This window comes from Heterocephalus glaber, unplaced genomic scaffold, assembly GCF_053883595.1.
Source record: "Heterocephalus glaber isolate CG9 unplaced genomic scaffold, H.glaber_assembly_v1.0 deba00001442, whole genome shotgun sequence".
NCBI lineage: Eukaryota > Metazoa > Chordata > Mammalia > Rodentia > Bathyergidae > Heterocephalus > Heterocephalus glaber.
In genome coordinates this window covers 53,768,690-53,911,370 of record NW_028258296.1, presented here as the reverse complement: position 1 = coordinate 53,911,370, position 142,681 = coordinate 53,768,690, and the positions used below count along the sequence as shown (strand labels likewise).

The 142,681-nt window shown below is 44.4% G+C and overlaps 4 protein-coding genes and 3 pseudogenes across 9 annotated transcripts; 5 read left to right on the top strand and 2 right to left on the bottom strand.

Moving 5' to 3' along the window:
* Positions 1-7,877: 7,877 nt before the first annotated feature.
* On the bottom strand, positions 7,878-16,650 carry LOC110351036 (CXADR-like membrane protein). The gene is made up of 5 exons (XM_021265975.2): positions 16,112-16,650; positions 14,356-14,652; positions 13,013-13,151; positions 12,740-12,839; positions 7,878-8,059 (listed from the first exon to the last, which is right to left on the bottom strand). Exons 1-5 carry the CDS (start codon positions 16,266-16,268, stop codon positions 8,021-8,023), a joined length of 732 nt encoding a protein of 243 aa, XP_021121634.2. The 5' UTR covers positions 16,269-16,650; the 3' UTR covers positions 7,878-8,020.
* Positions 16,455-28,268, top strand: LOC101722334 (cell cycle control protein 50B-like; annotated as a pseudogene).
* A 6,176-nt stretch (positions 28,269-34,444) lies between these two features.
* On the bottom strand, positions 34,445-40,852 carry LOC101721971 (fibroblast growth factor 4 pseudogene; annotated as a pseudogene).
* A 2,668-nt stretch (positions 40,853-43,520) lies between these two features.
* On the top strand, positions 43,521-47,350 carry LOC106010104 (golgin subfamily A member 2-like). Its single transcript, XM_087213328.1, has 8 exons — positions 43,521-43,683; positions 44,881-44,991; positions 45,483-45,526; positions 45,638-45,683; positions 45,790-45,877; positions 46,233-46,435; positions 46,695-46,808; positions 47,036-47,350. Exons 5-8 carry the CDS (start codon positions 45,856-45,858, stop codon positions 47,180-47,182), a joined length of 486 nt encoding a protein of 161 aa, XP_087069454.1. The 5' UTR covers positions 43,521-43,683; positions 44,881-44,991; positions 45,483-45,526; positions 45,638-45,683; positions 45,790-45,855; the 3' UTR covers positions 47,183-47,350.
* LOC147827752 (golgin subfamily A member 2-like) lies at positions 47,219-51,644 on the top strand. Its single transcript, XM_087212643.1, has 9 exons — positions 47,219-47,260; positions 47,349-47,663; positions 47,743-47,815; positions 48,016-48,107; positions 48,479-48,607; positions 48,719-48,806; positions 48,902-49,149; positions 49,230-49,365; positions 49,447-51,644. The coding sequence occupies exons 1-9, from the start codon at positions 47,219-47,221 to the stop codon at positions 49,506-49,508; spliced, it is 1,185 nt and encodes a 394-aa protein (XP_087068769.1). The 3' UTR covers positions 49,509-51,644.
* A 19,369-nt stretch (positions 51,645-71,013) lies between these two features.
* LOC147827751 (small nucleolar RNA SNORA70) lies at positions 71,014-71,137 on the top strand (annotated as a pseudogene).
* A 3,728-nt stretch (positions 71,138-74,865) lies between these two features.
* Znf697 (zinc finger protein 697) lies at positions 74,866-110,466 on the top strand. Of its 6 annotated transcripts, none has more exons than XM_087213321.1 (5): positions 75,377-75,452; positions 76,555-76,842; positions 77,794-91,778; positions 104,203-104,443; positions 105,920-110,466. In XM_087213321.1, the coding sequence occupies exons 4-5, from the start codon at positions 104,203-104,205 to the stop codon at positions 107,320-107,322; spliced, it is 1,644 nt and encodes a 547-aa protein (XP_087069447.1). In that variant the 5' UTR covers positions 75,377-75,452; positions 76,555-76,842; positions 77,794-91,778; the 3' UTR covers positions 107,323-110,466. The 6 variants fall into 6 exon arrangements, with proteins under 6 accessions (XP_004853903.1, XP_087069447.1, XP_087069448.1 ...); XM_087213322.1 differs by lacking the exon at positions 75,377-75,452 and adding an exon at positions 75,482-75,843; XM_087213323.1 differs by lacking the exon at positions 75,377-75,452 and having other exon boundaries at positions 75,851-76,842; positions 77,794-78,387; positions 78,548-91,778.
* Positions 110,467-142,681: the final 32,215 nt, after the last annotated feature.

The following is a 142,681-nucleotide window of genomic DNA, read 5'->3' as shown; positions in this document are numbered from 1 at the left end:
GACTAGAGAAAAAAAAGAGATTATTGTAATCCAGCATAGACTACGTATCTAAAAGTGTATCTCGATTTAGTATAATTTTCTTACGTGTTTTATGTTTTTGGCCTGTTAGTCTGGTTGTTAATCTGTCTTATGATAATAAACTTTATAAGGATTCATAAAATAAAGAAATGAATCTAATGCTGGCAAAAGAGGAGGAAGAGGGAAAGGGGAAAAGAAATGAGATGAGTTATGTACATGTACAAATTTCCCACAATTAATATAATCATTATGTACTACAAATGTGTACTAATAAAAAGTAAAAGTACTTTTAAATGCTAGTTTTGTAGGACATATAATTCGAGTCTGACAAATATTCTCTTACAACTCTTTAATGATGTTATACATCGTGTAATATGGTTGTGTTATTTTCTTGTCATAGCTTTGTAGAAAATGCATGTTTTATTGAAGAATTATATCAAAGTCTACAGTGCATGCTGAAGCTCTAGTGCATTTCTCTAGGTTGACAGCTGCTTCAGTTACAAGCTCGTGTCTAGAGCAAGGTGTGTGGGGCCAATGGGCTCCTGCTTCATCTGCTCATGCTAGACCCTTTCTGCCCCTGTGGTTCCCAAGGTTTATGACCTACTATGTCCCTTAGTGTGACACTCAGTCAATGGAGGCCCCCTCCAGTCAGGCCCAGGCTCAAGGGCTGTGACTCCCTGTGACCCACAGTCACTTCTCTAGAGAGCAAGACAGGAAATAAGTTTCCTGTATATCTGGCTATGTATATGTGTTGTATGGCGTGGATCTGAAATGTCACCCAAAATGTCTCATGTGGGAGGCCTGGTCCTCAGCACAGCAGTGTTCAGAGTGAGGCCTTTGGGAGCTGATTGGACGGTGAGGGCTTGGGCCTCATCAGTGATTGGTCCACTGATGACTTCACAGCTTCACTGGGCGTGGACAGGCAGCAGACACTTTAGGAGGTGGGGCTTTTTGGAAGAAGTATGTAACTAGGGGCATGCCTTTGAAGGGTATATTTTGTGTTTTGTGTTCTCTCTGTCTCTGTCTCTCTCTCTCTCTCTGTCTCTCTCTGACTCTGTCTCTCTCTCTCTCCCTCTCTGCCCACCCTCCCCACTTCCTGGTCTCTACAAGATGAGCAACTTTTCCTCACCACCTCCTTCTACCATCACCATGACATTCTGTCTCACCACAGACCAGTAATAAAACACTCAAGTGACTATGAAGTGAAACCTCTGGAGCTATGAGCCAGAAATAACTAATTACCCTTTGAGCTGATATTCTCTGGTATTTTGTAAAGTGGCAGAGGACTGACTAACACATCTATTGCCAGTTGGTACCTTTTAGATTGGAGCATATCTTTTAATCATTTCTTTACTCAGATTTTCTCCTTCTCATTCCTTTCATCTTCTTCTTTCTTCAAAATATTTTATTTTGTATTAAAGCCTTGACTCTTCCCCTTATCTCTTTGCAGAATTTAAATATAGTTCTCAGAAGTTTCATTGCAGATTTTTATAAACTGTCGTCTCCAAACTGTGGCTTAGCATTTACAGCTTTTGTGCATTTCCTAACATGCCAATGATTACTTGCTTTTACCATATATTTAACAGTAATTATTCTTTACAGGCATTCACACACAGTCTCTGGACTGAGGCAGTCTCGCTATGCATTGCTTTACTGTTTCTCCTATAGGGGAAACTATAGGCTTTTATAGGAAATCCCCTCATATGTTTTAACTGGCTTCCTTTTCAGTTTGTGACTTGTTGAAAGAACTCTTCTCTGAGTCTACATTCTTTGATTTAGGAATGCAGATTTTTTTTTTCTGTCAGTGAGATAGGGTTCTTGCCTATTTTGGAAGAAATGTACACTGAAATTCCTGCTCTTAAGAAGACTGTGGCCTCTGTCTCTGAAGCAATTTCTGCTTCTGCCCCAAGAGTGGCTTCATTGAATTTTTCTTTTCTTTTCTTTTCTTTTTTTTTTTTCTAGTACTGGGATGGAACTCAGGATCTTGTGTTTGGAAGGCAGGTGTGGCACCACTCAGCTAAATCCCCAGCCTTTCATTGATTTTTAAGGTAGTCTCTGGCCTTAGAGTTCTAGTACATGGTGGAATTTAACATCCACATTCATGCATAATGCAGAATTAGATTCCAATTTCTCAGATTTCACCCATGATGTAGGGCAGGTAGCAGCCCAAACATGATTCTCATGCCAGAGGGTGGAACATTCTTTCCCAGTATGCACCATAGCCCCCCATGTGGCAACAAACACTGACTCTCCACAGCTGTGCCTGCTTCCCTGTGCGGGAGCATAAACCATGGGCCCCTCAGGCAGGTCTCTGGTTTTGTAGCCACTCAGGCCTCCAGAGCTTCAAGTCCCTCACTCTCTTGCCATGAGTTCCTTCTCGTTTCTCTGCCTGGAGTTTCTTAAACTAAAGTTAGATAAGCCATTATTGTTGTATTTTTATCGTATTTTTATCAAACACAGCTGTCTGAAAGAAGCTTTGAGAGTTCATTCAAGTACTTTGCTCTCTGAAAGTTTCCAAAGTGTCTTTTCTTTTCCAAGTATCCTCACTTTACACAAACTTCCCACACTTGGGGCAGAAGCAGAAATTGCTTCAGAGACAGAGGCCACAGTCTTCCTAAGAGTAGGAATTGCAGTGTACGTTTCTTTTAAAATAGAGAAGAACCCCATCTCATTGATAGGAAAAAAAAAACCATTCTGCATTCCTAAATCAAAGAATGTAGACTCAGAGAAGAGCTCTTTCAATCAACAGTCACAAACTGAAAAGGAAAGAAGCCAGTTACAGGATTGCCTATAAAAGGGGGGAGGGGCACCCAAACACAGGCAAATATATTTCTTTTCCTTTTTTTTTTTTTTTGGTACCTGGGATCGAACTCGGGTCCTTGCACTTGTGCAGCAGGGGGCAAAACCACTGAGCTAAATCCCCGGCCCCTGCAAATATATTTCTTAATTTTTATCAGTAGTTGTTTGCTATATATGATAACTACATTAACTGTGGGAGTTGGTACAGGGCACGTCACTCAGTGTCATTCTTTTATGTCCCCTTCCCCTTTTCTCTCTCCCTATCCCAGAATCTCTTGGTCCCATTCCTGTTTGCAAGAGATGTATCTCCTTATTTCTGATTTTCTATCTTTCATTTTGCTCTATAAGTGCCTACTCATTTCAGTTGCCCATTTTCTGATTGGGTCTTTTATTTTTGAGTGATTTCATTTTTTTGAGCTCTTTATATATTCTAGATGTTAGTCCTCTGTTTGAGGTGTAGCCGGCAAATATTTTTCCCATGCTGTAAGTGTCTGTTATTTGTTTCCTTTTCTGTATAGAAGCTTTTTGATTTATATAATCCCATTTGTTGATTCTTGATGTTATTTCTTGTTATTTCAGAATTACTGTTCCTTGCTTCCATCTAAAACTTCAAGAGTTCTATGTATTTTATCTTGCACCAGGTTGAGTTTTACTGTTTTACTATTTAGATCTTTGATCCATTTTTATTTTAGTTTAGTCCATGATGAGAGCTATGGGTCAGGATTCAAACTTCTGCATGTGGACAGCCAGTTTTCCCAGCACCATTTGCTAAAGAGGTGATCTTTCCTCCAGTGTATCTTGTTGGCTGCTTTGTCAAAGGTCAGACAGCTGAATGTGCCCAGGGTTCTTCCACATCCTCAGTTCTGCTCCACTGCTCCCCATTTAATATGATGTTGCAGTAAGTTTCTCACAGATGGCTTTTATCAGATTGAGGTAAGGGGCTTCTATTCCCATTTTCTTCAGGACTTTTATCATGAATGGATTTTGGATTCATGCAAATATTTATTTGACTTCCTGGAACAGAGTAACTTTTAATGAAATGCATTAAAGATGAGAGTCTGACTAAAGCCTGAAAGGGAGTTGCCATGGCCACTGGCTGGGGCAGAGGTGATGGGAACTCCAGAGAGGTGGATGGGAACATGAAGTAGAGGTTTGCATCCACTTGTCACTGATCTCGTAGGATGTGCTGCTTTGCCTCAGAAATTCCTGGTCAGTAGGAACTGAAGCATGGTGCATTTAAGCAGAAACACTGCATCTAGACCAGTACAACTTTCCCACAGGCTGCACACGATGTTGAGAAATCCAAAAGTTTGCATCGGCTCCTAAAGGACAAATAAAATGTTCAGAAGAATGTGGGATCAGATGTCTGAGGTCAGAACTAGGAAGGTCAGAGCACTGAGCCTTCATACTCAAGCAGGGATCATGGATGTTAGCAGTGGCAACTCAGCCTTCCTGGATGAACCAGACACAGCAGCAGAAGATATGGAAAGAGATACACAAAGGCCAGCACAACATTCCCTCCAAAGGTCCACAAGGATTACAGGGAAAAGCAACACAAGTGGAATTCCCTCCCCAGAGCCCCAAGGACAAGGAGGGAGCAGAGCAGTGGAGGATGCAGAGCAGTGGAGGATGCAGGTGGAGGAGACAGGAAAGTCTGTTCTTGACTGGTCCTGTCCTGGTCACCAAGCAGCTAGCTCTGGGCTTGGCAGGGTCTGGCTCTTTGCTCGGGGCATTTCACAGGTCACCCTACCTCTCCCATCCTGGGAACCTCACACCCACCTTGGCACAGGTAATAACTCTCAGGACAACACTTGTCTTTGTCTTTGTCTCCTAGTTCTTGACTGATTCATTTTCAGCAGACTCTCTGCTCCCCTCTAGGTATCAGGGAGCTAAATTCTTTTAAGAATTTTCTATTTTTATTTCAGCGGCACCTCCCATTTGAGTTTCACAGGGGTGGGGTGGGCACCTCTCCTCTCCATTCTCAGGTGCAATAAAATCTCTCTAAATGGCCTCCCTGAGGGCTTCTCACCAGGCTGGGGTCTGTGGCAGGAATCCATGCGGTGAGGAGAGGACGCATAGCCCAACTCACTCCAAAGACATCCTCTTTCTTTTCTCTCCAGACTTAACTTTTTATGTCTTCAGTGTGGACGAGAAGCTCAAGAGCCTCAAGGCCAGATTTAGAAAATGTCTCACAAGTGCAGCCCGTGGAAGTTCCATTCCCGGAAGTTTGACGGTATCCTCGGTGTGCTTTCAGGCTTGTGAAAGACCCGACGTGTACGTGGAGGTCAACTGGAGGTTAATCTAGCTGTGCGCTGCAGGCAGAGATGGCGGAGAGAGCTGAGAAGCCGCCTGTGTCCCCCTCTCGTGTATGTACATTTCTGTATCACTTTTTTTAAAAAAAGGAGAAACAAAATCATTTTATTGGAAAGAGGAGAGAAACGAGAATATACACAGTAACCTTGCTGGAGTAAGGTAGGGAACCTGGAGCCAGTGCTTGAGGGTCTGGGTTCTTAGCCCCGTTATTAAAGACCAGGAACAGACTCCCTCTGAAACTAGTTACAACTTGGTTCGCTGTTTCAGGCTCTGACCCCGGATTTGGCCACTGGCCCGCTCCATTGCCTACGTGCAAATTCTTGGGTAAGCTCATTAGCCCTTCTTTCTCCTGCCAAGCTGCTGTCTCTAAAACTTAGGGTGGGCCTTACCTACAAGGCCAAGTTAGCAGTTAGTGAAGAGTACATGCACATTCTACTGCGGCAACTTGGTAAGAGGATACACATCCCTCTATGTAGGAGTATATATTTTGTACACTGAGTGAGCTCTGCAGTGCAGCCTCCTCCTCACGCTGCCTGCTGTGTACTTAACTGAAGGTGAGAGGGGGAACGGGGCCCTGGCACTAAGTGGGGCCAGGCTGCCTCTCAGTTTTCCTGCTTCTCTGAATTTCTCTCTCTAGCAAAGGTTTTAGGTCTTTCTAATCACAGTTTGCCAGCAACCTCACCGAGGCCCGTGCCTTTCCCTGCCTGTTCCCCATCTTTTTCTACAGTCGACAGAGTCTCAGTCACTTGAAGTCACTCCCAGCCCCGAAGCCCCACTCCCCCCAGGGCCATCAGGTAGCACTGAGCGGCCCTCACAGGGAGCACGGCAGCCCTGGAACCCGGTCACCGGAAGCCCCTCCACCCAGCCCGCTGTCTGACCCACCAGGGACAGGGACGTAACAGTGCTGATGGAAGGCCTTCCGTGCTCATGCCGACTGCCGGTGTGGGAGTGGACTTCTCCAGAGAAAGGGAAGTGAGAGTGGCCCAAGCAGCCTGCGTGATTAAACGGACAATTCGTTTCCTTTTAAAAAACTTTAATGTAATCCAAGTAGGCATTAATAAAGAAAATATAAACAGTTTATGGAAAATAATTTTTCATAATAAAAATAATTAGAAAATAATAATGGTAAATACACTGCATATCATGATTTGAAAAGAGCATATTTTCAATTGCTGTTACTCAGCTCATATCCAAAAATACTGACTTTTTTTGCATAAAACACCTTAATTATTAACAAAGTATCTCACATTCAATGTAATTTTAAACAGTTTCTTCTTTCACAATATCTATTATATATTTTTGGTCCTTATTTATACTTTGTTTCTCTTATCAGAGAAACAACGTGATATTTACACGTGTGTCTGATTTATTTCACTTAAGAGTATGGTCTCCAGGAGTACCCATATACATAAAAAAGTCTCGTTTATCCTTCTTTATGGCTGAATAGTAACCCATTATATAAAGAAAACATTTTTTTATCCATTCCCAAATTGATGGGCATTTCAGGTGTTCCCGCGATTTAGCTGTTTCAAACTGTGCTGCTATAAACATGGGTGTGTATATACCGCTGTGGTATGATGCTTTTAATTCTTTTGGGAAGATACCCAGAAGAGGGATACCTGGGTCAAATGGGACCTTTAATCCTAGCTTTCTGAGGTATCTCCACACTGATGTCCACAGTGGTTGCTCCAGTCTACACTCCCACCCACAGTAGAGAAAGGTTCCTTTCTCCCCACACCCCTGCCAGCATTACTTGTTGGTTGATTTCTTGATAACAGCCATTCTTTCTGGAGTGATATGCAATCTCAGCATTGTTTTAATTTGCCTCTCTCAAATGACGAATGATGTTCATGTATTTATTTGCTGTTTCTACTTCTTCATCTGAGAATTGTGTATTTACCTCAGATGGCCATCTATGGCTTGAGTCTTTAAATATGGGGGGGGTTGATTTTTTAAATTCTTTATATATTCTAGATTATTTTGTCCAGTTTTCCAAATCATAAGTGAAACCTATTTTCTGCCAAGTTTTTAAATATATTTGCGATAACAAAAATATTCTCTTCTTTAAGATTTTGAAGAATCCCCTGACAATAGGATTTAGTCTTTAAGCTCTTAAAGGGAAAATACATACATTTGACAGTATTTTCTGCGTCCATTTTGGACATTTATACACACATGTAAATCAGCCTTAATGATTTGTGTTTTTCCAGAATTGTCCACTGAAGGAAGTGACATGACGCAAGTCCCGCTGTGAAGGGGTCATTGTGGATGCTACTTTAAGGAGTTAAAAAGAGAAGCAAGGAGACTGTGAGGCCACTGCCAGTGTCCAGCTGAGGGACGCCGGTCACACTGGTCAGCGACGTGCCTCATGGACTGACTGAGGACATGGTAGAATTCGCAGTTTTGTCATTGAAACAAATGTGAGGAGAGAGGTGACATTTATTGGACAGGAAAGCTGTATGGGAAGCATGACTAGAGATATTAAATTGAGACATGCCAATCTGCAGATGCCATCAGTCAAGTAGAGATGCCATGTAAGGAGATGGATTTGTACAATGTGGAGTCCATTGGAGACGCCTAGCCTGGGACCTCCATAGTACCCGAAGTACTTGGAACCACAAGATGATATGATATTAGCGTTACTGTCTATTCCTGCCATGCCAGACCACAATACACTCAGTGCCTTAACACAACACTAACTTACCATCTTGTAGTTCTAGAGACTACAAGTCTAATGCATCTCTGGAATAAAATTAAGGTTACATTCCTTCCAATAGACTCTAAGGGACAATGCATTTTTTGTTCATTCAGGTTTCTGTAATTCTGTTGTTTGCCATTAGAAACTCAGGTTCAGGGCTGGGGATTTAAGTCAGTGGTTCCGCCACCTGCCTCACAAGTGCAAGGTCCCGAGTTTGATCCCCGGTACCCCCTGCAAAAAAAAAAGAAACTCAGGTTATTTTCCTGCAGGCTGTAAATTGAAGGTCTTTTGTGTAAGAACACCACATTTCCTTGACCCATGCTTGCCTTCTTCCATCTTCATGGCCAGTTAATGGTGAATGAAGTCCCTTTCACATCCTATCTTTCTTGCTCACTTTTCTGCCTTTTCATCTTCCACTTTTGAAGTACCCAGGTGTGTTAATTACTTTTCTCTCATTGCTCAGACAAAATACCAGACACCCAAAGTTAAAGGGGAAGACATTTATTTGGCTCACAGTTCAGAGGTTTCAGTCCATAGTCAGCTGGCTCCCAGACAAGGATGGAAAACAGACATCCCACAGGAGAAAGAGCATGGCAGGCACAAGGTAGCAAAGGCAACAAGAGGGCCTTTATGAATGTCTCTCTGCACCTTTTATCTTATTCCAACTACTGGGATTAGGGCGGTGCCAAACCAGTCACTCACATATAGTAGTTTAGCAATCACACGCCCTTTACCCCAGCATCACACATCCCATATTCAACTACCTCGAAAAAAGCATGAGGCTTTGGGGAACATCTAAACACTAGCCATAACACCAAGTTGTTAGTTTGGGTGCACTCAGATAATCCTGATAATCTCTCCATTTCCAGGCATTTAACACTGAATCATCTGCAAAGTCCAGTTTGCTATGTAAGGGAAAGTCACAGGGTCCAAGGATTAGAGCATGGGCAGAACCCTAGAATGAGAACATGTAGATAGTGAAGACAGGTGGTCTAGGTGGTCTGAACCCTGGGATATTCCACAATTTAGAGGAGGAAGAGAAATCAAGAAAAGAAGCCAAGGGGCAGCCACTGAGTGCGAGGAAAAGAAGGGTGGGTAGTGAGGACAGTGTTCTGAGGTGTCCAGGAAGATGAGGACTTTGAGCTGCCCGTGGGACTTAATCATGTGGAGTTCTGTGGTGACCTGGAAAAGAACACTTTCAGGGCACTGGTGGGGCCAATGCATGACTGAGAACTCAAGACAGGGGGATTTCTCCCAAGAAGGTATACACATGGCCAATACGGACATGAGTAAATGTCCAACATATCAGCCATTAAAGAAATATAAGTCAAAATCACAATCTGATACTACTTATGTGTATTAGGATGGATATAGTTAATAAAATGGATAATAACAAGATGTGAAATGGATAGGAAGAAATCTTGTTACATCCTGGTAGAAATGTAAAAAAAAAAAAAAAGGTATAGCTGGAGTGGAAAATAGGAAGCATAATTCAGGCTGTCTAGAGGGACAGAATGAGTAGTGGATATGTATACATCTGGAAAGCCCTTTTATCATGGGAATTAGCTCAAGGCCTTCTAGAGGCTGAGATGGCCAAAGATCTGCTGTGTGCCTGCTAGGGGTTGGGAAAGCCACTGTAGTTCCAGTGCAGATATAAAGGGCTGAGAATAAGGGGAGTCCTGGTGTGTGTCCAGGCTGAGTCCAAAGGCTTAGGAACAAAAAGTGCCAGTGTCTGAATGAGGATAAGAGAGCCACCCAAACTTAAACAGAGAAGATCAGTTAGCCCCCATTCTATTTTTTGGTCAATTCAGACTCAGGAGATTGGATGATGCTTGCCCATACTGGCAAGAGCAACCTACTTTACTGAGTCTAGTAATTAAAACGCCAAGTTCTTCTGAAAGCAGATCCACCCAGAAGTAAAGCGTTAACAGTGACTTTGGCATTCCATAGGCCAGTCAGGTTGACACATAAAATTAACCATGAAAGAATGAAAGAAAAGTAGCCAAAAGGAGGAAAAACCAATGGTCATAATGACAGGTTGGATGACACAGATGAAAGAGAGACAGAGTCAAAATAAGTGAAATTGTGATCCACTGAGGACCCAAATCATGTCTTTACCACACACACTCTGGAGAACTCTTAAGGCATTAAACCTCTGGATTATATCCCACCATCTGCACAATGCAGATCTGTGCTTCCCAAGTGAAATAAATCAGAAACACAAGGTTAAATATCACATGGTGTTTCTTATATGAGAAACCCAAAATATAAAGAAAGAACAAAATAAAAGATAGATAATAGGAAAGGGAGAGATAGATCTTCTACAAATGAGAACAGGAACAAGACATGGAGGGACAGGGAAGGGAGAGAAGGGGCCAGGACAATAGAAACTCCCCAAACACATGCAGCCTATAAAAAGCCTGCAAGACCTTGAGGAAACAATCCAAAAATTCATTTGGAACAAGAAGAAACATAGAATAGCAGAAACAATTCTAGGCAATAAAGACAAGTTAGAGGGTATCACAGTCCCCAACTTGAAACTATACCACAAAGCTACTGTGATTAAAAAAAACAGCATAGTACTGGCAAAGAAACAGACCCAAGGATCAATGGAACAGATTAGGAGATGCAGAAACAACTCCAGACACGCTCAGCCACCTCATCTTTGACAAAGGAGCCAAACACCCTCACTGGAGGAAACATAGCCTCTTTAATAAATAGTGCTGGATAAACTGGGTTTCAATTTGCCAAAGATTAAACTAGACCTATATCTCTCACCATACACTAAATTAAAATTGAAATGGATTGCAGATCTAAATATGAAAACAGAAACACTAAACCAGCTGGACGAGAGGTTAGGTAGAACTCTTGAAGGCATTGGCATAGGAAAAGATTTCATGAACAAAAACTCAATCACATGTGAACTAGCACAAAAAATCAGTGAGTGGGATCTAATCTTTTCCAAAAGCTTCTGTACAGCAAGAGAAACCACCAACAGCGTGAAGAGACAACCCACAATGCGGGAAAACAATTTTACCAGCTGTTCTTCAGAAAAAAAATTTACCAACTGCTCTACCATTTAGAATATATAAAGAACTTAAAAAAATCAGACCTCCCAAATTTAAAGACCTAATCCAAATCTGGGCATCTGAGATGAATCAACATTTCTCAGACAAAGAAGTAGAAATAGCAAAGAAACATATGAAAAAAATGTTCAACATCACTGGTCATTAGAGAGATGCAGATGAAAACAACACTGAGATTCCACCTCACCCCAGAAAGAATGGCTGCTATCAAGGAATAAACCAGTAACAAATTCTGATTCTGCTGTGGGGGAAAAGGAGCCCTTCTCCACTGTTAGTGGGAGTGTAGACTGGTACAACCACCGAGGAAATCAGTATGGAGATACCTCAAAGTACTAGGATTGGAAGTGTCATTTGACCCAACTATTCCCCTGCTGGGTATCTTTCCAAAAGAATTAAAAGCATCATACCATAGTGACATATTTGGATCTATGCTCATAGTGGCACAGTTTGTAATAAATAAAACTTGGAAACAGCCCAATTGCCCATTAACTGGAGACGACATAAAGAAAATTTGGGGTTTTAAAAAATAAAATGGAGTACTATGCAGCCATAAAGAATGAGAAACTAGAGACATTTATAGCTAAATGTATGCACATTGAGGCGATACTCTTAAGTGAAATAGGACACACATGTAAATACCAAATAGTTTCTCCAGTGTGAGAAACTGAAAGTGTAAATAAGGATCAAAATGTATAACAGATAATGTGAAATAGGAAGAAAAGGTCCAAAGGGGAAGGGGAAGTGGGAGAGGCAGGGGAAAGGGAAGAAGGGAAAGGAATAAATATGAGAAAAGGAAAAAATGGAAACAAAGTCTCTGTAAATAGGGAGGGGTGGAGGGGTTGAAGGGAGGGCAGAGGAAGAGGGAAAAAAATAAGAACCAAGATGCATCATGTAAAGGTGCAAATTCCTAATAATGAATGTCAGCATATTGTATACCTAAAATGTACGAATAAAATTGATGAAAAAAAAGCCTGCAAGAGGAAGGAGGAAGCTGGGGCTCCCACCCACGTTGGGGTCCCAGCAACATGCAATCCAGACCCCATCCTAACTCCTCTGGGGTGCAGTCAACATCCCTTTGTAGTTCCCATGCCTGGCCCCCGTTCTCAATGACAGACTTGTGACAAAGCAGTGAGGAGGGGTTTCCCCTGCAGAGTTTGTCAGGCAGGTTCTCCTGGGAGCACTTCTGGAGAGGAGTGCTTGGAGCTATGTCAGTGACCAGAAGAACCCTGGCTCGCAGGTCTGAGGATCCTGAGTGTGCAGGAACAGTGGGGAGCTGTTGGAGAAGTCACAGGAGCAGCTGTGCTCAGGGAGGAATGGCCACCAGGTCAGGCTAATAAGACCAAGGGCACCTGGAGCTGAACCAATCCCAGAGGAAGTAGGCGACCACAGGTGTCAGGCTCAGAGGGCAGGGTGTCCGAGGAGTGTTTGGTTCTCCTGTTTCCCCCAATTAAATCATCTTCGTGGGCTGGCCTGGGAGAACAAGCTTACTGTAGACACTAGTGACTGGCCCCCTTGCTTCTGGATGTTGTTCACCAATATGCTGGGAACACAAGACAGAGGGCTCTGGGGAAGCTGGGAGTGGGTACGGTGGCCCCAGAGGGACCTGCTTACCATCAGTGTCCATTCACATGACTGTTTACGAATTCTCCCAAAGCACCCAGCACTACACTAGTCAATTAGAAATGTGCTTAGTTCCTGCTGTTGATATAACGGAAAGGTAGGAACAGTGGGGACAGAAACAGCAGGGGCCTGAGTGGTGGAAGCCCGGGGCTGGGCAGTGGGCGACCTGTGAGTAGCCAGGCTGGCCACCACTCCCACCTCTCACCTTGTCACTTTCTTCATGAGGGTTCTGTGTCATAATACCCGCATACAATACGTCATCAGTGCAGACCCGTTGGTCCTGCTGCAATCCTGCACCGGAGTCACTGACAGAATGGAGATTGATTTTGTGCCAGGGAAACGAGTAATGCTCCCCCCACCATGAACCCGAGGCCATCATGGTTACAGCCGCCGTCCGCCCTGCAGGACCCACTTCCTGGCAACAAAAGGAGCCAACGGGAGAGAGGGGAGATCTCACAGCCCAGAAGGGAAATCTAACCTGCATTGTTCCAGCACCATCTTCTTCCTCTTCTCATGAAGCTTCCAAAGATACAGTCCAGCTCCAAGGAGCAAAATTACAGCCACGAAGCCCCCTAGTAAGCCTCCCGTGAGGCCAGCGGTGGACTGTCCAGATCCACCTGTTTGCCACACATCAAGAGAGTGAAGAATGGTTAAGGCAGGAGAGAACTCAAGATACCAGGCAGGGTGAGAGAAAAGAAAGGCGGAGAAGTCAGAAGGCCTGATTCAGAGACTGAAAGGAGGGAGCATGCAGAGCCATCATTCAACCAGTTCCCCAGCTCCTGCATGGTGCTGGGACACTGAAATGAACAAGGTAGGGTCAGTGCCCCTGAGAAACTTGGGGGCTACGAGAGAAGGCAGAAAATAGCAGCAGCCAGACTGAGGGACCTCACTGCAGCCCAGGTTGAAGAAGGTCATGGGGTAAACTTGCTGAAGAAGGTTATAGGGAAGAGTGGGAGGGTCACAGATATCAGGGGGGAGTGAGAAGTCCTGCAGGGGATGGATGGGCAGGAGGCGCTGCAGGTGACCAGGATCACAGGGGGGTAAGAGCTGAATCCAGAGGGAGAGGCGTCATGCTGACTGGAACCGAGCCTGAGCCTCCTAGGCGGGAGGTGGGTGGAGGGTGTAACAGGGATTATAGCTGGCACTGCCTCGAGGGATGCCTGCACCGATACTGGAGGAAGGGCACAGAGGAGAAGACTGCACACAGCTCCCAGATCATCCACTTATTCAATGAAACATCTACTGTAAACTGTAAACACCTACTGTGCTTGGCCAAAGGAGCAAAGAGAGAATCAAACTGTGTCCCTGCCCTAAAGGCACTGCAGTTTGGGGAGGATTCAAGTGCACAACCTGACCGATACTGAGTGGCCTGGACAACTGAGGAGAGGCGAAGCTTTAAAGGCTCTCAGGGGCAGTGCAGTCAGAGGTTGCAGCAGCAGCTCTGTGACATGTGCCCGTGAGTGCCCACCGTGGGCAGACAAGTGTGAGCCCTGCGTCCCACAGGGAGGAACTGGAGGTCAGATCCAGAGATGAGCCCGGCGTACGCCACAGTGTGACCTGCTTTTCCAAAGCCCACTCTGTGCCCACAGTGCGTGACAGATGGGGAGGAAGAGGCACTGCTGCCTGCAGCAGTGGGGAAGGGCAGGGATGTGAGGGACATTTACAGGCAGGCATGAGTTGGATGCAACTCCAGACTCCTACAAGGGGGACCATGTGCAGGTGGGGGTGCAAATGAACCCAGCAGGGAAGAAAACCTGGAACCCCAGACTGCAGTGCTCCCTGAGCTTCAGGAAGCCCTCCCCTCCAGCAGGGGGCACTCACCTCGTGGACAGATGTCACCGAGGTCTGAGGTGGCTCTGTTCTGGTCCTCGGGGTTGCTGACCACACAGCTGAGGCTGCCATTGGCCTGGCTCAGGGGCAAGCTCACAGCCCGGGTCCAGGGGATGGGGGCCGGTCCTGGTGTCCCTCTCTGCTCCAGCTCCCTGGGGAGGCCCTTGCTCTCCCAGGTCACATTCAGGTCCTCTGTGGCCCCTGTGGGTCTGCACTCCAGGGTGACATTGCACCATTCTGCTGTGACGGACAGCGACTTGGCCAGGATCTGTGGAGGGGACACTGGCTCTGAGAAAGGGAGGACAAAGAAGAGCCTCACATGTCACACATTCTCTCCAATTGTCTCACTGCAGCCCATGCAAGTGCCCAATGAGGAAGGGAAGGAGCACTTGACAAATAAAGCACGTTTGCCTCAAGCTAACTGTTGAGCAAGAGACAGTAGCCACTGCCTTAAGCCTTATGTGATTTCCCTACATTAAGCAAATCTTAAAATTTGTCCATGAGGAAAGGATGGTTAGATCCCCCTTCCAGGAACCATTATGTTCCACAAATTGGGGTCTTTTCTGGAAGGGGAAAAGGTCTGGCCCAGCAGCGCTTGTCTTGGTCTCTGCGAGGACACAGCAGAGCTCCATCTCTCAAAGGCAGAGACATCTGTGGGAAGCAGGGGTCGTGGCTGGGGTCACAGCTCTGAGTATGGTTAGATCGCGCCCTGAATCTGTGGTCCAGGCAGGAAGACAAGAGTCAGATTCACCAGCAGCCCCGGGAGACACATGGGACTTGTGGCTGTGGAGGCCTCTCTTGCTAACAGGTGCTGCCCTGTACACAGAGGAGGCCCAGGAAACGAAGCTGGAGAAGTGGCTTTCCTAAGGAGCGCAGGAGTCAGCGTAAGCCTCTCCCACAGCCCTCAGGGCCTGGAGAGCTGCAGTGTGGAGTCCAGTGGGAGCAAGCCTGGCCTCGGGCTGGTGCTGCATGGGAGGAGCGAGGACGGGAGGACCAGGTACACACGTATTCCTCATGTGGCGGGAAACTGGCCCCTGCCACCCACATCCTGGTCCTCAGAGCCTGGGAGTATGGTAGGTGACACGGTGGAGAGCTGACCTTGAGATAAGAGATCCCTGCAGATTGTCTAGGTGGGTGGGCCCAGCCTCAGCACTAGGGTCCTTACAAGTGGAAGAGGGATGGAAACGAGCAGCTCTGACGGACACAGTGTGAGGAGGACTCAGCCCAGGCAGGCTGGTGCAGGTAGAGGAAGGGGACCAAGCCGAGGACTGCTGGTCACCATGAAGCAGTGGACAGGGGAGGGAGTGGACAGTTTCCCTCTGGAGCCTGCAGAAGGGAGCACAGCCCTGCTGACACTGGGATCTCAGCCCAGGGAGAATCACGTCTGGTGCTGCTGCAGCACAGCGAGGTAATGCATTTGTGGTGTTGGAGCCAATAATGCGTGTTAATTTACTACAGCATCAGCAGAACATGGATATAGAAATTAAGTAAATTTAGACATATAAAGAACAATTAATGTTATTGTAAATATTGCCAAATTTCCAATTTGCTCCCCCAAAGGACTGAAGGGATAGTCTCGTAAAAATCTCGGTTTTGCTTTTTGTGTTAAACACACCCCATTTTTAGGAGAGAAATAACATACTGGTGGCTGGGATCTAAATAGAATCCTGCAAATTTTCATCTAGGAGGCTCCTAGGCTCAAAATAAGGAGGAGGCCATGGGGTTAGGGTGAGGAGGTGTCACTAACCATAGACCTTGAGGTCGAAAACTTGGTGAAGGTCTTCTCCTGTCATTAACCAACCCTGTGCCATGTACCGCCCACTGTGCTGTGGGCTCAGGTTCCTAATCTCCAGGGATGTCACACTGGGCGTTTGGACCCTTCCTTTGTACTTGTCATGTAGCATGAACAAGGTCCCATTTTAGACTGTCACCATCCATGTGTGCTCTGACCCAGAGAAAAAGACCCAGATGATGTCCTCCACCATGGCTCCTAGATCTTTTCCTGGCCACCGGGTCACCTGGAGCCAGACAGAGGCTCCTCGGATCCCCTTTACAAGAATAGGTTCTGCAGAATCTTGAATCCCAGCGCCATGATCTCCCGAGCCCTGGGCAGAATAACTCCAGACACCTATGACATTGAAAGGGGGAACATGAGTATTTCCTCAGCGAGAGGCAATGAAAGAAACTGAGGGCTTTTCTTTTCCATCAGTCCCCCCAATGTATTCCTTGATTTTCACAAGGCCCCAGCAGAGCCATGGAAGCCATTCTGGACCTGAGCCGGATCTTTGCAGTGGGGCCTGGATGTCGCACTGACCCTGGCTGGCCTTCAGGGGTTTCCTGCCTTGAAATGGCAGTGTGAAGGGAACGACCTTGTGGATCCAAACCACCAAGCACACCACTGGGCCCAGGTTAGTGCCTGACTGTAGGAGGCAGCTTCTAAAGCAGCTCCCCAGGACCCCCTCCTCCTGTTCACCCCGTGTCCAGTCCCCACCCCTGCAGTGTGCACTGCACCTAGAGAGTGGCTCTGAGGTGCAGAAGACAACAAGAATGGTGGGAGGTCACTGACTGCATCCACAGAGGACAGACACAGCTCCTGCTGACTCACGCTGGCTCCTGTCTGTCGGGAGCAATGCTACATAATTTTAGGGTAAAATCATTTGGTTAGCCTAGTTCTCCCGCCTACAGCCCAGCTATGGAATTCCAAGCCATAATTCTATTTTGGCCTCCGGTCTCAACTGAGACCTCAATGATCCAGTGATGCTGTGATTCTCCAGGACAAGAAACATCCTCGGAGCTGAAAATATCCTGGGAGGAACAAACATCTACTCAGTTCCTCCTTGTTCTTGCACTGTTACCATCTTGTTTACCTGGATGTACTGAACTCCCTGCAAGTCATTTGTTACATTTGTTTCTCCCCATGTACTGAATAAAAGGTGCGGTAAACTGGGGGCTTTAGTCTTTGCCGCCCAGAGCAGCACTGATGAGACCCAAAGCTCAGCTTCTTCTCAGTCTCATTTTCCTACCTTTCCTGTAATTCGCCTTCTGCTGCCCTGGCTCGTAGGAGACGAGGACTCACTGCAGAGGTTCTACTAACGTCCCCTTTCCCTGTTCCCTACATTTGGCGCCCAACGTGGATATGAATCGGATCCAGGGATGAACTTGCCTGTGAGACAAACTCGGAGTAAGAGAGACAGCACACAGATCTCCTAGAACAATTTCCAGACTCTGACGAGGGACACTGGTGGTAAGAGTGTCCAGGTGGGGGTAATTTTTTTTTTTTTTGGTACCAGGGATCGAACTTGGGTCCTTGCTCTTGCGCAGCAGGCGGCGAAACCACTGAGCTAAATCCCTGGCCCAAGGTGGGTAATTTTTTATCTTTGCTGAGTTACAACTATGGGTCAATCTCTGTCATCAGAGCAGTGTAACTTTGCCAAATTATTTAAGTCACTGTTAAAGCAGGCTAGGTATCCAGTACCTAAGGATGCTGCGATAGATTTGTTAAAAGACATACAAATGTACATCCCATCTTTTCCCCGGAAGGGACCACTAACTTAATAGCATGGGAACGTGTAGGTACTGTTCTCTGTGAGGCCTGGCGAAGGGGTGATCATCTCTCCCCTGAATGCTCCCCACTTGGGCCTAAGCCCACTCTGCTCAGAGGTCAGAATTGCTAGCCACTGTATTTGTAATTGAAAACTTCCCTCCCCAACCTCTTAATATTTTAAGTGATTCCTCCTATGCAGTTTGGTTGACTCAAAGACTGGAAGGAGCTATGGTCTGCTCTACCTTAGAACCTAAATTATTACACTTGCTTTTGAGATTACAAAAGGCCTCGTCAAAAAATTGCTCCTGCTTTAATAACTTGGGGGAGAGATTTTGCTTGTGTCCTAACAGATAATGAGAAAACCTTGTGGCTGCTCTCCCGGAATGTGAGACTGTGGGTCACACTGGTGGAACTGCCACCATCTCAGAGACCAGGAATAGCACCCGGGCTAAGAGCCACGAGCCAGCTGCACCTGAGCAACCCACCTTACCAGCGACGACCAACAAATCCACAGCAGGGTCCAGGATTGAGATGATGTCCCCAGAGGAAGAATAAATATAGACTTAAAAAGGGGGGGCACAACTTGAAAACGTTCTTTTTACATTTTGTAGGTATAAAAGCACTTGCATTCCTTCTGATTCTAATCTCAAGAGATCTCTGTTAATTGACTACAAAAGTTTTTGGCCAGTCTTATATACAATTACAGTCATATACAATTATATACAATAACAATCATAAAAGGGATATTATAATTTGATTTGGCCAAATATATTTGAGTGCACTCTAATTTTATAAATTGTCTTATATGTTTGTCTGTTGTCTGTCCGTTTGTACAGTTGAGCTCAAAATTTTTTTTCTCTTAAAAGATATTCACCTATTATTAAATTGGCTTACAGATAAATGTTATTAAATTAAAGGCATGCCCTCCTTCCCAGGTTGCTAATTGATCAAAGTGCCACCGAGATTTATTTTATAAAAGTAATGTGTACTGTCGCCTACACTCAATAATCAAATTGCAATAAGCAGTTGTAAAATAAGAAGATATATATATTCTTATTATTTGTTTGTCAAAGTAAATAGAGACTGTGGGTACTCCCTTTGGTGAATGAAGAAGTGGCCACCCAGAAAATAATTATTCTGGTCTTAATTCACTAAAGGTACCCCCTAGTAATTTTCATAATCTTATGGGAGACACACCACAACAAATATTGTCTCAATATGTTGTTATAAATTGATTACATTGGTTATCATTGACGTTTAAGTGCTAAATATGTTGTTATAAAATGTTTACACTGGTTAAGTTCTGAATATGTTATTGTGATATGTCTGCATTGGTCATCTTTAAAAGCTTAATTTCTGTGGCATAAACAAGAGAGTGTTATTAGAAAGATGGTTTTGGTACCAAACTACATTGAAGAACATAAGGTTTTATGTAACTGTGATATTTATTACTGCTCCTTTTCTGGTGTTCAAAATGTATTCATGCCCTCTAATTGTATGGGTCTTTCAACATATTGTTTATGGTAATAACCTTTTGATTCAGGTATTCGCCTTTCTCTTATGCTCCAGCCATCTATGGTAATAAGCACACTTGTAGGCTCATTTATTTTCCTTAGGTGACATCATATAAAAAGATAGCTACTTAGAGATCCAACCACAAGAGCAACCATAATTGGCAATAATAGCAGTTTAACTCTATTTTTATTCCAAAACACTTAGTATCCAGGTAAAATTATAATAGTTGAGTTCACTACTCCTCTTACAATGCTAATGTTATTGATCCTCTCTTCTGGGTATTCAACAACCAAAGTTTAGAGACCAAAACTGAAGAGGTATCTGGGCTAAGAAAGCAGCCAATATTTTGGCCCTGGCCCTCCAAGGTCAACAACAATAGCAAAAAGATCCAGGTCATGAGGGAATCTTTTCCAAGATCCTGCATCTTTGGTGAGTCACCCCACCTCCTGAGCAGGGAGGTTGCTGAACACCAAAACAGTAAAGAGCCAACAAAAAGTGTGCCAAAGGAATGTCACCTGGAGGAAAAAAATCTCCCATGCTTTCGCAGAAGGCAACATGGTCAAGCAAGGCCGTGACATAGCCTGATGGCTGACACTGACAGAGGAGCTAAGAGGCTCTATGCACCGTTCCAAGACAGTGCCTGCGGAGACTGAATTGATCTTGTTAGAGAGCAAGAGGTTGATTTTATTTAATATAGGTCTCACTGTAACTTGGTCTTAAACACCCAGTAGAAAAGTATAACTAAAGACAATAGTTATTTGAGTTCAACAAAAGTTTTAAATTTTTTAGCCAACAATGTTTAAAAAAAAATTAATTAGATTTTTAATCCTTTTACAGCCCCAATTAAGAGAAATTATGCTTATTATAGACAGCTAAGCCAGTCAAAAACACTGTAGATCCTCAACAATACATTAGGGACAAGCCATTGTTGGATGTGCTCACTCTTCCTAAAAACACCTTCACATAAAACAAAAAGAAAGGGAGATATGCTCAGCCCCAAGAGCGGCACCTTGGGAGGGAGTCGCTGCATCTGGAAGCATCTGGGGACCAGGAGGGCAGCTCCTCATCCCTGCAGGAGCTTCAGAGCTGCTCCCCTCACCCACACCACCTTCTGCTGCTCCCACGGCGCTGACTGACTAGAGAAGCTGGAAGGGTCTCACCTTGAGTGGCCTCTGCCCAGCTTCCCTCAGCTGGGGCCACCTTCACAAGGCTTCCTGCCTGTGTCCAGGTGTCTGTCCCTAAGGGCCCGACCTTGGCGGGACTGTGAGCCCCATGGGTACAGGGCCTGGGCAGTACAGGCCAAGCTCTTGGACTGGCCCTGGTGGGGAAAGGGTTTCCCAGGAGCAGGACAAACCACAGTAACCTCCAGCCCCGGCTCCCCTCCGAGCCCTCAGAGCTACCTACAGTAACACCAGGCCACACTGACCCTCTGCTTTTCCCCAAAGTCAAGTGGCAGAGCTGGGAAGTTGCCAAAAGAACGCCCCTCTGGGAAAGACTGGCCTTGAGTCAGGTGCTGGACCTGATATTCTCTGGAGATGACAATCCGGGGACCGGGGGCGTGGGACAGAGGGCAGAAGGCAGCGCCCACAGACACTCCCGAGGCCTTGCCATCCCGGGGGCCTGTGGATCCTGGGCTGCGCCGGTGGGGAGGAGACCGTGGCTCCAGGCCCGAGAGACTCTGGGGACAGAAGGGGCGCAGAAGGGGAGCTACTTCTTACCTTTGGCCAGCCTACAGCAGCCCCCACAGCCAAAACTGGACCCCCAGGGGCCCTGACACGGGCAGGAGACAGGGCTGCATCTCGGGGGCTCAGAAAGGTGCCTGGGGTTTGAGGAAGAGTCAGACTGAATGGGCTCTGAGCACAGGCAAGGGCAGAACCTGCGTTCGGTAGGCAGGAAGGGCAGCGGGATAAACAGGTGGGTGGCGGGAGAGTTTCAGGGCTGAGCTGGACTGGGACAAGGCGGGAGATTCGACGGCCCCGGGCGGAGGCAAAGAGAGGAAAGCAAGCCGGGCAGATCCTGCCCCCTCCCCGCCCAGGCTGGAGAGTCTCACAGAAGTCAGTTCCCTCTCAACACCCTCGCCACTCACATCCAACACTCACTTCCCAGCCCATAAGCAGCCCTGTGCAAGTGCCCCGGCCCCCTGCTCTCCCACACCGGGACCCCAGACCCCACACACCAGGGTATCCACGCAGCGGGGCACACTGTCCATGAGCAGGGCCTTCAGCTCCTCCAGGAACAGGGTCCCCACGTCCCCTTCCCGGGCTGCATACTGGTGGTAGCAGTGGATGGTGTTGAAGAGGGACTCCTCCACCGCGTGTCAGGCAGGACAGGAAGCAGAGCTGGGGATGCAGGGGTGAGCAGTCGGGGCCAGCAGAGAATCTGAGTAGATAGCAACCCCTCATCCGAGCCAGTCCTCAGCCGGGTGGATGCTTTCTCCCAGAGCCCTCTGCCCTCCCATTCTACCCAGGTTCCTGCACCTTGTCTGGGTGCTGTCCCTCAATGCCATCCGTCCCCTTGCAGAGGGGACTCAAAGTCACTGCTCTGCAAGATGCTGTCCTGCAGCATTCAGGACACAGCCGTGTCCCTTCACTGGGACTGAGGGCCTCTTGGGCACAGGAGCTGTGTCCTCCTCCCCTCTAGCCCACCCTGAGTTAGGAGTTAGCTGTGGTCAAGTGTGAGGAGAAACGCACTCCTTTCTAAAGCAGGAGAGTGTTTATGTCATTTAACATAGAAAAGCCAGGATCCCGCTCAACAATAACCTACTGGGACATGAAAACAATCACATTACCAAAGAAATGGCCTGCACTTGTGGTGCTGTTTTCCTTCTCAGTTCACTGTACAGACAGGACGGGGGATTCCCTCTTCACCTCACCGCTACCTCACTGGCTGAGCCTCTTTAGGAGCTGAGGCCGAGGAGGAGCCTCACGATCCCGCAGCCTCCCCCAGCCGCTAGGTAGCCCCCATCTGGTCTTCTGATGCTGGGGCCTCCTGCTCCTGTCTTCCTACAGAGTTGGACAGAAGCCCTCTCTTGGCAGAGTGCAGCTTCCCTGGGACCATGTGCAGGCCTGAACCACAGCAGCTGCTGCTTCCACCCGTCCTGGAGAAGCGCATCCGACACACAATCCCATTTAATCCTCAGCATGGCCTTAAAAGGGAGGCATCATTTCCCCTGTTTTCCTGGGGGGGAATAAAGTCCAGAGAGCTTAAGGGATTTCCCAAGACCACACACCCGATTCACGTAGAGTTGAACTCAAACCCATGTCTTTGGGAGAAAGTCCCAGATCTTGCTTTTCAGTTAGGGTCCTAAACCCCTCGGGGGCCACAGTTTTGCCTCAGCCCACTTGGGATGCTCCCGCTGGGATGCCCTTGAAGGGGCAATGACCTGTTGCTTCTGGCAGGGCTGCTGAGAGCTCACAGTCCAGCCTGCTCGTGGCCCCAAAGACTGCCACACTCAGGGAGGAGGCAGCTGTGTCCCGCCGATCCCGGTGGCTCCAGTTAGGACAGCCAGAGGACTCTCCAGTCTCCTGCCTTCCTGATGATATCACACACTCATCACTAAGATGAATGCAGCCAGTTTCGGGGATGAAGCATCTAAGAATCACAAGGGCTCATTATCCATCCCCGCCTCAGTGCTAGCTCATCCTCCCAGCTTCAGGGCTCGGGTAGGGTCAGGCACACACTCACACGCATCTTTCTCCGGTGTCCCCCACCCCAGTGAGAGAACCTCCAAACTCCACAGTCAGGAGCGCATTCCTTTCCTCATTCACCAGCTATTTCCCGAGTGCTGCAGTGTGTCAGGCCCCCACTGAGCAGTGCAAACACACAGCGTGCACACTGGGGAAGACTTCCTCTGGAGGAGATGGCTCAGTCAGGACGTGAGCAGTTTGGGGCTGCAATGAGGAACCCAATGAGGTGCCCAGGCAGAGAAAACCACCTGGGCAAAGGCCTGGAGGCCTGGAGGGCAGAAAGAGCATGGCCTGCTCAAGGGTGCACAGGGAGCACCACGAGCAGTTAGAGCACTCAGGACTCCAAAGCCCTGTGGAAACGAAGCCAAAGGGCCCTGTGCACCAGACCAGAGCTGCAGCCTCATCCTGTGCATGGAAAGAAGGGGAGGGAGGGTTTTGAATGAGGGGTGATGGGTGGGAAGTGAAAGAGAAGTGGCCACCAGCTTGGTCCTTCAGGAAAACACCCAGTGCAAGGAGAAAGGACTGCTCTGAGGGGGACCAGACTGTAGGATGATTTTGGGGGGGCAGACACAGATGCCACCTGGGCTCTCTAGTGACTGTTGAATCCCCTCCCCCAGCTCACCCCAGCACAGGATTTTTTCTGGCCTGCCTCTTCTACCTGGCCCCATCTCAGAATTTGCAGCTCCCTTGGGAGGGGCCACATGGGCCAATGAGTTACTCTCCCAAAAGGGGGCGCCAAAGGACAAGTAACCCAACTACACCCCTAAAGGTTTGACAGAAAACTGGGCAGGTGCTGGGAATGTATCTGCACTCATGGTACAGGGTGCACATGCCCTAGGCTCTGGGTTCAGTCCCCAGCACCAAAATAATAACTTCTCAAGTGTTCCTTCATTTACTCAATATAAACATTTTCTCGGCAAAAAAGTGCTTCATGATGCAGTTTTCAATTTCTAAACTGGCAATATGGCTTAAAGTTTTAAAAAATGAAAGAACTTGGCCAACTTCAAGCTAGAGCAACAGAGATTTGGAATGAATACCTTTCATTCAGCCATCATCCCCCAGGACTATAGCCCAAGGAATTAGTTAACCAGGGGTTAAGAGCTATAATCAGGAAAATGTTTATTATTGCAATATCTATGATCAAGAAACAACACTAAAATTAAAGCCTTGAAATCATATCACTAACACCAATATGATTCACCCTTGGACACAAAGAACCCCCCCCCCATCTCTGACCTATGGTTGGCTGACAGGGGAGGAGGCTCAGTCTGCATCCTCTTCAACCTGTGTACAGCCTGGGATAAAATGCACCCACATGATGCTAATACACAGTGGCCATTCCTTCCACAGGTCTCCTGAAACGACCCTCTCACTGAATGTTATGCCGTAGAAATCTTCTCATATGCTTAATCAATGCCAGCCTGGCATTAATGAGTACACAGTACTTGCTTACGTGTATCAAAGTTTGTCTTATTGATCCATTATTGGTAGACATTTGAGTCACCTTAATTTTTGAGTTACCTTAATATGTACATTTTAATATCAACTCTTCCTCAATATTGATATTTCTCTAGAATTTTGACATGTGTTAGTGGCTAGGAGCACCTAGTGCTGGGTGCTTGAGAAAAAGCAGGACAGAAATGAAGCGACCAACATTCTGCCTGTCAGAAGTTCACCGTCTGCATGTGTGGGGAGGCATCAGGCAGAACCCCCCGCAGTGCGCTTAGAAAGGACCCATAAATCGGATGCCAAACTTGCATGCCCCTCCCTCCCTACACCTCCTCATCTCAGCCCCTCCCCCCACAGCCAGCACGCGAGCGGCTCGGTTTGCGACACACAGGCATCCCAGGCTCCAGGTCTTTCTAATGTGATCAGTCATGGCAAGCAGGGAGAGGGGCTTTCTGATTAGCTCAAGAGAGGAACTCTGCCCCAGTTAGCCATGAACCCCAGGGTTAGACAACTCAACGACAGATGAAGACAGTAACAAAATAATAGACTTGAGAGTAACAGACTAGGAGAGTGTGTGGAATTGGAGGAGGGACCAAGCAGCACTTTAAAAGTTAAAGAAATGTAGCCACCTTGGCACCCAGATGGTGAATCCGATTATTCTGTGAAATACTGCGGCGGGCGGCGGAAGCGGCCGGTGGTAGGAGCGCCGGCCAGGGACCGCAAAGACCTGGAGCGCCGCAGCGCGGAGCGCGCACCAGCCTGACAACACCGCGTTCACGCAGCAGCAGCAGCAGCAGCAGCAGCAGCGCCTCCCCTTCTGGCAGCCTCTGCTGTGGGCCGGCCGGCATCGCGCTGCCGCCCTTCTTCTGCGCGGGCCTGGCCTTCCTGGGGCTGGGCCTGGGGTTGTGTTACTCCTCCAACGCCATCCGGGAGCTGGAGCACCACTACACTGGCCTAGGCGACGCGGCGGGCAGCTGCGCCGTGTACGCCGCCGAGGGCCAGGGCCGGGCGCCGCCGCCCCGCTGCTTGTGCGCTTGGCCCTTCACGCTGGCCGAGCGCTTCCCGGGGCCCGTGCACCTCTACTACGAGCTGACCGGCTTCTACCAGAACAACTGGCGCTATAGCAAGTCCCGCGACGACGCGCAGCTCAGCGGGCTCCTGGAGGCGCTGCGCCACCCGCCAACGAGTGCGCCCCCTACCGCTTCGCCCGCGGCCCGCCCGTCCGTCGCCAACAGCCTCTTCAGTGACACCTTCACGCCGCGGCACAGCGCCAGCCCGGCGCCCTACGTGGAGGTGCCGCTGGACCGCGCCGCCGCCGCCGCCTGGTGGACCGACTACCACGTCAAGTTCCGCAACCCGCCGCTCATCCACGGCAGCCTGGCGCCCGCCTTCCAGCGTCCCGCGCCGCCCCCAACTGGCCCCGGCCGATCTACGAGCCGAGCCTCGACCCCAACAACACTGGCTTCGTCAACCAGGACTTCGTGGTGTGGATGCGCACGGCGGCGCTGCCCACCTTCCGAAAGCTGTATGTGCGCATCCGCCGGAGCAGCTACTCGGCCGGGCTTCCCAGCGGCGCCTACCGCGTGGACATCGCCTACAACTACCCGGTGCGCACCTTCGGCGGCCACAAGCTGCACTTGTTCAGCAGCATCTCGTGGATGGGCAGCAAGAATCCCTTCCTGGCGGCATCGCCTACCTGGTCGTGGGCTCCCTCTGCATCGTCGTGGGCTTCGTCATGCTGGCCGTCTACATTCGCTACCAGGACCAGGACAACTACAACGACGAGAAGTGAGGCCAGCTCCCCCGGACCCTTCCGGACCCTTCCGGCTTCCTGCCCGGGGTCTTGAGAGCTACTAGGGCGTCCCGCATCGCCCCTCACCCAGTGTCAAGCTCGCCTCACTTTGCCTACTGTTGTGGATAAGGGGCCCGGAGAAAGGAGTTCTCTTCGTCGCGGGGCTGCCGGACTCTCCGGCTGGGCCGGGCCTTTTGGAGCAGAGAGAGACCTCGCAAATTCTCCACCTGCTTCATGACTTAACACTTGACATGTCAGGTTTTTAAAGAATGTAGAATTCCAGGGTTCAAGGGACCCTAGAGACTCCTATTCGACCGTAATGGGACACGTGATTGAGAGGCCTGGTGATGATGCTCTTATTTAATGTCAGGCAGCAGCGCTGGTCTGCGGGGGGGGGGGGGGGGGTTGCAGGGTCCAGTGCAGGTTTGGAACAGAGAATGCAGCTCACAGTTGCGCTGCAAAAACAGGTGGGGAGAATATGCTAGGAGGCACCAACCCCCAGGTTTCTGACATACCAAGGCTGGCATGAATCACTCCAGGTCGTGTTTAACAAGATCCTCTGGAGTTTCCTGTATTCCCTCAAATTTGGGGGTTGCACTCTTGGCCTGAAGCAGTAATCTGAGTTCAACCCAAGTGCGCTTTGTCAGCTAGTCGTTTGTTCCTATGGGCAGTGTCAGCATACTGCGTCAGACTTGGTCTGGCTCTGCCTTAAACATAGGAAGCTCTCTCTGTGGAGTGAATGGGGAAAGATGCTATCCTAGAAAACTTGTTGACGAACGGATTTGCACCAGGGTTTGTGTTAGCTCATGCAGTGTTTGGGTGTAAAACAGACTTTTCCAGATGCTGTGTAGAAACTCAAAAAGACCAGTTTGCTTGGCTCAGGGGGGATGTTTTAACTTTTTTCTTTTTTTTGGTACTGGGGATCGAACTCGGGTCCTTGCGCAGCAGGCGGCGAAACCACTGAGCTAAATCCCCAGCCCATGGGATGTTTTAACTCTAAAGCCAGAGTTAGGAGGAATCTTGGGATGGCATCCCCTACGGTCATACCTCTGTCTCCTGACAATCCTCAGTCCTCTTTTGTCGTCTGGTTTCTTTTTCCTTTTTTTTTTTTAATGTTCAAGAGGAAGGGCTTCATTCATGCCTTATCTCTTAGACCTGAAATAAAAGGGGTTTATATTTATGGTCTCAAATGAAACATGTTTATTACATGATTCATGTAGTAATCGTGAGGAATATAATCTTATGTGTAAACTAGAATTTTAGGATTATTTCAACCTTTGAGGTAACGTTAAAACCAATCAATTCATTTTATTGATTGACTAAAATCAATCAGTATGTATAAAGTAGAGTAATAGAATATTTTTATACAAAAACCCTTTTAAGGCCAAAGAACTTAAAAGCAAAACCCTTAGTTGTTACCATTTTACCAGTTTACTTGCTAAAAACGAAGAGTTCTTTGATAATTCATCAAAATTCTCTAATGCCTCCTATCTGTTATAGCTTTTTGTGTTTACTACTGTTTATTCCCACTCCATGGCACTGCAAGGTCTTGAAGAATGTTTTATGTTTTCCTGGTCTAGTCTTAAATTGTATTGAATAGTTTGCACTGATTTTATTAGACTCATTTGTAATTCTTTGAAAATTATTGGTGGATGGACAACATGCATGTCATTTAGGTCTGTCTCATTGGGATCTTCTAGGAGTGATTTAAGTTGGATAAGAGTACTTACTGTATTTTCTATCATGTAATTTGAGAGCAGCATATAGTTTGCTAGTATTTTTAAAAATTGTTGCTATAAAATTTCAAATAAGACCCTCAGTCCTAAGGTATTCTGATTAAATTAATGAATACTGCTCCAGACCTTATTTTCTGCAGTTCTAAAAGAAAATAAAGGTTATGCTTGTCTTTGGTTTATTACCATGTTTGCCTAGTTCTTTTGAACTGCAATCTTAAAGGTACAAACACTACCAGCTGTTTTCCGCATTTGTTAATAGCAGATTTATAAGGCAATAAGAAAATCTTTCAGAATAAGGCTCAAAGTGAACTCAGTCTTTCATCATTAACTTCCTAAAGCAGAATTTGAACTTATAGCAGTATCAACATGCGGACAAATTAGATGACCCTCACTAGTATTTGAATTTGATAAATGTGGTTGATATTTAAAAATTTTTGGTATTAATAAGTATCGAACATGATGGTAATGTTGCTTTTCTGTGTGTTTTACTCAAATTGTGAACTTCAGTTAATTGTTGGGTATCTGGGACAACAAAGCAGCAGAAACATTAAAAATGAAAATGTGAACTATTAAAAAAATATTGAGGCTTATTAGGAATTTTTACCAGTTTCCATCAGTATATATCTACTTTCAGTTTTATCTGCAGAACTGGGGCAAACAAGTATTCATATGCGATGACCTCAAGAAAGCATGGGACTGTTGCATTTGGGGCAACTGAGTCTTCATGTGGAAACTTGGAATAGGGTAAGGCATGCCAGAGGGGACCTCAAACACCAGCTACTCAGGAGCCTGCGGCAGGGGGATCAGAAGTCTAAGGCAGTCCAGGGTAAATTTAGTGAGATACTGTCTCAGAATAAAAAGTAAAACATGCAGGGGCCGGGGATTCAGCTCAGTGGTTCCACTGCCTGCCCACAAGCGCAAGGACCCAACTTTGATGCCCAGTACCAAAGAAAAAATAAATTAAAACATGCAGAGTAAGTGTAAGACCTGGCTGTCATCATCAGTAGAGCAAGAAAAAATGAAAGGAAGGAAGGTGGGAGGAAGGAGAAGAAAAAATAAGGACAGAAGAGAGAATAGAAAGAAAAAAGAAAAGGAAGGAAGGAAGAAGGAAGGAAGAAAAAGAAAAAGAAACAAAGAAAAGTTAGAGCATGGGAAGGCCTGTGGTGTTTCTGCAGGGTCCGAAGACTCCTGGATACTGAGAAAATCCTCAAGTATTGAGCACCTCCTCTGTGCTGAGCACTGTTCATGGAGTTTACCTCTGTCCCCTTTTATGTCACCTTTCGCTAGTAAGGAGTGACAAGCAAAGCCATGTGCTCAAAGTGACAGAGCTGGTGAATGCAGAGGTGCGTGTCCCTGCTGCTACACCCTGAAGCCCTGAATGACAGGGATGGAGCAGCCTTGGGAGGGCCAGGGAAGAGCCCTCCAGCTGGAGAGAAGAGCTGGGACAGAGACCTGAGTGGGAGCCCCAGTCCCATTTCCAGTGCCAAGTGGAAGAACCACCGAGCAGCCATAAATCAAATATCCCTCTGAACACTTCTTCGTGTTTGATGATTTGCTATAAAGACTTGAAGCCCAGACTTTGCTTCACATGGCAATCTTATTTTTTTGGTAGTTTAATCTTTTTTTCTATGAGTTTTCATTTTCTATTAATATATGTTTGTAGTACATAATGATCACATTCCTCTGGGGAGTTGGAGAAAGAAAGAAAAAGAAAGATCCTTGCCCCATTTTGTCTTAATTTTTGTACATGATGTAAGAAATGGTCCTACTTTATCCTTCTGCATGCAGCTAATTGTCCCAGTGCAACTGGTTGAAATGACTATTCTTGCCCCATTGAATTGGCTTGGCATCCCTGATGAAAATCAACTAGCTATAAATGTGAAGGATAAAGGCCCCTCTGATTATAGACTCTTTGCTTCACCCATATAACAACATCTTGCCCTACTATGCCTCCAGATAGAATCTGATAGGATTCTACTGCCCAAAATAAGCTCTCTTTCCTGAGTATTGTGGCCTGGCTGCAGCACCTTTTCAGGCTGAAACTTCAAGTCCCTGCTCCATATCGTACCTACTGTAATTACACCCCAAAGCTCTCTGCCCGCCCCATCACATATCCATTCTGCCAGCCACAGCCACTTTAGAATCTGCTTTTCCATTTACGCTCTTTCATCATCTGGTTTTTCATCATCTGTTTTTCAGTTAGGACTATTTTTTAAACATTTCATCAAGGGGCGGGGATTTAGCTCAGTGGTTCCGCCTCCTGCCTTGCAAGTGCAAGGTCCTGAGTTCAATCCCGGTACCAAAAAAAAAAGCCTGAACATTTCATCAAGTCCTAAGTATTCTTTGCTTGACTCTAAAGAGCTACACTGCACTAGGTTTCTGAGCCATTATTACTTTAGGTGCTAAGAGATATTTCCCTTGCAGTATCTGAAGCTTCCTTGGAATGAACTGACAAAGATTCAATGAAAGAAAAGGCATATGAATTTATTAAACAAGAAATCACAGCAGAGGAGGAAATCAGGGCTTTGTGATTACTTAAGAGCCCCAAATTACTCAGAAGCTTGCAGGCCTCATTTCCACAGGAGAGGGGGAGATGGGGAATGTGGGGGTTGGGGGATTATATATCATTTTAAGGGGACACCAATGAGATTGGAGCACAGTGTCCTGGGACAAAATCTGTATGGAAACCATGATGGGTGATGGTTTGTAAATGCTTCTCCATGGGACAGATGTAGAGGTCAATGCTGTTGACAAAAGTTTGCAGGTGTGTGATGGATCCCAGTGCCTCTTCTGGAGATGTGGGCTTAGCTAATGAAAGCTTGGGGAACAACCCAGAGGCGACTGCTTCCTCCTTGAGGTCCAGACTTCAAGCAGAATTGGAGATATCAGAGGGAAGCTGCTTCCAGCCTTTGCTTTTCTCTAAGTTCCTTTCTGTGAAAATAATCACACACTGAGGAGCTGCATTTGGAGTGACAGTCCCTGGACTCCCTCGTTATTCACAATACGTCTGACACCAATTGAGGGGCCGATGTTCCACGCACCCACCCATCCTCCAACTCTCCAACCACCCAAAGGGGGCCCTACAGTTCATTCTAATGCTGTGCACCAGAGCTAACTGGGGTCCACCAGCTAAGGTCTCAGCCCCGTAAGAGCCCCATTTCCAACACCCTGTATATCTGACTGACTGGCCACAAATTACATATTCCTCTGAACTGCTCTTGATGTTTGATGATTTACTAAAATGACTCTCAGAGCCCAGACCTTGCTTATCGGGATGAGCTTATATTTGGGAGTTTTTCTTTTACTATTTCTATGAATTTTTATTTTGTATTAGTATACATTTGTCGTACATAACGATCACATTCCTCTGAGGAGTTGGAAGGTGTACAGTAACACATCTTAATTCTTCTTTACTCCCTTTCCCTTCTCCTCCATCCCTTCTCTCTGCTTCTCTTGGTCCCCTTCCCATTTGCGAAAGATCGATCTCCCTACTTCCTATCACCTGTCTTTTATTTTGTTCATTATATTGTGGGTCTCTCATATAAGAGAAACCATGTGATATCTAGGCCCATGTGACGCATTTATTTTACTTAACAGTGTGCTCTCAAGGTGCCTCCATTTTTCTACAAATGACTCAAGCTTATCCTTCTTTATGGTAGAGCAGTACTGTATTGTGTATAAATATCACATTTCCCGAGCTGCTTCTAAGATTTAGCTATTGTGAATTGTGCTGCTATGAACATGGGTATGCCTGTATCACTGTAATGTGATGTCTTTAACTCTCTGGGGAAGACGCTTAGAAGGAGAACAGCTGGGTCAACTGGAGCCCCCCCCCGGTAAGATGAAGGGGTGGAACCTTTGACCCACCAGCTTCCTAGTCCCTGCCAACCTGTTCTGAACTCTGTGGGGTCACCAGTGGGTAGGTGGTGATGTGGAGGGTTAAGGAGAGTGTTGGTTCCAGACATGACACCAAGGAAAGCGCAAAGGGTTAGCTTGACCAGGGAAGAAGGCAGGCAAAGTCCTTAATAAGAGACCTTAAATAAAGTTAAAGTTCAATTGCCAAGACCTTGTTTCTACAAACACAATTTATCAGTTTTCCTGGATGCTCTAAATGTTTTAAAATTATATATATTCTTTATGGTTGGACACTTTACACTTATATATATAGATATACATCTATATATATATACACATACATATACATATATATACATATATATATACACATCTTTATACAATTAAATTGTGTTGCTCAACTGTTTTCTATCAAGAGTCAGCAAACTCTGGTCAAGCCAAATCTAGCTCACCACCTGGGTTTGTAAGTAGATGTTTATTGGAACAAAGTCTGTTGTAAATGTTTGCATTGATATCTATCACTCCTGCTATATTGTGACAGCAGTTTCCCTGCCCTGCTCTATGTTATTAATGACATTTCTGTCTGCTCTATGAATAACCGAGTCAACTACCAAACCCTGCCAGGGCATTGCAAGTTTGTCAGTTTCTGTTTCTTTCAGTGTTTCCTTTATTTACTTCAAAATTCAATTCTCATATGTATAAAGATTAAGACTGCTGCATCTTGGTGATTTGCGCAATACCCCATAAGAAATACGCTTCTTTGCCAGGTATTTAGCTCAGTGGTTTTGCCTTCTGCTGCACAAGCGCAAGGACCTGAGTTCGATCCTGGTACCAAAAAATAATAATAATAATAATAAATAATAAAATAAAAAGTAAAAATTAGAAAAACTGTATTATATTGTAATATCATAAGACTATAAACAGCAGTTTAAGATGTGTGGTCCTGACTCAGTGGCTTCTTATAGGCCTTGGTTAAGAATAGTATTTTAAGTCCATGATGATTTGCATTTGAACAAAGAGTTTGCAAAGGAATGTGAAAGACAAGTCCAATCAGATTTTCCAGTCTTGCTGTCTGCACCATAAAGTTAATTCAGGAGACAGTTCAGAAACATCCTAGGAGAGTCTTAAAGTCTTGGGGAAACATTCAGAGCATTTCTGGTAGCAAGCTAAGGTCATTTTGTATAAACTCTAAAAAGTCATTCATTAAAATGAAATGTTTGCCATCACCTTGGAACTTTTTTTAAACCTCACCAACCCTGCCTCTTCCGTCTTTATTCAAAGACAGGGATTATATTTGTAAAATATATAAAGGAAAACATAAGGTTACTTGGTGACCATATAGTGCACTCGAACAGCTGTCTGCAAATATTTTCGCCATGATTACCCTTACTAAATGTAAACCACAGGGTAAAGATAGCTCAAACGTGACAAGGTTCGAATGGGACGCACCAACACTTTCTGCAGTCCTCTGGCTACATATGGAAAAAAAGCCCCTTGGGATAGTAAACTGCACCCGTCTGATCCTGGTGCAGAATTTGCCAGGGCTTTACAGGCTTATGAGGTAGATGTTAAATGGGAGTGGGCAAGGAACATACGGGAAAGCAGCATGTTCCTGCAGGCGAATGCTACATCCAGAGTCCTGTACAATTACATGGACATTTTACCTAAAAACAATAGCTAGTTCTAGCCCAAAGCATCCCATGTACAGGGAAGCCTGGCCGGGGCGGGGGGGGGGTTGTTTTTTTTGTTTTTGTTTTTTGCTTTTAAAAAATATACATTCTATTCCATTACCAGAAGAATATCCTATCACAGATTACATTTCATCACTAGGTTTTGGTTGTGGTGCAAATACCATCTTGTCCATTTCCAGCCTCTCAGTGGGATAACAGTTCCTTTCCATGGATTTTACAAAACCATTTTGTCTTTCCCCGGTGGCTACCACAACATGGGCTGTGGCTGATCCAAAGAAGTCAAACAGGAGTTTATAAAGTTGTCTAAGGGTCTCTCCCATCTGGTAGAGGGAGGAAGATTGACTACAGCAAAATTCAAAGGTCAGTGTGGCAGATCTAAAAACAGAGTGGCAGCAAGGACTCGGACCGGGCACTTTCTGTACAGGAAGAAGTAAACTGATATGTCCTGATTCATAGCAAGGAGGTACAAAGGGAGTGGGCACTGCAGGATTCTGGTGGAGGGAGCCTGGCTTCCAGACCCAGGCAGGCCTTTGCAGACAGTGATACTGGATGCCATCAGAATTTGATGTCACCATTTTAAAAAACACAAAATAGCAGCAGGCTCATGACAGCTTTTTGACAGTGAAGTAAATCTGACAGTAAGATATATCCCCTGATGCACTGGAAAAGTCAAGAGTTGCTTTTTTTGTTGTTGTTTTTCTCCTTTTTTTTTTCAGAAAAATATGAAACACACTCACAGAACCATAAATAATTTGATGGCAATATATACATATTTAAATAATTAATTTAAATAGCATACACCTACTCTTGCATTAAACTCTCCATCCAAAGAAAGTGCTCCTCCTGGAGGCTTCTGGAGACTGAGGCAGGTTTCCTCTGGAGGGTCACAGCCTGGGGAGAAAGTGGGTGACCTTCATGGTGGGGGACACTCGGTTCCCCTTCTTGGTCCTCCCATTCTTACTCAGGGCGATAAGCATGCCAGGGTAGGTGTGGGACTCGGAGGCATTGTAGTTGTTGGGTAGAAGGATCTCCTTGAACTTGCACTCATTGGTGAAGAAAGGCGAGCCGTAGAGCTTGCCCTTGCTGCTCATGGCCACGAAGAATCGGCTGGCCACTCCGAAGATGCTCACGACCCCACGTTCCACCGGAGAGAGTTCCAGGAGGCTGTCGCCAGTGTCCGCGTGCAGGCCGCCGATGCGGCCATCCGGGAGCACCTGGAGGTGGAAGCCAATGCCCACGATGCAGTACAACCACCTCAGCCGCTTGCTGCCAGCAGGGAGCTGCCCGCGCCGCTCTGGACGGCCTCCTCCTTGGGCTACGCGGCCACCCAGCCTCTCCAAAACTTGTCTTTTTAAGCCATTATGGGTAGACACATTAGCTGCCTTTAGTTTATATATTTTACTATGAACTTTTTACTTAAAATTGCTATTTCTTCAGAATTTTGCCATGAGTTAGGTGGCAGTGTGGGGATAGGGGTCCATGGGCAGGAAAAGAAGGGAATAAGGGCCTCAGTAGGCTTTATTAAACAAATTAATAGGATATCTCGCTAAAACCGACTTGATTTGAGCAATTAAAAGGATGAAGGTAGGGAAAGAAAGAAGAACCAGACCAAGAAAAGGCAGCAGGTAGTGCAATTAACATAAGACTCTACTAGGAGAAGAGAAGCTCAACAAAGCAGGGGGAAGCTTAGAAATCGGGATGACTGCTCCCCTTTCCTCATCTCCAACACAATGCAAAGGGAACAAGGAGTGGCCATGTAACTCAAAAGAAAACACTTATTTAGTATATAAAAATACCCACACTTATGTGCTTATATACATATACACGCATATATATGTATATATTCGCTCTTTGCTCACTATATTCCTGCACTACATACACACACATCCCCTTACTTAATCACGAACTCTAAGGTGCTCCCCCAACCAACTTAGATATCACAAGAAAGCAGGAAGCAGTCAAACAAAGCCCACCAAAAGGAATGTGCACACAGGCAAATGTGCCCAGGTCAGGGTCTGGGGACCTGGGATCCACCCAAAGACAGCCTAGAAGCCAATCAGACTGTGCCGAGTTCCAGGTACCCACCTGGAAGGAAGGGCCCCCAGACCTAACAAGAGAAATCGGGAGCAGAGGCTCAGGAGTATCCATTGTTCACGTGGACCCCCTGCCCTCTCTTCAGGGCAGCTTCTGTCTTCTGCTTTTTCCTCCTTACAAATAAATTATCTCCCTTTCTAAAACTCCATCCCTCTAATTCATTATTGGTGCTGAGCTTATTATCCCAGCTAGCTGCTCTCCCTGACTGAGAAATCAAAAGGAAGACTGCAGGACATGGTCAGTACCCCAGCCCTGGAGTCTTTGGCCACAGGCTGGTCCCTAGGGGTGAATGATAGAGGACCCCACTTTTAGGAAGTGCACGTCCTTAACAACTTAGCAGCAATTTATTCCGAGAATCCTGCCAGAATCTGGCTGGCTACTCCAGGGGTAACCAGGTGGGGAGTGTATACCCATATGCCTATCCTAAAAATGTGCCTCCCTGGACTGGTAGCTTAGTCTTTTTGTCCTGACAAGAGAGCCCATATTCAAAAAGGAAAAAGTAATGCTGGGCTTTCCTGTAAGTGCACCGGATCCTTCTTTTTAAAACAGTTGTTGCAGGCTACTTTTTCTCTCTCTGTGTCTATAGCTTCTGTTCCTTTAGAGTCTTCTCTCCTTTCTAGTACCTGGAGACTCATAAGATAAACCTCAGAAAATGAGTGTTCACACGTAAGGACACCGAAGGTAAGAGGCACTGGCTGCCTCTGAGCAGGATTGGAAAGAGTCAGGAGGTACTCCAGGACAAAAATCCTCTAGATGAGGAGCACACACTCTCATCTCTGGGGGCAGCTGAGACTCTGGGAATCTTGCTCCTCCAGGGAGACACAAATAGGGATGAAGCCCCCATCCACTGTCTCAGGCAGAGTTTCTCAGGCAACCAGCATGGGAAACTCAATCCTGTGAACGCAGTAGAAAGAATTGGCTTCCAGATGACACTGGAGGAAGCCCTTTCTGAGGCATCTGTGGGGACCTGAACATATTTCGTTTCCAGGGGAAGTTCTCTAAACTAGTCTTTTAATTGCCCCCTCTTTCTCTCAAAACCACAGGGTTTAAACTCAGTCCTCCTGAGGCCATGGCTCCCCTTTGTGTGTGGCTGTCCTAAACCAAGCTGATTCAAATAGTCAATCAGGCGATACCTGATTGATCCACAGGACTAGGTGAAGTCGATGGACTTAATACATGGTTTTCTCTTTCACTCTTTCATTCTCATTCACTCTGTAAGTCTCAACCTCCTTCTTCCTTCCCCTCCTCACCTTAGTTCTCATCATTTGTGTGTGTAAGGGAGGGAGGGAGCGAGCTGGCATCTGTTCTTTACTAGTGTGTAACTCACAGTTGCCAGACAATAGGTATAGGCTTTAATCTGTGAGTTTCACGGATGTGTCATAGTACTGAGATGTAAGTCTTCAGGGTGGATTTTAAATCCACTCTAGCCCTGCCTTGCTGCTGAGGGGAATATGTTTCAATAGAAAACACAAAAAAATTCCAGAGATTCCTTTGCCCTAAGGCCCAGGGGCAAAACTTCTCCAGGCCATTACACACCTAATGGTAAGGTCAAGAGGGATTAATGCCTATATGGGAAACAATATGCCTCATATAGAAGCACAGGGACTTCCTTGGTCATTGTAAAGATGACAAGTGGAGCCTCTATTCTCAAGTCTGGAAGGACGGGTTTCACTGGGGCAGTCTGGCCCAATCCCCCTTCCATGTTCATGGAAGGGAATGTTGAGTCTGCTCTGCCTCAGTTTCCTTTCTGATTTAATTCTCTGCTGGTGAGAGGGTAATTTTAGCTCCTGAGGATCCTGTTCTCAGTCTTTCAAGACAGAGTGATAGCTACTGGGCAGATTGCTCCATTAATGCAGGAGAATCATTTGGGGAAAACACAAAAGACCACATGCACTGTTTAAAAAGCTCTTAACTCCAACTTTCTCCTGTCACTTTTTTTTTTCTTTCTTTCCTTTAGAGACCTGTTTTTACTAATCAGGGAGAGACTCGTCCTGAAAAGGTTTTGGTCCCAATTTGTCTGTTCCTGTCCTTAGCGTAGGGCTATAAACTAAGAAATATTTTTATTCAGTCCTCCTTCCCTCCTCCCCAGGCCTTCAGGAATACCACCTGAGGCAAGGTGGACTGGCAGGTTTTCTAAGGTAGGGCCATCCCAGCACAGGTGATTATGTGAGCAGATCTGAAAACAGCTTGTTAGAGATCCACACAGGTAGATGGCTACTTTACTCAGAATGGATATTAAGGGAGCCAGGATCTGCCTCTCGCACTGATTCCTTTCTGGAGCATGTCGCCAGGCCAAAAAATGCTAAATGAGGTCTGGAAGTTCCACCGCAGTTGCACAGTATAAGCCAAAGGACCACAAGAAACACTAGGCCAGGGGGCCTCTCCTCCGGCTCTTTCAGAAATTTTTGATTCAAACTCTTGGGATAAAATTAGAAAGTAAACCCAGAGAGCCATTGGTGGCAACCAGAGAGTCCCCATCTCCCCCCTTATGTTCTCCTTCTTTCAGAAAGTCCCCAGATTGGTTTTGGACCTGCACTGAGTCTATAGATTACATTTGGGAGATTTGGGAATGTTAAAATAGCAGAGTCTTCCAGTCTATGAACATGGTATATCCCTTCCTGAAGATTGATTAGTAACTTTCCATCTCACTTAAAATAAACTCTAGGGCCGGGGATTCAGCTCAGTGGTTCCACCGCCTGCCTCACAAGCACAAGGTCCCCAGTTCAATCCCCAGTACAAAAAAAAAAAAGAGTAAACTCTAAATCTGTAAAGTCCTACTAGTTTACCCTCTCCCTACCTCTCATACCTCACCTCTTGTCACTTGGCTCCTCATTTGTGCCTTCCAGCCCCTTTATCTGTTCTGTGAACATATCAGGCTGGCTCTCACCTGAGTGGCTTTGTCCCAGCTCTTCCCTCAGGCTGCAGAGCTCTTCCTAGGACCTTGCAAAGGCTACTGCACCCCCTATTATTCAGATGCAAGATGACACAGTGGTTCAGAACAGGTGCATTTTCTGGTTGTGTCACCATTAGCATGTCACTTTACCTGTCACACAAAGATGAGACGAGTAGACAGATATAAAGACCATGAAACAGTGCTGAGCACAGAGGAAGAATTCAGAGTTATTATCTCACTCTCTCCTGAATGCACTACCTCGACAGCTTGTCTCAAGGACTGTGAATTTCCCGAAGCCAGAACATTTTCCACCTGATTTCTACCCTTCTTTCTGGCGCCGTGTCATGTCCACATTGTCCAGCAGGGGCTGGCACATTACAGGTACTTATGAAATCTTTCTTGAATGAACAATAAATGATTTATTTCTTTATTTTAGCAGCTCTCTGTCAAAAACAAAGACCAAATATAAATATTTTTTATTAGCACAAACATTTTACGCATATATATGCATCAAAATTTACTTGCTTGATTTACCATTCCTAAAAGCTTCATTTTTCCCCCTTTTCTATCTACTCCTAATTAACAGTTATATCTCCAAAAGTATAAATTTTTTTCTGCACTGGGGATTGAACCAAGAATCTTTGCTATGAGCTACATCTCTGGCACTTTTTCATTTTTAATTTTTGAGGCAGGGTCTTACTAAGTCCCCAAATTGCTGAGACAGAGGTTAAACTTAAAATCCTCCTGCCTTAGCCTTGAAGGCTACTGAGATCAAAGGCGTACATTGCTATGATTTTGCACAAAGTTCTATGGTAAACACTGAGGAGCTTCTAATACAAATACATGAAGAAAAACACCTAGTCAGGAACAATGGAAACTGACAAGGGCCCCATGTATGCTTTGAGATTATCTCATCCTCACCATCACTCAAGAAAGGTGCTGTTGTTATCCCCCCATTTTATCTGGAGGAAAATGAACATTAAAGATTTGGAGTATTTCATTCAAGATCTCACAATTACTATTTTGATTCATGTTATTTCATATACACCGTGGTTTTTTTAATCTTATTTGTCTGTCTCTTTATGTCCTATGAAAACTTGTTGAAGGACTCAGAAAAAGAATGAAGGGGAATTTAATTTTGAAGAACATATATAATAAAAAGACTAAAATATTTACAACTAGAAATTGAATTTTGAACTGAAACAAAACAACATTTTTTTTTTGGTACTGGGGATTGAACTCGGGTCCTTGCACATGTGCAGCAGGAGATGAAACCACTGAGTTAAACTCCTGGCCCCCAAACAACATTTTAAAGGCATATTTAAAGAAAATAAACTTAGAGAAAAGTGTTTTTTTAAACGAGCCTTATGCTGGACTGGACTGACTAGATTGTGTTTTATTACTAAAATTTTGTGTTCATTATTTCTTTCTCTCTGAATGGGCATCCATCATTGATTTTTAAGAAACATGGGCTAGGGATTTAGCTCACTGGTTCTGCAGCCTGCCTGGCAAGCACAAGGTCCCGAGTTTGAGCCCTGGTACAAAAAAAATTTGATAGATTTTTAAGAAAGGTAACCTCAAATGTGTTGGGTATTTTGTCTCAGCAATGAGAAAAGTAACTGAGATGAAATCTTAACCAGTTGGAAGCTGGGGCAGAGGAATCTCAAATTTGAGCCCCACCTTGGCAATTTAGTGATTTAGTGAGACTTGTCTCAAAATAATAAAAAAGAGTTAGGATGTAACTCAAAGGCCCTAAGTTCTATCTCCAGTACCACAATAATAATTATTATCATTACTATTATTCTGTGAAGTCTTACTTTGAGACTGAGTGTCTGGTTTCCCAACAGACGACTTCCACATAATCATTTTAATATATGTTGATGATTATTGCATGAGTCAATTATTATTTTAGGGCTGATAAAAAGTGATCTTTTTCTTTTTGTTAATAACACTGATTCATAGATTTTCAAATTTAAATTTTTAAATTTTTTTTTTTTTTGGTACTAGGGAGCAAATTCAGGAACTTTTTCTTGCAAGGCAGGCAGCAGCACCACTGAGCTAAATACCTGGTGCAAATTTCATTTTGACATAGCCCCCTTTAAATTTTTATTTAGCTAATTCACTAAATTACCCAGGCTGGGTTCAGTATTTCAGGCCTCATGCCTCAGCCTCCTAGAGGACTAGGCTTACAACTGTTCACCACCACATCGGGCTCGGCGTGCATCATCTTCATCATCTCATCATCATCATCATCATCATCATCATCATCATCATTATCATTTTTTTTTGAGACAGGGTCTCACTGTGTAGTTCAGACTGAACTTGAACTCACTATGTAGCCCAGCCTGGCCTCAAACTCATGGCGATCCTCCTGCCTCTGCCTACCAAGTGCTGGGATGACAAGTGTGTGCCAAATTTTTGGATGAATCAGTGAATTAGAATCCAACTCTCTAGTTATTTATTTTGGTGCCCAAAGTGACCAAAATTTGACCAGTGTGAGCCCCTTCAAGCTGTAGCCTGTGTGCCCACTGATTTTCAGCACTTTCTTACTTTTTGATAGAGGAACATGTTTCAAACACACCTCATCTTTCCCTGCCCCAGACATAGAATGAACCAATTCTCCATAGAGTGCTTGTTGCTTTTACTTTTCTGATCACTCATTCCAGAAAAAATCATCTACTGCATTTAGGAGTGATGGCTGGGAGACCAGGAGAAAAACTTAATGGACATCAGCCTTAAGACTCTCTGACTAAGCAGGGTGTGGTAGTGCATACATGGAAGCCCAGTATTGGAAAGCTGAGTCAGGAGGCTCTAGAGGCTGTGCCCAACCCGGGCAATATAGCAAGAGCCCCTCTTAAAATAAAAACAAAGCCAAGTACAACAGGAGGACAGATGGAAGGGCTGGAGATGCCAGCAGTGGTAGCACCCCGGATGGCCGTGTGCGGGAGGCAGAACTCAGTGCAGGCCCAGAGGGAGGGCTTGAGGCCCTGCTTCCCACTGGCTATTCTCAAGTCAGGGCAGAGCCCAGGAGGGAGACCAAGGCAGCCCACTCCGGGAATCACAGGACTCCCTGCAGGTGGCTTTGGCTCAGGACCCCCTAGAAGCTCTGCTCAACCCCTCAAGAGCACCCAGAAGCCTATGACCTTGCACCTAACCTGCCTCCCCTCCCTCATTTGACATCTCCCTTACTTCACAGTCTGGAAGCTGTGTCAGTCTCTCCCGTTCCTGGTGTCATTTCCTCCCACAGGGTTTTACACAGTAAATTGTGTGTACATTGGATCCTGTCAGGCATCAACTTCTAGGAGGATCTGGGCAAACATGGAAATCAGGGGCAGAAGCAGGGATACCAGTGACAGGGGCAAACACAATAGCCCCGGGAGAGGTGTCAGGAGCGTGGACAGGGTGGCCACAGTGCGGGTGGAGAAAAATCAGGTTTTGGCTTTTTTTCACAGAAGGAATCCAATGACCAAAACAAACCAAACAAAAAAGGCAAGAAAGGAAGGAAGGAATAAATGAATAAGCTAAGAACTCAACAGTTAAGTATAAAAGCCTTGGATTCAATCCTCAGCCCCACAATAAGAAAAAGACCAAAAGAAGGACAGAAAGAAATTTTACTAGACTTGCTGGTAGAATATAAGATATGAGAGGAAGTGATCTGTCAGATGCCTCCACTATTTTTGGCCTAAGCATGGAGAGGTGGGGTCTCCTGTATGTGAGATGCTGATGCCTAGGAGAAGAACCTGTGGCAGAAGTGAGACTGCAGGCTGGACGGTAGACCTAGGAGGCTGGAGAAACGATTAGACACACACAAGGAATGTCACAAGGGCAGACCATGGATGTCATGAGTCTGGAGTTCACCATCGGGTGCTGGCTGAAGATGTAACTTTCAGAGTTAGTGTACACCTGGATTGTCATGTTGTACAAGTGAATGTGACTACCAGGAGAAAAACCATCACAGAGAAATGCTAGGAACCGAGTCCCAAGGCATTCTAGGTTTGGCAGGAGACGAGGATTCATCTAGAGACCAGGAAGGTCATAGAGACATAGCATTGCCCTAAGAGCCTGATGAGATTCCCAATTTGACCTAGAGTGGCCCCGTGAGGAGTATTCCCTTGCCCAAAGCCTGTTTTGAGTGAGTGTCAATGGCTGTAACAGTGGGCCACACTTCTTTTCCCGTGCTTTTCCTCTCAGTCCTGTTGTAGTCAGTTTAGTTCAGATGCAGCTCCTCCTGAATTCACTTTTCAAAGATAAGCTTGGACAATGATGCCTTTCCACGTGGAGGTGAGTAGCTTACATTGACAGTGCTCACTGATTCATCTGGCTTCGATTCTGTCTGTTTTATTTCTGCTGCCATTCTTTGTTTCTGTTTTACCTCCCCCTTTCTTCCTAACTTTCACACTGAAGCTTTTGCTTTTTTCATTCCAGTTTGGTGCCTCTACTTAATTCTCCTTTTATATATATTCTTTTCACTTCTATTTGCTCTGTGTCTTCCTTTAGTGTTTTATTTAACTGATTCTTTAGAGTTAAGCACGTATTCATCATTGCACCCTGGTCCTGCTTATAGATGAAGGCTATGTAGAATCCTTTCCCTGTTCTTAAGAAACACTCTTTAGACTTTTCATCCTAGAATGATTTTAATTGGGAAACTATGGCGTTTTTGTTTCCATGGAATCCACACCCTTTCCACAGCTATCGGGGACATTTCAGGAACCCTCCTATCATAGCTCCTACCATAGCTGCCAGGACCAGCAGCTGCCTGCAGCCTGCGTGGGACTCCACCCATCCCCCACCCCCTGGAGGCGGCCTCACCAGGCTCCCTTATGACGTCATCAACATTCTCAACCAATGGGACTGGGGGCCTGAGGCCACGCCCTCTGTGTTGAGTTTAGTTCCGCCCTAGTTAGGCCTCTTGCAGGCAGCCCGCGGAGCTGCACTGAGACTCTTGGAGAGCATTTCCAAGTGATAGAAGGCACTGTGCGCAAGTGGCCCTTCCCCTTTCCCTCTCCCTGCCCCGGGATTTCAGAAGAAACCCGTAGGCAGAAATTGGCCAGAGCTAGGCAAAAGGTAAAGCACACAGGGAGGATCCCAGGCCCTGGGCCCGGACTGAGTCCCCAGATGGCCGCTCCTTGGTCAGAGTCCGTGCCGCCCCTGAGGCACATGGGGCGGGAGCCTCGTTGCCCCAGTGCCCCCATCAGGTCCTCTCACAGACCCGGGCCTCACAGCCCAGCCCCTCCTGGCTTCAGGGACCCTTGCGATCACTCTTGGGGCCTCCTGCCACCCCACTCATTCCTCCCTGAGCCCTGCCTCAGACTGCCTTGTCGCTTCCCTGTTCTGAACACAGAGGAGGGCAGGGGCACAGTCAGATTCGGGGGACAGGGAGGCAGGCGTAGGATGTGCTGAAGGCCCAGTTCCCTCACAGTGTCATCACCACCCCTCACCTGGGCCTTGCTCTTCCCACCGGGTCCCCTAAAGTGTCCTTAGCCACCGTCCAGTTCCTCCGGTGGAGACGCAGATTTCCACCCGGAAGAGGATGGGAGCATGGGAAGGGGTGCAGCGAGGCTTTAGGTTCCCTGCTGCTGAATTTGGGCACTGACAACACGAAACTGTCATCAGAGAACTCGAAAGGTTGACAGTGTCTCTGGTGACCCCAGCTTTGGGTTGGTTTTCTCCCAGCATTCTGTCTCCAGAGAGACTCAAAATATCTCCTAAATTCTCTACTTCACGTTTGAATTTTCGTGTGTGTGTGTGTGTGTGTGTGTGTGTGTGTGTGTAGTGCTGATTATGCCCACAGCCTTCACAAGTGGGCCAAGCTCTCTATTACTGAGCTGAACCCCAGCCCTCTTGCTTTTTTCTTGTGTTAGCCTTAGGGATTGATTCCAGGAGGCACAGACCCACATGCCCAATACTTTTTATAGTTTATTATTTCTATTTTCAGACACTTTTTAATGCTATTTTACCTCAGGCTTGTCCCAGTCTTGTGCTCCTGCTGCCCCAGGGTCACCAGTACTTGGGATGACAGGCATGCACCACAGTGCTTGCTTTCTTTCTTTCTTTCTTTCTTTCTTTCTTTCTTTCTTTCTTTCGTGTAGCCACGTAACTGCTCCTTTGCTCAGGCATTAATTGATCATCACAGCACTGTGTCGGTTGTTGCTGCATTGCAGCAGGTGGTGTGCCTAAGAGTGTGCTGTAGAAATGATGCAGGAGGTTGTGAACACAGAGGCTCATCATTTTCATCAGTATTATTGCTTTTCCTTTATGCAGTTGAGAGAGTTTCAGGAAAGAAACAATCTTTTGGGTCCTTCTCTGGATGAGAAGAAGAAAAGCATAAATCCCGGGATATCCACTGGTGGCAAATGTCACCCACCTGACGAGGTGAGTCAGAGCCGGCCAGGCTGCTGCGGCTGTGGCTCTCATGGCAGTGGGGGGTCAGGGTTCACATGAGCACAATGTCAGGTGCAGGATAAGAAATCTGCATTCGAGGGCCAGGTCTGTGACAGCTCAGCGGTCGGGTGTGTGACAAGCTTATGACAAGTCCTGGGTCTGACCAACAGCAGTGCAATTAAATATGTGGGGAGGATTTTATGTACAATTGTGATGTTTAAATGACACATTTTTTATGTGAATGCCCTCGGGCCTGGTGCAGAGCAAGCACTCAGTAAATGGTAGCTGGAGTTTGATTTTGCTCAGCCTCAAGGGCAGCCAGGCCAGTGAGAAGAGCCACTTATGCTCAGGCTCTCTGCCAGAGCCCAGGGTGTGAGGTCTGGGAGGAGGCAGGGTGTGCAGGGAGCTTGGCTCAGGCCACCCTGGGTGGGGGAGTCTTAGTGGAAGAGGAATCAGCACCTCCTGTGTTTCTCTCTGAGCAGAGCCAGGATGCCACCAGTGGCCCCAGGGTCCTGCCTCAGAACAAGTGAGTGTCTCCTACTGGGGCAGCCATCCCTAGGCTGAGGGGTCAGGGCCGGCCACTGCCCCTGAGCCTCTTCCCCATCCACCTACCTTTACCCTGACCCCGTGTCTCCAGCCCTAGGACGTGCTCCTCCGATGACATCCAGAGGGCCCTGAATGAGGTACCGCAGACTGGGGCCAGAGGTGGGGAGAGGGAAGGACACTTGGGTGATAGATGTACTTGAGGTCGCCAGTCCCCCCGTCCACTGTCCCCTGTGCCTTGGGCAGCTGACAAAGGTGAAAGCAGAGAAGGAGGAGCAGGACAGGAAGGTCAAGGAGCTAGAGAAGAGCCTGATGGACCTGAAGGCAGACATGGGTGAGTGAGCACAAGGCTGACCTGGGAGTTGGACCCGGTCTCTGGGCTGTGGCTGTGGCTGTGGCCTGCACTTTCCTAAGGAGCGACGTACACTCAAGGGATGGGGCAGAGAGAAAGGGCTCTGTGACGGGAGCTGGCAATCCTCTCATCTGTCTGAGCCTCCTGTCCCCATCTGAGAGATGGGTGCTGTGCCCACTGCCAAGCCCCCTGAGAACCTCAGGGGAAAGTGGCTTCAAGACTGGCCCTCATCTGGGAAGGAGAAATCATTCATCAGGAAGCCGAGGTGGGGCAAGGAGCCTGAACTGGGGGCTGAGCCCTGAGAGGCCCAGACTGTTACTGCTACTTCCCTTCTCAGCTGTGCCCCCAGCCCTGCAGCCCCCAGCCGGGCCCTCTGAGGAGGAACTGCAGCTAAAGTGTGAGCTCCAGCAGCTCAAACACCAGCTGGAGCTTGTGTTGGAAGAGCTGAAGACACAGAAAAAAGAAACCTGCAGCCTGTGTGTAAGAACGGTGGAACAGGCGGAGCAGCTGGCCCAGATGCAGGACAGTGTTCTGAGGCAGGTGCGTGGCCACTGCTCGCTGGTGTCCTCCCTGCCAGGTCCTTTAGGGCAGAGCAGCACACTTAGCCCTCGGGGTCCTTCCCCCCTCAGTTCAATGGGGGCACTGCAGCCCTCAATTGTGAAGGTGTCTTGTGAGCCAGAACCCTGCTGGAGCATCTGCTGGGGACAGGGGACGATTCTCCACTGTGCCTGCCCCAGGGACACTGAGGGTGGGTCTTGCGTCTGGCTGTATTGGCGGCATTGATTCCTCTTCTCTGTAGAGTGAAGACAACCTAAAAATGGCCAGTGCGCTGCAATCGGAGCAGCTGGAGAGGAAGGAGCTGGCCAGGAAGCTGGGCCAGCTGCAGGAGAAGATGGTGCAGCTCACGGCATTGGTAACTCCCCGCCCCGTGAGACTGGGCTGGGACAGAGGTGCCGCCCATGGGGAGGGGAGGGGAGGTGCTGGGCCAGGACCAAACTCCCACAGTGGGGGACAGGTGACCCCAGAGCCCTGCCCTTCTTGCTGAGCAGTTCTGTGACTGCTTCCTGCTCCATGCCTCTGATGGGTAGATGTGGGTGGCCCTGGGCTCCTCCCAAGTCCTGATGTCAGTGTCCCTGCTAGAGGCTTGAGAACCCTGATCCAAGGAAGAGACAGGCTGGGAGAAGAGGCTGCTTGAGTCTGAGCTGCATTCTCATCTCAGCTGCCCTGGTCACAGTTTCAGTGCCTCCATCACCACGCCTGGGTGTCCACCACCTGAAGAGGATGTGAGCCTTTTCCCCTCGAACTGGTGGATTAAATGAGACCATGTGTGTGAAGGAAGGGAGGCTGGGCCAGTGCTTAGTGGATGTGGGCTGGCTTCCTCTGATTCTGCACAGCTGTGGTCCGAAGTCCCAGGGCTGGGAAAGGAGGTTCTGAGGCTTGAGGCTGGGTGCAGAAGGCCGGGGCTCTGAGTGCCCCCACCACATTCGTGAGCTCAGGCTCTGGAGCAGCAGCTCACCCTCCCTCACCTCTGGGTCTTCTGCAGAAGGTGCTAAAGAGCCAGGAGGCCCAGCAGCTGCAGCAGCAGGGGGAGCAGCTGCTGTCCCAGGTGTGGCAGCATGCTGAGGCCTGGCAGCAGCTGGCCACACAGAAGGAGGCCCTGTCTAGGCGGGCTCTGCTGCACAGGCAGCTGGTGAAGCAGCAGGAATCCACCATAAAGGAGGAAAATGTGGCCCTGGGCAGGCTGCACCAGGAACTGTGGGAGACTCAGGTGATGAAGCTGCTGAGGCGAGGCCGGGCAGGGAAGGCCCTGGCTGCCTCTGACTTCTCACTTTCCATGCTGCCCACAGGAGGGCCTGGAAGCCTCCACACTGCAAGATCTGCAATCAGCCCCACAGAGAGGCCCGGCCCAGCCCAGGGAAGGTGAGTGGAGATGCCCAGGGCAGGGTGGGCTGAGCAGAGCTGTGAAGCAGAGAGTTGAGGGGGAAGAGACCTGTAGGGTGCTGCTCATTCTCTGGCAGAGGGTGGTGGTCCCGGGGCCCCTGGCAAGGCAGGTGAAGAGGGGGCCTCTGGCTGCTCTGCCTCCCTGTGTGGCTCACTGGGGACCTCCTGGCTGCTCCCAGTTGGAAATGAAGGCGATGTGGAGGAAAGGAGTGTGGAGACTCCTCTGTCTGACGACACCACCCCTGCAGACTCGGGCAGCTCAGAGGCCCTGGTGAGTAGGTCTCCACTTCGTCCCTTCTCCATGTCCTGCCCTGGTCCCTCTGTGGTCCCTTTGGACACCCCAGTGCCTCGCTTTCCGCACCCTCTTGTTTCCACGGACCTCACAGCTTCCCTGGTCGGCTGTGGTCAGACGCTGTCCCCTGGGACCCTCGGGTGCCAGTGACAGTGGGGAGCTCCTTTCTGCTCCTTTCCCCACTTTGTCAGGAGCAGTCCCCCCGCAAGCACACCCCTTCTTCAGATGGCTTTTTTTTTGGTACCGGGGATCGAATTTGGGTCCTTGGGCTTGCGCGGTAGGTGGCGAAGCCACTGAGCTAAATCCCTGGCCCAGATGGCATTTTTAATGATGGTCCTACCCCTGTCCAGGAACAGCGGGCTCTGCTGCCCAGGGACCTGAGGCAGCAGAAGGGGCAACGCTGCTACCTGACCCACCTGGCAGCCCCAACCCAGGACAAACCTGAGGATGAGGCTCGCACCCCAGGAGCAGGGCTGACCGTGTGTCCATGGGGAAGCTGCCGCTGAGTCTGTCCTGCCAGGCCGGGAAGGGTGGGCAGGGCAGGTGGGCACAGAGCCCTGACGCTGCTGCTCTGGCTCCTTGTGCTGGAGGTCTTGCAGGAGGAGGCAGCGATCAAGGAGGGGGCAGAGCACCTGGAGCATCAGTGGCTGGAGCTCTGTGGGGACACAGGCGACATCGGTGAGCCGGGCCAGGTCCAGGTAGCAGAGGCTGTAAGGTGTGGGGTCGGGGTCCCTGCAAGGGATGGCTCAGTGCTGTCCTCCTCCCCACTGCAGAGCCCACTGCTGTGTGTCCCAAACAGTGGGCAGTAGCAAAAGAGGGACATCAGGAGGAGGAGGAAGAGAAGGTGATGGAGAAGGAGGAGGAGGAGGAAGAGGAAGAAGAGGAGGAAGAGGAAGAGGAGGAGGAAGAGGAGGAGGAGGAAGAGGAGGAGGAGGAAGAGGAGGAGGAGGAGGACTCGGATGAGGAGGAGAAGGAGCAGCAGTGGAGCAGCCAGCTGTTCCCAGTGCAGGAAGAGCTGCAGGTAGGCCTGGACATCTCCCTGGCTACTTCAGGGCGCACACTGAGCCCCTGGCCCTCTGGGTAAAGGTGTTTGTGCTGCAGGACATGGAGCTGGGGCTGGAGGACGATCCCAGGTCCATTCACGGCAAGTCTGGGGCCGCTGCACAGAGCCGTGGTGAGGAGCCCACTTCAGGGCCCACGGACACCCAGGACGTTGCCAGTGCAGCCGTGGAGGGTGGTGAGTGGAGCCCTGGGAGGGCAGCTGGGGCCGGAGTGGGCAGGGGCACAGCACTCAGTGCCTGCTGCTCTCTCTCCACAGATCCTCCAGAGGGGAGCCCTGCTCACACTGAGGAGCCGTCCATTGATGAGTCCAGTGGATAATCGTGCTGCAAGCATGTGAGGCCTGGTTGGAAGTGGGTCCCCGGCTGCCTTTTCCTTGGCTATGGCCCTCTGCCACCCTGCCCTGCCTTAGAGCCAGTCAACCACAGACTAGAACTGTGAGCCCAGTACACCTCTCCTCCTCTCAGCTGTGGGCACCAGGTGCTGTGTCTCAGGGATGGGAAAGTGAGCAAGACATGAAAGTCTTGGGCCTGGGCAAAATACCGACAAGGCCTGTTTGCCCAAATGTAACGTGCACAGCCCGCAGCCCAGTTCCCAAGAGTCCCCACCTGAAACCCCCCGAGCCTTGCCTTCCCTCTGTGCGCTGGCCGCACTGGCATTCAGGGCTTCTGAGCTGCAATCAGAAATACCCACTGGACTCGGCTCATCGCCTTCCAGGGCTTCTCCAGCTCACAGCTCCTACCCTCCCGATTCCTCCCTTTTACACTGTTCCAAGTGCACCCGGACAACAAGTCAAATGCAGTTCCAGAAAGGACTCCACCTCTGGTCCCAGTTTTCCATAGTATTTTGCTGGGACCAGTACCTGACACCACAACCTAAGCAGGACAGTGTTGTTTGGCTCACAGTTTCACGAGACTCAGGCTATGTCTGCTGGCTCTAGAGCAGAACCACCATGGCAGACGGGCAAAGCTGCTCATTTCATGGCAGCTGGAAGCAGAGCAGGTCAATAGTTCCAGAGAGGACGGGGCCCGGTGTCAGGCAGAGTACCCCATGTTACACTTCAGCGACTCACCAGACACACTCAGGAGTGTGCTTTCCTAAGCTCCCCATCCGTTGTAAAGTTGATGAACTCACAGTCCATCCTTAGTGCCACATAAAGTTCCAGTGGGGTTCTCACTAGAAACAGTGCCACCCAGGACACAGAGGAGCAGCAGCTTTATGGAAACAAGTTCTAGCAATCATCAGCCCACAATCAGTGCTCAATAAACATGTCTTCCCAAACAAGGTGAAGCTAATCTTTCTCCTGTACAAAAGTCAAAGATATATTAGCACAAGAAGTTCCCGATTAGAAGTGTTAAAATGGGTCCTTTATTCAGAAGGAAAACAATTCCAAAAGGGAAAAAGTGTGTGCTAAGGCTATGGCTTGGCTTAGTGTTAGAGTTAGTGTTACTATGACAGTGAGGACTGGAGCAGAGCTAGGGTTAGGATCAGGGCTAGGGCTCGGTTAGACTAGGTTTAGAGCTTTGGCTAGGGTTGGGTTTCTGGTTAGTTTTAGGGTTGGGGTTAGGTTTAGGGCTAGGAATAAGGCTTGTGTTAGTTACGTTTTTGTCATTGTCGAGAAAAAATACCAAGACTCACATTTAAAGGGCAAAGGTTTATTCCTACAGGTTTCAGTCCATAATCAGCTGGCTCCAAGGCAGGGTCTCAGAGGGGCAACAGTTCACAGAGGTGGAAGACAGCAAATGCAACAAGGGAACCTTACCAGTGTCTTCCTGACCCTTTTACATTGTTCAAAATACTTAGGAAAGGAAGCACTCATGCCCTTAATCCCAGTGCTTTCAGGCCTAGACCCACCATGAATCAATCACACACTCTAGATTCAATACCTGTGGAAGTGCATGAGGCTTGTAAATGCACGAGGGGCACCTAAACCCAAGCCATAACAGGGCTAGTGCTAGTGTTAGGGTTATGATTAGGATTCAGTGAGTGTTACATTTTGAGTCAGGGCTAGTGCTAGCCTAGGGTTAGGGGTTTAGAGCTTCACTCTAACATTAGGGCTAGGGTTAGATTTGGGGATGGATTTATCTTTAGCATTAGGATTAGGGCTAAAACTAGGGTTCCCATTAGGAAAATGAAACATTGAAGAGAGGTCTTGCTATGTATTCAGGGCTGAACTTGAACCTGCCATCCTCCTGCCTCTTCCTTCTGAGTGCTGGGATCTGTCATGCAGAACTACACCCAACTGATGTGCTCTTTCTGTAAATAAAGTCTTGTTCAAAATCGTCATGCTGACTTGTTTAGCTGGCTTATGTGCTTTCACCATACAACAGCAGAGATTAGATGGCCCACGGAGAATAAAGTATTTATGATCTGACTCACTAAAGAAAATGTTTGCTGATCCCTGTTTTATAACCATGGGCAGTGGAAATTATTCACATTTACTGATGAATGAACTCAAACAGAGAAATTAGGTAAGTAACCCAAAGTGATACTCTAATAAATGGCAGAGCTAGACTCTGATTTGAGGTCAGGCTTCTCTGCTGAACCCAGGGTCAGTGTCTGCACTGCTCCCAACCTCACCTTCACTTCCTCCCTCCTATCTACAATTATGCTACCCCCAATAAATACCCCCTTCAGTCTTCAGAGCTGGCCTGCTCCTCCAGGCGTCTGACCCTGACCACCCCCCGGGCAGTGCTTTCTCCACACAGTGTCCTTCCTGGGAGTTTGGCATTATCCTCGGCTGCCCTGAATTATCTTTTTCTATGAGTGTCCTATCTGCTACAGAGGCTGCAGATTCCTGCCGGTGAGGACTGTGACGCCCCATGCTGCACCCTGGTAGGCTTAGGGTCCACACTGGGGCCAATACAACAGCAAGTCCATTGGAATGGTGAGCGTCATTCCATAGAAATAAATCTTGCTGACCCTTATACAGAATTCATGGAAAATGGAAAGCTGAAATATGGATACGGTGTGTAAAGCATGATAGAAGAAAACTGGAGAAAAACATGTAAGGATAAAAGCATCTTTTTCTTTTCTTTTTTCTTTTTTCACAACTGAGAACCAAATCCAGAGGTGGTCCTACCACCAAACTACTTCCCCAGCCCTTTTTTATTTTGAGATACGATCTTGCTAATTTTACCAGACTGGTGGAGAACTTTGCATTCTCCAGCCTCAGCCTCCCTAGTAGCTGGGATTACAGATGTGTACTATCACATCAAACCAGAAATATTAATTTTACCTTTGTTTTTGATTCTTAAGCCTGCAAGGTAAAAAAAAGTCAAAAGGAAGCATTAGCTTTCCCTTTAGCCATGTGAGCTAAGATGACTTTCTTAGTAATACAGCATACAACTGGAAGCCAGATCTGGGTTTGAAACCTCTTTGTGCTGCTTACCAGCTCTGTGGCCTTGGACAAGTCGCTGGACCTCTCTGGACTTCAGTGTCCTCATAGTTATAGCAGAGGAAATAGTAACTGCCTAATGGGCTTGCTGTGAGGAGTAAATTAGGAGAGATATTTAAAGTGTTTAGCCCAGAATTTATTACGTTCTTCAGAGTTACCAGCCATTATTTTTCTTGTTTTCTGTTTAGAGATGAACACCAGACCTAAATATTTAAAGGGGGCTGAGAGCAGGTATGGTGGCACTCACCTATAATCCCAGCACTCTAGGAGGCTGAGGTAGGAGGATGGCAAGTTTGAGCGTACCCTGGGAAACTTGGGGACCAACCAAGACCTTATCTCAAAATAACTGAAAAGGGGCTGGGGATGTAGCTCAAGGTCCTGGTTACGGGGGTGGGGGTGGGGCTGAATCCTGTGAACCTGTTCTTGTGCGTTAACCACCGCCAGAGCTGGTCCTCCCTCAGTCAACACTACTACACAGCGCCCCCTGGAGGCTGAGGGATTGCCAAGTAATTTGGTGATGCACATTCTTCCCAATGCACCTCTAATTTAATAAAGACATGGGATAAGAAAAACAAATATTTCGTCTCCTTTCCTTTTCTCCAAATTCCACTTACAGGATACAGGCTGATTTCAGGCTGGAAACAGAGTTAAGAAGCAGTCCTGTGTCGTGGTCCGCTAATGCAGTGCCTCAGGGTGTCTCAGGTAAACTCTGGTAACAATAGATTCCTTCCACTGCCACCTTCCAGAGATGCCAGTCCTGCTGTTTTGCTCCACAGTCACTTACCTTGAGGCCGCAAGGTAGCCTGCCCACCTTTTCCTTGCTTCCCTACATTTTCTCAGCTGGTTATCAGTTCAGGACACACTTGGGTTTCTAGATTTAAAAGCTGCACTACCATAGGATAAGGAATTGGGAATGATGTAAATGTTAGGGAGGTTGCCAGTATTAACCTTGGCTGTTGAATGTAGCCTGATTTCCCTTTTACTAGGTCAGCCAGTTTTCAGGATGGTTTTTGCATTCTTTGAAGTGGTCTGAATTCTTACAATAGTTATTCCCCCTGGATTTTGAGCTTACAAAGACCCTAGCCTGAGGTAAGCTCTTGTTCTGATTTTCTAACCTCTTCACTGGGAGGAAATTCAAACAATAGGTACAGTTAAAAGCAAAATCCCAATTAACCATCCACTTCTTTCTTTCTTTCTTTCTTTCTTTCTTTCTTTCTTTCTTTCTTTCTTTCTTTCTTTCTTCAAGAAAGAAAGAAAGAGAGAAATCTTGACATACATATAACTCTTTATAACTTTTCCATTTATTTTTAGTAAGTAAGTAAGTTGACCATTTCCTTTTTCAGGTGACCTTTCAAAGCTGTTTAACTGGTTTCTTTATCAACAGCTGAAGCAAATGACCAAGAATAAAATCTCCTAAGGGGAAAGAAAAAAAATAAAAAGAAACACGCCTGAAGAACACCCTAGTACCATCTTAAACACACAAGATACAACCGTACTGGGACAAGAGTTGCCACGGCACGGGCCTAGCTGGGGATAAACATTACATGGGCAGGTCTAGGTGATTTCTATAAATAACCATAAGTGTTAATAATTAAAGCAACTATTAAAGGACCTATTGGTAATGAATGAAGTAGTTCTGGAAGCAGCCCAAAGAAACAAACTCATAGTAAACCCTACCTATATGAGGGCTAGGGAACGGGAAACAAAGTTTGAGAATACGATAGTGAATATAGTTGAAGTGGCGATGAGAAAGGATTTCTGGTTGAGAATCGTCAGGAGGTCTAGCCAAGCACTGAGTACAGCTGGAGCTCCAATTACAGGACCTGGAAAAGACTACTTTGGGGATCAGGGCTGGGAAGAGGCTTATTGTGGTTGTGGGGAAGGAGGCTCACAGGCCAGGGACCAAGGGCTGACTCTACACAGTGAAAGCACGAACTCACCGACTGCTCCGAAAAGTTCCTACTGCACTAGAGCTGTGGTTACTGCATGGTGCCCTTCTCTGGGCAGACAAGTAGAGGGCAAGGTTGCTGTGGCACACGTGCTCAATTGCACTTGCAAGCTGATGCTTCTGCTTAGATCTTGTCCACTTGGAGTAGACAGTGGTCACTAGACCCAGACCGAAATGCATTTCCACAGGAACATTGAGTTTTAATGTTCTACAGCACATACAGTGACTAACTTTACAACATTTTATTATATATTTGTAAAGAATCGGAGGCATCCAGGCCTGGTAGCATAGGCCTATAATCCCAGCACTCTGGAAGGCTGAGGCAGGAGCACCAAAATTTGAGACCAGCATGGGCAATTTAGCGATTTAGGTATATCTGTCTCAAAATAAAAATATTAAAAAATATGGTGTGGAGGTCACTCAGTGTGAAGGTGCTGAGTTGAGCCCCAGTACCACCAACAAAACAAAACAAAAACAAAAAACACGAAGAATTGGAAGAGAGGAGTTAAATGGCTCCAAACACAAGGAAATTATGTTTAAAGAAATGAGAATGCTAATTACCCTGACTTGATCATTACATATTGCTTACATGCATTGAAGTATCACACTGTAACCTGCAAATGTGTACAATTATGATGTATCCATTAAAAATAAATATTTAAAAAATATTTTCAAGTCCAGTTAGGAGACAAAAACAGCTCATGAACCAATGAAAACATACAAAATAAAACATGAGTGTTTTCTGGCACAACCCACCAGAGCTATAGGCACTCACAAGGGTGTGGAATATGACAGTGAAAGCAGTGAGGAGGGGTTTTTTTTGAGTGGGGAGGCAGAGGGGCCTATAGAATATAACAACTGAGCCTCAGCCACTGCCTAGACACCTCAAGAGCCAGAATGAGATCCTGAGAAAGCCAAACCTGGTGGTGGTACATGCCTGGATCCCAGCTACCAGGCAGGTTGAGGTGGGAGGGTTGAGATCATGAGTTTGAGACCACACTGGGAGATGTATTGAGACATCATCACAAAAAACAGCAAAGCAAAAAACAAGAGTTGCAGATCCTAGACAATTTGATGTCTCTTCAAATTAATATTCTTTAACAGGAAAGGGTGGGAATATTGACGATTATTTCCATTAGTAAAAATAAAATCTCTTTTTTATGCTCAAATAAATGATTTTCTTTTACTAATTTTTGCAGCACTGATGATTGAACCCAAGGTCTCTCGGTCTCTCTCTCTCTCTCTCTCTCTCTCTCTCTCTCTCTCTCTCTCTCACACACACACACACACACACACACACACACACACTAAGCGCTCTACCACTGACCTACATCCTTAGTCCTTTTTAATTTATTTTGAGATAGGCTCTAGCCAAACCTGATGACCCTTGAACTTGCAATCCTCCTGCCTCAGCCTTTTCAGTAGCTGGGATTACAGGCATGTACTGTGCTAGGGCACTCAAATAAGGGATTTGGTAGATTCACTAACTGTAGAAAATACTTTATTTATTTGAAATTCTGTTTTGTTATATAGTTTTTCCAGCACTCTTAACTGGAAAACATAAGTCATTCACACTCAAAATGGTAGAGATTACTGACTTGTATGTAGTCACACAGCCCTGTTCAAGACATGGCTTCTAAAAGAAATCTTTCTTAAATTCTTGGAAGAGCAGCAAGACCACTAGTGATATATGAAGAGTGACTTTTAGCACTGAATCTAAATATTTCTATGTAATTCCTTACTAGCAAGAACATAGTCACACATCCTATGTGTAATCCATATACGTGAATACAGTATTTTTTTTTAGTTTCTTTTCCATTGATTGCAGCTTTTGGCTTTCATACCAATAAGACATTTACTGCATTTCTATAGTTTTTGTTTTCCAGTTTTCACTTCAGTTTTCCAACCAGATGACTTCATGGTAGCTATTTTAAAAGGGTTGCAATCTATATTTAAAAGACTTGTTGCCGTATCATAGCACACAGTGTTGAGCTCTAGAATGTAACTGTCAGCTTCAGGTCTCGGGATGGGGAGAGGGCGCTTGTTACAACAGGAACTGTGCTAGTGTGTATCAGAAGATTTCAACAAAGTAGCTCTGGTTTGGTTTGGTTTTGTTGGTTCTGAGGATTGAACCCAGGGCTTTCACAGTGATCTACAACCCCAGCCCTTAAAAATTTTTTCTTTTTGAGACAGGATCTTTAAATTGCCCAGGCTGGACTTGAATTTGGATCCTCTTTCCTTGGGTCACAAAGTGCTGGGATTGCTGGCATGCTCCACCATGCCCAGCTTCCTAGGAGTCTTTTTACATTCTGTCCAAGGACACTTCCTTCTTGAGTGAAAGTAGAACCAATTTACATTGCATCACTGGGGTCAAGGGTGTTGGTAGAAGTCCATGTTCAATGGTATCAAATCTCAGACTAATTCCAGTGCTTTTTGGTGCCTCTATGCATAAGCCTTGAAGCACTGAGCCTACCCTCAGCCTGGCTCTCACTTTGGGACTGTGCTCGTGCCGCTGAAACAGTCTGACAGTCAGTTTCATCTGTAAAATGGGGATATTAATATTTGCAGAGTCTTTTCACAGAGCTACCTGCAGATCAAATGTGATAATGAATGTGAAAATATTTTTGCAAACTAAATAATGTTGGGCACATGTAGGCTGTTACCTGATGAAAGAGGGAGATGGTTAGATTTTGAAAGATGTATTCCAATGAGAATCCTGATTTATGATACGCTTTGACCTCTTGTCAAACCCTTCTGTTGAACCTGTGGCTCATACTATATGGGGGGACAGGGTGTTCCTAGATATAGCACTGGTACATGTATTTGTGACAGCCGTGCAAGTCCTCAGCACCGCTCTAAAATGAGATGTATGAATTTGGGTAAAGCATTTACCCTCTTTACAGTTTATAAAAGTAGATGTTTGGACAAAGTCCTTAAATATTCTACACGTTGAAAACCATGCTTTTCAAATTAAGATACTTAGTATTGGCTGAAATATGGTACAGCAAACTAAAGAACCTGTCGTCTTCACTGTGGTATCTTTTGGTGTCACATAGCACATATGGTAAGTATTCAACAAAAATGCAAAATGTTGGATAGAAAAATCACAGTTCAGCCACAGTATTAATCTATTTATGGAGTGTAATTTTATATTACTTTCTTTTTCAGCACTGAGGAACCAGGGAGTACTAAGCTACATCTCCATCCCTTTTGATTTTTTAATTTCAAGACAACATCTCACTAAGTTGCCTAGGCTGGCCTCAAACTGGCAATCCTCTTGCCTCAGCCTCTCAGGTAGCTGGGGTTACAGGCATGCATCACAGTGCCTGGTTTACATTACTTTTAATGCAATTTTATTCCTTTCAACAAAAGTGAATGGTTAAATATCTAACTTCATGTAATTAATTAAGAAACAGCTTTCTAGGACTTACCTAAATAGATTCACAAGTCCAAAAAGTGATTCTGCTTTTGGTTTGAAAAAGAAAGATTATTACGCCTTCTAAAGAATATATTTGAATTGAGGGTTTTCTGGCACTTAGCTCCATTGTCTTGTTTATGTGATTTCTTCTAAGCACTAACTTATTAAGTTAGAAAACAGCCACCTGAACATTTACTCCTTCTCACCGTCCCCAGCCCCTTATCCTGGGCTCACTTTGGCTTTATAGGATGCTCTGCAGACTTTCTGCCTGCCAAGCTGTTTCTAGGCTCTGAGTCTTTGCACCTAAGACTCCTTGCACCCAGAATCACCTCCCTCACTTCTCTCCCTGGGTAACTCCTCCTCCTGCCAGGCTTGGCTGGAAATTTTCTCAGAAAATGTTTCCTGACCCCTCAGACTAAGTTAGATGCCAGTAGCATCACGGACACTTTTCCAATGCAACATGTCCGCATCAGGTCATTTCTTAAATTGGCTTGTCATTACGTCATTAAGTGAAGGGTGTCAGACCACAGACACAGCAGTGACACTGCTTTTGAGTCCAACCCAACTAGAAGGTGAGTTAGGTGAGGATGATGACAGTGATATCTGCCTGGAAGGCTGGTGAGAGTATTAAATGACTGAAGTATTCACACACAGAAGTGTGTAGAACAAGGCTCGGCACACGGCAACATGCAATGTTTGCTGATTCTGGTATGAAATATTATCATTACTACTTATTTGGTCCACTCCAGGCCATAAGCTTGTTGACATTAGGAACCATATGTGATTCACTGATATATTCCTAGCACTCTAAATGCTCCATAAATACAGAGCCCACCAAAAAAAGTATACGCATTTCAGGAAAAGAAAAACTTGTATAAATATTTTAATACTAAATTTATTGAGACATCGTGAGATTAATACAAATTGCCTTTGGCCTCTACAATGACAAGAGGAGCTCAAAGTGGTGGCCATGAGCTTCCAGACCTTTATTAGTACAGTGGACTGCAGCTTGCATAACCTGGTCATTGAAATTGCTGCACATGCATTTTCAGTTTCTCCTCTAAGTGCTGACAGTGTAGTGGGTTTTCTGCGATATATGACATCCTCTAATGTCTCCCATATGAGGGTAACACCAGCTGTTGAAAGAACATCATACTATTTTTCTTTTCCTGAAGTATGTGTACATTTTTTGGGTGGACTCTGTATTCATTGAATTTATTTTTTTCTTCTTCACTGGTGCCGCATCTGCTTATTTGATTGAAGATCATAAACCTGGTGATGAAGCCACAAGGCTCACACAGTAAAGATAATGAATAGATGGGGTAGTCAAGTCAATTAGATGAGAATAAAATTTTATTCAGAATACGATGAAGTTTTGATAACATTACTTACAACGCTGTAGTAAAGTACAGGAAAATTAGCATGCCAATGGAAGTGATAACTGACACCACTGAGTTAGACACAGTAAAAGAAAACATTTTCTTCCTATTTCCCAATATCTGTCATCCATTAGTAGGGGGTAGGGGGAAGGGAAGGAAAGGAACAGGGAAAAAAGAGAATAGAAGGAAAAAAGTGGAAACAAAGTTTTTTTTGTAAATAAGGAGAGGAAGAAAGATTGCAGGGAGGGGAGAAGAATAGGGAAAAAAGAATCAAGATATGTTATGTACAGGTACAAATTGTCCATGGTGAATGTGGCCGTTATGCATATCAAAAGTGTACCAATAAAATTAACTTTAAAAATAAAAATAAAAAGGGTAGTGCCAAAAATAAAAAATAAAAAAACGAAAAAAAGTGGTTTAACTCTGCTACCTCATTCAACCCAGGGGGACTGAGTCATTTGCTTTTCTGTTTGTCAATACGGTCATTTTCTTTTCCAGGCTAGGACTCATTGCTTCAGGGCAGTATCCACTATCTACATCCTTACCAAGGCTCATCATGTCCTTTGGGTGTATGCCTCTCTCCAGCCTCAAGCATTGTCATTCTGTACAGCCACCCTGCCGCAACCCATGCCAATCAGCATCTCAGGTCTTTGCCCTTGAAGTGCCCGGAAAGCCTACTTCTGTTCTTCAAATCAGGTGTCACTTTAGATGAGCCATCTCAGCCATCTCATCATCACTTTCCTCCATGCCCCCATTGCAAGGTTTGTCACAATGTTTCCTCCTCAAATTGTTGTTGTTCTGCCAGATCACTGTCAGGGCCTGTGTCTCATCTTGTGTCCTTGGCATTGAGCACTGTGCAGGGAAGAGAAGAGGTACACACTAGGATGAGGTTTGGGTACTGAGCACACGGATGGATGGATGAAGGGTTGGATGGATGAATTTCCTGGTTTCTCCTTCATTCCTCACTCTAAATTCCTATTCAGAATAAACTCTTGTCTGTTAGGCTTAAATTCATCCTCTGAGGCCTACTGATAAAAATGTCTTGGGTAAATACGGCTTTTCAGAGCCTCATTTTCCTTATTTGCAAAGTAGATATTATGTGTGAATATTCAATAAATGAGATAGCTTCTGGTTTATGATTAAGTTCCATGTAGATGATCAGAGCATCTGCAAATGATAGTTTCATTTTTTAAAAAATTCTAATTCTAACATCTTTGATTGTCTTCGCTTGTTGTGTTGGCATAGATTTCTAGTGCCACACTGAAGAGTAGCAGTGATAGTGATCATTTGTACCTTGTTTCAAATCTTAGAGATGGAGTATCTAATGTTTTCACATTAAATCAGGTTCAGATTTGTTTTCAAAGCTTAGTGAACCTAATTTATAGTCTTTGGAATGTGGATTGTAGGGAAATCTGTGTGTTAGTCTATATGATACAACTCTTGGCCTATTAGAAGTTCCAGGCTATATGAAGTTCACCAAGGAGATAAAGTCTTTGGCTTTTGCTAGGGGAAATATTGTGGGAGACAGGCAATTTTAGGACCAGCCCTTAGGTCAGCTGATCTCAGTGATACTATTCCCTTCAGGGCCTTCCACTTCTTTTGATCAGATGAGAAATACTTTCACTTTCCTCTTCTCCAAACTCTCCTCTGGGGAACAAGATATACTTCAAAATCTGAAAACATAATGAAATATTCATTTTTATACATTATACTTTAGTAAAAAAGCTTTACTTTGAAAAAGCATAACCATGAGAAGTTACCCACAAATGAACACTGATGGAGCTTACAAAATGCTTGTTAGCTGTGGTCATGTCAATATATACTCTTATGAACTTCGACTGTAAAAGCTGAGCACTGTGTTAAACCCTTGGGACAAAATTAAGACAAACCTAGTCCCTAATCTCATGAAGTCTGCATGCTAGTTGCAGGAGAGAAATAAAAAATGGGTAAAGAAAGTTTAAACTATTTCAAACATGAATAAAATGAGAGCTAGGTAGAGTGGTCTGAGAAGGTCTCATTGAAGATGACATTGAAGTTTTACTGTTTTTCCCCCTTCCCTTGGAGCTGGGAGGTCCAACCCAGGGCCTCATGCATGCTAGGCAAGCTCCCTATCACTGCACCACTCCCCTAGCCTGGATGTTTAGGTTTGGGATGAGAAGGAGCTGCGTACAGAAAGCCTGGCCTGGAGTTGGAGTGTTGACTATAGGCAGAGGAGAGGAAAAAGCCCAGTGTGGGTGGGAATGCAAGCCATGGGACTTATGAAGAAGATACTAAATGCCACCTGGAAACAAAACAAAAACACAACAAAAACAAAACCTAAGCTATATTTTATTTATTTATTTATTTTGTACTGGGGCTTGAATCCAGGGCTTCACACTGAATACATCCTCAGCTTTTTTTTTTTTTTAATTTTTAAATTTTGAGACAGGATTTCCCTAAGTTGCTAAATTTTCCAGGCTGGGCTAGAACTTGTGATCCTCTTGCTCTAGCTTCCAAGAGTGCTGGGAATTAACTGACCAGGCATTAACTGATCAATGTGTTGCTCACCATTTCAATCCTAGTAAATGGTCAGGTGGTTCGTTTATCTCATGCATAACACTTTAGCCCAGGTTATGGAATTGGGGAGTGGACGCCAGAAACAACAGTGTATTTACTGAAGAAAAGGATGCTTATAAATCTGTTCCTTTACCCCTTATGGTTCTCCACTCTCTCTTGAATAATTCACCACCAAAATCATTAAAAATTCATAAAATTTCTCTGAGTTTACTCAGAATTATTTCTGTTGAATTAGGCAGAAATCCAATTCAAATTAGATAAATAAACAAAATGGCAGGGAAGGGGAATTTAGTGGTTCACAGGATTAAAAGGAGAAGGATAGATAAAGAATGGCTGAATTGAAGAGCTCAAAAAAATTATCTCTGTTACAGCTTGTGTCTAGATGTCCCCTGAAAGCCTCATCCAGTCATAGGTGGGGCTTTTTCAGAAGTGGCTGGATCTAGAGTGTGTGACATTAGGATTGATTCATGGTGTGATCTAGGATCAAGGGCACTAGAATTATGGCTGTGAGTATTACCTGCCCTAAGTAGCTTGGATAAGATATGAGATAGAAAGAGCTGTGGTCAGCTCTTGCTTGCTTTGCTATCTTCTATCCACCATGAACTATTTCTCTGCAATGCTTTCTGCCATCTCCACCCTGCCTTGGAGCCAGTTGATTATTGACTGAAACTGCTCCAAACTGTGAGATAAATAAACCTTTCCTCCCTTAACTTGTGGATGTTGGGTAATTTGTCTTAGCAATAAGAAAAGTAATTAAAATAGCCCTTCCCACCTTTTTTTCCAACTCTCCTTCTCTTTGATTTCCATTTTTTTTTTTGCATCAACTCCACATGCACTATATACCTCCCAACATGTTCAGATTTATATTGTTGTTATTGAGACAGGGCATTACCAAATTGCCCTGGTCTAGAACTTACAATCCTTTTGCCTCCACTCCCAAGTACCTGGGATTACAGTTGTGTACCATTGTACCTGGATTTTTTTTTATTAACAATTCCATCAGGGAAGGAGGGAGTCTTCGGCCATAGCCTCTGGGTTGTATACCCATCCCAGCCTCAATCACTGGTCTTTTGGTGAGGGAGAGCTACTGACTGGCACAGCCTTGGAACAAGAGAGCAAAGAGGTAAAGCTAGAGGAAGATAGCACCCTTTTCCAGACAAGACTCAAGTTGCATAATGAGTGGTTCTTCAGAAGGAAAATCTGGCTACTGTTACAAGAAAAAGTGGAATGGGAGGCTAAGCCATCAAAAAACAATAGCCACACATTGCAGTTCATCTCTTTGCTTCCCTTATTCCATGCACTTACTACATGTTATCACCCTGTATCCACACAAAAACGCATTCACATGGACTCCAAAGGCAGAATGCATTTTCCAAATCTAATTGGCTAGTGTTTCTTGTTTTTTCTTGGTGTCTAGCTCCTTGTCCATGACATTTAAGCGATTTTCATTTCCTCTGACACCCTATGGCTAAAGTACAAATTCAGTCTCCTTGTAGTCAGTGTAAAGCAATGCAGGGGAAAAGAACATGATTTACTTGAAAGCAAAGGAAGGGATACATAATAAGCAAGGAGACTGTCCCAGAAGAAGTATTATATTCTACTAATTAGAAATAGCAAGAGGAGGCTTCCAGGCCACCATACAACCGCCCCCAGTGCCTAGAAGGAGAGTCCCCCCACCCCTACCCAAGGAGGTGAGCTGATTGGGAGCCAGCAGCACACATCCCCCACCCCCCGAAATGAGAAGACACATAAACAAGTCTCAAAACCAGACTTTCTGATCACCTAAAGCATCCCCAAAGGGAAATGAGATCGAACAATCCAATACTAAACCACCTGGACTCCCTGAACTGGCAACCAAAGAAGATCTGGAAAAAATGAAATCAGAAATAATTTCTCAGATGATAGCAGAGATTGTGCCCATAGAGCAAGACATGATTAATAAATCTAGAGAGGACACAGATAAAAAAAATAGAGGAGCTGAGGAACATGATGGAATCCCAACACAGGAAACCAATGGAATCAATAAAACAGATGCAAACAGATTTCCAGGAGATTAAAAACTCTATTGAATATTTACACAGCAGAATGAGCCAATGTGAGGACAGAATTTCAGATATGAAAGATAAGATTGCAATTAATGATCATGAAAAGAAAAATTTCTATAAAATAGTAAGGGACCATGAGAAATCAATCCAGCAGCTGCTAGATGATCCAAAGAAGAATAACATTGATTGGAGTCAATAAAGAAACAGGAGAGAGTGCAGAGGATGTAAAAAAAACTGTTTACAGAAGTGATGGCAGAAAACTTCCCAAGCAGGGCAAAAGAACTTGACATACAGATAAGGGAGGCACGTAGGACTCCAATTAGCCTTGATTAAAAAAATCTACACATAAGTATATTATATTTAAGATTCCAGAAACACAACAGAAGAACAAAATTTTTCAAGCAGAGAAAGAAATCACATACAAAGGAAAGCCCATCAGAATCACAGCAGACTTCTTAACACAAACCCTTAAGGCAAGAAGAGCTTGGAGTGATGTGTTTCAAGCCCTAAAGGAAAACAGCCTTCAACCCAGATTGATGTACCCTGCAAAGCTATCTTTTAAAATTGATGGAGAAATAAGATACTTTCATGACAAAGAGCACCTTAAGAACTTCATGAATACCAAACCAGCACTCCAAAAAAATTTAGAGAATATCCTAGGAAAAGACAATGAGGATCACAAGCCTAGGAAGTCCAACAGAATGAATCCATCGGGCAAGATAAGAAATTAAATGCAAAGTGGGAGAATCCAACAAAAATAAAAAGGCATGACAATGATAACTCAATATGTATCATCAATGTTAATGGTTTCAATTCATCAATCAAAAGAAATAGACTGGCAGGACGGGTCAAGAAGCAAGATCCAACAATATGCTCAATACAAGAAACACACTTAATTCAAAAAGAAATTCATAGACTGAAAGATAAAGGGTGGAAAACAATACTCCATGTGACAAGAACCCGAAAAAAAAGCAGGAGTACTTATCCTCTTTGCAGATTAAGTGGATTTCAAACCAACACTAATTAAGAGACACAAAGAAGTCCAACACATCCGTGTAAAGGGAACAATCCAAGGGGAAGAGATGGCAATCATAAATATATATTCACCAAACACTAGTGCGCCAAACTATATAAAATAAATACTAATGGACATGAAAAATCAAATAAGCACCGAACAATAGTAGTGGGGAACCTCAATACCCCACTCTCACAAATAGATCAACTAGACAAAAAGTACACAATGAAATACTAGAACTCAATCAAATGCTTGAACAAATGAACTTAACAGATGTTTACAGAGTGTTCCACCCACAAAATCAGAATACACATTCTTTTCTGCTGCACACGGGTCGTTCTCCAAAATAGGCCACATACTCATTCATAGAACATGTTTAAGATAATGCAAAGGAACTGAAGCGATCCCTTGTATATTGTCAGACCATAGTGCGATGAAATTGGAGATCAATAGCAAAAGAAACTGCAACAATTTCATAAACACATGGAAACTGCACAACACACTTCTGAATAACCAATGAGTCACAGAAGAAGTTAAAGAAGAAATCAGACAGTTCCTACAATTAAAAGACTATGCCAATACAACATATTGGAATGTATGGGACACAATCAAAGCAGTCTTATGAGGGAAATTCATAGCAGTGAATATTCACATGAGGAAAACAGAGTGAGCTCAATTAAGCAACCTGATGCTGAACCTCAAGCTTCTAGAAAAAGAGCAGGACAAACCCAAAGCTCATATAAGGGAGGAAATTATAAGGATCAGACCAGAAATCTGTGCACTGGAAACTAAGAGAACGATACAAAAAATCAATAAAGCCAAGGGTTGGTTCTTCGAAAGAATCAACAAAATTGACAAACCCTTAGCCACATTTATGAAAAAAAGGAAAGAAATGGCCCAAATCCATGTAATTAGGAATGAAAAGGGTGAAATTACAATGCACTTAGCAGAAATCCAGGGGATCATCAATACCTACTTCCAGAACCTATAAGTCAATAAGATGGAAAACACAGAAGAAATGGACAGATTCCTAGATACATATGAATTACCAAAGTTGAACAAAGAAGACCTAAAATTTCAAAACAATCCAATATCAATCAATGAAATTGAAAACATAATTAAAAACTTACCAACTAAGGAAAGCCCAGGTCCTGATGGCTTCACTGCTGAATTCTACAAGACATTCAGAGAGGAACTACTGTCACTACTGTTTAACTCTTCAATGAAATTGAAAGGGAAGCAATGCTCCCAAAGTCATTCCTGGAAGCAAGCATCACCTTGATCCCCAGAGCAAAGAGAAACCCAACTGAAAAGAGAACTACAGGCCAATCTCACTAATGAACATAGATGCAAAAATCCTTCGTAAGATACTGGGAAATAGAATGCAGAAGATGATCAAGAAGATCATACACCATGACCAACTGGGATTCATCCCAGGGATGGTTCAACATATGCAAATCAATAAATGTAATACACTATATTAATAAAGCCAAGCACAAAAACCATATGATCATCTCTAAAGATGCAGAAAAAGCATTTGACAAAAGCCAACATGAATTTATGATAAAACCCTATAAAAATTGGAATAGACAGTCTCTACCTCAATCTGATAAAAGCCATCTATGAAAAACCAACACCCAATATCATACTAGATGGTCAAAATCCTTCACAGTAAAATCAGGAACAAGAAAAGAATGTCCACTATCCCCACTCCTGTTCAATATAGTTTTGGAAACATTAATCACAACAATTAGACAAGAGAAAGAAATAAAAGGAATAAAGATAGGAAATGAAGAAATCAAATTGTCATTACTTCCAGATGACATGATACTCTATATAGAAGGAATGAACAACTCCACCAAAAGTCTTGTAGACTTAATAACCCAATTCAGTAAAGTAGCTGGATACAAAGTCAACACACAAAAATCAATAGCTTTCCTCTACACAAACAACAGACTCGCTGAGAGAGAAATAGGGCAAACAATTTATTTCACAATTGCATCCAAAAAACTGAAATACCTAGGAATCAACCTAACAAAAGAAATCAAAGCCCTCTTTTCAGAAAACTATAGAACTCTGAAAAGAGAGATTGAAGATGGTATCAGAAAGTGGAAAGACATCCCTGCTCCTGGGTAGGAAGAATGAACACAGTGAAAATGGCCATAAACTGCTATATAGATTCAATGCAATCCCAATTGAAATTCCAGCAGCATACTTCATGGACCTTGAGAAAGCAATCTAAAAATTCATTTGGAAGGAGAAGAGACCCAGAAGAGCAAAAACAATTCTAGGCAACAGAGACATGGCAGGGAGTATCACAATTCCCAATTTGAAATTATACTATAAAGCTACTGTGATAAAACCATCACGGTACTGGCAAAGAAACAGACCTGAGGACCAGTGGAACAGATTAGAAGATGTAGAAACAACTCTAGACACACTCAGCCACCTCGTCTTTGACAAAGGAGCCAAACACCCTCACTGGAGGAAAGATAGCCTCTTTAATAAATGGTGCTGGAAAAATTGGGTTTCAATTTGCCAAAGATTAAAACTAGACCTATATCTCTCACCATGCACCAAACTAAAATTGAAATGGATTAAAGATCTAAATATTAAAGTAGCATTGCTGAACTGGCTGGAACAGAGGTTATGTAGAACTCTTGAAGACACTGGTGGAGGAAAAGATTTTATGAACAAAACCTCAGTTGCTTGTGAACTAGCACAAACAATCAACAAGTGGGATCTCTTCTTACTTGAATGCTTCTGCACAGCAAGAGAAACCACCAACAGTGTGAAGAGACAACCCACAATATGGGAAAAATTTTCACCAGCTGTTCCTCAGACAAAGGTATATATTTAGAATATATAAAGAACTTTAAAAATTCAGACCTCCCAAATGGGCATCTGAAATGAACAGACATTTCTCAGACAAAGAAGTAGAAATGCCAAATAAACATATGAAAAAATGTTCAATCTCACTGGTCATTGAAGAGATGCAAATGAAAACAACAATGAGATTCCACCTCACCCCAGAAAGAATGGCTGCTATCATGAAATCAACCAATAAATATGCTGGTGGGGTTGTGGGGAAAAAGAACCCTGCTCCACTGCTGGTGGAAATGTAAACTGGTGCAACCACTGTGGAAATCAGTATGGAGATACCTCAAAGAACTAGGACTGGAAGTCCCATTTGACCCAGCTATTTCCCTGCTGGGTATCTTCCCCAAAGAATTAAAAGAATCATACCACAGTGATATATGTGCACCCATGTTCATAGCACAATTCGTGATAGCTAAAGCATGGAAACAGCCCAATTGCCCATCAACTGGAGACTGGATAAAGAAAATTTTTTTTTAATAAAATGGAGTACTACTTAGCCATAGAAAATGAGAAATTAGAGACATTCATACCTAAATGGATGCACATTGAGGTGATACTCAAGTGAAATAAATATGACACACGTGTAAATACCGAATAGTTTCTCTAGTGTGAGAAACTGAAAGTGTAAATAAGGAATAAAAGGCATAATAGGTAATGTGAAATAGGAAGAAAAGGGACAAAGGGGAAGGGGAAGTGGGAGGGGTAGGGGAAAGGAAAGAAGGGAATGGAATTAATATGAGAAAAGGAAAAAATGGAAACAATGTCTTTGTAAATAGGGAGGAATGGAGGGGTTGAAGGGAGGGCAGGGTAATGGGTAAAAATAAGAACCAAGAGAGATTATTTTAAAGGTGCAAATTTCCAATGATGAATGTCATTATATTGTATGCCTAAAATGTACCAATAAATTAAAATTAATTAAAATAAATAAATAAAAAAGAAATAGCAAGAATCATCTATCCTGAAGTCAACTGACATTTTGGCCAATGTAACTACCTTCAGTTTTCCTTCTCAGGAAGGATCCTGTTTTCCTCTATGACCACAGCTATAATGAGAATTAAGGAGAGTTCCCCTTGTTGGCATGGAAGTGGTTTAGCCATAGATTTGCTATTATATTTCAGAAGCACAGCTTTTATCTTCACTCTGGACTCTGGTGTGGGAGGTTTTATTCTTTTTCCAGTCGTCATTTAATGGCTGCCACCCTGGCCTCTGCCAGGGGGCAATTTGAAGTAATTAACTGGGTGTGAGAGGGATGAATAGATTGGCTTCTTGCTCCTAGGCTGTGTCCTAGTGGATAGCTCTTTATGATTAGGGTGACCTCGATTAGAGCTGTTATCTAAGTGTAATTATTAATAGCACCCCTATTCACACTCAAAATTGTCCCATTTTGGATGATACATTATGTGGTCACCCTAGTATAAATGGGGTTGATTCTTCCCTTCTTCAGATAAGGATGGTACAGTGGGAGGATTTGGATGTAAACCTAGGAGACCGTATTTCTGTGATCAGTTTTTACCTTCATATCTTTCCTGTCACTGTACAAAGGACAGAAAATTCCATTTTTCTAACTTGGCATGGAATGATGTGTCTGACTCCTTATTATTTGGGTTGGCTGACTACAGATGGAAGGGCACCTTTTAGCCATGCCGCCATTTCTTCCTCTCTGCTTCTACATAAGCCAGTTTCACCATATCATGCCTCCTTCTTTATATCTTTTATAAAACTATAAGAAACCTCAAACCCTGTAAAATCCTGACAGACATTTGTTAATCAAAACCCCACCCCCGAAATGGTAGGACCTGAGCCCTTTCGGTTTCTTGGCTACCATACCAAGAGCAATTGCAGTTCCCTAGCCGGGCACAGGGAGATTCCTCCTATTCTCACTCTCCCTCTACCCATCTGGTTGGTATGCTGCAACAGCCCACATACAGCTACACAGAACCCTTTACACTTAACTCAAAATAGCTTGATCCCCAAAGGGAATGTTGTTTAAATTTTTAAAAATTCACCGGGATGGTAGCACACGCCTGTAATCCCAGCATTTGGGAGGCTGAGGCAGGAGGATTTCTGTGAGTTTGAGGCCAGTCTAGGCTACACAGTGAGTTCAAGGCCAGTCTGAACTACATAGTGAGACTCTGTATCAAAAAACCAAAAACTAAAAATTATTTGTACATGTTTGCAGTTCATGTAGTTTATAATCATCTTAGTGAATGGTAACATGTACATATTACAGTTTTTAATCCCCTTCCTCTTTCCTATCCCATTTTTCATTTTTGTTGATATTATTTGCCTTAGCTCATGTTACAGCATATAATGTTTACATTAATTGGGGTTATTAGGTTCCTGTATATGGCGCATCTTTATTTTTCTTAGTTCCCCTTCCCCTCCTCACCCCTCGTCCTTGTTCCCTTGGACCACTTCCTTATTGCAAGACATCCGCCCCCTCGTCCCTTTCTATCCATCATTTATCATTTTCTTTGTTTGTACTTTACCTCACTCAAATGAGAGATATCATGTGACATTTTTTAAAAGGCAGGATCTCACTATGTAGTTCAGGCTGGCCTTGACAATACAAAATTTAAGTTTGTGTGTCTGGTTTATTTTGCCCAACATTATGTTTTTCAGGTGCATCCATTTTCCTACAAATGTCTCAAATTTGTCATTCTTTATAGCCAAGTAGTATTCCATTATTTGTTCTGGCTCATGTAAACCAAAGTTCTAGGGGTATCTTGGCTTCAATATGATCAAATTATATCATAAAGATTTGCTTGTTTCTATATTCTTTCTCTGTATCTGTATATCATGCTGTCACACACACACCCCTTTCTTCATTTCCGCTTCCTTTAGCGTCTTTTCCCTCTTACAGCCTGGAATTGGCTTATCAGCAGGTCTTTATCATATACCCACCACTTAAACGGAGGTAGAGGTGGGGCTCTGCCCTTCTTTAAGCCACAAGGAAAGAAAGAGTTAAAAGGGAGTTATTTTTCAAAGGTGCTATTATTAAAAAAAAAGTTGATGTATGGCTGCAGGGTTAAGGAAAATAACACGTGTCTCCTTTGTATGTTAAAGATTAAACAAATGGCCAGAGGTTTGACTCAGTGGCCCCAGTGCCTGCCTGGCAAGCACAAGGTCCTGAATTCAATCCCTGGTTCTGCAAAAAAAAAAAAAAAAAAAAAAAAAGATTAAACAAAGTGCCAGTAACTGGGTTTCTGTACTCATGGTTGCCCAGTGTGCAAAAGCTTTGAACAGCAGGCTCTTCAGCAGTGTGCACAGATCATTGCTGGAATGGGCTGCCCTAAGGCCCTAAGAACCTCTGAGACAACCTTCAAAGTAGATGTGTATTTTGGGTTGTTCCCAGTCTAGGCTCCTGACAGGTTGATGGGGGGCCTTTGAAAATCCCCTGGACACAGTGGCCAGGGTCATCCTGTCCATTCCCATCAAGATGCAGAAAAGGAGCAAGTGATAGAGGTCCAAAGCAGGGCCAAGTTCAGTTTCTCTGGCCACCAAAAGATCCATATCTCAAAGAGGTGGGGATTTACCAAATTTAATGTGGATGAATCCAAAGATAAGTGGTTTATCCCTGGTAGTTATAGGGTCAAATACATCCCAAATTGTGATCTGGATGGCAGTAGGCCCTGTACTTGTGAGGGTTTCCACCATGCTACTCCCCACTTCTAACACCCATCAGTAAATTTTACTTCTGGTCCACCTACAATAATCATCATAATAATGCTATGAAGTAAATCCAGAACTATTTTACCGAAAAAAAATTGTTGGCAAATCTGTCCTGGCTCAGCCCCCTTTTTGAAAGGTAATGATGAGAATACTTATCTCTTCTACCTCTGAAAGGGGAAGAAAAAAAGATGGAAAAAAAGGGCAAGGATAAAATGATTGTTTAATTTAAAAATAAAATCAAAATCTGCAGGCTTAAAAGTGTAGACTTCTTTGAAGTTGAACCCATTGTTAAGTTAGCAAAGGCTTTTTTCTCCAACACTGGGGAGGCCCGATTCTGTCCTTTCATTCACTTGTATGTTAGCTTCCCCTGAGGACCTGAAAGGCAGGGAACGGTGCCTGGCCAGGGAGAAAGGAATGTCCTTTCTATCTGGTCTCAGGCTCTGCCTATCTTAGCTGGGAATGTGCAGTCCATTCATTTCAATCCCAACAGTGCTAGCAACTCTAAGTTGCAGGAATTTGTTAATTCAACAAATATTTGCCGAGTGCTAATTCTTTTTCTCTCTTCTTTCTTTATCGTCAGCCTATCTCCCAGAACTTTTCCTTCAGCATTTGAACATCTCCAAGGATCTGTCATTTTTTAATTTATATATTTATTGGTACATTTTAGGTATACAATACATTTACATTTATCATTGGGTGCTTCTACCTGTACATGATATATCTTAGTTCTTATTTTTTTCCCCATTACCTGTGCGCCCTTCACCCCCTCCACCCTTCCCTATTTACATAGATTTTGTTTCCATTTTTTTTTCTTTCTCATAATTTTTCCTTTCCCATCTTCCCTTTCCCCTTCCCCTCCCGTCACCCCTCCACCTTTGGGCCTTTCCCTATTTCAAATTATCAATTATTTGTTTTAATCACTTTAATCCTTATTTACACTCAGTTTCTCACACTAGAGAAACTATTTGGTATTTACACATGTGTGTCCTATTTATTTCACTTAAGAGTATGGCCTCAATATGCATCCATTTAGCTATAAATGTCTCTAGTTTCTCGTTCTTTATGGCTGAGTAGTACTCCATTTCATATTAAAAAACCCCACATCTTCTTTATCCAGTCTCCAGTTGATGGGCATCTGGGGTGTTTCCAAACCTTAGCTATTACAAACTGTGCCGCTATAAACATGGGTGCACATATATCACTGTGGTATGATTCTTTTAATTCTTTGGGGAAGATCCCCAGCAGGGGAATAGCTGGGTCAAATGGGACTTCCAGTCCTAGTTCTTTGAGGTATCTCCATACTGATTTCCACAGTGGCTGCACCAGTCTACACTCCTACCAACAACGGAGAAGGGTTCCTTTCTCCCCACACCCCCGCCAGCATTTGTTATTGGTTGATTTCTTGATAGCAGCCATTCTTTGTGGGGTGAGGTGGAATCTTAGTGTTGTTTTCACCTGCATCTTTCGAATGACCAGTGATGTTGAACATTTTTTCATATGTTTATTTGCTTCTTTTACTTCTTTGTCTGAGAAATGTCTGTTCATTTCAGATGCCCATTTTTGAATTGGGTCTTTGAATTTGGGGAAGAAGCTGTCATTTTAAAAACCAAATAAAATCTCCCCAAACAGAAAACCTTCCTTTTATCACACTTCCTTCCCAGCTACCATCCCTCCCAAGCCGAATGTCAAATATTGAGTATGCTTCTTTATTTTCTGCTTTCCCTCCTCCCTGTTCCCACTCCTCCTACTTGAGACCCTCTCCTGCCCCTCAGGTAACAAGGCTTATGAACCTGTGTACAAGCCCGCGTTAGAGCATTTGGCCGTGTAGTGACCGCCTATCTTTTTAACTGGGCTGTGAGCTATGTGAGCCATAGCTTGCAGTCACTCAGTGATATCCTACTCCTGAATTTTATATGTCTATGTAGGGTTGGTGCCTGGATGAATGGGTTACAAAAATCTTGGTTGAAATAATGAATGAATAATAATAAACTTAGAATAGAAACAAAAGAGAAGGGACAAGCTTGGCATAGGGTGAGATAATGAATTGAAAATTTAAAAGTATCTTGAAAAGAAGATAGAAATGTAGGAGGGAAGGGGCGGGGATTTAGCTCAGTGGTTTCGCCGCCTGCTGCACAAGCACAAGGACCCGAGTTTGATCCCCGGTACCAAAAAAAAAAACAAACAAAAAACCCCCAGAAATGTAGGAGGGAAGAAGGAGGTGGTTTGGTATGAGAAGCAAGGCTGAAAATAGCTTCGGGGTGGGGGTGGGGGTGCTCACAGTAGACAACGTTAAGTGCAACAGGCAAGGCTATCACCTGAACACTAACAGGCTACTTGATCAACAAATAATTATGATCACTTTCTTGGGAAAGTGGAGGAGTTTCACTGGAAGGTTAGCAGGCTCCAAACTGAAGGAGCAGTGATTGGTAGGTTCCAGAAAATGCAGGCATCACAGCATAACTGATTTAGGTGGACAGACAGCAGTGCTAGGAACTTCTGGGAGGTACACAGTCTTACTTCTCACTATCCCATACCGTAAGTTAAACCACTCACTCACTCCATCTTACCCCGTGGTTAAGAATCACTAGAGAAAGAGCTACTACACCAGTGGTGGTGAACCTATGGCACGTGTGCTACCTTCTTCTTAGTAAATACCTTTGTTTTTTTAAAGACAAGGTCTCACTATACGGTCCAGGCTGGCCTTGAACTCACCACATAGCCCAGGCTGACCTTGAGCTCTTGATTCTCCTGCCTCGGTCTCCCGAGTGCTGGGATTACAGGCGAGTGCCACCATGTCTGGTGGATCACCTTTTCTTCAAAGTAAGCTAAACCTCTCCCTCGGATGTCCTTATTCAGGAAGATTCAAAATGTAAGGTGTCAAGTGGAAATGACAGTCAACTGTGACCTGTCTGATTATTTTTCAAACACATTCACTGGCATCCTAGGACGCATCTATTCTTAGTCGGCTGCATTACATTCTGCTCATTTTCCATGAGACACTACAGCTTTTAATCATTTAGTCTCTCTGCGGCCCTTCCTCAGTTTTCCCACAAGGGTTCTGAGCCCCAGGGAGGGACAAGAACTTGGAGAGGATGTTACACAGCCTTGTTAGGCTGCCAGTGCAGCCTCCTGTAGCCAGTGTCCCCTTCCTGACTCCTCCACCCCAACACACTCACTAAATAGAGGGTGGCCGTCGTCTCCTCTGCCGCATAGGAAGGAGGAAGCTGCATCCTGAAGGTGAATGAGGGTAGGATGAGCAGAAAGCCCAGGTCGTTCTGGACAGCACACGGGTTTTTACACGTATGGTGTTTATTTTCTCTCAATTGCTTTTTTCTTCTACTTTTGCCTCTGCCAAGGGCAACATCGGAAGGAAGAATGTCACTAGGTCAGGATCTAGACACAATCAGTGTGGTTTCAAGGACGAAAGCGCCAAGATCTTAAGGAACTTCAACTCCCCGTGAGCAGTCAAGACGGTGCGGAAAAAAAAAATCGCTTAAAAAAAAGTCGGCGCAAAGGGAGCCCACCACAAACTTCATTTGCAAAGGAAAGGCCGCTCCCACCGGAGAGAGCGCTCGGCACGCGGCCACAGCTCAGCGGTCCAACCGGACCCCCTGGGCTGTGCCGGGAGCGCGGCGCGCACAGCGTGGTCTCCGGGCGGCTGCACGACCCGCCCGGCGCCCCTCGGACCCTGGCGCTCGAGGAAGGGGAGGACGCCGCTCCTCCACGGCCGGGGTCCTAGCCTGGCCCAGGCCACAGACGTGGTGGCAGCAAGTCCCCGCGAACTACAAATCGAGGCATGCTGGGAACATTCCCCGCTCCTCCCAGGAAATGTCCTTTGTCCAGCCCTACAGGAAGCCCCAGCGAGGAGTCAGCCGGGCAGCCCGCCAGTCGGCCAGCTCGTGCGCCCGCGAGCCAGGCAGCCAGCGGCCGGGCAGCGCCGCCGCCGAAGCACAAGGTAGGAGCGCGGCCCTGGCTGGGCTAGTCCGCCGCCAGAGGATGGGGCTGGCCGGGAGCCGACCTGGCCACTGCGGGGACGGGTGTGTGCCCGAGCGCGCCGCGCCGGCTGGACCGCTGGGCAGCGTTGGCGCCGCGGGGACAAGATCGCTGTCTGCGCCCCCGCGGCCGCAGGGCCCCCGGGCGCATGGGGTGCTCTTGCGCCCCCAAAGTCAGGGCTGAGCTCTCTCTGGGGTCCGCGGCGAGGGGCGGGAGAGGAGGGGGCTGAGATTCGAGGGAGGAGACAGCACTGCGAGAGGCGAGAGGGAGCCGGCCCGTCCCTCCGCCCACCGAAGGGGGCATCAGAGACCCTGGAAAAAACCGAGCCGGGGAGGAGCTTGCAAGGAGAGAAGGTAAGGGCTTTGTGTGCCGCTGTGGACCCGGACGCACTGCGCTCCCTTTGCCTTGTCTGACTGCGTCGCTAGCCCCACTGAGGCACAAGGGGTGGGCGTGGGGACTCCGAGAGGGGCAGCGGGTCACCTGGGGTCTTTGTGAAATACGTTTCTCCCTTTTCTTCTCCCTTCCATTTTGCCTGACTAGGATTAGCGTTTGGGGCTTCGATCAGACTGGGCAAATGGCACAGTAAGGACGGGTGGGTGAAGCAGCACGCAGCCCAAGAAGGGTCGCGGTCTACCTCTGGGGGGGGGGCTTCCCTCACAGCCGTCTCCCCACCGCGGGCAGGTGGTGGGCAGTGCTGGAACCTGCACACAGGAGGCGTGATGAGCTCGAGGTTGTGAGGGGAGGCACGGGGGAGGCGCGTGGAGGGAGAAGAGGGCAAGTGAGAGGCTGAGGGGCAGCAAGGAGATGGGGCGCGGCGTGTACTTTATGGCCAGTATTCATAATGGTCAGGCCTCGAGAACTGGATTACTGCTTCCCCGGGACATTCCACAGTTTACCATTTTCTTAGCTGCCCACCACCCACAGTGAATCAGTAACCCTCTGCGGGAGCTCTAGGCGGGATTCAATTGATGTATCCCTGCCTTGTGGTGGGCTTATTTGTCCTTAACCTCTGCAGTGCCCGGAGCCCCCCCGCATCTCCTGTGGCTGTGTAACCTTCTTTCCAGGAGACCGAGTGTGGAAAATGCGGCTGGATAACGGCTAGCAAGTTAATGGTCTTTCAGAGCTGCGACAGATGAGTGGGCAACTTGGAACACAGCCCGAGTGTGGGCGTGGCAACAACTCACCAGGCCTAGGGAGCCTCAGCTTCTGCCTTCTGAGCTCCTGCTTGCCTACAAGTGTTTTCCTCCTCTTAAGGCGACATATGGTTGTTATCTAATATGGAATACATTTTAAGAGGCAAATGAACCTTTCAAAATGTCACTTGAATGAGGAGGCAGGAGTATCCAAACCTGGTAAGGAGAGAGAGAGAGAGAGAGAGAGAGAGAGAGAGAGAGAGAGAGAGAGAGAGAGAGAGAGAGAGATTGAATACATGACGTAGGGAGAAACAGACCATTTGTCATCGCATCTGAAGTAGGGATGAAGTTGCCCAGGTGGAGGGGATGAGGGTGGGGGAGAGAGGAAGGGACTCCGTGCATTTAGAATGTGGTCTCGGTTGGAGCGTACTGACTGGCTGTGTTGGAGGGGAGATTGTTTTTGGGTTCATTCTGGCCCTGGAGAAAGTAAGATGGCACTAGATGGAACCAAGATCATAACTGGGAACTCAGGCTGTCTATTCCTTAGGTGACACAAAGGAAAACATAGATGGCCTTCAAAAGCTTCTAGGATTAAGCAGTGAGTAGATACAAGTCAGAAAACCCAGTAGGGAGAGCTGGATTGAAGTGAAGAATGATGCCCTCTCTGAAGGCTGAGTGACTAAGGCTGATGGATTTGCATCACATTTTCTTCTCCCTCCCCCCATACCCTTTGCATGTCTCAGAATCTCCGTTTGTGTGATTTCTGGGGTTCAATGAAGGGAAGGAGAAAGGGTCAAAGTTGATGACAAAGATGATAAATTAAGGCATGAAAAGAACTTGTATGTTCTTCTGGAAATGAAGCAAAATGCTGGACAGCCTTTAAGAGGTCTGGGTGTGGGGACGCATGCCTGTAATCCCAGCACATGGGGAGACTGAGGCAGGAGGATGGCATGTTTGAGCCCAGTCTGGGCAATTTAGTAAGACCCTGTCTCATAATAAAAAAAAAAGTAAATTTGACGCTTGGCTGGGATGTAGTTCAGTGTGAAGGCCCTGGGTTTAATCCTCAGTACTGAAAAAAAAACAATGTCAAGCCTGAACCTATGCCAATGCCATATGGGTTCTCTTTGTATCTAATAAGATCCTGCTTCTTTTTTCTTTTCTTCTTTACAGGTGTCTGAATACCACAGGTTATGTAGTGCTAATGTAATCAACAAAGGTCATTCTTTCCTTTGGCGTTCAAAACCCTTCATGATTCCAGTGCCTACCTACCTCTGTCCTCCTTTGGACCTGGGCCACCTTAAATTATCTACCCATCTTTGCAGCAAACAGCTCCTGGTTTCCACATGTCACAGGCATTCTCAGAACCTGTGTGACTCAGGTGGAGCTCCATGCCTCTTGGACATCCCTGCATTACCCCTGATGATTTTTACCCAAATCCTGGTCCAACTGATTTGCACCCTTATGGAAATCTGAATTAGTTTTATCTTCATGGTACTTTGTATTGCGTTGTTGACATTTGTTTCAGTCTTATCTGTGATATTCGTCTTTATTCTGTACCTGGCACTTTATACCTAGAAAGTACACAAAGGATGTTTTATTTGAAAAATGTGAATAAATGAGGGCATGGGTGATAGCATGCATACATCTTTCCTTTCTGTAGAAAAAGAATAGCGCTTTTCTAAGAGCCCTGTGTGGATTCGTTGCAGTTGTGAAAATGAAGTCTCCTGTGTGTGACAGACCAAAGCTTTTCCTGTTGCTCATTGAGTAAGAGACCTTAAAAGGATCACTGAGAGTGTCTAGTACCAAGACATTCAGAAAGTGTTTTTAATTTTCAGAATTTTCATTAGTACATGTTTGCAGTGCATAATGATTATACTTGTTGTGGGGAGTTGTAATACATCGAATTTTTTTTACATCCCCTTAGGAAAAAGTTTGTTGAAGAGCTCCTTTGTCAGCCCCACATTTCAAACTCTATGGGCAGCATATGCAATGGATTAATCCAAGTGAATAAAAAATGATTTTCATCTTTCTTCTAGACTGAAGAAGTTACTTTTGCTCTTGGTTGTTAATGTCACCCTTAGAAAGCAGCAGTGCAAAGGTTCTGCTATGTGCAGCTAAGCCACGTATTCACCAGGTCTCTTCCGTTTTCACAGCCCCAGCAATTTACCGTGGTTAAAATATAGCCCAAGGAAGTGCAAAGCAGATCAGATCCTCAAACTCTCTTCCCCTGGAGACCTTGAACTTTATTAATCCCTCATATCTAAATGTACAATCTTTCTTGCTCTCTTTTCATGTGATTACAACAGTCACCATTTACTGAACATCCATATGTGAGCTATTAAACTAGATAATTTACTTATGGTGTCTCAGTTCATTGGATGACTGACATTATTATTTCCATTTGAAAAATGAGGAAATTAGGGCTCAGAGAGAAGATCAGAAACTTGCCTGGAGTCCCAGATTCTGAACAGGAGATTGATTGGAATTTACGCCTGTTAACTCCCAGGACTGTTCAGAGTTTGGTTTCCATGGGAGAAAAACTGCCAGATCTCTCTGTTCCTTTTTGAGTCCTCCACTTTTCAGATTTTCTACCAGGAACATCGATGGGCTTCTAAAATTATCCTAGTGGATCTCATTCTGAGAAGCAGTGCTTTTGTAAATTCGTTATTTTTATGCCCCTTTATTTTTATTTATTTTTATTTTTTATTTTTTATTTTTTGGTACCAGGGATCAAACTCGGGTCCTTGGTTTGCAAGGCAGGTGGCGGAACCACCGAGCTAAATCCCTGGCCCATTATGCCCCTTTAAACTCTCATGGCCATCAGTTAGAAAAGCCAGGTTCAGAAGCCCTAATAAGATCTTTGGACACAGAACTTTTTGCCTGGAGTTCTTTTCTTTTTTCTCCCCCAGCCTATCTGAGTTCTATTATGTTCCTTTCTCCAGCAGTATCGCTGCTTCTGGGGAGTATTTCTTGACCCGATGGGGCTACCTTCATCCTTTCCTCTAATCTCTTGCATTGCCTGAAATTACCCTAGGTTCAGTGTCTTCTTACCGAAAGACCTTAGTGAGCTCTCGCGTAGGACAGGGACTGTACGTCCAGAACATAACCTGCTACATAGTGGTCTTTCAGAAACTGTCAGTGATGAGCTGGTCATGAGTAAAATGCAGAAATGTAGGTATGAAACACTATTTTCTGTTGCAGAAGAGGGGTCAGTAGAAAGAATAATGATTTTCTGAGTTAATTTTCACCTTTCTCATATGACAGCCAAAAGAGGTAAGCACCGAGTGGAAGTATGCCAGAGTAGATCTGTGTAATGCTGAGTTTTTATGTGCTTGACTGATAACAGCACCAAATAATGACAATATATAATGACTTTAGGTGGCATGAGTGAAGCTATTGCTGTAGTACTCTCCCCCAAGCTGTCATGCCCACCTTCTGGCAAAGCTTCTAGGAAAGGATGTTTTGCTCTACATCTGAGAAAACTGAAGGGATTCCCTAACTGTAGGTATAGAGGGGGAAGAAGCAAAGCAAGCAAACAAGCGAAAAACAAAGGGTGAGGTGAGGAAGGAAGGTAATTCCATTTTCACCTCTGATATCACCTCTGGGACAGTGTAAGGTTAGTGTGGGTTATAGATGTGGGCTTAATTAAATAATGTATTGATGGGGATGGTAAAAAATACCCCGGCAGCCTCTTCTCTGTGGGTGGAAGAAGCTGTCACCTATGAGACTGAACCTATCCCTTAAGACTGATAAAAAAGCCTTCCTGCCAGGGATTTAGCTCAGTTGCACTGTGCATGCCTCGAATGCGCAAGGTACTGAGTTCGATCCCCGGTACAAACAAAACAAAACAAGCCTTCCTTTCCTGTGACTTTCAAAGCCATGGCATAAACACAGTGTGGCAAAAATTGTTACAAGCACATTACACATCAGTCTTTTTTTTCTGGTACTGGGAATTGAACCCCAGGCCTGGCTATATCCCCAACTTTACCTTCATCATTTTAAAGGAGACTAGGCCAGTTTTGGGGGTTGCTATATCTGGGGGGCAAGTCACTTCTGTGCATCCATAGGTAGCACTAGTGTTCTGACAAGATGTGCTGACGTGTGCTGGATGGCCAGATGTCATGCTGCAGATGTCCCCTTCCTGTGAAGGCTCAAGTCTGTGTCATATTGCTAGGTGTAGTAAGGGAAAAGGGCCAGCTTTTACTCAGAGAGGCACTTTAGGCATGTATTGTCTTCTATTTATTTTATTTTATTTTTTGGGTACCAGAGATTGAACTCGGAACCTTGTGCTTGCAAGGCAGGTGGCATAACCACTGAGCTAAATCCCCGGCCTGCATATATTGTCTTCTAAGAGCTTAGTGAATCTCACCCTAAATTACAAAACAGAAACTGTTCTTTCTGGGTTTTTTTGGTACTGAGGATCGAACTCAGGTCCTTGGGCTTGTGGGGCAGGCGGCACAGGCAGTGGAACCACTGAGCTAAATTCCCAGCCCTCTGGGTTTTATTTACTAAGAAATGCATCACTCTGGTCTCTGTCCCAGTGCTGTGCATGTTTATGGGGCTTGCACATTGCTGTTGGATGCTTGAAGAGGTTTAGGTGCAGGGCATGACTGGAAGAAGACTTTTCCAGTTGTTAACTGCTTTTCCCCCACACTTGAGAATCTGAGTTTCAAAGAATCACATTTCCCTTCTAAGTTTTTGGTAATTCCTTGCCAGGTATTGACAGTGATTTCTGGAAGTAGTAGGTGTTTTTGAAAGCTGGACTTAAAAAAAATTCTGTTAGAATGTAACTGTTAACAAAACAGAATCTAAAATAGTGGGTAGTGTCTTAGTTACTTTTCTCTTGTTCCTGAAACAAGATACCCGACACCCAAAGTTAAAGAGGGAAGGATTTATTTAGCTCAAAGTTTGTAGAGGTTTCAGTCCATAACTAGCTGGCTCCAAGGCAGGATGGCACCTGGCAGAGGGGCATTGCAGAGGAGATACAGTTCATGGCGGGCTGAAGGTAGCAAAGCAACAAAGGACAACCACAGGTCTTTCTATCTCTTATATCTTATCCAGGCTACTTAGGGCAGGTAGCACTCACACCCGTAATCCTAGTGCCCTTGATCCTAGTATTGCACCATGAATCAATCCCAGCGTCACACACTTGAGATCCAGCCTCTGAAAAAGCCCCACCTATGACTGCATGAGGCTTTAGAGGGATATCTACACACAAGCCATAACATTCCAACCCTAAGACTCGTACATCCTTTTATGCAAAAGGTATTTAGTTCATCTCCAAGAGTTGCCAAAATCCTGACAGTTTCAACATTTCTGAAAAGTCCAAGTCCAAAGTCTCCTCTGAGATTTAAGGCAAACTCTTAGCTGCAAGCCCCTGTACAAATAAAAAGAAAGTTAAACACTTCCAACCTTCAGTGCCCCAAAACATTTCCGTTCCAAAAGGTATAAATGGGGGAGAGCAAGGAATGGAACCAAAGTAAGTCTAACATCAAGCAGGGCAAACATTAAATCTAAGCAGTTCCACTTCCGGCACCTCCAAGAATCTGTGGCAGGTTATGAACTCCAAAGGGTTTGGGTGACTCTGGCCCTACAGCACTGCTGGTTGTAGCTCCCATGGCTTTTCTCTTCAGCCAGCTCAGCTCCCTCCTTACAGTTTTCCTCAGATGACCCATGTTCTTGTCATCTCCAAACTTCTGGGATCGCCACTGCACCTTCGGGTTCCCAGTCACAGCTTCACACACTACCCTCCCAGGGGCACACAGCCTGGCCTCCCAGGCCTTCTTCTGAAATCTGGGAGGAAGCCTTCCTGACCTCACAATTCTTGCATTATGCATGCACCTATAACCAGCACCACATGGATGATGGCAGGGTCTGCTGCTAGCTGGAGCAGTAGCCAGGCTTCCTTCTGTCTTGGCTATAGGGGTCCAGTGCCTATGAAGCAAATCTTGAGGAACAATTTCCCTGGGCTGTTGCTATTCTGGAACATGGTGCTCTGGGGCTCTCCTCTCAAAGCAAAGTCTTTCACTTTTGCAATTTTGAGGCTGCAAAGGCTGGAGTCCTGCTTCTTGTGATATCCTCAGACCATCTTTTCTCTTCTCCTGTTCCTTCTCAGCAATCAAGATCTCCTTTGCTCTGTCTTTGCATTCCACAGCTTTGCTGCAGCTTCCTTTCTGGCCAAACTCAAAACATTTTAAATCATCATTCTGGGCTCTTTGCTTTTGATTCTCAACATAAATCTGGCTAAAAGCTTCCAATAGTAGCCATGCCACCACCTCAACATTAGACTGCCTTGAAATTTCTTTTGCCAGATTAATTAGTCCACTACACTTAATCTCAGTCTTAGGCAAAGTCTTTGGACATAAGCAAAATGCAGACAAACTTTCTGCCAAAGTATAACACACATAGTCTGGTGTCCAGCAGCCAATGGAGTCCTTCTTCCCAGCAGAAACCTCCTGAGCCTGGTCTTTGCTGGCAGCATTTCTATCAGCATTCTAGTCTTCTGAGTTCTGACGAGAATCTCCTGTCAAGTACAGCCCAAGGCATTCCAGATCCATTATTTTTTAATCCAGCATCTCCAAACCTTTCCTAACTTTTCCTTTTCTCACAAGCCTGTTCCAAAACCTCTTGAGCCACATAGCCATTTAATGTCATAGCAACGACCCCACTTCTGTTACCAAATTTCTTCTTAGTTAGTTTTCTCTTGTTGCTGAGATAAAATACCTGACACCCAAAGTTAAAGGGGGAAGGATTTATTTAGCTAACAGTTTGTAGAGGTTTCAGTTCATAATCAGCTGGCTCCAAGGCAGGGTGGATGGCAGACAGCATTGTAAAGGAGAAAAATTCATGGTGGGCAGAAGGTAGCAAAGCAAGGCAAAGGGATGACCACAGCTCTTACTATCTCATATCTTATCCAGCCTACTTAGAGTGGGTAGCACTGATATCCTTAATCCTAGTGCCCTTGATTCTAGCATTACACCATGAGTCAGTTCCAGCATCACACACTTTACATCCATCCTCTGAAAAAGCCTCACCTATGACTGCATGAGGGTTTAGGGGGACATCTAGACACAAGCTATAACAGGTAGTATGGGGTAAGTTCAATAAATATTGTTGAATGGATGACTACACATATTATAGATATAAACATAGATATAGATGTAGATATGGAACTTGTGCAGTGTCGAGAACTGAATCCTACCCTTCTGCATAATAGGAAAGCTCTCTTCTCCTGCTCCTATCTCTCTCCCATCCCCCCCACCCCCGCTTTCTAGCACTGGAGATCAAACCCAGAGGGACTCTATAACTGAATTACATTTTCAGCCCATTTTAAATTTGAGATATGGGCCGGGGATTTAGCTCAGTGGTTCTGGCACCTACCTCGAAAGCGCAAGGTCCCGAGTTTGATCCCTGGTACAAAAACAAACAAACAAATAAAACTTATAAATTTGAGATACATTCTTGTTAAGGTGTACAGGTACAGGCTGGACTTGAACTTGTAGGTTCTTCTGCTTCAGGCTCCTGAGTAGCTGGGATTACAGGAGTGGGCTACTGTTCCTGGCTAGTATGGTGGTGCACACCTGTAATACCAGCACTTGGAAGGCTGAGGCAGGAGGACTGCTTCAAGTTCGAGGCCAGCCTGGGCTACATAGTGAGTTCAAGGCCATCTTGGACTACATAGTGAGACTCTGTCTCAACAAAAAAATTTTTCATATTGGTGCATTCCTAATAAAATAACACTGCCACTTTTTTTTTATAGTGATGTATGGGAAAAGACATATGGTTGTAAACTATATAAGGTAGTGAAATGATTATACATACATACATACATATAGTTTTTAAAAAATAGATTTTATTTTATTTAGTTTTTTAATTCACATTTTATTGGTACAGTTTAGATATTCATAATGATCACATTCATCATAGGGAATTTGTACCTGTACATGATGTATCTTGATTCCTCTTTTTTTTCCCATTTCTCTCCCCTCTCTTCAACCTCTTCCCCTCCTTATTTGTAAAAGCCCCATTTCCATTTTTTCCTTTTCTCATTTTTTCCCTTCCTTCCCTCTCCCTCTTCCCTCTTAGGTCCCTCTTTTGAACATTTTTTCTTATTTCACATTGTCTATTATACATTTTGGTCCCTATTTACACTTTCAGTTTCTTACACAAGAAATGTGTGTTCAGTTTTTTTCACTTAAAAGCATAGCTTCAAGGTGCATCCATTTAGCTATAAATGCCTGGAGTTTATCATTCTTTATGGCTGAGTAATAGTCCATTGTATAAAAAAACCACATCTTTTTTATCCATTCATCAGTTGATGGGCATTTGGTTTGCTTCCAAGATTTAGCTATTACAAACTGTGTTGCTATAAACATGAGTGTGCATATATCATTGTGGTATGATGCTTTTCATTCTTTTGGGAAGATTTTATTTTTAAGAGCAGTTTTAGGTCCACAGCAAAATTAAGCAGAATGTCTATATAGTTTTGTCTTTTGCAGAATGTCATGTAGTTAGAACTGCACAGCATGTAGACTTTTCATATTTGCTTTTATATACATATATTTATATATATTTTATGTGTGTGTGTGTGTGTGTGTGTGTATTTCTTTCATGTTTCTTTATGGCTTCATAGGTCATTTGTTTTTAGTGTGGAATAATATTTGATTGACTTCATGTACCGTAGTTTGTGTGTCCATTCACCTGTTGAAGGACATTTTGGTTGCTTCCAAGTTTTGGTAATTATAAATAAGGCTACTATAAAGATTTGTGTCCAGGTTTTTGTGTGGACGTACTTGCTGGATAAATACCAAAAAGTATAATTGCTGGATCATGTGGTAAGATGTGCTTAGTTTTGAAACTGTCTTCCAAAGTGGGTGTACCTTTTTCTTTCATTCCAGCAATGACTAAAAGCCCATTGCTCTACCCAGCATTTGGTGTTGGGCCATTTGAATAGGTGGGCAGTGAATTTGGATTTGGGTCATTTGAATAGGTGGGTAGTGCTATCTTGTAGTTACTTTGCAATCCTAAAGGTATACGATGTTGAGCATCTTTTCGTGTTAATTTGCCATCCTTTGATGAGATGTCTGTTCAGATCTTTTTGCCCACTTTGTAATTGGGTTGTTTATTGTTGAGTTTTAAAGTGTGTGTATTTTGGATGATAGTCCTTTATCAGATATGCTTGCAAATATTTTCTTCCAGTCCATGGTTTATCTTCTCATTCTCTTGATATGCGTTTATATATGTGAACTTTCGTCATATTTTTCTGTTGTGGGAGGTATATACGTGCCAGATCTGTTTTAATATAAAACCATTTTACCCCAGATATAGGAAGCCAAAATGTGAAATAGACTTGAAGAAATACCAACCATTACCAGTTTTTAAAAATAAGGTAAATGAGGGCCAACTCACTCTCTGGTTCCCCTTCTGTCTTGCTTAGCCAGAAGCATTCTTTCTCTCAATAAACCCTTCTTACTCTAAAGAAAAAAAAAAGGGAAATGTCATTTGAATTTAACCAGCCTACAGCAGCAACCTGAAGTAGCCTGGGGGCAGTTATAGCAATGCCTTTATGTCTATTTTCCCCCTCCCTAATAGGTACTTGTATTTATTGATTGAATTCGAGATTTGCTTGATATTTCTGATCACCCCTTCCTATGTGACATATTATCTTTACAAATTTCATAAGAGCCTATATTTACTTCACAGCTTAATTCTCTACCCTTAGGAAAGGGTTTTCTAGGCTGATGATTATATTTAAGTAAGATTAAATAAACCATTGTGTTTCTAGTTGTAGTAAGAAAAACAAAGCAAAACACTCTAACAATCCTCGAAAACTTCCAGAGAATAAATTTGAGTCTCAATAGACACTCTTCATGTTAAATACAAAATTTTCCTGTGTTTGAACATGCTTGTGTTACTTGCTTTTCTCTTGTTGCTGAGACAAAATACCTGACACCCAAAGTTGAAGGGGGAAAGATTTATTTAGCTCACAGTTCCTAGAGGTTTCAGTCCATAATTGGCTGGCTGCAAGGCAGGTGGCAGAGGGGCACCAGTTTATGGCAGAAGACAGCTGAAGTAAGAAGGGGACTTTAACAGCATCTTCCTGTCCCTCTTACCTCATTCAGACTACTCAGGGCAGGTAGCACTCACACTGTTAATCCTAGTGCCCTCAGGCCTAGCCCCACCATGAATCAATCACCTCCTCTAGATTGAGCCCCCTCCAAAGTAGCCCATTACCCCATGAGGCTTTGGGGGGACATCTAGACACAAACCATAATAATGCTCCCTGCCTTTCCTCTCTCCCACCAACTTCTTGTCTCCTTATGACTTTGAAAAGGTTGAGTGTTGGGTAGGGGAAAAGCGCTTGACCTGTTAGAGAAGGGAAGTATAGGAGCATTTTCCACTATGAGCATAGCTCTGAGCCACCTGTATTTTTCTGCATAGCTGAAGCAAGGGTTAAAGGCTTGGGATGGAGGCAGGTCTCACACAAGGCCATTTGCTACAAACACGAGGTGCTGACATTTGACCCAGGGCCACAGATTCTTTTTGAGAATGTTCTGTCTAACTTTTGAAGCTAATTGCCACTTTCTGTCTTGACTGCTTCTTGAGGATAAGTAAGCATGCATGGCTCCTGATGCTGAGAAGTTACTGGATACAGTTAGGAAGAATTTCCAGGGCTCTGCCTTACCTGATATGATCCTGGCCAGATCACTAGATTACCAGGTTTTGTTTTTGTTTGTTTGTTTGTTTGTTTTTGCAGTACTGGTAGTTAAATTCATGGCCTTCACACTGAGCTACATCCCAGGCTGATTTTTTATTTTCAGACAGGGTCTTGCTAAGTTACCCACACTGGGCTCAAACTTTCCATTCTCCTGTCTCACCCTCCCAGAGTGCTGGGATTACAGGTGTGTGTCACCATGCCTGGCTTAAATTTCCTCGTTTTTTTAGTTCTTCCTTTCAAGGCTGAGGAGAGAAATAATTACACCTAATTTTATCCATTTCAAGTTGGGAGCTGGTAGGAGGAGAGGGAGAGCCAACAGTAAGATATGAATTATTAAAAGTGATTATATTTAAAAAAAAACAATTTTAGCGAGAATAAGATAAAGTACCTTAAAGAGTCATACAAATGAAATAATTTTATTTGAACACTTAATAATTCTATAAAGTAGTTTCTGTTGATCTCCCCATTTTATAGATGAAAAAACTGAGGCTCAAAGAGCTTGAGCAACCTGCTTAAGGTCTATAGTTGGGGACTAGATTCACACTGGTGGTCTGGCTCCAAGTCCAGATACTTAGACTGCTTCCGGTACTGGTTCCTCCAGAAAGGAGAGACATGTTTTTTGAGGAGGGATGGTGTGGCCAGAGAGTAAGACAGTGCCTTCGGTGGGCTGGGAGCAGCCCTTTCGTCTGGGGTTACGGGACGTAAGAGCTGTGGGCTGCATCTTAAATTCTTGGTCTGTGTTCTTCTGGCAGAGTGGTTTCTGAGCATGGAAATCAGTGGAGTGGCAGCTACATTTTAAAAATGGTTCCTCAGCAACAAACATGTAGGTGCATGTAACTAGCAGGAGTGTTCACTGAAGGGTTAGTGGCAAGAAATGAACACCACCACCAACCAGATCCAAAACAAAACAAAACAAAAAAGGGGAAAATTCAAAGGAAGGATATAGCCACTGATTTGACTAATGGGGTGATGGACAGGTCAATGTTGACTCCAGGGTTTTGAGTCTAAAAGCAAAGAAGGCATTAACAGAAGGGGAGACTGTCGAGAGGAGCTGGTTTGTAGCAAAAACTGGGGAACAGGACTAGTACTTGGGTTTTTTTTATACGACTGGGAATAGATATATACATTACAAATGGTGATTCATTTAGTCTTTACAACAGCCTGTCAAGATAACTTTTTTTTTTTTTTCCAGTACTGGGGACTCAACTCAGGGCTTTTGCACTGAGCTACATCCCCAGCCCTCTTATATTTTGAGACAAGGGTCTTGCTAAATCCCTAAATTGCCCAGGTTGGGATTGAAGTTAGGATCCTTCCGCCTCCACTTCCCAGAGTGCGGGAATTACAGATGTGTGTCATCCTGCCTGGCTTCCTTTTACACATTGTGTAGAGGGGTCTCTGAGACTTGAAGAGGTGAAACAACTTTCCTGGTGGCCCCCACCGAGAAGGGGCAGTTTTCTGTATGAACTTAGGCCTTCCGGCTCCACAGCATGCCCTTTTCTCCTTGTTTTGGCTGCTCTCTGTCCCTTGTCACATGGATATGATGAGTGACACTTTAGGAAGGGAAGGGCCATGCAGGTTCCTCGGTTACAGCACTGGGGCATCAATAGGAAAGTGAATCTGGAGTTCAGGCTTGGGTTAGGGGAAAGGTTCAAATTTGCGAAGCCTCTGAACAGAGGAGGTGTTTCTTTAAAACTAGAGGAAGAAGTGAGACAATTGAGGTAAAAGCAAGAAGAAAATGTACAGAAGACCCTTGGCATTGACCTGTTTGAGAAGTTAAGACAGGGAGCTAGGGTAGAGCGTGAAGGGGGCAGGTGAATTAGGACAGCGAGTTTCATGGATGCCAACCAAGGAGAGAATTTCCGGGGCGAGTGTCTCCACTGGAATCCCAAGGCGAGTCACTGAATCCGGATTATGTGCCAAGTACTTTACAGCGTTGATGGTGACATCAAAGGAGAACAGGCCACTGGATTTGGAGGACAGAAAAGTAAAGCTGATACTGATGTGAGGCTGGCTTGCTAGCTGTGAGCCGTTGCCACGTCTGCAGAGCTGGCTCACACCTGGAAAGCTGGCTTGTGGGGAAATGTGGTGGTGATGCCAGCAGGGCTCACTGGCAAGTTACTCTCTTTTTCCCTATAAGATTTGTTTGGCCAAAAAAAAAAAAGTGCTGCAGGAAGAAATGTTATATAGTTTGATGATTGGTTTTAGACATTTAAACAATGCTGCAGGATAAGGAAGTCTCCCTTTTTGCTTTTAATGAGAGGGTTTATAGTTTGAACAGAAGACTGTCTTTAAAGGTATTTTCAGGGCTGGGAGTATAGATCAGGTGCTTGCCTGTCATGCCTGAGGACCTGGGATCAATCCCTAGCACCACAAAGACAAAAACCAGATTCTTTTGAAATGGCCTAGTCTGTATTATCTGTACAGCTTCATGTGTTGTCCTTTCTCTCAAATCCTCCCCCCTCTGTTTTTCATGTACTACACAAAGAATTCAGAGCTATTCAGTGTTTACCATGACACTCTATTAAGTCAGTCCTGATTCAAACAACTGCTTTTTCCTAGCCAACAACATGTTGTGTGTGTTTCTAGTGAAAGCACTAGATAATCCAAACATGTGAGCATTTCAGAGGGTCACATGAAAACTTCAAACATTGTTTTCTGTTTTTTAGAGGAAAAGTAATTAAAATCAATAGAAAAAAATTAGGGGTCTGGAAGAGAACAAAAAAGTACGAAGAAGAAAGGTAGTTTCTGCAAAATACTGTCACTAAAGTCAGGGCACCAAACCCATGACTAGGACAGAGAGGGTTGGGGGAGAGTCTGATGAAGGAGAGATTGTACATAAAAGAAGTCAGGTAGCCTGAATGGCAGTCCCAGTTCACCAACTCTCTGTCTCTGTGAGTTCCAGCAAAGCACTTCTTTTGTCCTTAGTTTGTCTTATCTGGAAAATAAGGGGTCCTTTAAAGAACTTTTCAATAAAAAGTGGTAAGACTTGCTCATCATCTGTCGGTTCTTTAGCAAAATTGTGTTTATTGCTGCCTGCCTCTGCAGCCTGACCCATTCTGCTCAGGTTCTCACACAGGGAATGCAAAGCTATTGAAGCAGGAGCAAGCAGATGCCATGGAAAAGAGCATGAGTGTGGGAATGGTATTTGTCCAGTGGGTTCTGTTGGATGAGCTGATACCTTGATCCCAAGGTAGAATTTCTTAACTTGCTGTTAATTGTAAACTAGGTCTCCTTATCTTGCAGAATTTTGTGCAACTCTTAGGATCCCCTTCCTTACCCAGGTAGTCCCATGATATGATTTTGAAGGCAAGATGACTTTGCTAACACTTTGAAGATTTGTTAGGAATGAGTTGGTGATTTTAATTCTTTTTCCTTTGAGAAGAGGATTAACTAACAAAGCATTTCGTGTACGAGAAGATTATGGCTTGATTAAAGTGATTTGACTTGCTGCCCAAGTAAGCAGCTGATAGGAGCTACAAACCCAGAGTCGAACTTATAAATTAGATGTATCCCAGAGAAGCAGTGTACTAGAGACCTGAAGAGCAATTACCCCTCTCTCAGTGCACTTGCCTCACCACATAAATGATTAAGGAGTGAAAAACAGGTGAATTAATGATGCTGGGATGTGCATATCGCCAGTGTGAATTAGCTAAGCACCATAGGGTTGAGTCCAGTGTTGGGGTGACCAAGAAAAGTTGAGATGCCAGTGACTTAAACTGAAGTCTGCTGCTGCCTGGTGTGTTGATGGGTAATTCAGGTAACTTTTCTGGATCTCCATTGCTTTACTCCTCTGCAAAATGGTCCTGGATGAGATGATCAACTGGATCAAGCAGTTGCATTTGCTAAGTCCCTCAATTTTGATCCCCTGTTTGAAATTTCCTGAAATTGTTGTCTGTGTTCCTGCCTGTTTTGGGGTTTACTGTCATCATTTTCTCCTTACCATCAGCCCCACAAAAATCTTGAGGTGTATTATAGTAAAATTTGCTTTGCCCTTCTTCTCCCAAAGAATAATGTGGATCATTTTTGAAATATTTTAGTGATAAAGAATGTATCACAATGTTTTAATGGTTTAAAACAGGGTTTTCGTTTTTGTTCCATGGGAGCCCAAGACACAAACTCCTCCTTCAGACTGAACCTTCATTTGCTGGAGGCAAGCCGTGTCCGGTGATGAGATCCCTGCACCACTGAAATGGAAAATAATCATGAAAGTTCGATTCCTAAAGTAAAGTGGGAACAAGTCTTCTAGCTGTTATCTTGTACCTGTTGTGCCCAGATCACGAAGTCCCCAAAGACCACCAAGGAGCCGATTCCGATGTAAACACACGAGGGTCGTTTATTCAAGCTCGAGGAGGGACACTCAACCATCACCGACGCAGCGGATCAGGATTGAGAGCCCCGAATTCCAAATCAGCAGGGTTTTTATTGTGGCTACTGCAAGGTTTGGGGATGTTTCATTTAACAGTTACATGATTGGTTGATATTTAGCAAGCATGGGGGGTTGAGGGGTGGCTACATGTAGAGTTTATGGGAAAAAGGAACAATCAGCACATTGACAGAATGTTCTATAGATAATGGGCCCGGGAGCATCTGTTTTCTGGGCAGACAGAGGATTGAGTTAGGAGCTGTGTCTTTTTATCTGTTGTCCCACAGCAAGGACATTTTATCATTATTGTATCGGCACAAAGGAGACTAGGGGAATAGTTGACTTCAGTGAAGTGGAATTTATGTCAAGGCCACTTCACTGTCTTATTTTAAGATGGAGTCAAACTTTAAAATGGAGTTAGTTAGGTCTCACATACCGTGGTGTGAGTAAATTTGCATGGAATCCTCCAGGTTTCTCTCAGCAGTACACTCCCTACATGTAGAAGTTCTCAAGTATCAGGGCGTGGTGGTGCATGGCTATAATCCCACCACTTAGGCTGAGGCACCAGGAGGGCAAATTTAAACCCAGCCTGGGCAACTTAATGAAACCCTATCTTAAAAAACAAAAAACGGGTTGGGGTGTGGTAGACTATTCCTGGATTAGATCCCTAGTATCACACACACACACACACACACACACACACACACACACCAAACCCCCAAAACAACAACAAAAAAACAAAAACAAACAAATTCTCAGGTTTTTGCAGAAAAGTAATTCTGTTCATGTTAGGGTTCATTTCATGGTGATACCATTTTCACAAATTGCTATTGTATTTTCCTCCTTTTCATCTATGCACCCTTATATTTCCCTTCTCCTTAGAAGATCATTCTGAGATTGACCAGTTACTCATACTCTTAATGTGTTGAATACTCACATCATTCCTTTAGTTTGTCCTGGGGGTTAAAGCATTTCCTTAACAGAGCTGTCAGAACTTGGACTGGTAACTGCATTTGTTTCTCTCTCTTTTTTTTTTTTAATGTATAAGATTCTTTATTTTTCTTATAATCATTTAAAGACTTATACAATATTTTGAAAACAAAATAAGCACTGAAAAGTAGCTAACTTCATGGAAACATAGGATAACATCTGGGAAAAGGGAGATACATTCTTTCCAGATTTACTGAAGAACATTACGGAGATTTAATATAGTCAGTTTGTAACAAAAATAATACAAATGTAAGTATATCAATAAGTATTGAAAAATTATTGCTTTTGCTGAATCCCTGGGATAAGGCAATCAAAACTAAGAAATAATTTGTCAGTTTATTGAAAAACAGAGAGAAAAGAAAACACTGAAATCCTAGCCCTTAAACTGACATTTAATAGCTATATAATAATTTATATATTTTTATATTTTAAGACTTAAAATATGAGTTGCTTCTTCCCCCTCTGTAATCAAATCTTTCATTTCAAAGATACATTCTCATGTACTTAATATATTTTCCTAGCATAGCAATGTAGTCTGAAAGTTTCTGACACAGTGCCAGATGAAAACAAATATTTAATAAAATATCTGTTAAACCAAAATCTATTTTAGGAAGCAACTGGAATCTTCTAGAATAAAAAGCTTTTAAAAATTTGCATCAGGCATAACTGTGGCAAAGAATCATAGGTCTCATTTCCAAATGAATCAACCAAATCTTTCAAGGGTTGTGTTACCCTGCAATGAAGCAGGTCTAAATGAAACAGAATGCACATCTACTCTATTTCAGAACCCAGAGAAATTAATTGCAATGGAATGGCATGATCAAAATTTTTGAGATTAATAGAAAAATTTCTGGGAGGGAAGTGACAGTCACCTTGAAGAAGGCCCAAGTGTGGTTAGAAAAAAGGGAATTTGTACCTCCAAAAATCAAGTAAAGTAGAAATGAAATCAAGTCTGGTGACTTTAATCACTGTGTGTAATTAATAAAGTCAGTGCTAGTGAGTGGTTCTAATGGGGAAGTACAGCATGGTTCTTTCTTGCCTGGCCGTCTTCTTACCTGAAATGCAAATGCAACATGCATGAATACAGAGTTTGTTTTTAGAAAAAAGAGATATGACCTCTTAAAAATTTGTTCCAGACTTTTAAGGGTTTTTTTTAAGCTAGGCAAAAAACAAAGAAGACATAGGTAGTATCAGCGTTACTATTTATGGAAGGCTTTGCACACTATTCAGATTTTTCATTTGATTATTTTTAAATATTATTCTTGCATATCATTCCTGTAAACCAGAATCATCCAGAGGAGGGACAGTGAAATGATGAATAACCAATCTAGTCAGACATGATTAAAATAACTAAAAATGTTCAGTCCATAGAGGGCAACATTTTGAAGAGACGTCGTGTTTATTTTTAAAATGTGGAGATGTTACATAGGCGAAATAGAAACATTCTGATTCCTGAGAGTAGACCAGGGACAATAGATTAATAATAAAGGGAGATTTCAGATCAGATGTATGGAAAGAATTTTATAACAGGTTAAAATAGTCAAATGGTGTTAATAACCAGTAACTCCTACATACTGCTAGCTAATACTTGTAAAATTAGATTTAATTTGGTATTTATTTTTGACTGGGAATTAGGTTAGAGAACTCTCATATAATTTTAGGAAAATAATCTGTTAAATATCATTGACAGCATTTATCAAGCATTTTATGTCCATATATTTATTAACCCTGGTTTCATATTTTACACATAGGAGCATAAATATATCTGTTAATGTTTGCTCAATGAAGCATACTTGGTAATAGATTTTGTTTTGAGTGTAGACTTGCTGATTGAAAGTTGGAAATAAACACGCAGCAGCTGACAGCATCCTTCTTTGTGTTCTTTAAAAATATAAAAGTAGATGAAAGTGGAAACAGGATCTATTTTGGACACAACTGCTATTCTGTATCATAAAAACGGGGGAAACAGACCCAGAAGCATCAAGTTTAAGTCTCTGTCTCTCATTTTTTTAGAAGCAGGGTCTCACTGTGTAATCCAGGCTGCCCTTCAACTTGCTTTGTAGTCCAGGCTGGCCTTGAACTGAATGATTCTCCTGCCTCAGGCTCCCAAATGCTGCAGTTATAGGCATGCACCATAAAACATGGCTCAAGTTTCTTTCCTCTAGTCTCTTATTTCACTGCCCCTCTCCTAATGCTCATGAGCTGTATTCATTATTGAGCATACTAATCACTTCTGGTTTGATACAAGCAGGACATGCCTTTTGTGGAAACCACTGACATTTTATTATGTTCTGCTCAGAATTTAAATGAAATAAAATTGACCCTCGATTTCAGAAAAAAACCACCCACAATTTGTTTTGCATGTTAAAGCTTTTTATTAGCAAGTTTTCTAGCAAATAGAAAAGTGGATCGAATAGTGCAGCATGGTAACTTACACGTCTCATCTTCCAGCCCAGTGGTCAGTTTAAGGTCAATCTTGTCTCATCTGCACATCCCCCTCTTCCTCTTTGCCTTGGAATTACGTTCAAACAATTCAGAACCTATAACTTCACCTGTAAGTATTTCATATATTAAAGATATAAGAACATTTTGTAAACTTGATTCCAATATCAACACTTTAAAAGTTAACAACTGCTTCATATCAAATATTGGGATTCACATAAGGCTTGTGCTTTGAGGATGGTTAATACATCACTTGGGTTTTTGTCCCATACCTCTCACTTTTGCTTTCCTCTTGCCATTTTGGTCATTGTTGTGTTGTTTTTTATTTTGTTTTTGTTTTTCTGAGACATGGCTATGTAGTTCAGGCAGCCTCGAACCTGTGGCAATCCTCCTGCCTCAGCTTCCTGAATGACGGGATTACAGGTGAGCACCACCATGCCCAGCTATTGCTATGCTGAAGAAACTGGATCATGTGTCTTATATAGTTTCCTAGGATGTGGGTTTTGCTTATACTCTGTTATTTTTAAGGAAATAAGCATAAAATAAATATCTTATATTTTTTAAAAGTATTAATTGTATGCAAATGTTTATGCTGAAAAACAATTTAGCTATGGAGTTTAAAACTTGATTAGCCAGGAAAATTCAGCCCTCAGGTGACTTCTTTATATTTTTTTCCTGTCTCTCTTTGTTGGAAGATGTCTTGGCAGATTACATGCCGTGGTGTTACTTTACCTGATACTGAAATGCACCCTGCTGGCCGGAACTCACCCGCCATTCCTCATCAGTAACACCAGTTATTTTGGGCAGGGAATTGGAAGGGCAGTTTTTCCCGTTGAATGTGCAGTGGGAAGCTAGGTGACTGAATGTATGCCTCAAACCCTTGGCCCCAACACTTCTTGCTCCTCATTTGCTATAAGGAACATTCTTTTGAGGCCTGTTTATTCCAGTGGAAATAGGATCGCAGACTTATCTGGGTTGGAAGGCTTCCTGAGGTCACCTGGCCCTGTTTGGCAACCTTAACCCGGGATTCCAGCGTCATTCCCAGGACAAGGCCGTTTGCTAACAATGCTCATGGATAAATCCCTTTAACATTCTAAGGCTTTTTCTCTGCTGTGTTAGTGGAATAGGTTATTAAAGTGCACCTCTTTCTGCTGTGTGCACATACATGTATCTGCACAGGTCTTTAATTAAGATTGATCTTGATTCTTCCCTGCCATCCTCTTCAGCAACTTTTGATTGTTTATGAATTGGTGATTGACTTTATGGGTACATTTTGAAGTATGAGTGGATTACTGCCAACTGTGCTTTTTGTTAGGGTATGTGTGATGGTTAATTTTGTGTCACCTTGGCCAGGTTACATGGTGCCAAGATAGTCAAACATTTTTCTGGGTGTTTCTGTGAGGGAGTTCTGGACGAGGTTAACATTTAAATCAGTGGATTTGGAGTGAAGCAGATTGTCCTTCATAATGTGAGTGGGCCTCATCCAATCAGTAAAAAGCCTGAATAGGACCAAAACACTGGTCCTCCTGGACAAAGAGGGATTTTCTAGCAGATGGCCTTTTGCTAAGAACTGGTTCTGCCTTCCTGAGTCGCCAGCTTGGCAGATGACCTTACAGGTTTGGACTCCCCAGCCTCCATAACTGCAGAAGCTAATTCCTTATAGCTCTTTCTAAATATACACACAACCTATTGGTTCTGTTTCTCCAGAACACTTTGACTAATGCAGTGTGTGTGTGTGTGTGTGTGTGTGTGTGTGTGTGTGTAGCGGGGAGGATGGGTGTATGGCCCAGATTTTCTGGCCGTCTGGTTTTGAAGTGGCATTTTACATTAAAGAGATACAGAGATCATTGGAGAGGTCGTCAGAAAATGAGACTCTGGCCCCACCTCTAGAAAACTACCTTTTTGTTCTCTAACCTGGGTTACTTTTCTTCTCTCAGCTTCAGTTTTGTCTCTAAGGAGTTTGAACTAAGAGACTTTTAAGGTTTGTGAGTCCATTAAATTCAGATGCTGAACATTTGAACCAGCTGCTGAGGTTTCTGAAGATGATTCCTCTGAGGACTGCCCAGGATTTCTTTTGTACATAAGGAAACAAAAAACCAAAAAGCTGATGTATAGAGGTATTGGTGGTGGGTGTTACAATGTGAAGCAGAGCCCCCCCGCCGAAAAAATGACAGAAGGTGTATCAGAAAAGTATTCTAATCAGTAAAATATAAAATATAGATGAGTCAGTGCCTGCATGAACTTTAGCTTCTGTGATTTTTCATCTAAGGGCTTGGTAGTCTAACTTTGAGGACACTTAGGATCTGTTTCTGTGTTACATTAATTCACACTTTGTGGAGAGGAGTTGGGTGGTTATGCTGCTGGAGGCTTGGAATTTGTGACAAGTTGAGGCCCTCGGGCCAAACTGAGTGGCCTTAGCCCAATCAATGCACAGGAAATACCGGACCCCAAGGACTGTGTGCTGTGCTTGACCACAGAGAGGAGTCTGAGGCCTGTGCTGACCCATGTTGACCCTGTACATTGATTTTTTTTGCTCCCTTTTTTGTTGTTGTTTTGTGCAGATTGAAGCCAGTGTCTTGCACCAGCCAGGCAATCTTCTTCCTCTTTTTTTCAACCAGGCTTCCCTTTCCAGGTAAAAAACAGTAACCACAAGGCAGAAACCGTATTATTTTAGCCTCTCTGTCTGGAGAGTGATGAGCATTTAGCGGCGGTAATGTTTTGGCGTTCCCTGTCTGGAATGATTGTTCACATCAGGCAGCAGTCTGCCTCTGGGGAGGCTGGCCTCTTGGGTTGGGTGTCCTGCATCTGGGACGGGAAAACCAGTGAAGGGCAAGAAAGGTCAGCTGCTCCCTTTGGATGTGGACACATTTTGTATAAGGTCATTGCACCTTGCTCAATAGAGCCATTCCCAGAAAATGCAGTAAGGTGGCTTTCTTTGCCCTTTTGGATTCTTTCTGACCTTATTCAGCCCACAGTAAGGACACCAGATCCTGAGGGCTGTGTCCCCTAAGAGGCTAACTGACCCTTCACTTGGTTGGTGCTGAAGACAGACAAATGATTAACCCTCTGGAATCTCTGTTTAGACCCTAGTTATGGTCATGAGTTCAGCCTTTTGAACTGTGGGCTGAAATTGTTTTTCCAGCCTTCCACCCAATCGGGTGTCCCTGCCTGCCTGGACTGTGGTATGGAAACTCTCCCTTGGGAGAGAGTAATGGGCAGGAGGCGTGGGAAATGGTGGGAGGAAGCTTCCAACTGCTGCCGGCCAGACCAGCATCCCACTGAGGAGGTAAGGCAGGGACCCAAGAAATGAGTGGGAGACAGGAAAGGAGCTGCAGTCTGGAGGCTGGAGGCGGCTGAGTGGGAGCAGCTTCTGGCTCACTGCCTGCCAGGCCACTTCCTTCCCCTGACATGACAGCCCTGCTGGCCTGGCTGCCTGCCACCTGGCAGAGGCTGCAGCTGCACATGATTCCCCAACCGCCCAGTTGGGGGCTGTGTGGGTCCTCTGGATTTCGGGGAGGTCTGCTCCCTGCTTGGCCACCTCCGCTTACACTGCCAGGTGCCATCATGTGTGGTCAGCAGGACTCCTTCTCTTCCCCAGTCACATGGTACTCACCAGCTGTCCCTACTTGGAGGAGCTGGGCAGAGGGGGAAATGCCATAGGAAGCCCCAAGACACAGTTTGAATCCAGGTTTTCCCTAGGAGATATACCACCAGGTCAGGACTCTTCACGTGTGAAAAGGATCACCTCAGCTTACCCTGAAGTTATCTACATTCCATGGGGAGGGACCTGTTAAATTACAGTGTAAGAGGCATGGATGCTCTCTTGAGCTTTGATGGAAGGCTTCCTGTCCCACGAGGCCCATCCTGGTGGGGGGTTGGCAGTGCAGTGTAGGGTCCTGGGCAAAATCCTGCCCACCTCAGGAAGACCGAGAACTCCACCAGTGATTTTATCTCTTAGAGGCTAGGAAACTTGGTACTATTTTTGGCATTGGTTTTTCTCTGTAAAATCCGGGAAGGTAGAGAGAGAGGTATGTGCTTGTCTACCCCAGCCATTCACAGGAAGTTAGGTTATATCCATAAAATGGGATGTAGTAGTCTTGCAGAGGACCATCTGGAGAATGTGCCATTAAACTCAGGTTAGATTCTAATTCCAGCTCTGCTACTGGCCTCATTTCCCCTTGCCCCACCTTTATCCCTGCCCCCTTATTTTCTTTCTGAAAGCTACTTTATCCCATTTACCTCCATTCTACAGCAGTGTCTTCAAAGTGAATTGATTAGTCTTTCAAACTGGGTTGAGTTTGTCTAGAAGGCACCTGTGTATTTTCCTAGTGGCTTCATAAACTCTCTTTCTTGAGTTCGGCTTTGGGTAGGAAGAAGGGACAAAAAAGTATTGTGAGTTCTAGAGATGGGGAGTGGAGTGGTCTTGGGGAAGCTGCCCAATTCTGTCCTGACATGATCTGCATCCAAGGGAAAGGCTTCATGAAGGTGCTGGAGGTGGTGGAGCCTTCTGGATGAACTCGCCTGTGTCATATAACCCTAACCTCTTCATTGACTGCTCCCACCACCCTGTTCTTTCTCTTTCAACTTCTATCCCTTCCTACTAGGGGCTGGGGACTCTTCCTTACAGATGTGCTCAGTCAGGGTTCGTGGAACCGGATTCAACTACAGACCCACTTTCTCCACAGGTTGGGTTATCAGTAGCTAAAAGCTTTTCACCCTCTACCCAGCTCTCCTAGGAATCTAGCCCACCCTTGGTTCTTGTCTTTGCATGGTGGTTGTTCATTAATAGTGCTTTTAGCAGAAAGGTAGAGAGAAGCTCTGCTTGTTTTTGCCAAAAGCCATTCTCAGTAAATATAACTGTGAATTGGTGACCCTCAATCTTGTGTGTGATTTTTTTAAATCAAGAAGTTGTATAAAGTTTCATAATATAGTAGTTATCACTACCATTTATTTTGTCTCCAGTGTGCCAGTAGCTGTTATAAACATTAATCTTATTTTGTCTCCAGCCAGTAGCTGTTATAAACATTAATTTTAATATGGTTCTTAAAACAGCCCTCCAAGGAAGGTGAAGGCATCGTGTATTTTTATGAATGCAGAATCTGAGATTCAGCAAGGTCATGTAACTCGCTCAAGGTCAAGTAGCTGGTGCAAGGGGTAGAGAATTTTAACCTAGGTCAAGCTGGCCACAAAGCTATCTCACTGCCTGCTGCCTACTCATTATCCTGTCCTGGACTTGCTTAAGAAACATGTTGCTACTTTGTTATTTTGAGAATGGGAAAGGAGTTGGAACAATATGTTCCTGAATATCCACTAATGTAGTGTCTAGATAACATTGCTGAAAGTTAAGAGTTCTAGATTGAGGTAATCACAACTCTTGCTCTTGTTTTCCTTTTTGTTGCTTCTCAAATAATTATAGGCTTGTCTTTAATACACTTTATTATGTTAAAAACAAAGCTAGCCTTTCCCCTGGTGAAAGTATGTGTTTCTTGTAGAAAATACAGATATGCCCCCAAAGGATAAATCTTCCCAAACTACCAGAAGCTGCCTCACTATGTGGGCCCTGGATGTGGACGGCTAGGGTATGAACCCTGCTCTGCAACTTCTCATTTTAGGGAGCTGTTTCTGGTCTGTGGAGTTGGAAAAACCTACTTCAGTAGGGTTGTTAAGGTTAAATGAGTTATCAGCTGCAAAGTGCCCAGTAGTGACTAAGAGATGCTTAATATTTTAGTAATCTTCTGGTCTTCCTCTCTGAATCTCTGTGTACATGTGTAAATATATCTGCTAGTGTGCCCGTACTTTAAAAAAGGAAGTATTTTTTAAACAAGTCACTTGTCATCCAATAATAATATGGTGATTCCCCCTTCTTTTCCTCCAAAGAGTCTTATCCATTCCTTGACAGCTGCCTACAACCCAGGATGGGATGGCTTGAATCAAACTGAACCCGTGTGGTTGCGTGTACAGATTTCCAGCTTGACATCGACATAATGCATTTTACGACAAACTTGTGTAGTTGTGCTATGAATGTTGTCCCTAGGTATTAGGAGCTTCTGGCTCTTTTCAGAGCATACCCGACACTCCCTCCCTTGGTGCAGGTTACGATCAGGAAATGCTCCCTTTGGAGCTCAGAACCTGCCAGCACTGTTGATTCATAAGCCAGCCCTAAGACAGGAAACTCAGGCTCTTAAATCTAGAAAAAACTTTTTCTTGAGATAAATATCTCTGGCATGGAAGTCACAACTCAGAAAGTTATTTTATTCAGTGCTTGCCATTTCTGGAGTGTTCTCTAGGAAGCTGTCCTTGAAAGGGTTCAGAGGTGAAGCCTTGCTCATTGCTTCCAGGTTGGGTCCCTGAACTCCTACCCTTCAGGATGGAAGCTGCAGGCCAATCTGCGCCATGCTGCTGCCTTTCCCCCACCTTGCCATTTTAGTTGCATGAGTTTCTGGTGGCATCTTTCTTTTAGTGGTGTAGAGTTCTTGCTGGATTCAGGTTGGCAAAAACACTGGTTCCTATTTAACCACTCCCTCATCCTCTCCACTGCCTTCCACCACTACTAGCAAACCAATAAGCTATGTTTATGAACCTATGCTTGCCTGTCCACTCCTTTCAAGTGCATTATATATGTAGACTCAAGGGATGTACTTGTCTACTGAGTCTGACATCCAGGAGGCAAAAGAGTGACAGGCAGAAGTGACTGGGGACAGTGGTCTGCTATGGGATACCCTTCCAAAAAGGCTAACGGCTTTAATTGGACCTTTCTCTCGAAGTCTATAACAGAAGAAATCTGAGTGTTGGAAACCTGGCATCGTTAATCGTTTATCTTCTAAAGGAACTCAGCTGTATTTCAAGACATGCTGACTGACCAGCCTCAAACACAGCCATTTCCTGAAGACATTTAAGAGAATGGATTGGTTTTCTTTTCTTTTTCCATTCTAATATAGGGAGTATATCACCATTGCTGAGAAAAAGTATAATATGCAATCAGAGTGATGTATCTGTCAAAATTACAGAAGAGCTAGCATGTCTTTGAGGTGTACAAGAATGGCATCAGAATTTAAAAAGGGGAATAATAATGTATTTCACGTTTGTAAAACTCGGAGGATCAACTATCCACAGCAGTATTTTCCAAAGTGCTCGTTAATCAGTTTCCTTCTGACACCCTCCCTGTGAGAAAGGTTAAGTGGCATTACCCCCCTTCTACTGCTGAGGACTCTTAACAGTGAGGGGTTAATTGACTTGCCTTGGGTTCTGTGCAGAGAGGCTGACCCAGTTGGAGAAATTTCTGCTGCCTGAAACTCTTGCTTTCCATTCCAAAGGCTCCATGGAGCAAGGGCTGCCCAGGGAAGGCATCAGCTGAGATGATGCGTCCAATTAAGGAAGAAGTATCTTGCTGAACCCTTTTCTCTTTTTTGTGAAGCTGGGAGTTGAGCCTATCAGCCATATTCTTTCATTCTTGTAGGAACTACTGAGGCAGTGAGAAAGATGATCTCTTCAAGGTCCATGATCCTTGAACTCGAAACTCTTCTGCTGCCTTGCGCTAAGGTGTAGGAGTGATGGACGGCAGAAATCAATTACCTTTTACTAAATTGCTCATTCTCAGCAGGGGCCCTATGAATTTGAGCTATAAACCTGAAATCTGTGAAAGGTGTAGGAATCTGATGTTATTTTTAGGAAGAAAATAATTCACTTATTGGCCTTTTCTGCAAGGTAACCAATTTTCCGTGATGGCATGTTGGTGTTAAAACTCATCTAAATTTTTGATGTTGCAAAATAGGTAATAGGACTATAGAAATGACTTCTAATATAGAGGGCCCCTGCACCTGGGGATGTGTGTGTGGCTACTGTAGTAATCTAGTGACCCTAGAGTGAAAAAGATATATATAGTAATACCTCAGTTCACATACAGTTTGGTTTGCAAACAGTAGAAGTTTGAAAAATTTTGTTTCCATTTGCAAACTCCACATTGGATGACAAACACAAACACAGCTATCTTCCCCAGAATCGTGGAACAAATTAAGATTCATGAACCAAGGCCCCACTGTACATATATGAATTACATACACTGTATAAGTGGATAGGTATGAGTATATGTTTGCTATATGCTGAACGAGAATTTTCTTTAAGGTAAGGTCACCCGTTTTCCTCCTGTCTCCTTTGCATGGTTTTGGGAGTGGGGAGGAGGACAGCTATCTCGGCTTTGTGCACCTGGCCTCTCCGTGCTTTGGCTGTTAGCTTTCCCTCTGCTCCTCTTGATGGAAGTAAGTCCCAATGCCATTTGTGCTATCTGGTGCCATTTTTATATCTGGATTTTCCTCTCTCTCTCTCTCTCCCTCCCTCTCTCTCCCTCCCCTTGTCCTTGTAATTGTTTCCAAGGGAGTTCCTCTAGTACAGTTTTAACTCCTTGTAGTCAGGATTAGCCAGAAACCCAATGAGGCCCCTATTCTATTCTTTCCCTGGCTACAGACCCCCTTTCCCTTCCTTATCATGTTTCTGTTATTCTTGTGTCTTCAATACACTTTTCTTCTGGCTCCATATATGCCTTCTCAAAATTAGCTAAAATACTTTTGAGATTGTTAGGGAAGGCAAAGCTTAATGAGAGTAAACAAATTGTAGGACTTTGCGACAGCAAAATTGGGTTTAATCATCATTCTACTGCTTGGAGGTTGAGACTTAGGCTAATGGGGTCTTCTTTTTTGGCTTTATGTTTTCTGCTGTAAAAACTGGCATACTTACCTTGCTGTTAAGCTGTAAACTCACACTAATAGACATCTACTTCATAGGCAGAAGCAGACCACACTTGGGTCCAAGGAATGTTGGCACCCTCAGAATAAGGTTGCATTCCTTCTTCCGCCAGCCAGCACCTCACCCCTCGGACCCAATTGTTTACCCTAAATTAGGTTGGGGAGTACGGATTTGTCACCTGGGTCTTTGAACTCTATAGACATTTTATTGGATGGGGACGTCAAGGCCAGGCATGGTGGATGAGTCCTGGTTGGTGAGAGTTCTCTTCCTGTGTATTTTGTCTGGAGCAAGGATCCTTGGTCACCTCCCTTTGCCTTTTTCTTCCCAGATGGAACAAGAAGAAAATCAGGGTGCCTGTGAACACCAGGACTCAGAAGACAGAGAGATGGGCTCTGATTTTGAGAACACCGAGGACAGGGAAGGGGACCCAGAGGAAAGAGGAATGGATTCTAATTCACAGGATGTGGGAGAGAAGGGCCACCTGGTGCAGGAGACGGACTCCAGCCCTCAGGATGAAGCTCTGAGAAGGGACATGAAGGGGAGGGACATAGCACCCAGCGTCTGCACAGGTGAGGACTTGGCTGGGGTTTCCCCCACTCGCCTTTCAATTTAGCTCCTCTAGAATCATAACAGGGGCAGCATTCTTTGTGGGGCAGCTCTAGAGGAGACCACAAGGCAGGATTCCATCCTGGCTTAGCCTTTCTAGTGTTGGTCTAGGGGAGCATCCTTTTCTTCCATTGAATCTGAGGTGGGCTCTGCTGGTCATCGTGGGCAAAGTGGCCCGCTGATGGGTAAAGCACTTTGCAGCACAGAGTACTGCTGCAAATTACCACTGTGACAGCACGCAACAGGATTACACAGGTAACACTGGAGCCTACCTCACAGGGTTGCTGGGAGAGTTAAATGAGTTGCTGTATTTACAGAGTACTTAGCACTATGCAGGGCAACGTTACCCAGATGCTTCCAGTGGGAGTAATCATCTGTCTCCCTCTGCAAGTAAGTAAGGTGACTTGCAGGGGTGAGTGACTTGCCTAGGTTTGTGTGGCACATTTCCAAAGTATCCAAGTCATCTGCTAAATCCCTTGCTATTCTTGACCTGAAAGAGTAAATGCTGGGTCTCTATCCTCTTCTTTATTTCTGTCTTTGGGCATCTGTTGCTTTATTCTGTGGAGGGCATGCCCTAGAGAAAGAAATGAGCGGAGATACTTTTTTTTTTTTTCTTGGTACTGGGGATCGAACTCGGGTCTTTGCGCTTTCGAGGCAGGCACCAGAACCACTGAGCTAAATCTCCAGCCCCGGAAATACTTTTTGACCAGGTCTGTAAGGTTACATTCCTTTCTCAGGGATAGTCCCAGGCACCCTGCTGCCTTCCCCTGCAGAGCATGTGGCCTTCCACATCCCAGGAACTGAGTTCCCTATGCTTAGGAGCAGCCAGAGGCCAACGGGTGTGTGTCCTGGCCCAGCCTCCAACCTGGGCTCCACAGCCCTGGGATCCATGTTCTCTTCCTGTCCCCACTCCCTCTCCCCCGTCATAGTCACATCCTGAAAGGTGAGTTCGGTTTGTTGTTCCACCTTCAGCTGTTTCAGACTGACCAGATGTGTTTAAAATATAAGTACAGAGCCTCTTCAGTCTAAGTTGTTGTGTGTGTGTGTGTGTGTGTGTGTGTGTGGGGTTGGCCAGACTAGTTTGTCTTTTGAAGCTAGACCTTTAAAAGGCACTGATAGCTCTTGGATAAGTAAACCATATTTCTGGAGATCCAGGTCTCACCAAGTCCCACCTGCAGCCTTTAGGGCCTCTGCTAGGCAGCCTAGGGTACGGTGGGTGGGGTCCCAAAAAGTGGGTCAGAGTCCTCTGTTTTAGGCTTTTCCTGAGAGAAGCGAGGTGGGCGGAGTCTGAGGTGTAGGAGAGGCCCTGGGGCATCTGCGGTGCCCGGGGAGGGGCGCCTTCCTCCTTGGCCCTCGCTCTTCCCATTGAGGCTGTTTTCCCTAGGCTTGCCTTTTAAATGCCAGGTCTAGTAAGTCCCAGTCCGCCTTTTCTATTGCAGAGGAGCTGCTGAGTTTGGAAGAAAGGGCTGCTCCCCCCGAGGAAGAGGACGACCAGGCAGGTGTGGCTGACATGGCTATGTTTCCAGGCCTGTCTGAGTCGGACAGCTTGGCCCGGAGCCCGGAAGAGGAGGGAGAGGACAGCGCTGGGGAGAACCGGCTGGAGGAACAGCCGCCCCCTCCTGTACTTCCCTGGAGGCGCCACCTCTCCCTGGGGAGTCGGCACCGGGGCGACAAGCCCTCCCACCGCCGCTTCCACCGGCTGCACCACCCCCTGGCCGTGGACCTCGGGGAGCTTGACAGCCTGGTGGCCAGCATCATGGACGCGCCCACCATCTGCCCGGACTGCGGAGAGAGCTTCAGCCCAGGCACAGCCTTCCTGCAGCACCAGCGCATGCATCGCCTGGCAGAGGCCGCCGCGGTGGCCAGCCTGGAGCCCTTCGGCCTGGCGGGCGAGTGCGGGGCGGTGGTGGGCATGATGGGGGTGAGTGTGGCGGGGGGCTTCGGAGCGGGGCCCACGCTGCCCCGACCCCCGCGCGAGAAGCCTTTCCGCTGCGGGGAGTGCGGCAAGGGCTTCAGCCGCAACACCTACCTGACAAACCACCTGCGCCTGCACACGGGCGAGCGGCCCAACCTGTGCACGGACTGCGGCAAGAGTTTCAGCTGGCGCGCAGACCTGCTCAAGCACCGGCGCCTGCACACGGGCGAGAAGCCCTACCCGTGCCCCGAGTGCGGCGAGGCCTTCAGCCTCAGCTCACACCTGCTCAGCCACCGGCGCGCACACGCGGCGGCCAGCGGGGCGGGCACGGAGGCGCTGCGGCCCTTCTCCTGCGGGGAGTGCGGCAAGGGCTTCGTGCGCAGGTCCCACCTAGCCAACCACCAGCGCATCCACACGGGCGAGAAGCCACACGGCTGTGGCGAGTGCGGGAAGCGCTTCAGCTGGCGCTCAGACCTGGTGAAGCACCAGCGCGTGCACACGGGAGAGAAGCCCTACATGTGCTCCGAGTGCGGCGAGACCTTCAGCGTGAGCTCGCACCTCTTCACGCACAAGCGCACGCACTCGGGCGAGCGGCCCTACGTGTGCCGCGAATGCGGCAAGGGCTTCGGGCGCAACTCGCACCTGGTGAACCACCTGCGGGTGCACACAGGCGAGAAGCCCTTCCGCTGTGGCCAGTGCGAAAAGCGCTTCAGCGACTTCTCCACGCTCACTCAGCACCAGCGCACACACACGGGCGAGAAACCCTACACGTGCATCGAGTGTGGCAAGAGCTTCATCCAGAGTTCGCACCTGATCCGCCACCGCCGCATCCACACGGGCAACAAGCCGCACAAGTGCGCCGGCTGTGGCAAAGGCTTCCGCTACAAGACGCACCTCGCGCAGCACCAGAAGCTGCACCTGTGCTAGGGGGTGGAGCGAGTGAGTGGGGAGAGGGTGTCCCGGGAACAGACCCTGTGGAAGGACGTGGGGGGGGGGGCGGGAGGGACAATCTGAGAGCCACTGAAGGGCCTTGTGGTGTCCTGGGGTCCGGAAGGGAAGGGTTGAGGAGGTGTTATTTCGGGGTGCTATATTTTGCGTACCTCCTCTCCATCAAAGAAACTTGGGAGGTGTGCTTGAGTGGATGAGGGAAGAGCGTGTTTTGAGTCGTGGCTCTGAGGACCTTCAGGAAGATTTGCAGTGGGAAACAAGATGAGAGGCACAGAGTACGTTGGGCTTCGATGGTCTGTGGGAATCGGAAGAAGCCATGGCTGGAATGAGAGTCATGGTGTAACCTAAAATGCGGGTATAAATCTACCGGTCCCACTAGGTGGTAAGCAGTGTTTGCCCTGACGCCCGCCACCCCACCCTATCAGCTATAGTCGACCCTGTAGGAGAGGATATGGGCTGTACTCTTCCTTTCCTTTCTCTGAGCCACAGTTAGCTGCTATTTTGAGGCCTCAAGGGGAAACTGGTCATGAAAGACGACACTTTCATTTTAAGGGGCAGCCTCTGGGCTGTAGAAATTAATTTATAACTGGTTCTCAGATCTTTTGGAAAATTCTGCTCCTGGTTCTTTGCCACTTCCTTGAAAAGCACTCTGGCTTCATGGTGAGTCCAGGTTGTTCATGAGGATGACCTATCTCTGGGTCTCTGTCACAGGCATACACCAGGCCCAGTACTTTTTTTTTTAAGGTCTCACTTGTGATTTTTCAGGTACAGGGAAATGGACCCGTCTCAGCTTTGTGTGACTTTCCCTTCTCAGGTCGGCTTTCAAGTGAACATCAGACTATCAACAGCTCCCCCGGCCACCTACAAAAATGAATTTAGCTCAGTTTTGCTGGCCTTCTGTGAGAAATCCAGGGGAGTAAAGTTTGTATGTTGAAATGCAAGGCTCCTTTGTCTCATTTGCCTTCACTTTGCAGGCGTGTGCCCTGTCCCCCACTAAGCCCCACCTCCATCCTTACTAATGAGGGGTCTAGTCCAAGCAGCAATTTCTGTTTCTGATGTGTGGAAGCACTGTAGAAATCTCAAGGCTTTACACAGAGGGGGCACAGTCTGAGAGAGGTGTAAATGCAACATTGCCAAATAGCACAAGCGATGAATGTTTTCTAGTTGTTATATAGATGCCAAAATAGCACTTTTGGATTTGCAAAGTGCTTTATGCTTTTTAATGATTGTTAGTTGTTTCTCACATCTTCGTGAGGTGAATCAGTATTATGACCTCTTTTAGGGAAGGCCTGGGGACAGGAACGTGGCAGGTTGTCCTGAAGGAAGGCAGAGGATAGCGTGAATTGGTGTTGCCTGACCTTTCGTGTTCTCTGGGTCAGCTGCTAGGAAAACTTAACTTGTCATGACTATATGATAAGGACACTGAACAGTTTTATTCCTGATGGAAAGCTCAAATCTAGCCTAGAAGGGCCAAAGACGTCCTTATTGACAAAGCTGGTCTTTGTCACCTATGTAGGGTGTCCTAGCTCTGTTCCATTTCTAGTAGGGGGCTGTAGTTAAATAACTGGTGTAGATTTCAGTCCCCTATGCTGAAAATTCCCTCCCCTAGGTTAGCCTTAGAAGTTAGAGTTGTGGAAAGGAGTGTTTTCTTCACTAATATTTGTTACCCTCTACTATTCATAGAAGCATTTTCACAAACTGTTGGACACAGTTGAAAGAGGAAAAAGCTACAAAATTGTTTTTACAGTTTTAGCAAAGTTTCTGTGAATGCTAGTAATTTATACTTGATCAGTTGTATTCTAGCAAAGAACCTCTTTGGGGACTGTAGGAAAGCATGTTTTTGTCATAACAAAATATCCTGAAAATTTTGGGTTGTATATTGCCTATTTTCCTTGCCCTCTTAATCATTTTGTTATTATTGACAAATGAAAATGGATGTTCATACTAGGCATAGTTTTGAAAGACACTAATTCATTTTTATTTTAGTCAAGACTACACAAGCAAAGTACCTATCTTATTTATTCTGACTTTTGTAGTCTGAATATCAAGTGTATACGATCTGTCTAAAAATAATACAGTATAATTTGTAGGTAATCCTTGTGGTGTTTTTTTTTTTTTAAGCACATCTACCTCTTCCAGCTGTTTTAAGTTCTCTCAAGTCTGTGCCTATAAAAATCTCATCCAGCGTTTGATTGTTTATGAATGGATTATTGACTTTATGGGTTTTTTGGTCTTTTGCTGCCATCATTACATAGTCCTGTCAGCATCAAATGTGTTACCTATTAGCAAAATTGGATTTCAGTAGCGAGTGGGGATCAAAGCTAACGTGAAACAATGGCAAAATCTTTGGACTTTGCCCCTCTTGTCCTTTTTATTACTGTGGAGGATAAGAGTCAGCTATGGCATTAGAATCCCTTCTGTGAGCAAACTCCTCAGCAGTAGCAAACTGTTTAGCCATTGGCACCTGATCTCATGGTGTTTTTAAAATGTGATTCCATATTTCTTATGTTTCTCCAGGGTATACACCCATATTAAGTGAAGCTAAATGCATTCAGGAGGTTGTTGTTTTTAATTTTAGAGTAATACTATTTCTTCAGCAAACCCTGTTAAGTGTGGTTCACCCTTGGAAATGTTTAAAGATTCTTTGCTCCAAATCATTAGTGATGGTGGCAGTAAGTGTATTAATTTGTTTCCTGGGGAATTTGGCCAAGACCTCTGCTAAGCAAAACCTGAAGCAGTTAAAGTTTAAGTGGTTGTGATTAAATCTTGAGTTCTGGGTTGGAGGGAGATGAACAGTTAACCCCTTGAGCCATATGTTCTCTTTGCAGTCAAGAGGCTGTACATATGTGAAAAGGTACAAATTAAGGATTTGTTCATAGACAATCTGAACTGTTTCTGAAGTTTGTGCACACTGTCATTCACTGTAATGTTACTTTACATGTTTGTTAAAATAGTGAATAATTTAATGCTCCTGAGAGTAACAGGTTTTGTGTGAGTGCGATTGTAAATGTGAGAATTGCCTTGTTTTCAGGTTGTTTTATTTAATAATGGTTCTTTGGACAGTATTCTGGTGCACAGCAACAAATATGGAATATTTGTCATTAAATCCGTACCAGTCTTTTACTGTTCTACTTCCTTATTTGTTACTCATACATTCAAAGTCACACAGTTTGATCTAACAGAAGCTGTGTTATGGTAAAAGAGGGGTTGGTGAACTACCAGATCTGGCCTGACTCTTTTTGTAAATAAAATTTTATTGGAATACAGTTTCACCCATGCAATCACATCCTTTATTGTCTGTAGCAACTTTCACATTGCAGCGGGAGAGCCGAGTAATTGTGACAGAAGCTACGTGTGCTATAATCCTAAAATACCTACTGTCTGTACCACTACAAAAACAATTTGCTGACTAATGCATTAAATGTTGGTTGAGGCAGATCCTAGATTATCCTAGACTTGGCTAATGTCTGGACTCTAAATTCTTGGCATGTTCTTATCAGTAACGGCACAGTATGTCTAAACTCAAGTGCCTCTGAGATGCTGTACATGTGTTTTTTGTATAGCACTGCTATTCCTTCTTCCAAAGACCTGTCTTGATTCCTTATTGATGTGTAGGGGTTTGGGGGAAGGGTCAAGGACCAGTAACGGAGAAGAGGCAGTTGCAAATCTAATCTATTAAAAATGTATTCCCTAATCATATCAAATATTTTCTTTGCCTCAGTTCTTAAAAATTAATAACTGATTTTCTGAAGGGAATTTACCTGCTGGATTGGTCTTTAGTGTTTTTTTAAGACAGGGTCTCAGTTTACAGTTCAGGCTGGCCTTGAACTCAGCAATCCTTCTGCCTCAGCCTACCAAGTCCTGGGATTACAGGCATGCACTACCATGTCAGAGTTTAGATTGGACTTTTGTGCCTAGTATTTCTTAGCTTGACTCTGCCCAACCACATGAAAACAGTGAGTCAGACAGCACTTTCTAAAAAAGAGGTTAAAAAGAGATCAGAGAAAGCAGCAGAATGCATCACCTATCTTTTTAAAGGATCGCAACCTCCTCTTTGTCCGAATAGCTGTCAGTCCTTTTCCTGTCAAGCAGGGTCATGGGAATGCTGAGCCTACGAGGCAGTCAGAACTGTGGTGATATTCATCACCAAGCCTGACCTTTGGCTTACATCATCAACCAGACCATGTCCTGGTTCCACAGGACAAAACCTGGGACCTTAATGTAGGTGGGCTGACACTAAAGGACATCTGGTCAACCTGGCTACATGTTAAGGGGTTGCCTAGCCTGAATGTGGGGTGAAGCAGAGCTCTACCACAGACCAGGGAGAGGAAATGCCTCTGGTCATGTTGGAATTTGGAGGTTTGATTAGTTGAGGCCAGTGATGTTCTTAACGTTGGAGGGGTTTTGTGTATTTTCTTTTAAAATCTGGATATTAACTGCAGTGAAGCTCAAGTATGTTCAATTTTATAAGAATGGCCCAGGAAGTTCTAATGGCAAATGGGGTTGAGAGCTCTGTGGGACTGGTCAGGCACCTACTTTCTTGAAGATGATAGGACATGTGAGCCAGGAGCCTCAAGGCCTCTCCTGGCCCAGGGAATTAGAAGAAAAGGGTATTGTAAGGTGCCCCAGGCCTTGCTGACCTGGGCTGCAGGAGAGCACCTTCTGCATGCACCTTATCTAAATGGCAAGATCCTAAGGAAGGGCCAAGCAAAGACTTGTCTGCAGTGCCCACTGGGAAAGGCAGGAAAGTGTCAGCAGGCAGCTGCTGGCCCGTCTCTTTCTGCCCCACTCACATTTGTCCTTTCTCCTCTTGTTTCTGACCTTCATTTCCCACTCAGCTCGTGGAGCTCAGCAGAATTCCCTACATCACCCGTCCCTTGGCTCTCCTTGGAAATCTCCATGTTTCTGCCTTTTGTCTGGTGGGGGATGAGAGGAGAGGCCCAGACAGTCTCTAGCATGTACCAACCCCCTACTACTGGGCTTCTCTTTTCCTGTCAGAGCCCTCAACTGCTTGCAGATTTCAGCTGCCTGCTGCCAGCCTGTACTTTCAAGGTCATCTTTGCTGACCCAAAGCACATTAAATGGTTTTTCATTTCCAGCTGTGCTGGCAGGGTGCAGATTCTGTTCCCTGTACTTTCTGCACCCATTCTATGCCCTGCTCATCACAGCAGCACGAAGAGCTCAGCTGTGGACACCAATGGGGACCTGGCAGGTGTGTCATTATCAGGCCATCCTGTGTTTCAGAAGTTGCAAAGGTCTGAGTGTGTGTGCCAGGCTTAAGCTGGCATTCCCCCAACCACATGTGGAGGATGTGATAGGATGGATGGGTCCCAGTCCTGGAGACCATGGAGATGGTTTAGTACTGTCATTTTATTCACAGAAAACACTTCTCTGTGATGCCTTCCCTGAACTACTTGAGCTGCAGGGGATCTTCATGGGGGTTCCCAGGATGTTGTGGTCAAGTTACTGTGTATGACCAAAACTTCCTGAGCCTCAGGACTGTGTCATTTGCAGCACAGCTTCCTGAGAAATTTGCTCCATGAATATACAGCATGAGCAAGCTTCAGGCATAGTGCTCCGTGCTACACAAACAGGTACGGGAGAGGCGGAGAAGCCAGCACATTCTCACACGGTATTAAGGTGAAAGCTGGTTTTGCTTCCTGCCCATGAGAAACCCACCTTCCTTGGGGTGATTTGTTTTGCTAATTAAAAGTATGACTTCTGACACTTGGCCAGGGGAGTGGGGCAGGGACAGGAGAAAGTCCTTAATCCCAAGGCTTTGCATGCAGTGCATGGGTGGAAGGGGAACTCAGCAAAGACTCAGATGAGAGATCTCTCCTGAGATCTTGTAGGTCAAGACGACTACCACAGCTGCCAATCTGTTAGTTGTAGGGAACAGGGAAAGGGGACATTACTAGAACCTCTGCAGTAAGTCCTAGTCTCCTGTGAGCCACAGCAGTACACGGTGAATTGCAGGAAAGGTGGAAAAATGAGACTGAGAAGAAGAAGCTGAGCTTTGGATCTGATCACTACTGCTCTGGGCGGCAAAGATGATAGCCCCCGCTTTACAGCACCTTTTATTCAGTACATCGGGAGAAACAAATGTAACAAATGACTTGCAAAGAGTTCAGTACATCCAGGTAAACAAGATGTAACAATCCAAGAACAAGGAGGAACTGAGTAGATGTTTGTTCCTCTTGGGATGTTTTCAGCTCCCAGGATGTTTCTTGTCCTGGAGAATCACAGCATCCCTGGATGGATCATTGAGTTCTCAGTTGTGACTGGAGGCCAAAATGCAATTATGTCTCAGAATTCCATAGCTGGGCTGTAGGCAGGAGAACTAAACTAACCAAATGATTTTTCCCTAAAATTATGTAGCATTGCTCCAACAGTCAGTGGCCACTTATCTGGCTGATTTGGGCAGTGCGTGTCCTTAGAGAGGCTAGGAAGGGATGGGGCTGAGAAAGGATCTGGCCAGGCATGTATCTTGTCTGGCTTACAGTGAGAGAATATCGGATTGAAACTAATAGAAGTACGATGCTAGGTTTTCAACTGAAGAAGCTCCACTGCCCTGTGGGCTGAGTCCAGAGATGCAGTAGGACTCATGAACGTGACTTCAGAGCAGATGGATGCTGGCCCCAGAGAGCTACTGTTCAATGCTGCTGCAGCCCAGCATTGACCTGGCTCAGCACTGTCTGGAGAGTTGATCCTGCACTTGTCTGGGCAGTGGAAGATGTGAGTGTGGGAAGTGGGGAGCAAAGCACACAAGGTCACAGACATGGGGCATCTTGGAAGATTCAGTGGCTGTGCTAATTTTAGAGGTCAGGAGGTGATAGAGTGGTGGTGTCCAGGGTGATTGTGAGGGGGCTGCTGAAGGGCATCCTGGAGTTTTGTATCAGCTCCCAGTGGCTGTGTGGGTGGAAGGTGTCCTCTGGGACTTCCAGCTCCTGGGGCAGGAGGATGAGGGCGTGGACGGCATGGCTTTTGCTTTCCTGAGGACAGAGGAAGAGGGAGGAGCCACTTGTCCCCCTGTCTCTGAGGGTCTGCTATGCTGGGCAGTGAGCAGGCCAGAGTTTGGCATTGAGTGATGGTGGTCTTGAAAGGCACTGACACTTCTGGCTGTCTGCCCTCTCCAGCAGGCACTATCTCTATTGGCGTTCTCCTTTCTAGTGTTTACTGATTGTCCAATAACTTAAAACCCACTTGGGAACACCCAGAGCTGAACGCAAGAATGACAGGAGGCTGTGTGTAAGCATTCGTTTCTGCAGTTGAATTGTCCTCAGAGGTCAGGACAGCGAGGGGATGGGTTTTTGGTGAGTTCTTCCTTGGCCGCAGGCCTGATCCTTCACAGCCCTCTGAGAGTTATGTTGTCCTTTGATGGATGAGGTACTGGGTGCCACTCAGGCTGGAGGAGGGCGAGGAAACCACACTGCCAGATGCCTTGCCTCACACAAAGAGCAAATATTCTGTGCAGGCCATGTCATCAGGAAGCTGAGCTGACAGATTTGGGGAAGCCGGAGCACGCAGAGCACTTTACAGGTCCCCACAGCCTTCCAACAGGCCTTAGCCATGGCCACAGCCTTCATCCTGTCAGGGAGGAGAGACGGGAAGTGAGATCTGCCTCACAATGAGGCAAAGTTGAAGTCAAAATTCAGGAATTCTCTCATCCCTTGCTTGCTGAAAGAGTCTGCTTCTGAAACAAGAGGAGACCCTTCTTGAGTTTTGCCCTTCCTCTGCCTTCTGAGGTCCCTTACCTGCAGCTCCGTTGTTAACCATGTGGGCCTGCCTGTCTATCCCCATATTGGTGTTTGGGCGGGAAGGTGGGGGCCGAGGTACCTGGTGTGTTGCTGAGCCATCTGCTCTTTTTCACATGCCCTGCGTGCTCCCTCTCTCTGTCTCTCTCTCTCTCTCCCTCTTCCTCTCTCTCTCTCTCTCTCTCTCTCTCTCTCTCTCCCCTCTGAATTAGTATGTTGGCATTGTAGCTTTACTGTGCCTTTGAGGCGTCCCTTTATCCTTCTCAGATAAGGTGGGAAATATTAGGTGACCATAGTCCGACTGCGATTTTTAGGAGACACACCTGACAAATGATGTATTGGCCAAAATCTTGTTCATTCTGGCCCGGGGCCTCTTTACTTATGGATATCGTCCCTTCTCTCTTTCCATACACGTATATGCAATTCTCATTCTGGGCCACATGTGGGATACAGCTGTGCACAGGTTTTCAATATCGGTTATTCATGGTGCTCTCCAGAGTCCAAGGACCAGTGGGATGACAAATATATTAATGAGCAACCACACTGGACTGTGAGAGGTTGCAGTGCAGGGAATCTCCATCCCCCATACCCATAGGTCCAGACTTCGGGGGATAGGAGGGCATCCTGAAGAGGAGCAGGTGGCTGAGGGACTGGCACACAGGAAATAGCAAGTGTTGCAGGTGGCAGCAGCTGTAGTGTATTTTGTGTGTCTGAAGCATCTTCAGGTGATGGTGAAAGATGTGCCAATGCCTGTTATGCTATCCCTCACTCTTCCATCTGTGAGTATACAGACCCAGTATCCCCGCTGCCCTCTGACCCCTTTCTAACCTCAGGTATGCCACCTTGTTCTTGAGTTTCAGAGTGGATGAGTCAAGTTTGAAGCTCAGCTGTACTAATGATGGTTTAGGGAATACTGGGCAAGTTACTTACCTCCCAGGTCTCGTTTTAAAATTGGTAAATGAGAGGGAAAGGAAGCCACCATCACAGGCTGGAGGACAGAGATGCTCACTGTCCATACTGCCTCTTTCACCAAGTACTGAGCAGGAGCTTTAAATGTGAGGCCACACACAGACCATTAAGGCAAAACAGGGCCCTGAGCATCTGCACATGGCTGCCTGCCTGGGAGGCTGCTCTGCTCATAATCATACAGTGATTTGTCAGAAACCAGCCAGTGCAGCAGGATGTGACTGGGATCCTGAGAGGATGTTCCGGATATCATGGCCAGTGTCCATCTTAGCCACAGCCCTTACTCCCAGAGCCTGTGCTGGCAGAATGGCTGCTGACTGGTCCTGTGTCCTGTGTCCTGAGGATGGACAGCACTTGTTATTGACACGGAACTGTGGGGATGCAGAGCAGATTCAGTATCGTTTTAGAGTTTGCCACTTACCCAGGTCCCCTGTCCTTGGGAATAGAGTGGGCAATCAGCCTTATGCTCATCCACCATTCCCCTTTGCGCCCTCATGACAAACCTCTTTGTTGCTTCAGAACATTGACTTCATTCCATGCTCAGCACTCTTGTGTGGGATCTTGGAACATGAAAAAGGGAAGGAAATTCCCGCAATTTCTCTAGTCTTATGACGGGCAATGCACCTGCCTTCAGAAGGATCGAGTTGTCCTCACCCTGAGTGACGTGAGATGACTTTGAGTTGAAACTTCTCCTAGGATTCAGTTTTTAAAAACAGGTTCTCCCATTTTATAGTACAGAATACCATGGGCGCTAATATGGCTTCAGAATTACAACTATTTTGCATTCCCATTACAACATTTGCAGCTGGTCTTTGCCCTCCTGCTTACCCTCATGCATGTCGGTTCTGTTTTCCCTCTCATGTTCCTTTTACACCTTTTCTCTTCACTGCTCTAAACAGTAAAAATGTATTCACTTTCCTACTACATACTGCAGTGTAGTCTTTCTGTTGTTTGATTTTCATCACGATGATACCAATTGTTCAGAATTACTGACTCCCTGAAATCATGTTCACATTCTTTCTTCTTGTGTTTCAAAGTGTTCTGTTTCTCTGAATTCCTTCCTTAAGCCTCCCTCATGTGTCAGCAACTTGGTAAAGTCTGGTTTTGTTCTGTTGTCTGTCTGTTTTCCATCCATCCATCCAGCCAGCCATCCCATATGCCCACTTGTGTTGCCCACTGGCTACATAGAAATAAAGAAGTTGAGTTTGCCTTCAAGATAAGGCAAGGCAGAGAAGAAGGCTGAATATATAAATGAATAATAACAGTGCAATTTGGTATGCATTAGGCAGGGAGGTGGTTAAATGAGAAAAGCTGGATGATGAATAAGGAGCTGAGAAGGATGTACTGGCAGGGAGGTGGGCGTCCTTGAAACAGAAGGAACAGCATGTACTGGAATGGAAACGTGTGATGTGTGCAGTAGCTCCAAGTCTGGCATTAAAGCATCATGTTGGAAAAGCTAGGGATGCGGCAGGGATTGGTGATAACTCAGTGTGAGGTGGTAGTCGAGAGCCAGATCTGGAGTTATTTTGTGTTCTTCCATGGCACTCAGACATATCCTCATGGCCTAAGGCTCCACTGAAGGGTGTGGGAGAGATAAGAGAGGGAGGGATAGAGTTAGAAGTTAATTTGCAGTGACACTTCTGGCAACACTTCACTTCTGAGAATGGATTTCGTGGGAGACTCTTCAGACAGGGAAGGCTTGCGGGGATTAGGCAATGAATGAAGTGATCTAAACCAAGGCTGGGTTACCAGTGGCAGAGATGACACATTCATGCTATGTTTTGGATGTAGACTGCATAGAACCAAATGATGGGTAGGAGGAAGATTTGGAGATAATATCCAGGTTTGTGTCTTGTGGAAGTGTTCCCACGGAACTGCTGTGATCATGCTCAATCCTGACTAAAGTCCTGCTCATTCTACTGGGGCTTGGCTCGCTGGACCCTGGTTTCCATTTCTCTAACAGAACATATACTACACCAAGCCCCTATTTCCTGCTGTGATTCTTGAGGCATCCTCTGCATCTCTTTCAGTCCATCCTACAGAGTGCTGCCCAGCAGTCTTCCTGGGCGGATGAAGAGAAGTCTTCACTGTTTCCTGACACATCAAATAGTGCCCTACTTCCGTCCTCTGACTATCTTGAGTTTTGATAGAAGAGAGGATGTCTCTTCTCAAAGAGTCTGATATTTATTTTGTTTTTTGGTACCAGGGATTGAACTCGGGACCTTGCACTTGCGAGGCAGGCACCGGAACCACTGAGCTAAATCCCCGGCCCAAGTCTGATTTTTAGATGATGTTCACCATCACTGCTCTAGTAAGACCATAGATGTCTGCAGTGAGAGGAAGAAGAAGGAGGTGTTGTCTCCCGAGGAGAGCCCAAAACATCCAGGTGTGCTCCTCATGCATCAGCAGGGGCATCTTACACTTCTCCCTGTACCTGAGCTCTCTGGTCTGCCCGCACTTGTCTCCTTGCTGTCCCAACACAACTCCTGTCCCACTGGATCTCTGCAGACTCCGTGGTTTCTGGCTGGAACACTCATCTTCATGTTTTTTCCTTGGAATTCAGCCTATCTTCCCACAGCTTGCCACAATAGGAAGGCCTGCTGATTCCCTGCCCAGAGGAAGGATTCTCCCCAAGCACTTTACCTATCTCAGGGAGCTTTGCCCATTCCCATTTACAGAATCTGTCACATCTTCCCTTTTATCGCTCTGTTGTACCATGAGTTTGGCAGCAGAGATGGAAAATGGGGGAACCCAGTTCCTAGCTCCTGTTGTCTCAGTGTGCATACTTGTTTTCCAATAAAATCGAATATTTAAAAAGTTACAGCTTCTGCCAGGCATGCAGAAAGTTTAGAATAGAATAAAATGTATATCTTGAACTTATCACCAAGGATGAAGTGATTAGACACCGTTACCTCATGACCACTTGTTAAAAACAAGACTTGAGCCATAAACTTGGCGAATTAGCCAATGCATTCTCCTCCTATAACTGGTTTTCCCCTTTCATTGAAGTTCAGTATTAGTGTCTAATATCGACAGATCAAAATATTTGGCACAAAAACTGGCAGTGGACAACATTCCTGCCAGTTCTAGAGCTACTGGCCACTCCACCAGGGCCCTCTGAGGCCACCTGTCCAGTGCACAGCCAGTCTGGCACCTGGCCTGCCTGCGATCTCCAGAAGGCCGGCTCAGATGGTGTCCAGCTTCCTCCTCCGCTTGACCCTCCTGCCCTCACCGCCCTGCTCACTCCCCCGTCCTCTCACTACCCCTCAGGCCGCTCCCCACACCTGCATCCCCGTGCTCTCTTCTCCAAGGCCCATGGGCACCGAGAAGTTTCCCCCGACATCTGCAGCTCAGCTGCTTCCTCTGTGCTCGTGTACGCAGGGATAGTAGGCAGGGGCTGAGTCCTTACCTGTGTTTTTCTGGGTTCCTTCATCACTGACTGCAGAGCTCCCACATAGATGGAAGAGCAAGAACTGAGGCTGGGGCTGCCGCTCTCCCTCGTGTCTGTGCTGCCCCCATGTGGTGCTGTTTGCGCAATGCATGTGGACTGTGAGCGGGATCTCTGGCTGCGTGGCCCAGACAGTGTTGTGCCCAGTGTAAGTGGGGACAGGGGACTTTATTGGCTAAAGCATTCGGAGGCCTTATGCTTATTCATTTGACTCCACCAGCCAATACAGTCTGCTTTATCTCTCCGCTTACTCTTGTCTGCCATTTTGAGACAATGACCCATACCTTCCTGTGGCCTGGTGGGTTTAAGGAGGGAATTCACTCCTTCCCTCACCTCATTGTCCTCTTTCCTTCCTGAGGTAGTACATGCACAGCCACATGGAAGGTGTGCATGCCTCACCAGGGCTGGGCAGACCATGGCTCTTGTGGTGTGGGCAGCTTCCTGTCTCACCTGCCACTGCCTGGGCCCACTGTGTCCTGACATTCAGTGTTGACCCCGTCCCCTGGGTGTTTCAGGTGGTCCTCGAGTATGCTTTCCCTTTCTTCTTCAGACTGACTGCTCAACAATATCCTTTTACAACTTTATTTAATTTTTTTAAATTTTTACATTTTTATTAGTATAGTACATGTTTCCAGTCCATAATGAGTACATTCATCGTGAGGAATTGGTACATGTACATAACACATCTCAATTCTTTTGTTCCCATTCTCTTCCTTCCCCCCCACCCATTTTTCCCAGCATCAGATTAAATTATTTATCTTATAAGTGCTTATAAAGGTAAGTATTATACATACCAGATTAACAACCAGACCAATAGGTTAAAAACATGTAAAACATGAGATAATTATACTAAACTGAAGTACATATTTAGATACATTTTCTATGATGGATTACAGTAACTGTTTTTTTCTCTCCCCTTTTTTCTATTCCTGTCTTTTATATTGCACTTTATTTATACATTGAGTTTGTCATGTAATAGTAACCATGCAATATTAAAGCTTGCGTGTCTGATTTATGTCATGTAACATGGTCTCAAACTGGATTCATTTTCTAACAAATGAATCAAGTTTATCCTTCTTTCTGGCAAAGTAGTACTCTATTATGTATAAATATCACATTTTCTTTATCCATGTGTCGATGGACATATACGCTGTTTCCAAGATTTAACTATTATGAATTATGCTATAAACATGAATATGCACATAGCATTATAGTATGGTGACCATTAACTCTTTTGGGAAGATACCTGGATGAGAAATAGCTGAGTCAAATGGGATTTCTATTTTGATTTTTTTGAGATATCTCCATACCAATTTCCAAAATGGTTGCACCCATTTCCAGCCCCACCAGCAATGAAGAAGGATTCCTTTCTGTCCCACAGTCTCGCCAGAAGTTGTTATTGGTTGATTTCTTGGTGATAGCCATTCTTTCTGGAGTGAGATGGCATCTCGTTGTTTTAATTTGCATTTGTCGAATGGGCAATGGTGTGAACATTTTTTCATGTATTTATTGGCTGTACATCATCTGAAAAGTGTCTACTCACTTCATATGGAATTTTTGATTGAGTCTTTTACTTTAGGGAGTCTAATATTTTTGAGTTCTTTATATATCCTAGATATTAATCCTTTGAAGAGTAGCTGGAAAAAAATTATTCCCATTCTGTTAGAGTTTTTTTTTTTGCTGTGCAGAATATTTAAATTTGATATTATCCTATTTGTTTTGATTCTTATTTCTTTTACAACCGGGGTTTTGTTCAGAAAGTCTTTGCCTACACCTACTTCTTCTATTTTATCTTTCTTTTCTTTTTTTTTTTTTTCCCCGTACCAGGGATCAACTCAGTACCTTGGATTTGCAAGGCAGATGGAGTGCTACTGAGCTAAGTCCTCAGCCCTATTTTATCTTTCAATAGATTAAATGTTTCTGTTCTAATGTTTAGATATTTGATCCACTTTTATTTTAGTTTAGTGCATTGTGAGAAATATGGGTTTAGGTTCAGTCTTAAGCATGTGGATAGCCAGTTTTCCCAGCACCATTTATTAAAGAAGCTAATTTTCCTCCATTGAAAATATTTGGCCCTGTTGTTAAAGGTGGCTAAAAATGCCTGGAGTTGTTTCTGAATCTTGTATTCTGTTCCATTGATCCATGCCTGCTTTTTCATTAGTACCATGGTATTTTTATCACTATAGCTTTGAAGTATAACTTGAAATCCGAGGTTGTGGTGCCCCCTGCCTTTTCCTTGTTGCCCAGAATTGCTTTTGCTGTTCCAGATTTTTTATGGTTCCATATGAATTTTAGGATTGCTTTCTTTGGTTCTGTGAGGAACACTATTGATATTGTGATTGGGATTGTATTAAATCTACATAACAAGTTTGGAAGTGTGGCCATTTTCACTATATTGGTTCTGCATATCCAGGAACAGGGAATATCTTTCCATTTTCTGATATCCTCTTTGATCCCCCTTTTCATAGTACTATAGTTTTCATTGTAGAGGTGTTTCACTCCCTTAGGTTAATTCTAAACATTTCATTTTTGTTGATCTTCTCTAGCTGAGCACTGCCTTTTTCTGATATTAAATATTAGTTTCCAAATATTGCAGAGACATAAAGTTTACAAACAGTCGGTTCTGATCGTGTACTAATATTTATTGATTGGAGACACTATTGTAGTAATAAGGGAAGGATAGCTGACAATGGAAGTGGTCAGAAAGAAGCAGAGAAGAGTAGAGGAATGGAGTTGTTCTCAGAGTGCCATGAAGGAGGCTCTGTGTGGATCCCAGGGTCGTTTTGTAGCTTCTTTGAGATGCTGTCTTTACTTATCCTTACAGTTACTTTTGCATTCCTTTTCTTTGTACTACTGTCTTGTGTTCCCTAACATGTTTGCAAAATTTCCCCTCATTTTCTAAGAGTTCTAATTTCTAAAGAGAATATCCACCTAAATTATTAGGATATTAACTGTCAAATAATCTTTAGACCTACAGAACCTAGAAAATGTGGTAGTCTTTGAACACACCTCCATATTTTCTTCTGTCTAAAAATAACTAACAACTAACTATGGTTATTTCAAGAATGGACACCCCCCCCCCCCGCAAAGCTCTCATGGATTCAGAGGCAGGGCTTTTGGGAAGCAAATTGATCATGAGATACAATAGCTAAAAATGCAGTTAGGAGGTGGGCCTGGTTAGATGTAGGTCACTGTAGGCATGACCTAGAAGGGCATATCTTCTTCTATACTCTCTCTGGTTCCTGGCCATCTTGATATGAGCAGCTTTCCTCTACCAGACCTTTTCATCATGCCATTTCTGTCTTGGAGCCTACTGACTGACTGAAATTTCTGGAAAAGTGATATAAGCCAACAAATAAACGTTTCCTCCTTTAAGTTGTGATTTTGGGGTATTTTGTTCCAGGAATGAAGAAAAGGACTAAGTGACTAAGACTGGAATAAGGTCATTGCTATGACTACCTGACATTGTGGCACAGAAGCTTTTGGAACTGGTTTACAAGAGGAGTTTGGAGATGTCCCCTAGAGAAGTCCTAGAATGTTGTGCTTGATGAGAGACTCTGGTCTGAAGACCAGGATGTTCATAGAAATGTAGATAGTCAAGACAAGCTCAGGAGTTTTCAGTTGGGAACAAGAACTTTCTTGGAAGTTGGATTGAAGTTTGTGTGTGCCTCACTCTGGCAGAAAATTTGTCAACATTTTGCTCATGTCCTGAGATTTTGCAGGACTCTGAGATTAAGGACCATGGACTAATTAATCTGCCTGAGCAAATTTCAAGGCAACCCAGTTGTCTTAATTATTTTCTCATCACTGAGATACAGTAGCCAAGTCCTGAAAATTTAAAGGAGTAAAGTTTATTTTGGCTCACAGTTTGTAGAGGTTTCAGCCCATAGTCATCTAGCTTCAAGATAGGGCAGCATGGCAGAAGATAAACAGCAAATAGCATGGTTGCAGGAACAAGAGAGAGGGACCAAGGGAGGAGGGGAGGAGATAGACCCTTCCACACCACACACCTACTGATCCACCTCCTCCAACCAGATTTAACCTCCTACCTTTAGCTATAAACTCATCAGTAGACTAATCTACTGGTGATAATCATGTCCCTATGTTACAATATTCTCTAAAAAGCTCCACATATGAGTACATGAGACTTTAACCAGACGTCTAGATAACAAGCCATACCATTCTGCCTCTGGCCCCACAATGACTTATGCACATCCCTTTATGCAAGACATACTCGGTCTGTCTCTAAGAGTTGCCAAAGTCCTAACAGTTTCAGCATTGCTGAAAAGTCCAAGTCCAAAGTCTCCTCTACTATTTAAAACAAACTCTTAGATGTGAGCCTCTGTAACAAAAAAGTTAAACATTCTGAGATACAAAGGCACAGGGTAAACATTTCCATCCCAAAAAGGAAAAATAAGGGATAGAAAGGAAAGAGACTAAAGAAAGACCTAAATACAGCAGTGAAAACATTAAATCCCGTAATTCCATGTCCAGAATATTGGGCAATCTGTAGTGAAATGTGAACTCCAAAGGGCTTGAGTGGTCCTATTCCTATAGCGCTGCTGGTGGTTGTAGCCTCACAGTTTCTCTCTTCTGTGGCTTTTCTCACTCCTTGTGCATTTTCTCAGATGTTCCATGTTCCTGGATTCTCCAGCTTTCTGGTGTCTCTGCTGCACTATTGGCTTCACACTCATAGCTTCAGGTAGTAGATATCCCTGGCCAGTATACTGGCAGGCTATAAGTGGCACAAGCTTCTTGCTTTCCCATAATCTGGCTGTATTGCATTAGGAGTCCCACTGAAGCCTTACGTGACTCACATGAGCATGTCAGATGGCAGAGTTGGGCAAGCATAGTTCCTCCACCAGTGGCTGCCATGGAGACCTAAGACCTGGTCTGTGAAGTGGCAGGGCTCTGCTGAGTTAACTTCCATCTGAGGTCAGCTTGACCCCAATTAAATTCTTTTTTTGCTGAATTATGGCTTTTCTTACTGACCCGATGGGTTGCTGGTTAATTATTACCCAGTCCTAGTCCTTGTTTGTTCTTTCCAGGAAGGTAAGCAGTGCCTCTCTTTTATAGCCCTGCCTGTGATATGCACTATCCCAGATGCTTTGCATCCTATCACCAGGTGTCGAAGCATACCCTACTCTCCTTCTCACACTTGCAATGAATAAATACTGAATATCTTTGGTGCCTTTTGTCTCTGTTGCCCAGAGCAGCTTGGATCAGCCAAGACCCAGCTTTCTCTTTAAGTCTTGCTTCTGTGTGTTTCTTTTGTTCTTTTTAGCTTGCATTGTATTGCCTTGCAGATTGAGACCTACAGCCGGGGCTCTCCGTAGCTTCCCACACTGCCATCCCAGGGGCACAGGACCTAGCTTCCCAGGCCTTTTTCTGAAATCTGGGTAAAAATTTTCCTGACCCCACAACTCTTGCCTTTACGTACATGTAAAACCAGCTCCACGTGGGTGATACCAAGGTCTGTCACCAGCTGGAGTGGGAGCACTTACTGGTTTCTCATATTTCCTCAAGGAATTTTTCTGTTGTCTTATGCTAAAGTACTTGGCTTCTTTTTCATGCTTCTTTTTAGCAACCAAACTCTCCTCTGCTCCATCTCTGTAGGCCCCATCATTACAGGCTCTGCCTTTCTGACAAAACTCAAAATGTTTAAAATCATTCTGCTGGACCATTTGCTCTTGGTTCTTAATGTAGATCTAGCTAAAAGTCCCTAAAAGTACCCAAGCAATAGTCTGAATGTTTGACTGCCTTGAAATTTCCTCTGCCAGATTAGTCTGCTTCCCTTAATCTCAGTCTCCTTCAAAGTCTCACAACATGAGCAAAATGTACACTTTTTTTTTGACCAGAGCATAACACACATGGCCTGGAGTCCAATTGCCAGTGGGGTCCTTGTTCCCGACTAAAACCTCCTGAACCTGGTCTTTACATTCTACCTTTTCATCTGCATTCTGTCGTTCTGATCTTTCACTAGAATTTCCCATCAAGCTTGGCTAACAGCTGGTTCTCCATCTGGCAGCTCCAGACTTTTCCAAACTCCTCCTGCAAATCAGTTCCAAAGGCCTCTGAACCATATGGCTACATAGTCACAGGAACAACCCTACTTTCCTGGTGCTGTTACTATCCAAACCTGGTTGGTGTCTCATGAAGTCAAAGGATGAAGACACAGACAAAGGAGTATGGGGAGTGTTTATTGGAAGTATAAGATAAAAGAAAGCTCCTGACAATTGAGTGGAGTCCTGAAGCCATAGTGGGTTCCTTGTGGGGTCTTTTGTGGACGAACAGAGTTCAAGAATCTGCTCACTGACTGGTGGTCACCTATCATAGGTAGTTTTGAGATTTAAAATAATCAATTAGGACTCAGGCTTTCTAATGAAAAGTTCAAATGAAAACCAGTCACCCAGCATCTTTAAATGCCTCAAGACTTAGTCCAGATGTAAAGAGGGATTTTTTGCTTGGTGCATTCCAGTCCACCTAAAAAATTTCTTTCTGGGATTCTAGAGTCCTAACAGTCTAGTCTTATCCTAACTCTTATCACTTTCTCTGTGTTTGCTGTTACATTTCTGAGCTTAGTGATCTACAGGGGTTGAGTTAAATCTTAACCCCGTGTACATGCTGTTTTCTTCAAAAGGCTGACCTCACCAACTTCATCTTAGGCCTTGTCCCTTATTAGTTTCCTACTTATAAGATAAATAGGTAAACTACCTCATACATTCTCCCCTCTAAAGAAATAGCCCTAACTGCTGCTGTTAGGGAAGGTGGGTAACAAGTGATCTGATTTTTTCCTGCTGAGGGGGTTGGTATGTAGGCAGGGGTCATGGATTTTCTTCATGGGTTAGAGGGTTGATCTAAGGGTACACGATAGAAGTTGAGTAGTTGCATTTTCACGACCATTTAGAGTTTTTAAAGTTTGACACACTTGTCTGGAAGATGTAAATTGAAACATGCAGTTAAAAATACATGGCCCAAACAATAGAATTAAAAGAATGGTGATCCTAACAGTTATTAATTGTTCCCACCAAGAGGAAACAGAAATCCACCTCCAAAATAGGAGTTGGCTAGGGGGTAGGATCAGACATGGCCCAGACCTGTGGGCAAAGGTTCTGAAAAGCTGAAAACACATTGTCTGAATTATCTGTGATATATACACAATATTCTGTTTTAATGATTGCATAGATTCCTCCCTGATCTGTAGTTAGAATATTTAAGGTCATCCTATTTTGGACCACTGCCGGTCACATTAATTTTACCTTGGTGTTTAAAAGAGATGTCCTGTATGGTATCATTGAGGACTCTCTGGGCAGAGATGACAATTTGATTTAAGGTTTCTGTAATGAGTGCTCTGGGGCCCTTCAGTCTTGTTGGACCAACTAAAAGTATGGGTATGAGCCTGGAGACCTTCACCTCCGGGGGCAATATGACTTTTGTTGGTCCCCACTGTATACTGGGCAGGGCTTGAATGTCTTCTTGTCCTTTTGGCAATGACCTTTATTCCAGTCTCTATGGAAATTCCCTGGCTTTCCATGAATATAGCTGGCAGATGAACTTTCTTTGGAGCCCTGGGCATCTAGGTGACGCTCCTGGGTGCAGCTGTTGGGACAGCTGCTTTGTTCTGATCTCATTTCTCTTTCTCTTTGTCCTCCTCTCAGTCTCAGTTGTAGGAGACCTCGATGGCTGTCTTGGCCAGGATGTCTAAGGAGCTATCAGGATCAATGTTTTTTGTAACTTCCAACTTACATCTGGGGCAGATTGGGTTATAAACATATCTTTGAGGGTTATTTGTTACTTTAAGGTATCTGGGGACAGAGAGTTATATTTAGTTAAAGCCTCTTAGAGTCTTTCTAAAACAAAGGCTGAGGGATTTTCTTCACTGGTCTGATCAGTAGTTGATAATTTGTAATAACTGAGGAGCTTAGAGCATGTCCTCTCCAATCCCTCACGAATGTAGGCCTGGAAATATTTATGTATCCATTCACCCCATTATCATCTGAATCCCAGCAGGAATCTTCTCCTGTGACTCCCTATTTCCCTGTGGGGTATGTTTCCTCCCCGTCCCTTAGATCCTTTGGCTTCTTATAATGAATCATAAGTAATTCATATCCAAAGACCTCTGCCACCTGCAAGGCAGCTTGTTTTGCATTAGGGGATAGTGTCTGATTTTTAAAGAGCATAATATTTTCTGAAGCTAAATAAGAAAACTGAGTTAAACCTTGAAGTGTCTCTATGTACTTATCAGAATCATCAGAGAACTTTCCTAAGTCCTGTTTGATCTGTTTTAGATCTGCCTAGGAAAGTAGCACATGGACTCAGATGGTGCCACATTCTTCCCTGGCCACCTCCTGAAGAAGGTATAACTGCTCATTTGGAAGTTTCTTTTGATCTGAGCACCACTGGGGGTTGTGCATAGGGGGGACAAGAAGGATCAGATGGGGCTGCCTGAGTCCCATGAGGCACCTGTGAAGTCACAAGTAACATGGGGTCCAGTCTGCCTTATTGACACAGTTTGGGATTTTCTCTGAAAGCAAAAAGTCTGGACATAGGACTTGTGACCATTTTCCTTCTCTTACAGAACAGGTCTAATTGAAGGATGTTTATACTTTATACTTTCTTCCTGCAACTATCTCTACCCAGGCCATACATTGGTGTAGAAAAAGTTTAGGAGGTGTTTCTTTAGAGTCTGGGGCTTAAAAGAGTCCCAGTTTCTAAGTACAAATTCCAAGCACAGGTGAGAAGCTGAGGTTGACATAGTTTCCCATTCTGCAAAAACAAGGGGAGAGAGGGCATTCTTATCAACCCACCTATCCTGTCCATATGGCTGAAGTGTCCCTCAGCCTGTGTCCCTGCAGAGAAGATGGCTGTGAGCTGGAGTTGCCCAAGGAAATGGATAGGCCAGACTGTCTACCTTTACCATATTTGTACCCCCTTCCCTTGTGATCCTATGATCAATTGGTCCATACCAGCCATTGATTTCTCCTTTCCCACCACCAGTTATTGTCTTTCTAAATATATCATTGGAGCTCGGTTGCTCTCCTGTTGATATATTCTGGAGATAAATTATGATAAGAGGGGGACAGTCTCCTGGAGATGAGGGGGCTATGACTATTAGCTTCATTAATAGCTATTTTTGTCCAAATTTATCATCAAACTCCTAAGGGTACCTAAAATTGTTTTCTGTTCTATAATGGAATTATCTGTGTTATACATCCTTGGACAATGACCCCATCTCAAAAGACTAATAGTTCTCCATATTTCTACTAAGAATACCAGATGTCTAATAAATACCTTTCCAGGGGTTATTTCCTCAGGGAAAAGGGCAGTGGAAGAAGTGACACCAAAGTCACCCAAAGATAGGAGAGTGTTTCTTCCTTTGGGATGAGAGGCCTGATCAAATGCACTTACCTATGCATGGCACAGGAACTTTATCCACAGGGCTAAGCTCAGCTCTATCTTCCAGACATCAACAAGGACAGAAAAACAGTTGAGGGCTAACATGCTTTCTCAGGATTAGTCATGGGTCTTCAGTGAAAAGCCCACCCCCCCATGAGAGAAAAAAGAGGGATCAACAGGAGAAAGTCAGTGTTTGAAGGCCATAGTAGTGAAAGAGATTTGTTCTCATCAATGCTTGCAGTGAATTAAGAGAACAATCTTCCCAAGAACCATAGTTTTGGAAGACCAAGAGCATCAAGAGCTAAAATTTCTCTCTCACCAGTGGAGGATCAAATCTGAATGGAAACTGGGACAGAACAGACTCAACAATCTCTCCCACATGTGAGAGAGGGGGATCAGGCCAGACTGTTCCAGTGAAACATGTCCCCAGAGGCTTTGGAGCAGCAGCTGCACTAATCACTTTTTAATGGTCTGACGGTTCTATTTTCTGTATGAGACCTAAGGCGTAAGGCTATCCAGTAGAAAAATAGAGAGTGTACATCTTGCTGACCTCCTAAATGTAATCATGCTTAAGAAAAGCTGTGGGTATTCAGGGGAAGACAATGCTGCAAATAGAGAGAAGGGGAAGAAAAGACAATGTTTCCTACCTGGGGCCAAGTTGTTACCAACATATATGTACCAACTCCTGTGGGGTACCACTTCTGATTATACTCAAAGACTGGTTAATAGACTCAAATCCTGGGAAATGTAGATATACCTGAGGACACTTAAGGTCAGAAGCCCACTGTTAGAGACATGCACACAATGAGTCACAGTTACATAAGAGTGATAACATACTGATCCATGCATGTTCAGTATGATCAAGGTCACACAGCTGGTGTTTGTCAGCATTCTTCAATATGTGATAAGGCACTATAACTGCTGTGAAATAAAGAGCTTTCTAGCTGTTTTTGCTGAAGGAATAAAGACAAGCAGCTCTTAAGCTTTAGAGCTCTGGCTCTAGCTCTCCTGGTCTGATGCTGCTCTTTTGCTGATGGCTGGCTCCACATCTTGTTTTTTATTGGGGAATTAACTCATCCATGATGGACTAATGTGCACATTCCTCTTCAGGTGCCCCTCAGGAGGCTCAGTCTTGACAACTCCCCATAATAAATGTAATCATTATGTACTATAAGCCTGTACCAGTACAAATTTTAATAATTAAAAACACATTATGTATGGTATGTCCTTCTCACCTTTTTCACTGTATTGATGAGAGTCATTCTAAGTTAGCTGTTAGTTATGAAAAGAATGCACAGGTCTAACTGACCATTCAGATCAAGGACTCAGATAAGAAGTGTTACACCCCATCCTTAGCCCATATATGGGCTTTGAGGGACGCCTTTTTGTAACATCTACTAGTTTATTTTCTTTCTCAGATGTGGGATACCCCTTCTGAGCTATGTGTTCTTTTCCTTGTCAATCTATCCTATTGATTTACCTCTCAGATGTGCCCTATGACTATACTCCAGTTAGATATCTTATGAAAAAAAGGCATAAAAGTAGTTAGAGATAGCTTGTGTGCAAGCTTTCTTTGTTTTGTGGGATCATTCTAATGTGCTCAGTGTAAATTAGATCCAGGTGTGATGGCATGCATGAGTAAAATGGTACCCCTTTGTTTGTGTGTTTTCATCTCTCGAGGCACCTGCTAACTGGGAGGCTAACATTAATGCTCCAAACTCAAACAAAGAGAAGCCTGCTCCTTCTTATACAAAGTCCTCAGCAACATGTGCTATGGTTCAGCTGGTACATGTGTGCCCTCTTCTGGAGATACTGGGTGAATTTTGACCAGTTAGAGCTCAACAACATTTCTCTATGCATGACCTAAGTCAAACCAATAACGTTTGGCTAGTTTTTCTAGTGACATTGAGAAATATACAGAAGGTTTTCAATATTTTGTTCACAATGGAAAAACATTCCTTGCTCCTGGGTAGGAAGAATCGACATAGTGAAAATGGCCATACTTCCAAAATTGCTATATAGATTCAATGCAATCCCAATTGAAATTATAGCAGCATACTTCACTGACCTTGAGAAAACAATCCAAAAATTCATTTGGAACAAGGAGAGAGCTGGAAAGCAAAATCAACTCTAGGCAACAGAGACATGGCAGGGGGTATCACAACCCCCTACTTGAAAGTATACTACACTGCTATTGTGACAAAAACAGAATGGCATTGGTAAAGAAACAGACCTGAAGACCAGTGGAACAGATTAGAAGATGCAGAAACAACTCCAGAAACACTCAGCCACCTCATCTTTGACAAAGGAGCCAAACACCCTCACTGGAGGAAAGATAGCCTCTTTAGTAAATGGTGCTGGAAAAATTGGGTTCCAACTTGCAAAGATTAAAACTAGACCTATATCTCTCACCATGCGCTTGACTAAAATCAAACTGTGTTAAATACTAAAACAGAAACGCTGAACCAGCTGAAACAGAGGTTAGGTAGAACTCTTGATGACATTGATGTGTAGTAAAAGATTTTATGAACAGAACCTCAGTTGCCTGTGAACTAGCACAAACAATCAACAAGTGGGATCTTTCTTACTAAAAAGCTTCTGCACAGCAAGAGAAACCACCAACAGTGTGAAGAGACAACACACAATGTGGGAAAAAATCTTCACCTCAGATAAAAGTCCACTATCTAGAATCTATAAAGAATTTTTAAAAATCAGACCTCCCAAATTTAAAGGCCCCATCCAAAAATGGGCATCTGAGATGAACAGACATTTCTCAGACTAAGAAGTAGAAATAGCAAATAAACATATAAAAAAACTTTCAACATTACTGGTCATTCGAGAGATGCAAATGAAAACAACGCTGAGATTCCACCTCGCTCCAGAAAGAATGACTGCTATCATGAAATCAACCAATAACAAATGCTAGTGGGGCTGTGGGGAAAGAGGAAACCTGCTCCACTGCTGGTGGGAGTGTAGACTGGTGTGACCACTGTGGAAATCAGTATGGAGATACCTCAGAGAACTAGGACTGGAAGTCCCATTTGACCCAGCTATTCCCCTGCTGGGGATCTTTCCCAATGAATTAAAAAATCATACCACAGTGATATATGTGTGCCCGTGTTCATAGCAGCACAGTTTGTGATAGCTAAAGCTTGGAAACAGCCCAATTGCCCATCAAGCGCAGACTCGATAAAAAATTTGTTTTTTTTATAAAGTGTTGTATTTCTCAGCCATAAAAAATGAGATATTAGAGACATTTAGAGCTAAATGGATGCACATTGAGGTGATAAACTTAAGTGAAGTAAATAGGACACACATGTGTAAGTACTGAATAGTTTCTCTAGTGTGAGAAACCAAAAGTGTAAATAAGAACTAAAAGGTATAATAGATAAGGTGAAATAGGAAGAAAAGGGGTAAAGGCCAAGTGGGGTAGGGGAAAGGAAAGAAGGAATGGAATTAATATGAGAAGAGGAAAAAATGGAAACAAATCTTTGTAAATAGGGAGGGATGGAGGGGAATGTGCAAAAAATAAGAACCAGGAGAGATTATGTAAAGGTGCGAATTTTCAGTGATGAATGTATTGAATACCTTAAATGTAGCACTAAAATTAATTAAAGAAGGAAAAAAAGGAAATAAAGTACACTTATAAATTTTCCTCCTGTTCCCAATCTTTCCCTGCTTCTGAGTACTGTTTTGTTATTTATCATCAATATATTATACACAGCTTTCCTTTCCCAAAGTTTACAAAAATGCTCTTAGTTCTCCTCCTGCATTTTCCAACTACTACCTGATCTTGGTGTGGGTAATGAAGCAGCTGGACCAGTTCACTTGTCCTCTGCACATTTCTTTTTAAAACTTGCTTTAGGGTTCCCTTACCTTTACCTTGTATTCTAAATGCCAAAGGAAAGCCACATGTAAATAACTCAGATACTAATTTCTATAGTAAGCTATTCCAAGACAAAAGAAAAGAGGAATATTGGCTGTAAATCCACCTAATCAATAATCTTCATGCTTACAGAAGCTAGAAAACCTGGTGGCCTTCAGATAACACTAGAATGTGCATCAAAGAAATTGACCACTGTGGAATTAATGATTACTTAAATTTCTTACATAAGCACTTTGCCTGTGATTTTAGTAAAAATGGTCCTTTAGGCTGTTATCTTCCGATGAGCAAGTGTGTCGTAGTACAGTTCTTTCTCTACAATCATCCTCTCTTGATGATTTTTCTCGTATTTGGTAGTGAGCAGATCAATGCTTTTACACAGTAATAGCAATTATTGAATTGCCTAGAATCTGGCCCTTTCATTTTTTGGCTAAATCTTGGAAAGAATGGCATAAAAAACCTTTTATTTCAGACATTGACCTCTATAGTTATTCTGTAACAATTTCTTTAAACACCTTATTCTTTTTTTGCACCCCTCATTCCCTCTCCCTGGAATGCTTTCTCTTTTTTTCCTTTTGGTACTGGGGATCGAAATCGGGACCTTGCACTTGTGAGGCAGACGCTGGAACCACTGCGCTAAATCCCAGGCCCACCTTATTGTTTTTTTAATCACCTTGCTCTTAAAAATCTTTAAAAATGTCTACCTTCTTGGGATGTCCTGTGAGCCTCCCCTGTTCAGTATTTTAGTTAAAATTATCCTCATAATTTTTACTGGCATCTATTAGATTCAAAAGGAAAAGCTCAGACAGCAAACTTGCTAAGAGTTCTCTGACCATAGCTTGATTTTGTAGCAGTTACATGGGGCTATCCATATGAAAAGGAATCCTTTAAGCAGAAGATGGACCATGAACTTGGGGACAGCATATTGAGCAGGTGAATATTCTACTCAGGATGAATCTAGTCTAGCATGGCTTGCAATGGAGGCACATCAGCTACTTCATTTGGTGTGCTCCACTTGACAGTTACAGGGGAATTTGAGCTGTATGGGAGCTGCTCATCCACCTGCCTGAGGGTACAGGGAGGATAAAGAATAAGATCAGAGAAAGACAATACATAAATAGGGTGCCAGGATGATCCAAGCTCTCCCAAGGCTCTAGACCAGCCACTATTTATTGATTATACAACACTGTAGGGGGTGTAAAGGCAGATGCAGGGAACAGTGGTGCTAATGCACTGACATGAACCAGGCTTGTAAAAGGGGGGATTGATGCATTACTGTGAAAGACAGGTTGTAATTAATGAGTACCCATTAGTTTTCTTTAGCTAACTTTTGTTCTAGGAGAATGGGTGCTTCAGAGTGATAAAGTCATCAGGTGTGGTGTTATCTGGCTCTCAGAGATGTCACAGTATCATTGATCATGAGACCTAAACTGTGACTGTTAGCATAGGGAGCTCTGTTTCTGCATGCCAGCCAAAGATTTATCTTAGCAAGTCATGTAGGCCTGGGACAGATTCATAATTTAATCAGTAGCCAATTCATAAGCCAATTCAATCATATTTTATAGCTTGGTCAGTGAGGTTTCAAGGTGTTCTCCAGCAGTTCCTCCTTCCTGTTTTTGAAGTTCCAGAAGCTGAATTAGGGTGAGTCATGGCTGCATTGCATTTAGACAGCAATTGGTCCTAGTTCCTCTATGGCATACTGTGAATAAAAGCAAAAGAAAAACTGATGATTTCAAACATCCTAATATAAAACCAAAAGTGTGCTTTAAGATAATTAAAGGGAATTAATTGGTTTAGAGGATTAGAAAATTTATTCCAATCTTGAATTTGCTCATCAAAGTCCTGAGTTTGTTGCGACATAGAAAAAACTTCTTTTTGGAGAACCTCAATATCAGTGGTGACATTTCCATGGATTGCCCCTCAAATATGTTTATTTATATTTTCCCAGGAATGCATAGATTTATTATATGGCAAGAGCATTGTGCAAAAGCAAATGACCTTGTAGTGGCACCTAAGGCCCTGTTGTAACTGCAAGCTTTCAATTTGGTCTCCCATCAGTACATTGTTGTTTCAAGGACACTAAGTTGGGTTTGAAGTTTAGTGTCTATATTTCGTTGGATTTTTCATGTATCATCTGCTGTTTTTGTCCAATTATCTGTTGAATGAGCAGTTTGAACAGAGCGGGTGAAAGCCACTGAGGATACCACAACACTAGATATTAATAGTCCTAGTGAGACTGTTCCTGCAATAATAAGACCTAGCATCCTTTTAGTCATATGGACCATATGATTAATTAAGGTATGTAACAAATAAGATGTAGAGGAGTAAGTCTGTCTCTCAGATTAACCAGTATCCAAACTCCAGGCATTCCGCCCATACCTAAGTTTCTGAACAGAAACTTCTCTGGTTTTTACACAGTGAATTAGTACACAAGTGTGACAATCAAAGGAGTTTTCTCTTCAGGTTACTGTGTCATAAAGAAAAACATAAGAATTATAGTTACAAATACCAGTTTGAACATTTTTGTATAATTTTAAACGTAGGATCCTTTTTTCCTGCATTGAGGTCAAAGTTTTGCCTGTTCATACTTTACCTGGGATGAAGGGCAATCCAAGCACATTCCTGAATGGCAACCACAGTATCTCTCCATTATCTGTTAAAACACTAGTGTAACCTCTTACCACATTATTTATTATGAAGGAAGTTCTCAGTAAAAATAGCAAGGTCTAAGTAAGCTTGTGAGGGCATCTGTACTCTCCCTTTCTGTTTTTCTTGTGTGTGTGTGTGTGTGTGTGTGTGTGTGTGTGTGTGCATATGTATGTGAAGCAAGTCACCCTCTCAAGTACCCCTGTTCTAGGAATAATCTGAACTCCATCAAATCAACAAGCAACCACCTATATTTTTGAGCAACAAGAAGCTCCTGTAAGGAACAGTATTGGCTTCCTCCAAACCAGCATTCAAACATACACATTCTCCCTGACAAACCACCCCTGTATGCTCTCTCTTGACACATGTAAGCTTTTTAGCCCTGTCATCATCCCTAGTTCTATCTGTTCAACACACAAAACATTTATCATATAAAAATCCCCTCATAACAAAAGTACATCTCTTCTATCCATAGTCTTTTCAATATTTTTTTCTTTACTCATCACAAATCCTCTATAACAAATTTACCTGGATTCCAAAGCATCACTTTTTCCCTTTAAAAAAAATTGAATGGCTGTTAATAGCTCTTTAAGCAACCTTGAATTTAAGTTAAACATATAATTATAATTTAAGAACTTGTAATGTATAAGAAATGTTTTAAGCACATTACATTAATTTAAATTGGAAACCAAAAGTATATTTGTCAATTAGCTAAAATTTATAATTTAAGATTTTCTTAAAGTTAGAAAGAAACTAGCTTTCCTGGCAGGACTGGATCATAGCTTCTCTGGCTTTGGTCAGTTAGCCTCAGGCTGGGGCTGGCCCATGCTTCTTTGTTTTGCCTCATGGAGCATGCAGTCTGTAGCCACCAGCACTGGGGCTCAAATACATCATGTGGTCTTCATGCTTAGATCTTTCTTATTTATTTATTTATTTATTTATTTATTTATTTATATATTAATTGGTACATTTTAGGTATATAATACACTTACATTTATCATGGCGTTTGTACCTGAACATGATGTATCTTTGTTCTTATTTTTTCCTCATTACCTATGCACCCTTCACCCCCACCACCCTTCCCTATTTACATAGACATCATTTCCATTTTTTTTTCTTTCTCATAATTTTTCCTTTCCCTTTTTCCCTTTCCCTTTCCCCTTCCCCTCCCACCACCCCTCCACCTTTGGACCTTTTCCTATTTCAAATTATCAATTATTCATTTTAATCATTTTCATCCTTATTTACACTTTCAGTTTCTCACACTAGAGATACTATTCGGTATTTGCACATGTTTGTCCTATTTATTTCACTTAAGAGTATGGCCTTGATACTCATCCATTTAGCTATAAATGACTCTAGTTTCTCGTTCTTTATGGCTGAGTAGTACTCCATTTTATTAAAAACCCCACATCTTCTTTATCCAGTTTCCAGTTGATGGGCTCTTGGGCTGTTTCTAAACCTTAGCTATTACAAACTGTGCCGCCATAAACATAGGTGCACATATATCGCTGTGGTACGATTCTTTTCTTTGGGGAAAATACCCAGCAGGCTTAGGTCTTAAGGTCAAGATGCATATGTATGTTTATTTCTCAACACCTTTAGGATCTGGATTTGTATGACTGGAAGACAAGAAAGTGAACCAAAGGCTTCCCTTCTGGTTGCTGGTCCTCCGAGCTCTGGTTGATATTTAGACACAGTGCTCTGGGCAGGGTTTGATTGTGAAAATTCAGGTTGGGTGGTGGAGGAAAGGACAGCTTTTTTTTCTTCCTGGGGGTTCTGCTCCGTGCATTTTTCCCCAGGGAGGAAATAGCAGCTGCAGACAATAGGTCTTTGGCCTTAGAGATTGAATGGGTTACTTTTTATTTCTCCACTACCAGCACAGGCTTCAGGGGGCCAAGTACTACCTTATAAGGCTCCAGGTAAAGAAAGTCTCAGGAGAAATGAATTCAACATCCTCCTGAACTCCTCTTAGAGTTCTCTGTTCCCAACTTTTTAGATCTATAGTGCCTTTTTAGATGTATAGTTGAGGGAACCATGGGTTAACTTTGATAATCTCCTGTAAATCTTACACAGGCTACTGGCTGGAACACTTACTCCAGACTTTTAACAGAATGTGGAGCAGTGGTATATATCTCTGTTTCTCAGCTGACATTCTTCCCCATGTTTTAATCCCAACTAAGAATTTCTTCATGGTGGTGAGCACTAACCTCTTGCTCCCTCATTGTGATTCCTCAAAGTTCCACAAAGTACTGCACCATATTTGCTTTACAGTGACCTTAACTCTATCACTCTATAAACACATCTGTTTGGGCCATGAGTTATCAGGGGCTGCCCAACCATCTGATTGAGAGTACAGTAAGGATGAAGAATAATACCAGACAAAGACAATACATAAATGGGGTGCCAGGATGATCCAAGCTCTCCCAAGGCTAAGACCCCAAGGCTCCAGACCAGCCATTATTTATTGATTACACAACATTGTAGGGGGTGTAAAGGCAGATGCAGGGAACAGTGGTGCTAATGCACTGACATGAACCAGGCTTGTAAAAGGGGGGATTGATGCATTACTGTAAAAGATAAATCATAATTAATGAGTACCCATTAGATTCCTTTAGCTAACATTTGTTCTAGGAGAATGGGTGCTTCAGAGTGATAAAGTCATCAGGTGTGGTGTTATCTTGCTTTCAGAGATGTCACAGTATCATCAATCATTGAGACCTCAACTGTGACTTTTGGCATAGGGAGCTCTAAAATGAGCTGAAGGCTAATTTTAGCAAGTCATATGGGCTTGGGATAGACTCACAATTTAATCAGTAGCCGATTCATAAGCCATTTCGATCATATTTTATAGCTTGCTCAGCGAGGCTTCAAGCTGGTCTCCAGCAGCACTGCCTCATTTGAGGAATACAGATGTTGCAATGGCTTTTATTCAGCTCACCAGGCTTGCCATTTCTTTGGGAATGATGTAGCATCAGTCTGGATCAAGTATAGCCATCAAGAGTGTTTCATCTGGAGCTATGTTCCTGTACCAACCCAAACACTCAATCTGCAGCTTTTAAAACCAAACACACTGCTCTTATTTACACTGACTTTCTATTTGGGGTAAAGTAAGCGAAACAATTTTTTCATCTCATACTCACATTTCCATAGTGTCTTGGTGTTGCTCTTCCCCATGTGAACCACCTTCTTTGTGAACTAAGGTCAAGAGATACTCTCTTTTACCCCTGTGTTATATTTTCTTGGGGAGCAGCTATGAAGCTGGTGGCCTATGTTCAGACAGATTGAATTCTGAGTTTGGTTTAGCATTGGTCTGCCTAAGGTCTTTCTTTTACATTATTTTGGGATCCAGGTAACAATAACCTAGGCATTTTGTTTGCATTTCCTTAAGCATCTATGGAAACAGCTGCCCAGGTGTTATGTCCCTCTCTAAATTCCATTGATAATTTTCATCGTCAGTAGCTGGTTGCAACACAGCTGCTGTTCCAAGTCATGGCATAGAATTTGCTCATCCCCCTTTACCCTTTATTGTCCCAAACATCATGTTTCAGGATCCAGAACCTGTGGATAAAGTCAATGAAGACGCACTACAATATTTTTATAAGCCTGCCTTTCCATGGATGGCACTCAACAGTAGCATTCACCATAGGTTTCATCCACCTGATAAAGACACAAAAGAGGACTTATAGAACTGCTTCTGAAAGTGGCATTAATGATAGAATAAGTGTTCAAAGCAAAGAGAAAAATTTTGAGGAGCATTAATAGCAATGCATCTTTTACCGTAATAAATTCTCAAAAGTTAAACAGTCACCATATATTTTGATCATGCCTTGTATCCATCACTTTTATGAGATGGCCTACTTACCAGGTTTTTCCTTAAAATGTGCCTTACAGTGTTGATTTGTTATGCAATATTGGATTTGTTTCTAGCTGAGTACCACATGTAGCTCCCTTTACCATCTTGGTTGTAATGAATGGATTTGGGCACAGTGTGCATTGTCTTCAAGTTTGAGGTACTCATCTTCTCTCCTGGCCAAGCAGAAGTGAGAACATTTTAGCATTTTAGGCAATGTGGTATAAATAGCAGTGAGTGTAGAATGTTTGGTGTGTGAATACTCTTACCATGGCAGTGGTGATACCTACCAGGAAATTGGGGTTTCTTTGAGGATTTCAGATGACAACTCTACTAGCAAGAGCATTTGGCCTTGGTAGCATCGGTAATTGTGAGGGGCCTGAGGCACCTGTCTTCTGGCCCATCAGTGTTTCAGGCCCAGAGACTTCACTGGATGAGGTGGTGGCAGGTATCATAATACTTTGTCTTTGTCTTTCACATGTAATTCTGATGGCAGCTAGAGGTCAGGTAATGGTGGCTAAGGATGGGACACGAACCACATAGGTGAGTGACAGCAGGAATTATGCTATTTTTCTCAGCTACTGTCATGGTAGTACCAGTCCAGGTATTTGACCAGACCTGGGCATAGTTACATTCTTTCTCCTGCAGCTCTTCATGCTCAGGGTTGGTGGCAGTTAGAGGTACTGACTTGTTCAAGGTTTTCTCAGCATGCCCCTGTGGGAAGAGTAGCAGCTGAAGGCATAGTACTCTCTCCTTGCATTGTCAGTAACAGGAATGTGAGCTTTGTGCAGTGGGGAGAGGTGACACAATCAGCCTGTGCAACTAACTTCATTCCCAGCATGGGCACAAGTTCCCCCACTGCTGCCATGCATGTGGTATTGGAAGGTAACTTGTCCAACTATCTGGCTTCTGAAGCTACTACCCTCTGTTCACTTGTTTTTCAACAACTATGGTATGCAGTGCAGAGTACCCAGCCCTTGAATGAGAGAAAATTGATGGAACAATTTGACCTTGCAAGTCAGCTACCCACAAAGCCAGTGTAATGGAATGTCTGTGGGTACCCAAGGCAGGAATATACAGGTGTTTCTGAACAGTAGAATAATCCAAATTCAGAAAATAGTTCATTTCTCAAGATGGCTCCTGGCTGGGTGAAAGGTCCACCTGGAAAAGAGCTGCACAGGTGCACAAGCAATAGCCAGAGGCCTGCCGAGATTCCATTGGTAAGTGTGCACAGATATCAGCCAGAAGCCCACATGGACTAGAGCTGCACGTGTATGCAGGCACCAGCGTGTGTGTCCACCCAGACACCAGAATCTTGGGCCCAAGGCCTGAAGCTAAAGGCCCACCTGGAAAAGAACTGCACAGACACACAAGCAACATCCAGAGGCCTGCCCAGATACCATTAGTAAGTGCCTGCAGATCCCCACCAGAAGGCCTCTCAGACATCAGTGGCTTGGCTGCACAGCCCACAGCCAAAGGCCCTCCCAGACAACAGCTATGCAGGGGGGCAGGGCGCAGCCAGAGGCATGCCCACATAGCATCCCAAGTGTGCACAGGCCCCAGTGAGAACCCCACACTGACAACAGGGCAGTGCAGGGATCCAGAAGGCCATCATTCTGAACCCAGGAATTGGTGCAGTGATGAGCAGCAGGGAAAAGGCCTCTCAGTGGCTTGCTGAGAATTGAAGACCACTGGGTGAGCAAAAAGTCACCCCAACAAATGTGCAGCAGGCTGAATATGTTGTAATGAGAAGACATGTAAACAAGTCTCAAAACCAGACTTAAAGATCATCTGAGGAAACCTCGAAGGGCAATAATCTCATACTCAACCACCTGGACTCCCTGAACTGGCATTGAAAGAGGATCTGGAAAAAATGAAATCAGAAATAATATGTCAGATAACAACATAGATTTTTGTCCATAGTGCAAGACATGATTAAAAACTCTAGAGCAGACACAGATAAAAAAAAATAGAGAAGTTGAGGAACATGATGGAATCCCAGCAGAGAAAACAAATGGAATCCATAAAACAGATGCAAACAGATATCCAGGAGATTAAAAACTCCATTGAAAATTTATGCAGCGGAATATCAGATATAGAAAACAGGATGGCAATTAGTGATGAGTAAAAGAAAAATTTCTTAAAAATAGCAAGGGGCCATGAGAAATCAATCCAGCAGCTGCTAGATGATGCAAAGAAGAATAATGTAAGGCTAATAAAAGTCAAAGAAGAAACAGGAGACAGTGCAATTGACATAAAAAACACAGTTCAGAGAAGTAATGGCAGAAAACTTCCCAAGCAGGGGAAAAGAACTTGACATACAAATAAGTGAGGCATATAGGACTCCAACTAGCCATGATCAGAAAAAAACTACACATAGGCATATAATAGGCACATAGGCATAAGATTCCAGAAAGACAACAGAACAAAATTCTACAAACAATTAAAGCAAAGAAACAAATCACATACAAAGGAAAGCCCATCAGAATTACAGCAGACTTCTCAACACAAAGCTTCAAGGCAAGAAGAGCCTGGAGCGAACTATTTCAACCCAGATTGATGTACCCTGCAAAACTATCTTTCAAAATTGATGGACAAATAAGATACTTTCATGACAAAGAGCACCTGAGAAACTTCATGAATACCAAACCAGCACTCCGAAAATTTTTAAACAATATCCTAGGAAAAAACAATGAGGATCACAACCCCAGGAAGCCCAGCAGAATTAATCCATCAGGCAAGACAAGAAATTAAATGCACAGGGGGAGAATCCAACAAAAAGAGAAAGACATGACAAGGATAAGTCAATACATATCAGTTATAAACATCAATGTTAATAGTCTCAATTCACCAATCAAAAGAAATAGACCAGCACAATGGGTCAAAAAGCAAGATCAAACAATATGCTGCATACAAGAAACACACTTAATTCAAAAAGAAACCCATAGACTGAAAGTTAAAGCATGGGAAACAATACTCCAAATGACAGGAACCTGAAAAAAAAACCAGGAGTAGCTATACTCTTTTCAGATCAAATGGATTTCAAACTGACACTAAGACAAAGAAGGATACTACATCCTTGTAAAGGGAATGATGCAAGAGGAAGAGATGGTAATCATAAATATATATGCACCAAATACTAGTACACACAACTATTTAAAACAAATACTAACAGACATGAAAAAATCAAATAAGCAGGAATACAATAGTAGTGGGGGATCTCAATACCCCACTGTCACAAATAGATAGATCAACTAGACAAAAAAATAAGCATGAGTTCGATCCCCAGTACCAAAAAAACCCCCCAAAACCCCCAAAAAACAAAAACAAAAAAACCAAAAAATAAGCAACAAAATACTAGAACTCAAATCAAACTCTTGAACAAATGAACT

Excerpts from the sequence above, each read along its gene's own strand:
- LOC110351036 (XM_021265975.2), bottom strand. The coding sequence starts at position 16,268 with ATGCTACATGACAAGTACAAAGGAAGGGTCCAAACGCCCAGTGTGACA. Across the intron at positions 13,152-14,355 it reads CGGTGACATCTGTCCACGAG|GTGGATCTGGACAGTCCACC; the intron begins GTGAGTGCCCCC and ends TGTGGCAAACAG. Across the intron at positions 8,060-12,739 it reads CTCATGAAGAAAGTGACAAG|GGGGTACCGGGGATCAAACT; the intron begins GTGAGAGGTGGG and ends TTTTTTTTGCAG.
- LOC106010104 (XM_087213328.1), top strand. The coding sequence starts at position 45,856 with ATGGACCTGAAGGCAGACATGG. Across the intron at positions 45,878-46,232 it reads GGACCTGAAGGCAGACATGG|CTGTGCCCCCAGCCCTGCAG; the intron begins GTGAGTGAGCAC and ends TTCCCTTCTCAG. Across the intron at positions 46,436-46,694 it reads AGGACAGTGTTCTGAGGCAG|AGTGAAGACAACCTAAAAAT; the intron begins GTGCGTGGCCAC and ends TCTTCTCTGTAG.
- LOC147827752 (XM_087212643.1), top strand. The coding sequence starts at position 47,219 with ATGTGTGTGAAGGAAGGGAGGCTGGGCCAGTGCTTAGTGGAT. Across the intron at positions 48,108-48,478 it reads CGGGCAGCTCAGAGGCCCTG|GAACAGCGGGCTCTGCTGCC; the intron begins GTGAGTAGGTCT and ends ACCCCTGTCCAG. Across the intron at positions 49,150-49,229 it reads CAGTGCAGGAAGAGCTGCAG|GACATGGAGCTGGGGCTGGA; the intron begins GTAGGCCTGGAC and ends TTTGTGCTGCAG.
- Znf697 (XM_004853846.4), top strand. The coding sequence starts at position 75,294 with ATGCTGGGAACATTCCCCGCTCCTCCCAGGAAATGTCCTTTGTCCAGC. Across the intron at positions 75,453-104,202 it reads CGCCGCCGCCGAAGCACAAG|ATGGAACAAGAAGAAAATCA; the intron begins GTAGGAGCGCGG and ends TTTTCTTCCCAG. Across the intron at positions 104,444-105,919 it reads AGCACCCAGCGTCTGCACAG|AGGAGCTGCTGAGTTTGGAA; the intron begins GTGAGGACTTGG and ends TTTCTATTGCAG.